This window comes from Aedes aegypti, chromosome 1 (assembly GCF_002204515.2).
Source record: "Aedes aegypti strain LVP_AGWG chromosome 1, AaegL5.0 Primary Assembly, whole genome shotgun sequence".
NCBI classification, from domain to species: domain Eukaryota; kingdom Metazoa; phylum Arthropoda; class Insecta; order Diptera; family Culicidae; genus Aedes; species Aedes aegypti.
Window position 1 is genome coordinate 13528467 of NC_035107.1, and position 122620 is coordinate 13651086.

The following is a 122620-nucleotide window of genomic DNA, read 5'->3' on the forward strand; positions in this document are numbered from 1 at the left end:
AACGCGACTCGGAGGTACGAACACGGTTGCTCACGAAGATCGAGGATAACAACTGTGCCAATCTGGATGCGCTCATCGAAGAATGCCAACGGTTGATCAACCTAAAGAACGATACAGCTATGATCGAAAATCCGGTAGCACCAGCAGTTCAAGCCATCAAGGGAAACGTGCAACACCGCAAGCCTTCCAAGAAACCATTCAGCGAACAACGTACCCACTATCACCAACAGCAGCAGCAATCACGGAAGAGTGGGCCGGCTTCGCCTTGCTGGAATTGTGGTGCGATGCACTACGCAAGAGACTGCAGCTTCGTCAACCACAAGTGTTCGTCCTGTCAACAACTGGGACACAAAGAAGGATATTGCGCCAGTGCTAAGAGATCAGCGAAGACTAGGAAATCCCACGATAAGCAGTTCTCCACCAAAACCGTCGTTTCCGTCAACAACGTTCAAGGTAAACGTCGTTTCGTCTGGGTGAAGTTGAACGACATTCCGATGCGACTCCAGTTGGACACAGCATCAGACATCACCATAGTGTCGAAGCAAACATGGGAGCGAATCGGTAAGCCAGCAGCTACTCCGACTGTGCAGAGCGCTAAGACTGCATCAGGGGAAGACCTCCGCCTTGACTTTGAGTTCATGTGCACAGTTTCTCTCAACGATTCGGTGAGTACCGGTCACATCTACGTTTCGAACAACTCGTTGAATCTTTTAGGGATCGATTTCATCGACAAACTCAGCCTTTGGTCATTACCGATGGATAAGTTTTGTAATCTCATCGGCGGTGACGGACCGATCGATGAAGGTTCATTGCAGAAGGCCTATCCCAAACTCTTCAGCTCGACTCTGGGACTTTGCACGAAAACGAAAGTTAGTTAGGCTTTGAAGGAGGCGTGCAAACCAGTTTTTCGACCAAAGCGGCCGGTGTCCTATGCGATGCTACCGATTGTAGACAAGGAGCTTGATCGGTTGGAAAGCCTAAACATTATCGCCCCCGTGGACTTTTCGGAGTGGGCGGCGCCAATTGTCGTCGTCAGAAAGTCGAATGGAAGCATCCGAATATGTGGTGATTTTTCAACGGGGTTAAATGATCGTCTATTGCCACACCAGTACCCCTTGCCCTTGCCTCAGGACATATTTTCCAAGTTGACTGGCTGCACAATATTTAGCCAAATCGACTTATCGGACGCCTTTCTGCAAATGGAAGTCGGCGAAAACAGCCGGAAATTGCTCACCGTCAATACCCACCGGGGCTTGTACCAATACAACAGGCTCCCTCCCGGAGTGAAAGCAGCCCCGGGAGCTTTTCAGCAATTGATGGACGTTATGCTGGCTGGACTACCGTTTATTTCTACCTGGACTATCTGGGCTATCTGGACGACGTCATTATTGGTGGCAGGACTGAAGCGGAACATCAGCGAAATCTGCACGCAGTTCTCCAGCGCATCCAAGAGTTTGGATTTACAATTCGTCCAGAAAAGTGTTCCTTTGGACAGAAGCGACTCGGATATTTAGGCCTTCTTCTCGATAAAGACGGCCTTCGCCCCGATCCGAACAAAATCAAGGCAATCCAAGATATGCCTCCACCACAGGACCTCACTGGTGTCCGATCATTCTTAGGCGCCGTTAATTATTACGGGAAATTTGTCCCGAATATGCGCGCCCTGAGATATCCGCTGGATGAACTTCTCAAGATTTCTTCTTCTTCTTTCAAGTGGACAAAAGAATGTCAGAAGGCTTTTGAAGACTTCAAAAGGATGTTATCGTCTGACCTTCTGTTGGCACAATACGATCCCCATCAAGAAATTGTGGTGTCAGCTGATGCGTCGTCCATTGGCATTGGAGCTACAATAAGCCACAAGTACCCCGATGGCAAAATGAAGGTTATCCAACATGCTTCACGGGCATTATCATCCGCCGAGCAGAAGTACTCTCAACCAGATCGTGAAGGATTAGCGATCGTGTTTGCAGTGACCAAATTTCACAAGTACATCTTCGGAAGACATTTTCGGCTTCAAACGGATCATGCTCCACTCTTACGGATCTTCGGATCTAAAAAGGGTATACCAGTGTATACAGCAAACCGCCTTCAACGTTGGGCCCTTATTTTGCTTTCCTGCGACTTTTCTATGGAATTTGTCGCAACAGATAAGTTCGGAAATGCAGATGTGCTGTCACGTCTAATTGACCAGCATATCAAACCCGATGAGGACTTTGTGGTAGCTTGTACGAGCCTTGAAGAAGACATGCAATCCGTAGCAAACAGCGCAATCAGCCAGCTACCCCTTAGCTTTCGAATGGTGGAGCGAGCCACAAATTCTGACCCAATTCTCAGGAAGGTGTACCGATTCGTCAAACACGGATGGCCCAAGAAACGGTCAGACGTCACAGATCAGGAATTATTGCGGTACTACGATCGTCAAGAAGCACTATCCATCGTCGAAGGTAGTATTATGTTCAGCGATAGATTAGTCATTCCGACTGTCTACAGAAAGCGATGCTTGAACCAGCTGCACAAACGGCACCCAGGAGTCCAACGAATGAAGGCTGTCGCACGCAGTTTTGTTTACTGGCCTTGTCTCGACGAAGAAATCATCAATTACGTTCGTGACTGTCGGAGCTGCGCCTCTGCAGCTAGATCTCCGCCAAAAGCAACACCAGAGCCGTGGCCCAAACCGACGGTTCCTTGGCAGAGAGTGCACATCGATTACGCTGGCCCACTGGAGGGCGAGTTTTACTTGGTCGTCGTCGATGCATACAGTAAGTGGCCGGAGATTTTTCCGACCAAGTACATCACTGCGAAAGCTACTATCAACCTGCTGCGAAGTTTATTTGCCAACAAGGGGATGCCAGAAGTCCTTGTGTCAGATAATGGCACACAGTTTACGAGCGCCGAGTTCAAGGAGTTCTGCATCGAGAACGGAGTGGAACACTTAACTACAGCACCTTTCCACCCACAATCCAATGGACAGGCCGAAAGGTTTGTAGACACTTTTAAGCGGGCAGTCAGAAAGATCCAGGAAGGAAAATATTCCATTAAAACAGCGTTGGATATATTCCTACTCACCTACAGAACCACTCCTAACCCAAATACACCTGATGGACTATCACCTGCAGAGTCGATGTACAATCGTCGGCTTAGAACATCGCTGGAACTTCTACGCGCGCCACGCAGTCAGGCACCGTCAGAACAGCTGGACACAAATGACCGACACAGGTCGTTTATTCCGAATGAAGCCATTTATGCAAAAGTCTACGCCAATAACAAGTGGACTTGGGCTCCAGGAACGGTTGTGGAAAGGGTCGGCCGAGTAATGTATAACGTTTGGGTCAATGAGAGAAAGTTGATCCGTTCGCATATAAACCAGCTACGAAGCCGAGGTACAACTACCCATCGAACTAGCAAGGAGCATATTTTGCCGCTGGATATTTTACTGAGTGAATGCAACTTAGCTAAACCTGCAACGTTTTCCGATCCAGTTCAGACAACACCCTCGCCGGAGTCCCGGCTGGACCTATCAACCAGGGTGTCGTCCTCAGAATCATCATCGTCATCGAGTGAAGCAAGTTCGTCGTCATCAGCAACGACATCATCAGCTGGTTTCCAATCAGCAGTCGAAGCTTCGCCAGCGATTAAAGTCCCTCGTCGATCTTCTCGTAACAGAAGACCGCCACAAAGATTTAACGCCTACCAGCGATTTTAGAGAGGGAGATGTTGGGGTCAAATGGTCACCCTAACGCTATCAACTAGGCTCTCCGTTGGCAGCCTCGACTGTCGCCGGTAGAGGTCATTGTTGTATGAACGATGCTCGATTCCATTATTGTATTGTGTGATGTAGTTTATTAAAGTCACGTTTTTATCCATCTCAATAAATTAGTTTTAAAGCTAACCAACCCACGATTTTATTGCCCAAATGGGCCGCCTCGCTACATCACAACAGTCATTTTTATGTCCTGACGGGGAGTTTCTGGTGGCCAAAGAATTGATTTCACTCGCGGACATAAACTCGAATAAAATATACATTTATTGACGATCACACTATTTACAGAATATGTAATGAATATATAAGTAAAACCCAATTGAACGATGGGTGCATGAGAGCAGCATTTTGATGCTGTTGCTGCTCTATTGGCGTTCTGCTACTGACTCGATTGCCTTTTGTGCTGTACAAAAAGGAATGTGTAAAACGGCATCATTTGACTATCTGTAGATAGAGATGAGCCCGATGTTGAACAATGGACGCTTTCGGCGGGAAAGCATCCACCATTCCATTTGTACACAACAGTATCTAATCAAAAATGCTCCGCCTGGAGGAAGCAAAATGTGAAGAAATGGAGCAGCTGCATCCTTCACAAGAAACGCGAAAGTTCTACGAGAAGCTTAACGCATCCCGAAAAGGCTTCGTACCGCGAGCCAAAATGTGTAGGGATAAGGACGGACGCATCTTGACGGGCGGACTTGAGGTGATGGAAGCAGCACTACGATGAACACCTGAATGACACGGAGAACATAGGCGCAAAGGGTCACGACAGGAGGAGGAAGTGACTACGTCAGCACGGCGGATGAAGGAAACCAACCTGTCCCCACATTGAGGAAAGTTAAGGATGCCATCAACCAGCTCAAGAACAACAAGGCCGCTGGTAAGGGTGGTATTGGAACAGAACTCATCAAAATGGGCCCGGAGAGGTTGGCCGCCTGTCTGCATCGGCTGATTGTCAGAATCTGGGAAACGGAACAGCTGCCGGAGGAGTGGAAGCAAGGGGTCATATGCCCCATCTACAAGAGCATGAGCATGATTGACCGCCCGCAGATGCTACTCCATTACCGTAAAATGGGGCGAATAGAAACCCTCTCCGACATGTTTGAATGTGTAAAACTTAAACCGTGTGGATAAAAAACAATTTTATTAGACCCAAATGGGCCCAGATAGCCGTAGCGGTAAACGCGCAGCTATTCAGCAAGACCAAGCTGAGGGTCGTGGGTTCGAATCCCACCGGTCGAGGATCTTTTCGGGTTGGAAATTTTCTCGACTTCCCAGGGCATAAAGTATCATTGTACCTGCCACACGATATACGCATGCAAAAATGGTCATTGTCATAGTAAGCTCTCAGTTAATAACTGTGGAAGTGCTCATAAGAACACGTAAGCTGAGAAGCAGGCTCTGTCCCAGTGGGGACGTAATGCCAGAAAGAAGAAGAAGATTAGATTCGCTCGGCGGCCAGTGAAAGAAACTGAATGTTCGAAAGGTTGTTGCCTGTACTGGCGCCAACTGTTAGCTTTTATGAACGAAATAAACAGTCGTCATCCTATTGCTGTTAAAAAATAAAAACTATATCATACAAAGATTTATGAAAATGTAATATGTTTCTATTCACCCCGCGATGGGGCGAATAGGAACCCTGTTCAGTAAATATCAATATTTTTTTTTTTTCATTTTAAATGAAAAATAAACTCTTTTTCAAGTACGTCTCAAAAAATATCCCAATGTATTTACCTAGTGAAGAAAAAATATTAAGATTTTTAAAACCAATTTCAATTTTTGATCATGTTGGATATTGGCAAAAATGGCGGATGTTTTAAGCTGTTAAAAATGGTTGAGATTTTAATATTTTCTTCTCAATTTTGTAATGAAAAATGTAGCTAAATTATTAATTTGAAAATAGTCTATCGATACTCTGTTGCTATTGAACTAATAGGAAAAAATATATTTCATAAAGTTTTTAAAGTTTATCATGACATAAAGATCGCATTTTTAACTGTAGGTCGCTTTGTTTCTATTCGTCCCATGTTTTATATTCACCCCGTTTTACGTTACTTACACAGGGAACCAATTGACGCTACTTGGGATCAGTAGCATCCTCAATGTGTAAGTAATTGTGCTCTCATTATTATGATAAACAATAACGGCGCCGGCTGCGTCCGAATGCAGGTCAATTTGGGATGGTAGGTAAATGTTGACGTGTTACTTGCTTATGGAAGCCTTAATGCTTAAGGAGTCCTCTGCACTTCCACAAGTATGGGATGCAGAATATGAAGCCGTCCAGTGGCAGCGTGGTGGCCGCGAACAAGGCTGCTACGAAGATGGAGGGAACAGGAATCGCTGCACTCAAGCCCGTTTGCAAGGATCAAGGAAGCGAAATTTCCGTGAGCGATGTCCACTACATTTCAGTTGTCCGTGAATCTCCGCTCCGTCAACAAAATCGTAAGTAAATGATACACAATGATATGCGACAACGCTGGCTGCAGGTGATGCACTCGACTGGCTACCTGGTGGCTATTGGGTGCCAAGAAAACGGACTATTTAAGCTGAAACAGCACGAGCGAAGCGGAGACGGCAAGGCGTTGGCTTGTCCGTCGGATGATTCCAAGGACGACTGGCATCGGCGCATGGGCCACCTCAGCGAGCCGAGTCTGAAAAAACTAGCGAGCGGTTTGATGAGTGACATGAAATTAAATTCAAATTGCGTTAGTGATTGAAGCGTGTGCGCCAAAGCGAAGTCCCGACTACTATTTGACAAAAAGGATTCCCGCGCATAGCAATTTCTGAAGATCGGTCACTCGGATATTTGCGGTTCGATGGAGGTACCGTCGCTAGGGGGTAACAGGTACTACATCCTGCTTATGGACGACAAATCACAACGAATGGTCGTATACTTCCTAGGAACAAAATGCTAAAATGAAGTTTAAGGGCGTTTCAAGCTTACCAAGTGATGGCTGAACGGCAGACCGGTTCTAAAATCAAAATCATACGCACCGGCTGGAGTTTACGTACAAGAAATTCCAGAGCAGGAGAAGTTTGGTAGCAGGCATTAGCGAACGAATGACTACACTCCACAGCAGAACGGTATGGCTGAGAGGAAAAACCGGAAAATCGTCGAGCGAGCTAGCTGCATGCTGTCAGAAGCAAACTACCAAAATCCTTTTGGACAGAAGCGGTTTCGACGGATGCCGCCTGAAGAGTGCTGGAGCGGAAAGAAGCCGGATTTGTCATACAATCGCAGGGTGTCTACTACCTGGAAAAACCTGGAATTATCAGGGAATTTTGTTAAACCTGGAAAAAAACTGGAATTCTCAGGGAAATTCACCAACAATCAGGGAAATTTCTTTTAGGCAGTAATTCATGATAGAATGTGTATATGACAAAGGTCGAAACTCCCCAAAAAATTTCGGCTGCGCCGCTGTCGCTCCTTTAGTTGTTCAGTGAATCTTATCGACTTCCCAAGACATGATTGTCTCTATTTTTGATGGTCTCTGAAGTCTTTTTTTTTCAAAATGGTCTCTATAGTCTCTTTTTTCCTATATCTTGCTTGCAGTGAATTCTGATGCAAAATTATGTAGGCACCAGAGAAACCTTCAGAGACTGTTTCGAGACATTTCAACTAATTCTAAGATTTCTCGAGGAAAACCTTCAGGAATAATCCTAGTTGTTTCTCCGGAGATTTCATCTAGAATACTTCCAAGTATTCCTATCGTGATCTTTCCAGAAATTCTTCTAGAGGTTCCTCTACCAAATCTCTAAGATATTCTCCCAGAGATTTTTATAGAAGATCTTGAGTAATTTATCCCGAATTTGCTCCAGCAAAAATTATTTAGGACTTTCTCTCGAATTTTTTTCTCATTAATTCATCAACCGAATTTTCTAGTTGTTACTCTAGGAGATCTTCTAAGGATGTTTACTGTATGTTTTTCAAGAGAAACCGCAAAGGTCAATTCCAGTTTTCGAAAGAAATTGTTCAGAAGTTTTTTTTTTCAAGAAACACGACAAGAATTTCTACGTCATTTCATCCACGGTACCTCCAAAGAATGTCTCCAAAGTATCCTCGAGGAAATCTATTAAGAACTTTTCAAAAAATTTCTCAAACTCAACCCTGTGTTTCATCATGGAGTTCTTCTAGACTTTTTTTTTGTAAATAAACTCCAGAATTTCATCGAATAATTACAACTTCAGTCGAGTCTAGAACACGATGCTAAAGACAGCCTTACAGTTTAGGTCGAAATACGCGTATCTGTCAAAGCATACAAACTCTGGTAGAATTAAATAGTATAGTACTAAATTCGGTTTTTCGTTCACTGACAACTACAGCTCTTCCAAACATTTCGCAAAAAATCCCATGGAGCTTACAAAAGTGATAAAAGTTTAAAGTTCCATACTAGTTAACACTAGCATTTTGCCAGAAAATTACACACATTTATTTGCTTTTTTTTAAATTATCCCAACAATTTAACAAAAAAAAACCTTCTAAAAATTCTAATAACCGGGTGACTTAAAAACTTATACAAGTTCAATCACAGATTGCTTTTAAATTTGCTTTAGAAATACATCACGAATTGAACATTTTCTCATTTTTTTTCTGAAATTCACATTTCCACGGAGAAATGCCCAAAAAAATCCTGGAAGAATACTTGGACAAATCTTTAAAGACTTCCTTGAGAAATCTTGAAAAATTACTTTAGGAATTCCTAAGGAAATCTGAGTAATTCCTGGATTTATCCTTAGCAAAAAAAATTGAAGTTGAAATCTTAAAAAAAATATGAAGGACAATTTTTAAGAAATCCCTTGAGGCATCTTTAGAGAAACTTCTGGTTGAATTTTTGAAGAAGCTCTAAACGGAAGTCTTAGAGGATGTCCTAGGAAAATCGATGGAAGAATCACTGGATAAAACCTTGGAGGACATCCGAAAGAATCAGTAAAAAAATTCCTGTCGATCTCTGAGTTAATTTCTGCGGTTATATTTGGCAAAACCAGGTTGTGTTTTTGAGATATCTAAAAAAAAATTCTTTTACGAATTCCTTAGGAAAATTCTCGAAGGGATTCCATGGGAAATAATCACTACATGAACACATTTAAGACATTTAAGAGGTGAGCCAGCATCGTGCTGCAAATCTTACAAATAAAGAAATCCATCCATCTACCCTAGCCTGAGTAAATATTCGTAACATCTGGATCTTTGGGCAAATACTTGAAATAATCGAGAAATTCCTTGAGAAAATAATTGAAAATAAATTGTCGAAAAACATATTTTACGACATGTAAATTTAATTGTGAAATGTTGTCACAAACATCTGTAAGTATTTTTTTTTCGCCCATTTAGCTGTCTTAAGTATCCAATCCCTAATAAAGATAAATAATAATAATAAGTATCCAAACTGCCCATGACTACCATTTGAGATTTCTTCACTAAACGCGGGTCAAAAATGAATAGTGCATCTGTTTTTGCACAAGTACGCTGTAATCAATGAACTTTAAGGGTTAAACATAATGAAGCACTTTGAAGTTCCGTTCAGTTCACAATGATGATCAGAATTCTCACAAGCGATAAAACATTAATCTTCTTACCAAATACAATTAAGGCTTTGTGTCAAATACAATTCAATTGACAAAAACTTAAGCTTTGATATTGTTCCACCTTGAAATAGCTTAAATATGCATTAAAAAATTTGAAGGTTGAAACGCTTTTGAATCAAATAATTTTGTTAATAACATTTTGTATATCTGAAATTGGAATATTTCTTAAACCTGGAATTATTTTGTAGAAGCTGGAAAAACCTGGAAATATCAGGGAATTTCATTTATGTAAACGAGTAGACACCCTGAATCGGATCTTTGGAAAAAAGGTGATGGTTCATGTCCCGAAACCGAAGCGGCGTAAGTGGGATGCGAAGGCCCGTGAATGTCATCTAGTTGGATTCGATGAAAACACAAAAGGCTATCGTGTTTAAATCCCGGCAACGAGCACTATATAAAAAAGTCGGGATGTTATGTTCGTCAACGAGAGCGACACCGGTACCCTTGCGGCAACAGACAAGAGCAGCGAACCTTTGATCATCAAGCTAGCCGTAGAAGAGGCGATATCGTTTCCAAACCTAGAAGAAGCTATCGGCGTACAGCAAGCAATATCAGTAGTTCTTCCACAGATACCGTGACTGACATCACCGCGCTTCCCCCACGACAAACTTCAAATCCACCTTCGTCACAGGTGTTGAGACGAAATGGTTGCGAGTCCAAATTCCAGGCAAGTATAGAGATCTTGCTATCTCGAGCAAAGGCTTGCCCTGTACTCGCTTTTCCCAGATTTCTGTAATCGATGACTGACAACGCCCTATTGAATTCGGATTTAACGAGTGGCGAAGCAAGCGGTTCATCCCTGGGTCCTGAGCGCTCGAGTCAATTTACTGGAGTGACGAAAGAGCCAAGATTCCCGACGACCTGACCACGCATCAAGAAGCAATAACTCGACACGATTCTGACAGATGGAAGGTTGCCGTGCAGGAGGAGTATAACACTCATTTAGCACACGAAACGTGAACCTTGACATAACTTCCTGAGGGTAGGAAGGCGATCCGTTGCAAATGGGTCTACAAAACGAAGTTGGATACTGATGGCAACATTAATCGACACGGTGACGAAACACAATTTGAGGTTCAACAGATGGACGCTGTCACCGCCTTTCTCCAAGGTGAACTGACGGAAGAAATCTCGCGGAACATTACTAAAGGACCTATGTACAAATGAGAGATTCTCTCCTCTCTCGTTCTCTTTCGATTATAACAGTGGAACACTAAAGATTTTGGGAAATTTTTCATTATACATCGAAAATCAATTTCCTTGACTAGCGTTTCATACAAAAAACGCAACAGAAGAGATTAATGTGACTCAGTTATTAATGAAAGAGAAAGTAAACAAAGAGAGCCTCTCGATGTTAGATAGGTCCTTTAGTAATGTTACGCGAGAAATCTTCGTGGAGCAGCCTTCGCTATGCGTTGATCGGCGGAATCCATCCCTGGTGTGTCCCTTTAACCTTTCGGTCGTCGCGCGAATTTTTGTAACGCGAGTAGTCGCGCGTTGTACTTTGTACAACACCCTTGGTATTGCGAATATCCCAGGTGCCTGACTACTTAGAAAGATGGCGTCTTCGGCAAAGTTGATCAGTAGCTCAAATGCTCTCTTTGTTTAATCCTTGAAGTTAGAGATTAGCTAAACTAATGATAGCCCTTGAGCTACGTATCAACTTTGTCGAAGATGCCATCTTTCTAAAAGGTCAGGATCTTGAAGTATCCGCAAAACAAAAGATTCATGTTCACTAGCGCCGCCTGGTGGCAAAATTTTGAATCATACTGTAAACTGTAAACAAAAACTGTTGAGTATAGTTCTTAAGAAGATTCTTGAGGAATACATCTTGGTTTGGAGTCTATAGATATCTTTGTTACAAAATCGTAGCATATAAATCACAACTGTTGTACAAAGTACAACAGCGCGACAGCCCGACGGTTAACAAAGCGCTATACGGGCTGACGCAGTTCAGTCGAGTACACTGAGGCAAAAAAACTTAATAATTTCTTAAGGAATAATTATGATTTGGCGCCACAACGATTATTGTTGAAATTTTTAAGTTTCACTTATGATTTTGGTAAAGAATTTCATTAGTAAATTTCATAAGTCAATCAATGAAAATCGACAATAAACGCAATGATAATTGGATAAGTAGAATAATCGATTGTTTATAATGTTTGCCTTTCATTTCAGGCATGCTCGAAAATTGACATGTTTTGATAACATGTGATCTGCTAACGATTAACTTGTACCCAACATCGAAAGCGGAGCAGTTCTTTTAGCGATTGTTATGAAAATTATTTCAAGTAGTGGTTCTTAAATTATTCAAAGCTCTCACTTATGAAACTTATGATCCCAATATCGAAATGGTTAAGCGTTCAATGAAACCATAATTTGGCTGGGTCATAAGTCATGATTTATGGAAAACCTAAGTATTTTGCCTCAGTGTATAGAACCATAAGATGGACCACATGCTGAAACAGTTCAGGCTAACTCATGCCTGTACTACCGCATCGAGGGTAGCAGCACGACATTCGTGGTAGTCTACGTGGATGATGTCATGATGTTCTCCAATGACAGCGGATGGATAGAACAAACGAAGGCGTTCCTGAGTAGTCATTTCTGGATGAAGGATCTAGGTGTGGCAAAAAACTGCCTTGGAATCCAAATCACTCGAACGGATGGAACCCTAGAGATCAGGAAGCTTTCGTTGAAGCGATGCTGGCAAAGTTCAACATGACGAACTGTAAACCAGTGAAGGTGCTCATGATCGACATGCTCACGAAGGGCATGTCTCCCAAGACGAATAAAGAAGCAAAGTAAACGGCCAACATTCTGTACCAGAAAGCCTGATGTACCTCGCTCAATGTACTCGACCAGACATAGGGTAAGTTTTCCCTTAGTTGTGGGTGTTCCTATAGTTGCGGTAGCGCCGTTTTCACTGATTTTATTACATTAATCACAGAACCGACACTGCCAATCGACGTATTGGCTTGTTGATACATGGAATAGTTGAAAAGAGCGTTCAAATTGCTTTAAAACTGATGAAATATCACTAAATTTGCTAAAACATAACTTGCTTGACCAATAGTTGCGGTAAAGTGTTCCTATAGGGGAGGATCCCATAAGAAAACAACGGATACCGCAACTATAGGAACATAAATTAAACATATACCGCAACTAAAGGAACAGTGTACCAATGATGGAGGTATTATTTTGCACTGACATGTCATGGATTACTGCGATGAAATCATTTTTCTCATTAGGTCAACGGTCGTTACTTCCCGTTACAACATTTACCTACATGTACATTAATTGAGCATCTTGAGTTTGGGCGTTTAAATAAAGTTCAATCGTGCTTAGTATCTCCACTATTGGTACATCTACCCTTCTGTATGCGGTGAATCAGTTGAGTTGGAACAATTCCATTCCTGTGATGGGGTGCTGTGAAGACCCTGTTTCGCTACTTGCGCGGAACAGCATCGATTAAGTTGGTGTACCGCAGGGATGGCGACAGTGTTGTTCAGACTCATTTCCCCGAAAATAACATTTTCCGAACTACGAAGACACGAACTACTACAACCATGCTCTATCCTCGGGGTCTACCCCGTTTGGCATAATGCCGTATGGCATAATGCCGTTTGGCATACAGTCGTTTGGCATAATAGCTGTTTGGCATAATGCCATTTGGCATAACGATCGTTTGGCATAATTGTGAAAAACATTGAATTTGATCATTTGATTCCTTCCATTAAGCAAAGGGGTGTGTATAAACTGCTCACGATCGTACATTCCGTTGTCAGTTAGTGATAGGACATACTTCTAATTATCATTTTTCAAGGAAACCAATATCCAATAAAGCTCTTTTGGAATTGCATCATACATGACTTCCGGGGTCATTAAGTCCAGGATATTATGACGCATCTTTAACAAAAATATATCCAACGCCTAAGTTATTCGATGTCATTTGAAAAAATAAAGGAACATGGAATTTTATGACGCTTCTTATGATACGGCATATGACTGTACCACTGCAGTATCTTCCTTTTTCAAATTATGCCAAACGACCATTATGCCAAACGACTGTTATGCCAAACGACTATTATGCCAAACGACTGTATGCCAAACGGCATTATGCCAAACGGGGTAGACCCCTATCCTCCTAAGATAGAAAATCGGATGGTTAAGCTTGAGTACTGCACACAAAATCGATCAATTTTGATCCCAGAGAGCCACAATTCAAGTTTCGGTGAAATGAGTGAGTGAGTGAGTGCGAATCATTTCACCGAAACTTGAATTGCGGCCCACCGAAATCGAAACTGTCGGATCCCATGTGCAACACTCAAGCCCAACCACCTCCCCCTCCATGGGGGAGTTCATGGCTTCACAATTCGAATTTCGGGGAAATGAGTCTGGTCAACACTGGATGGCGACAATAAAAACGGTTACTACAATGACATTGCAAGGGGCAGCTATCTCGTGGTGCTGCAAGCGCCAACAGACGATTGCCTTATCGACATGCGAAGCAGAATAATGACACTAGGTACCTGTTGCTTTTCAATAAGCATCGTGGTGGCAAGGACTCAAGGCTCAAACGCAATGATAGCGGAACGGCAACAGAAAGCGGAATCGGTTCGCCAGCCTGAACTACAGCATACTTGTCTACTTCGACTTGGTTCACTTTCGTTCGTTGACAGCTCAGTCAGGATGGTGTGATTCATGCTGGCGAACCGGTTTCGCTTTCCGTTGCCGTTCCGCTATCATTGCGTTTGGGCCTTCACTACACAATTCGGAACAACAAGTCCAATCTCCATCAACTTCATTGGTCCAATAAGTTATTCCGGTGGGTCTCTGGGTCAAGTCGGATAAAAAAGGGGTATTTTTTGGGACATGCCAAGTTACCTTTATTTATTTGCAATGACAATCAATTTTATTTGCATAAATTATTAAGATCTGATATTTAACATTATAAAAGAAGAGTTTTGCACCGTTTAAAATATACCGGATGTGGCCATTCGGACGTAATGCCCGGAAGAACCGGCTATGGATTCGTTGGATACTAAACCGTTTCAATGCTCGAAAAGTAGAAATCAAACATAACTGTGCACTCAAATGCGTTTCCATAAGCTTGACACAGATGTTCAGATACAAATTGGCCACTTTATAGTGAGTTTAAGGCGTCCCGGGACCCGAAAATGGTCATTTGTATGATTAATCAAATGCAAAGCTCATAGTTATCCGATTCAATCGTTTCTCAAAAGGGTTACACTGACGCAATTTTCTTAAAATTCCGTCATATAGTGGCCACATTATAACCGATTCCGGAAATTATTTGTGTCTTGAAATTTGCCTACCTCCAGGGGCACAAACGCACAGTACCCTTCTCACCCGACCTGACCCAGTGATCCACCGGAATAACTCCGACCATAGGAATATTTCCGCGTTCCTCTGTCCACTTCTAGAAACTAGATATGTGTACCAGTATACTGACAAAAAATCATTTGAATCCATTAAAAATTCGCTGAGTGGTGAGGGTTTTAGAATTTTTGCCTTCACTCAGGCTTATACGGGTTAAGGGAGAGACTGGGCTTTCGGAGAGCAAGAAAATCTTTGTAAAAGTAATCGATTTCTGAGTTTTGGATGGATTTCTTTCGTAATAAACACACACTGAACACGGGCAATTATGTTTTAGTTAACAGCTCATTGATTTTTTTTATTCCACATTGTTTTTGAATGATCAAGTTCCGTCTCGACACTGTGACGGCGGTGACGGCAAATAATTCTTCCAAATATTTGTTTTACCTACTAAGTCCCCGAAAGGGGCCACCACGGGACCGGGACCACTTCCTGATCCCGGCCCAGAAAGCAATGATTTTTCGTTATAAACACGCGCACCGCATCGCCTTCAACGAGGAAAACGAGCAAAAATTTCATTCTTCAAAATAAATTTCCATCCACCCCGTGATTTGGGTGGGGGCGCTTTCTCCCGGTTGCAATTAAGTTAAAGTTTGGTTTTCTTAGTAAAATTTCGCCTCCCTATAGAGTGTAATTGTTTCAACTCCGGTTTTTCCTACTCTTTTCTAACTCTCTTCGCTTCCTCTTGGCCCTAAATTTATTATACTTCCTTACGTCATTACATTTAATATATAGGTATTCTTGTGTATAAGTAAAAATGGTTTCCTCTTAAACTAGTTCTCTTCATCTTGTTTCTTGTGTTTATCTTTTCACTAAATGTACAATTAACTCCTCGCGAGAAATTAGTAGTTTCTTCTTCTTTTTCTGGTTGAGGGTTCTCCCAAATCACCCTCGCTAAGTTCGTCCCAACCGCGCAACCGGAAGGGTCCCGTGTTCACACACTTCAGTATTTTTAAAGGTTATTTTACAGTTGCACTATCCGTAGGGTTTTTTTTTCGGGCGATTATCCCCGAAGAAAAAACAAAAAACACAGAAAACACAAAAAGCTTTTTTGAGTTGATTTCGTTCAGTGTGTTTGTTTGTGTTTTTCGTTCGTACGAAATTATTTGACATATAACGGTCAAATGGCAGCGTACGATAAAAATACAGCGGGGAAGTGTCAACCCCCTGCTCAGACATTCCATTGACCACTGACAGTAAAAAATACGGACCTTTGACGATCCGTGTACTAATCGGATGTTCATAAAACATAGTACGCCACGCAACGAACGACGAATCGATCCGACATGCGGTTGGGCGCCATCTTTTTTAATTCCATAGCCTTCTCTGTACAACTACATAAAGAAATACAACAAACAGTAGTGGTTCGTTTCATTTTCCACAGTGTTCCGATTAGTGGTGTGAGTCCAACTTTACAAAGAATAATTAATGTGTGTGTGTGTGTGTGTGTGTGTGTGTGTGTGTGTGTGTGTGTGTGTGTGTGTGTGTGTGTGTGTGTGTGTGTGTGTGTGTGTGTGTGTGTGTGTGTGTGTGTGTGTGTGTGTGTGTGTGTGTGTGTGTGTGTGTGTGTGTGTGTGTGTGTGTGTGTGTGTGTGTGTGTGTGTGTGTGTGTGTGTGTGTGTGTGTGTGTGTGTGTGTGTGTGTGTGTGTGTGTGTGTGTGTGTGTGTGTGTGTGTGTGTGTGTGTGTGTGTGTGTGTGTGTGTGTGTGTGTGTGTGTGTGTGTGTGTGTGTGTGTGTGTGTGTGTGTGTGTGTGTGTGTGTGTGTGTGTGTGTGTGTGTGTGTGTGTGTGTGTGTGTGTGTGTGTGTGTGTGTGTGTGTGTGTGTGTGTGTGTGTGTGTGTGTGTGTGTGTGTGTGTGTGTGTGTGTGTGTGTGTGTGTGTGTGTGTGTGTGTGTGTGTGTGTGTGTGTGTGTGTGTGTGTGTGTGTTTGTTTGATTTACCTAAGCCTACTGAAACGGGTGGAAAAAAGAATGGAAACACACGACGACGCATGGGTTGCTTTGATGCGTAGGGTTTTTGGTAACGGGTTTCGAGCGCATCCAAGATGGCGCTGACGAAGCGTTCCCAAGACCTTATATAATCAAAGCCCACCACGATTTGTTTGTTACACTTTGAGCTAAGACACGTCTTATTCTTTTTTCCTTCTCATAAAATCTTTCGCTGATGGCAACCGAACCGAGGGGTCCGTCAAACAATAAATCTTAGTTTTCTCTCTGGTTTCTGCTTAGTATATTTTTTCTTCTCTGCTGGATGGATTTCAATTGATTTGGGTATGTGTGAATGTCACATACTGCTGAACTGCGTCGGCCATCTTTGTCTTCTCTGAAGTTGTATCCCCCTTGTTTTTTTTTTTTCGGGGGAAAAAGGGGCCCGCAAATGCGTTCAAAATGGACGCAGGCATTGATCCTATTGGATGGTGGTTGTGGTGTGGTGTAGGTTTGCGTGTATTTGTGGTTTGGTGGTTGGTCTACCGTTCTTTTAGGGGGTCCTTTCGAACCCTGCGGTCGGTAACAAACCACATCCACGGCATCGCTTTTGTTGATTGAAGTCCTAGTCGTAATAGTTCAAGAAATGGTACTTGGTAGTCGTGACGAGCGCCGACTATTGTCTTCTTGCGTCTTCTTCTTCTCAATCGGCATCTCAATCGTTCTTCTGCTGGCAGTAGAGCTCTTTGAGGGATTTGAGCTCCTCGATGAGGGCTTTGTTCTGGTTCTCCAACACGGCCACTCGGTTCTCCAGGCACTTGATGTATTCCTTCTTCTTGCGCCGACACTCGCGGGCTGCTTCCCGGTTCTTCTGAAGGCGCATCTCCCGCTTGCGGGACTGGTCCTCTAGCTGCACGTTGCCGCCGATGACTGCATTGGGAAAAAGATCTGTGGTTTTTTGGGGTTGCGATGTTTTTACGATGTGTTCCGAAAAAAATAATGTGCATGTGCGTGCATTTCAAGCAAGTATCACGTCGTTGGTTTTTGTTGGTTGCATCATCGCCAGAGTACATCAGAAAGAAACCGGAAACACGTGCACAAATAACGGAACCGAACCGGAAAACGGAACGGAAACAACAAAAGAAAGAAAAAGGAAGAAAAACAAAATTCGTAAATTTCTACTCATCGCAAACAACGAAAGAGAAACGAACAAAACGATAACAAAAAATCAAAGCCTACTAAGAAAAAAAAAGTTATTCATTACTAGATGCAACAAGCGACTAGATGTGCTAAGCTAAGTTCAAGACTCCTAATGTATAGCGAAGCAAGCCATGTGTCTGTTGTAAGTGGGTGGGAAGGAAGTGTTGCTGGTTTTTCAAATTTCTTATCCAAACAAAACTTTTTGTCGTTTCATTGCAGGTTATTAGGAAAACAGAGAGAGAGTGGGACAGAGCGGGAAAGTTTTGTGGGACGTTCAACCGGAACCGGAAGAAAACCGGAAACGAAACAGGGGAAATACTTACGAGGTACGTAAATTTGACCATCCTGGGCCTGGGTATATTGCACTACGCCACCGCCGGTCGCTGCTAACGCATGCAGTCCTGAGCCATCGCCATGGGCATTTGCTGTTTGTGAGATTGTGGGAGGGAGGAGGTAGGCAGTAGTAGTAGTGGGGTGATCTTTTTTCCAAGATAAAACTTTTTTTTTGCGACTGTTTCGGCAGTCGGATACTGCGAAAAGCCGGGTTTTCGTTCTTTTTTTTTTGTACAGTAGCGTAACGCCAAATTAGAAGATTTTTTAGGTTTAGTTCTGATGGGGGTTGACTTTGGCGCGGTAGTAGCATACACGTGTGATGGCGAGAGCGTTATATTATGGAGAGGTTAGGGCGAAATTTGACAAATAGAGAATGATTCCAATGCTTGGGGGTGGTGTATGGGGTGATGCGATGAATGGTCAAATTTTCGATTCCATTTGGAAATGTAATGATTTTTTCATGAAGGTTCGATGTATAGAGGAACAAAATCAGGTAAAACTTGGGAAGAACTGAAAATTGCGTGGTCAAAAACAGGTAGCTTGTAGAACAAAACCAATAACTCATAACCATGCGTTCAATATCATAGTCTAAGAAAATGATAACCGTGTTTTGATAGTCTCTGCTGGTTCAGAATTCGCTCATGAGATGGTAGCATGTTTGTAGCTTTTTTTTTGATAATGATATTCAAAGCCAGATATACGAATTCTCTATCTGTTGCTGAATTAGACGATGATAACTTTGATATTAATTCCTTATTTAGTAAATGTGCATATTGTAGTCATGCTCATATATGTTTTCAAGGTGGCAAGTGGTTTCTTTGGAAATGTTATTTTATGTTGTCAGTAGTAGTAGGCGTTCAGAAATTGAACTATCACTCCTTACTTTTGTCAGTTCTATCAGTAGGCGATGCATTGATTTTTTGGGCCCAAATAGCTATAGGGAGCCGGCTCCTATTCTTGGCACTTTTGATTCACTTGGGCAGTGGTTTTTTTTTTAAAGCTACAGAGCTCATGTTTATTATTGCAAAGTTTCAGACAATTTGGTCGAGAAAGAAACCCCATGCCAAAGTGAATTACGGAAGTGCCCAAGTAGCTGTGCACCCTATGCGTCGCATTGCGTGCTTCTTATGGCCAAGTTTCAGACAATTCGGCTGAGAAAAACCCTTCATGCCAAAATTAAGTAGCTCTGCACCCTAGTGAGAAACGCACAGCTATTGAGTAAAATCAAGCTGAGGGCGGTAAATCCAGTCTGGTCGAGAATCTTCTCTGGTTTTTACGGACTTCCAAGGGCATATAGATTATCTTCGCATATAGATTATAAATCAAGCACACATGATTTAAGGTGAAACATCTCGGAATCCAAAGATGGCCGGCACAATGGCCGACTTGTGCCCCTACTCACGTTTTCAAAGGCACAAAACTGGGGAAATAGTTGGCAAACGGTTCTGATCTTCTTATTTTAAGCTTTCTGCGTGTGCTCAAAGCCAAAATAAAAAGGACACTGTTGTTGGATGCTTCCTTCGCGAGATTTGTGCCTTTGAAGTTTGAGTGCAATCTCAGAAGTTGATTCCAAACTGTTTCACCTTAAGGCCGCACGGGACGTCATTATAATCACCCTATCCATTTGAAGAAGCAGATCGCATATACCACTCCATATATCGATGTGAAAAATTTATCATATAATTCTATATATGTTGTACACGACCCATTAAATTTTTAATTTTGCTTCATCGGTTCACTAAAACTCGAGACTAGCTGAGGCAAAGTTTTGATGAAAATTGTTAGCGTGAGACAAAAGATAGGGAAAATAACACGGTCTCCCGTGTTACCTTAAAAAATACGGTTGAAAATTCAAATCTTAATAACAGCAGTCCAGTTAATAAAAGAGGAATTTCAGGAAGATAGCCTGTTACTGCACCTTACCACATTTTTGAGAAAATCCAAGATGATTACGACTTTTCAAAGAATCGTTTCAACTCTTTCAGGATGATTAACTGAAAGAATTGAAGGAAAAAATGTGACAGTCTTTGAAAAAACGCCTGAAGAACTTTCTAGAAGAGTTCTGAAGGGATCTTAGGATAAATTCTTGAAAGCAACTCTGGAAAGATTTTTGGTATCGCTCATAAGTCAGAATGCTCAAGTATGACTCTATAATATCTGCTCAGCAGCTTCCTAAAGGCAGATTTCTAATATGCAAACAGCGCAGATTTTTAATGACTTTCCATTAGATTCCAAGAAGATGATAAGGGTTTTAAGTGTGTTTTCAGAGATTGTGAGAGGTTTACGAGGGTTCCCAGTATTTCTCAAAAGTTTCCAAATGATTTTAAAAGGCACTCAAAGGATTACTAAAGCGCCCCAAAGGATTCCCAAGGTATACCAGAGGAGTCCCAAGGTATACCAGAGCATTGTACATAAAATACGTAACGTTGCAGAGGGAGGAGTGGCCTTGATTTGCATTACAGTACCAAAGACACATTAAAGACCTCCATGTCCCTTGCAGTTGCCCAACATTTTATGGCTCATAAGGTAATCTAGAATGCCGTGCAAAGTGTACTGCGATGTGTCAAACTTGGGTACCTTTTGCACTACTGAGGGACCAAATGCAGTACTAGAAGTGGTACCCAATCTGATTCCGAGTGGGACAGACCTGACAGTACCGTAATTCGGGGGCAAATTGATCACTATTTTACAACATTTTGTTGTGTTATCCTTCGGAATTCAAATATTGTCAAATAAATTTCGACAAAATCAGTACAGTAATTTCTCGATTATATCACGGATCCCATAAATTTTGGCGTGATATGCCGAATGAAAATGTATTTTTCTGCCATATAATATTCGTCAGAAGTCAGAAGTTAACCTGGATTCGATTTCAACTCAATAATCGCAAAGCGCACCTTTGTTTAGAATTGTCTTATACAGGGCCAGATTTACAATTGTAGGGGCCCGGGGGCCATTGTCTTGTGGGGGCCCTTTTCCCAGAAGAACATGTTGATACTTTGAAACTGACTACATATTTTTAATGTTCTTTATAAGGTTTTCATTATCAGAAATCAATCTATTCTATAACGTCCAGAAAAATATTTTCTTTTGTGAAAGGTAAACCAATTTGAATTGATTTAACTAATGTTTCCTTTATTATTCTACATATATTTTTAAATTTTATATGGTAAAGTCAATATTTTTGGCGCTTCTTCGTCATCAACAAAATTAATTTAATGATCCCCTTCTATTGGTATCCTAATTGAAATTATACAGATTTTATTCATGTTTCAATATTCAAGTGGTTGAACATACAGATTTACCTAACAATATTGAATTGACGAAAATGTAATAGGGCTGGTAGAGACTTAGGCTCTATTTTAGTACAAGTCTCCAATAAGTTTCTATTTTCAATGGAAACTCTCTATGGCCTCTATTTAATTCAAAATGGTCTCTAAATGATTTTTTCCTTATTGTGATTATATTGAATCCTGATGCAAAATACTACTAGCTCCAGTGAAAAATTCAAAGATATTAATGCAGCTAATCAGCAGCTTCTTCAAAGATTTCGTCTCATGTGCTTCGAGGAAAAACATTAAGAAATCTTCTAGTGATTTGTCTAGAGATTTCATCTGAAATACCTTCATGGACTAAAAAAGGGATCTCTCTAGAAATTTTGCTAGAGATTCTTTACCAATTCGCTCTGAAAATTTTGCAGTGGTTTTTCAAAGGATGCTTAAAGGATTTTCTCTAGAATATCTTTGAGCACTCCAACGATACTACTTCCAGTATTTTTTCTCAGTGATTTAAAAAAAAATGTATATATAAAGTTGTGTTCAGAATAATAGTAGTGAAAGCCGATTTTCATACAAAATGCTCAACTTTGGCATGCTGTAACTTTGTTTCCATAAGAGGAATCGACATGAAATTTTGGTAGTGAACTACAAATAAACCACAAATATATCACAAGATTTGAAAATTTTCACACTACCGGCTAAAACGTTAAGCACCAGGAGAAATCGCTCAAAATAATAGTAGTTTTTCTTTTGTAAAGTTCTGTTCTGCAACAATTTTGTAAAAAAAATTGGCTTGTTTATACATTCATAGCTTGGGTGGAAATGGTTGAAACGATGAATAAAGAAAAATTCAGAAACTCAAAATACAGCAGATATTTAAATTATTAAAACTACTATCTTTTTAGAGATTTCACCTGGTGCTTAACTTTTTAGCCGGTAGTGTGAAAATTTTTAAATCTTGTGATAATGAAATTGAATATATTTGTAGTTCACTGCCAAAATTTCATGCCGATTTCTCATATAGAAACAAAGTTACAGCATGCCAAAGTTGAGCATTTTGTATGAAAATCGGCCTTCACTACTATTATTCTGAACACAACTGTATATGGCGTTTTCCAGATATTCTCCAGTTGTTACTCTAGTTAATCTTACAAAGATTTTCTGACGATGTTCTTAACGCAAATTTTGAAGGATTTACTAAGGAAATTGAGAGAAGTATCAAGGAAAATCCTGAAGGACTTCCTTGAGAAATATCTTAAACTAGTGGTCCCGGCAAACTTCGTCTTACCATCAAATAGGCTGTTGGAAAACGTCAAGAAATTCCCCATACAAAATGACACATTAGTCTTCTCCCGTTATCCCCATTATTCCGGAGACTTTCCTGAACTTTTTCCTCGCACGAACACGTCGCATCCCTTGTGGGGGGCAACAGTGAAAAACTTGCATCAGTCTGTTCACCCGTTCCCGAGCCATTTCGTGACATACACCACACCATTTTTATTTATATAGATTATCTTTGAAGAAATACCTGATGAAATCCCTTAGATTATTTCTGTGGTTATCCTTGGAAAACTTCAGATTAGATTCTTGAGATATTCTTGGAGGAATTCCTTTGGAAAATTCTTGGAGCATTATGCAAATAATCACTAAATGAACTCCTGTAGAAATCTTCGTAATAATCTCTGAATCCTTGGGAAAATACAAAAAAAAAATCTAATCAAATTCCTAGAGAAAATCATGAAAACAAACTTCAAATTTTACGAGGAAATAAAAGAAAAGGGATATGTCTGGTCTTATTCTATGATGAAGAATCAAATCCTTATCTGTTGGTTCCTATTCGTTTACGTTTTGTTGCTCTGTTTCCTGTTTGATCCATTTTCGGTCTATTCTTGGTTCCTGTGCACCACATGGTCTCTTTTTGGTCTGTTTTTTTCAAGCTAGAAGTCTCTAAAGTTATTAATTTTATTTTTTTTTTATATTTAAATAATAAGTCCTATTACTTGAACTGCAAATATAAATTGCATTCAAACCTAGTCTTAAACATCATTGATATAGTTTTCGTTACAGTTGAATAGTCACGTAAGAAAATCGTTAGAAATTTAAGCAAAAGGATGACACACTTCTTGTTTATCCAAATCGTTTTTGAACGTTTTTTTATCTACTTGTTTCTCGTAAAGTCAATAAAATTCTATTCTGAATGTTCTAATATTTAGTTTTAATTACTTTATTTCAGTTTATTTGCATAATTTTCGCCTATTGTTCCATATATATTGAAAAAAATGTAATATGACGTGATTTTAAAAAGTATGTACTATTGCCTTGATTCTAATTATTCGTGAAATTTCAACTACATATATGTTTGTCGAGATTTGTGGGGGCCCGGGGGCCATGGCCCCCTCGGCCCCCCCGTAAATGCGGCCCTGGTCTTATATCTTCGTTGTGTACAGGTCTTGGGTTCAAGGAACTTAGCCAGTAATGCCTTGAAGGTAAATGAATGAGGTTGCTTTCTCTAAAAAATCAGTTTCTAATATGTTTCCAGGTTATCAACAAACTACCTTGAATAAAGGTCTTCATAACTAGTAAACTCTTCAAGATTATTGAATAAGGTTTACATCCAAACAAACCCAATAAAACATGTCCCGTCTATGTTTCAGTCCTACCACCGGCAAAGGTTATACAAGAACTGTATTGAGAACGGGCATTCGGATCGACAACCGAAACCGGTGACGTTTTGGAGTAACTAAGTCTCTTTAAGATTAATGAATGTGATTCATGCTCCAGCAGACTCAAACAAACATTATCTATCATGGTTATCCATGAACACCGTAAAGTACAGGTTTGCGGATGAACAAGTGTGGACTTTGTAGCCGTGCGGTTGATGTTACCAAGGCATTTAGCCGCATCGTGCTAAGGAGTGTGGGTTCGATTGCCGCCTAAGGCCTGTGCTTGTAAATTTGAAGGCTTATATTCAAATGAGTTCTTAAATACTGTCAAACGGTTGTTAGATTCAAAATATAGAATATAATCAAACGAGCCTGAGTGACAACCAATCGTGTTCAAATGCTCTAGGAGATTTCTGTTTTCGCTTGTAGATCTGAAGTCCTGAGGAGCTACTGGTTCACCTTAAATGGTAAAGTTCATTAAACAAGTCTGTATGGCTATTATCCTTTACAAGACTCATAAAGATCATACCTTATACGCTTGTAGATCAATTTGCCTATACTTCAAATAGTCAATTATGTAGTTCAAGTCAGGGATAACCTTGAACGATCGTTGTACTTAATAATCGGTAAAGTATAATTGGCCGAGTCTGTGATCCTTCGAAAGATCACTAGTTATAGCTTCACACATGACATACCACTTTAGTTTCATTTGATATTTGACCATCTATATTTAATGTGAATATGAGAAACTTAATTTCGAGGGCGAGAGTTTCATTTGCGTAATACTCTATTTGCGTACCCTTAACCAGTACGTAAATGGAGGTTCCAGTGTACACACTCTGTCAACTTTGCAAATACTTGACTACAAATGTATCAGTTTAGATTCTGACAAAGTTTTTCTCTAATTCAGCCATAGCCAAATATTGGCTATTTTTTCTCATATGTAGAGCCTTTTAATCACTGCTTCCGTTATTTAGGAATATTGTGGTATGACGCATATTTTATTTGGTGCTAATCAAACATCCTTTCACAATTGAGATGTGATAGACATTGGTTGATGTGTCACACTGTTCCAACTGGGCACAACGCGATTTATAAAGTCTATTACCCTATTAGGACTACCTTGCCAAATTTCCAAGGGCTCTAATAACCCTTTTCCAAATGCTAGCATACTTTGGTCAAGCAATGCTCCGCAGTTGCAGAGTAAATGCTCAGCAGTTTCGTTTTCAGCTTGACAAAAACGACACTCAGAGGATTGGATTTTTCCAATCTCCGACTTGGGCAGTGACCGGTCTTCAGGCCAGTTATTACCCTAAGATTTCCTAAGATTGAGTATAGCCCGGGCTTTAGCTAGACTGGGTTTTATGAATCTTTTGGCTGGCTTGGATGTATCCGTGGCGTTCCAATTGAATTCTACCATGGACATTTCCCAATTTGTCAGTTTCATCCTGAGAGTGCACTCAGGAACACCACAGAACGGTTCAGGGCCGACAAAGCTCGAAGCTGCACCCTATCTTGCTACATTGTCGGCAATATCATTCCCCTCAATTCCACAATGGCCGGGCACCCAGTACAATGTAACTTCGTTCCTACTGTGGCCAATTGCTTAAGAGAAAGAATGCATTCCCACACTAACTTTGATTCACATGTGAATGGCTTTAGAGCATTCCAAGCTGCTTGACTTGAAGGCCATCCACCTTAGAAAGGGCCCGCAGGGCACCCAGGTGGCGGCGATCAGGCTGCCGGTCGCAGAGGCCAACAAAGCGAAGAACTTGGGCATACTCAAGGTAGGCTGGTCGGTTTGCCGGCTGAGCATACAACAGCCTCCTGAAGTTTGCTTCAAATGTTTCGGGAAGGGCCATAAGTCGTGGAATTGCAATGGTCCCGACAGAAGTAAGATGTGCAGAAAATGCGGCGCTGAAGGCCATAGGGCAAGCGATTGTAAGCAAATCGCTAAGTGCCTAATATGTGTCGACAGAGCAGACAACGGACACTTAACGGGCGGACCCAAATGTCCGGGCACAAGCGGAGTATCAAAGCAGCCAAAACGGAAGCAACACAGTTAAATTTAAACCACTGTGATGCAGCCCAGCAGCTGCTTTGGCAGTCAGTCTCGGAAACCAAGACTGACGTGGTGTTATTATCGGACCCATACCGCATACCAGCCAACAACGGGAACTGGGTGGCGGATAGGTCTCAACAGCTAGCAGCTATAGGGACGACAGGACGATACCCAATCCAAGAAGTAGTCTCTAGCTCAAATGACGGTTTTGCGATAGCAAAAATCAACGGCGTGTTCTATTGCAGTTGTTACGCGCCCCCAAGGTGGTCGATTGAGGAATTTTCCCACATGGTTGACAGGATGATGGCCGAACTAGCTAATCGGCAGCCAGTAGTGATAGCTGGCGACTTTAATGCATGGGCAGTGGAGTGGGGTAGCCGCTGCACCAATCAAAGAGGCCAGCTATTGTTGGAATCCCTGGCCGCATTAAATGTAGAGCTGGCAAATGTGGGTACAGTGAGTACCTTCCGCAGAAATGGTGCAGAATCGATCATCGACGTGACGTTTTGTAGTCCTAACCTTTTAGGTACCATAAACTGGCGCGTTGATGACGGTTATACTCATAGCGATCATCAATCGATTCGCTATAGGAGGAGGATGGAAAACAGCGCGCTTCGACGGCGAAGTATTCACTGAAGCTCTGAGGCGCGAACGAAACACTCTGGACCTAAACGGTGAAGAGCTAGTTGCTATGATATCACGAGCGTGTGATGCTTCCATGCCGAGAAAAGCCCCTCCTAGAGAGAACAGGCCGCCAGTGTATTGGTGGTGCGAATCAATTGCAAATCTTCGAGCAACCTGCCTTCGGGCTAGACGAAGAATGCAACGCGCACGCACAGAAGCACAAAGAGAGGAACGCGGTGCAGCATTCAGAGAGGCAAAGTTGGCTCTCAAAAAGGAAATCAAGAGTAGAAAACGGGCATGCTTTGAAAGTCTATGCGAGAGTGCCAATTCTAGTCCATGGGGTGACGCCTACAGAGTGGTAATGGCTAAGACCAAAGGAGCCATAGCGCCCCAAGAGAAATCGCCCGAGTTGCTGCGATCGATAATCGATGTACTCTTCCCGCACCATCCCATAAGCCCATGGCCCCCAGCGCCGTATGCGGCAGATGAAGGAGAAGAAGTGGCGAGAGTGACGAACGAAGAGCTGGCAGAAGTCGTGAAATCATTCGCGTCAAACAAGGCACCGGGACCCGATGGTATCCCGAATGTTGCCTTAAAAGCGGCAGTGAACACGGATCCGGACATGTTCAGAACCACGATGCAACGCTGCATTGATCAAGGAATCTTCCCGGATGTATGGAAGCGACAGAAATTGGTGCTACTACCAAAGGCGGGGAAACCACCAGGTGATTCTACTGTATGGATTCTACTGTATGACACAGAGGAGGGGCAGAAAAGCGTTCGAATTACCGCGGGAGTACCTCAAGGTTCAATCCTGGGCTCGCTGTTATGGAATGCGATGTACGATGACGTACTGAGGCTGCCCCTTCCGACGAGTGTTAAGATTGTTGGCTTCGCCGACGATATCACCCTAGTGGTCTATGGTGAATCGATGGAGGAAGTAGAGTTGACAGCAGCGCACTCTATTTCCCTGGTTGAGGAATGGATGAAGTCTAGGAAACTAGGACTGGCCCGTCACAAGACTGAGGTGGTGGTGGTCAACAACCGCAAGTCCGAGCAACGGGCGCTTATCTCGGTAGGTGATTGCACCATAGAGTCCAAGCGATCCCTTAGGCATCTTGGGGTAATGATCGATGACAAGCTGAGCTTCGCTAGCCACGTTGAATATGCCTGTAAAAGGGCATCTACGGCTATAGCGGCGCTTTCGAGGATGATGTCTAACAGCTCTGCTGTAATTGCCAGCAAACGCAAGCTGCTGGCAAGCGTGGCGCTATCCATACTAAGGTATGGAGGACCAATCTGGTCAAAAGCGCTTAGAACGAACAGAAACCTAAAGCGGTTGGAAAGCACGTACAGGATAATGTGCTTAAGAGTAGCAAGTGCATACCGGACGGTATCTAAAGAGGCCGTGTGCATCATAGCCGGGATGACGCCCATCGGGCTCATCATCAAGGAAGATGTTCAATGCTTCAACCAAAGGGGTACCAGAGGAGTCCGCGACACGTGTAAAGAGGAAACGCTCAGAAGCTGGCAGCAGGAATGGGATAACTCCACTAAGGGTAGATGGACCCATCGACTAATACCAAATGTGTCAGATTGATATGGTAGAAGCCATGGGGAAGTGAACTTCCACCTGACGCAGTTTCTGTCAGGACATGGTTGCTATAGACAATACCTGCAGAATCTCCTGCGTGCCCCAATTGTGCTGGTGTAGAGGAAACAGCGGAGCATGTCGTGTTCGATTGCCCCCGTTTCATTGTCGTAAGAGGTCGCATGCTCACTACATGCGGAGGGGACACGTCCCCCGACAATATTATAGAGAGAATCTGTGCGGATGCCGAGTGCTGGAATGCAGTAACTACGGCTGTCACTCACATTATGTTAGAATTGCAGCGTCTATGGCGCGCCGACCAAGAGTTGGCTGCAGAGGATTAGCCCTGCCGAGGCTGGTCCCTTGTAACATTGTTTAAGTCGGCTAGGAGAAGCAGTTTGCCTAGGCTACTTCTGCTACACGTGTTGTGCTACATGCACTGGTCCCTTCCCGAAGAAATACCGTAAGGTGGTTCCGGGGAGATGAGGGTCTGAGTCCAAGGGTCATGTCGATGCACTGTTCACCACTTGAGCAATTCTAAATGAATTGCTCATGCACAGTGCATAGGCTGGTTTTAGCGGGTCGTCGTTGGTGCGTCATCCCCGCATTCCCTGAGTTATCTTCTCAGGGGATCTGTTTCAGATTTCCCCCTTGTAAAAAACAAAAACAAAAAAAAAGCTGCTTGACTGTCCGAGAAAATACAGATTTTTGCAAACCTATAGTTTCTTTTGAGACAAACATTTGTACAGTCAATGATGGCTTGAATTTCAGCTAGGAACACAGTGGGATTGCGCTCCATAGCGATTACCTTGCTGATACCAGGGTCGAAAACTCCAGCTCCAGTATTGTCGCCCATCTTTGAGCCGTCGGTATAAAATACAATAGAACCTGGACGTAAACTTGGCCCACCATAATCCCAAACATAGCGGCTTGGTTTAACCTCTTTGAAGGGAACATCATAGTTCGTCTTCAAATTGAATTCCTTGATGATCTTCCTGTGACCAATCAAATCACCATCTAGTATTTTATTATAACGAATTAACTGCAAGACATTTTTTGCAGCTTGCAGCTAAATGAATTGATGCAAAGGCAGTATATTAAGAAGGGCATCCAAGGCAACCGATGGTGTACTTATCATTTCATTGCCCCTGTCATTGATATACAAGCAAGTCTTTGCAACTTAGCCAGCTTCTTCTGAGCAATTACCACATTTGTCTTGGGCCACCATACCAGTGAAGCTTAACTAATTTTTGATCGGACTATTGCTGAATAAATCTAGTTTACCATATTAGGTCGCAGTCCCCAAGTTTTTCCTAGGGCTTTATTGCAGACCCATAGGGCATTAGTACCCTTACTTAAGACCTTGTTCAGATCTAGGACAGGACTTGTCAGGTACTAGTGCAAATTTGAAACCATTTGCCTGTCAAAAAAGACCACTTCTGATTGGTCGTTTTGGCAAAGGCCTACTTTCACATCGTTGAGTTGGATTGCAACAGGGCACTTTGTTGCTAGCCCGGCCGTGTTGCTAGTTCATAAGTTAGAGTTTTTATTGAAAGTTTGAAAATGTTTCATGAAATCTTTTTGCTACAAATCAATCTATATTCGATGTTTGGTTTACCGCATGTGCTCCTACAATACTAAAATAAATCAAAAATACTTAATCGAGTGCAGTATAATAGAAATTGTATCAATTTTCTCTAAAAATAACGCCGGTTTTAAATCTACTACCTACTTTAAAAAAGAAGCTAGCATTCGCTATTGCGCTAAATGAATGAAGCATGCAAGAAACAACCAAATTGTGAGCCTTGATACTTGAATTTGTTCAACTGATTTGCTTAAAAAGGATACTGGTAGCACTGGCTTTTGTATCGTCAAGGTTATCGATTGAAAAACAACGGGCAGTCCTTGTTGAGCTGTCACGTCCTGTCCTAGGTTCAGATGAGAGTTCCAGTTCAATTTCTTATCCAAAGTAACCCCAAGGTGTTGAAGAGTTTACGTTTAACCCCTCTTTCCTACACCATTTGAGAGTAATGTTTAACGCAGTTTGCAACCGATCGGAAATCGTGTTATCATCGGTATATCATCGGTATATCCAATTACCTTAAAACCTTGATCTTTTAAATTTCTAAGGAATTCGTCTACTACAAAGTGACCCCAGTAAGGGCGATAACACTTGTCCTTGAGGACATCCCTTAGTAGATCTTATAGATATTTGCGCAGAAATTGTCCGATCCTTCAGCATAGTCATGACCCATTCGATAATACTTTTATCCAAACCCCTTGCTTCCGTGGCTGAACGCATTATCGAATGCTCCTTCAATATCGAGAAAAGCAACCACGGCTATTTCTTTGGCTTCAAGAGAGTTCTCGATTTTATTTACCAGCGACTGCAGTTCCGTAATGGTAGATTTACCTGATTGAAACGCAAATTGGTATTTACAAAGAGGCATTTCTAATAAACTTGTTGACTTGATGAAGGCATCAATTTTTTTTTTTCCATTGTTTTCAAAATAACAGGGGAAAGGCTTATAGGTCTAAAGGCTTTGGCAGTTGTTTTATCCTTGTAGAAATTCCTGTAGATTTTTTTTTGTTCAATGAATTGAAGACAATTTTTGAGTAAATTTTCTGAAAGCAGAACCAGAGGAATATCTCGAGACGTTTTTGGAAAGATCCAGAAAGTGTTTCGGGAGGAATACATAAATTAATGATTAGAGGAACACTGACAAAAAAATATAGAAAACCCTGAAGCGTTTATTGCCAGAATCTTCGAAGTAAACTCTGAAGTTATCACAAAAGGATCTTTTTGAACTTTCTTAAAGAAATTCCTAAAGAACTATTACATTGCTAAGGTCATCGAGGAAGAAATGCTTGAGGCGATCTTTGGTATAACCATGTGCGTATCGCTAAGCGTTCGCGATTATACTGCAAAGCCACGTTAAAAGTGTCTGGTTTCCATTCCCGGTACGGTCCAGAATCGTTTCTCCCTGGAAATTTCCTTAACTTCTCTGAAGTATTAAGGAGAACTCAAAAAGATTTGCGTAAGAGACTTTTCGGATGAATACTCGAAGGAATCCCTGAAGAATCGGGTGGGAAATCCAGCAACAATCCGTGAAGGTATTCCTGAGCAAACTCCTGTTAGACTTATTGGAATAATGTTTAGCGGAATCACGAAACGAATGTTTGGCAATCTACTTGAGGGAATTAGCTATAGATTTTTTTTGGAAAAAAAAACTGGAAAAATTATTGAAGAACTTCTTTGGGGAATTTTTGGTTATGATTTAGTGGTATCTGAAGAAGATTCTGCAGATTCTTTTGGTAGAATCTTTGAAGAAGTTTCTGCAGAATACACTTGAGGTACTCCTGAAAACATTCCTTCCTGTTGATCTCCACAAAAGTAGAGTTTCTGGAGGGACACAGATATCTCTATATTTCTTCTGAACTGTTCTGTTTTTTTTTTTTTTTCAGGAGTTCTCAGCTTCCATTCAAAGTATCAAACTCATAATTGAGGAATGGCTGTATTTTAGCCCACAAGTTTGCTGAAAGATTGTATATAATTCGTTAAAATATCGATAAAGGGATTAAATATGGATTCAATACTATTCTGATTTTTGAGGAATTTCAAATGGCGAAACTAGTAAATTATAGCTGGCGAACCAAAACATTAGTTGTATGTCGAAATTCATCGATAAGCCTATCCGAAATTTTATTTTTCCTTCCGCAACTCTACGGATATTTGCATTGGCGTCCTCAGCTTACTTTCCCAATACCCAACAATTCTACAATAGTACCCTAAATTTCACCCGGGTCCGCCTTTTTTCAAATAAATCTTAGATTTTTTGTGGACTTCCTAGTAGGCTTATATGAAGAATTTAACAACAATTTTCAGCCTCATAGTATAAAAAACACCCATGACGATGTGAATCAAAAAAGATCCATCATCCTAGTCCAGACCATTATTCAGTAGAGTAAGCTGAGAGAAAAGATCGTTTTTGCCAGTTAATTCTAAACCAATCATAATTAAAAATTAAAAACAATCCTACACAAATTTTGTTTTCAAAGCTATTGCAATAAGGGATCAAAAACATTTTTTTTTTCGCACCGCTTATTCGTTAGTACCTAGCAAATTTAATTCTGAGTGCATTTCCCATACAAACTTTGCAGTCTCAGTTTTCATCCAAATGAACTCAAATTTTGGAAGGACACTCAGAATTTGATCTTAATCGAATGAGCGGTGTGGAGCAAAATCGATTTTTTTTTGAACCACCTTACTATTGCATATTATTGATCCATTGTACAGTTTGATCTCTTTCCATTAATTTGTTTTCAATATCAATATAAAAACCTTATAAACGACAAAGTCTTGGTATTTTGTAAGCTCATTTACCTTCATCCAGCCAACATACTTTTCACATGCTGAAAAAAAAAAAAAACACACACACACACACACACACACAAAAATGAGCATAACTCTATTGTGTCTAGATGTATTTTATTGAAATTTTCAGAACTTCCAGAAAAATTCTTCTAGTTTATGGTTCGAAGAATTTTGGAAAATGGTCCAAGTGGTTCCGGAATTCTTCTGAACTATCTTGGAGTACCAAAATTGGCCTTTCATCCATTCAACGGATATCTCAAGACTCTGTTGAGCTAGAAGGTTGGTGTCTTGTCTTCGGCAAATTTGTTCAGCAGGTCTGATAATGACAAAGCTGATTGGGAATCTATCCGCTGGATAGCGCTAGTAACACGTTTTCTTATATATTTTATACATCGAAAACCTCATAGGCTAGACGGATGATGTCTTCGGTAAAATTGCTCGGTAGGTCAAGGGCTATCTGGCGGCGTCATATATGTTTGAGAATTTATCCGCTAGAAGGCACTAGTAACAAATTTTCTTATATCATCTATATCTCGAGATCCTGATAAGCTAGAAGATTGGTGTTTTCGACGAATTAGTTCAACAGGCCTGAGGGCTGTGCGGTAGTGACAGATCCGATTGAGAATTCATCCGATAGGTGACGCTACTAACAAATTTTCTTTAATCTCGAGATCCTGATAAACTTAATGGTTAGTGTCTTCGGCTAAGTTGGCCAAGGGCCATTTGGTAATGACAAATCAGTTTGAGCATTCATCTGCTGGGTGGCGTTAGTAACAAATTGTCTTTATTCCTCTATATCTAAAGATAACCGTTTATTTTGAACAATAAAAGCTTAAATTTGATTTTGTTAGTTAATCTTACACATGTAGTCATTATATTATTGCACGTATTCTACCGCTTATCAATATTTTTGTAATGTAAAGTGTTGCTTTCATTCAACAATTTAGTAGGATCGCGAGATAAAGTTACAATCGCCACCTAGCGAATGGATTCCCGATCTGTCGCTACCAGACAGCCCTGGATCTGCTGAACAACTTTCCGGAAGACATCAACCTTCTTACTTATCAGGATCCCAAGTTATAGAAGATTGGTAAAGATGTGTTACCTGCGGCACCTAGTGGATCAATTTCACTTGATTTTTTTTTTCAAATTCTTCAAACCATAAACTAAAAGAATTTTAAATAAGTTCTGATTTTTTTTTGTTCAAAACCATCCCTTACAATTTTCTTAATGAAGTTTCTGAATATGGCTCTCATCGATTTATGTGATTTTAACTCAATATTAAAAAAAAAAGCCCACTTCACAAATTTCAGTAACTTTCCAAGTTTTACGGACAGTGTTCCCAAAAAAAATGTAACGGACTCTATATTTTTGAGTCAAAATTAATTTGATAGAACATAAACGCAAAAAAGTAATTCAAAATCAACATTCCAAACCAGCAAAATAGCTTCCGTTTCGTACGGTCGTTAGGATTGTTAGTATTAGAACCCTTCCATGCAAATTAATGCTATCCAAAAACAGTCTACTCTCGTGCGTTAAAGAATTAAGATAACTATCATACAAAGCCAAAAACAATACGCAATCGTTAAAAATTGGTTAGGAAAAAACGTCAGTGCTCTTAATCCATACAAATTAGATATGACTATGTTTATATGTATAGATAAAAAAATTGATATAAAAAATTGGGACCCCGGCAGAATCTTCGAGAACGGTACGGTTTTTGTCGACTACGAAAAAAAAAGTATAATAAAAGTCAGAGGTAAAAAGAGAGATAGAGGGGTAGAAAAGGCCACCGAGACAGACTTAAAGAGTACTTCTACGAACCCTCTACGGCCATTACCAAAGAATTTTCGTTTTTGTCAGAGATTTTGCGAGAAGAATTAATGCATGCACTTGATAGAAATGAAAGGAAAGAGTTTGAAAGTGAACTGAAGAGAAAGAATGAGAGGATCGTGGGATGGCTTTGCGGGAGGATCGATTCTGATTGGTTGATTTGATCAGATGATTGATATTGTGAAAGGTGGGACAATGATGATCTGATTTGAATTTTTTACTTATTGGGACTTAAGGGAATCTTTTTTAAAGGAGAAGGATGTGGAATCATAAGGGGAAGGGGGGAGTTGGTCAGAACGAAAACCGAAAACGCAAAACCGAACAACTAAAAACATACCAATTTCCGCTCCGCCGAGGTCGCTCAGAATCTTACGATAGGAGGGTCGTCGTGTTAGTAAATCTCTTCGCTTCTTTGGCGAGGCCTCGTCATCGGACATCGTATCGTCACTGTTGGTATCGGTCATGATACTGCCACCGCTGCCGACGTGCGGCTCTGGTTTGATCTGTGTACACAGTGGGATGCGAATCGAACGATCGAGAAGGATCAGTGCTCAGTTCGAAATTCGAATTATTTTTTTTGTATTGGGGGGGGAGACCGAGGTGGGAAGCGATTCTAACACTTTGACGGTAAGGACTACTCAAACTACGGTGTTGTTAGGTGGAAAAAGGGACGACGGACTCACCTGGATAGCCTGCAAACTGCCTTGCGTGGTGTGAATGACTGAGCTAGGTTTGTTACACACTAATAATACGCCTCGGGGTAGAGCAGGTATCTGGCCGGCTGCGGTTTGTATCACCGATTGCTGGTTCTGCTGTATGACTGATTGTGCCTAAAACGGGAAGGAACGGTGCATTAGTAACTGGATCATTTTGTGGGTAAGAAAATACGGCACACTACAATGGTATGATGGTACTGTGGAAAGGCAAGTTGAAAATTCGCTGAAAAGTTCAAATAGTTCAATCAAGATAATATACTTGCAAATACTTGGATGATTTATTTAAAGTGTCTTCGCACACATCAGCCTAATCAGTTTCACCGGAAAACCAAGTGGCCAGGCTTTGATGGAAAAAGAAAAAAATGGCTACGTTTCGTATCCCAAAAGCCCGACAAACTAGAAATGCGGCGTCTTCGGTTATTTAAACGTTCACAGTTTTGCCTCCAGGTAACCCATGAGTGCAAGAAGTATTCCATACTGTTATAATACAGGATTCATAACAGATGAATAAATAGTATCTTCGGAAAATATGTCCATGGATCGAGTAGTATTAAGAACTGATAAGTTTGCGTTTTCAATGGCCTTTGTGAGAAAGAAGAATTCGATCTTTAATAATTCAGAATTCAAAACAAGTAATAATATAACTATTTATGTATCAATCAATACGTTCGTTCTATGTTCTAAAATGATGCTTTTCTTGACTCATTCTTATTTCGCTCTGTACTCACACTCAACTCTTTCTCGTCTGTCTTTCCATTCACTTTCGAATATTGTGAGTAATTTTACTCACTCCATAAACTTTAAGGTGGCAATACTTCGGTTCACGGATTTTTAACAAAATTCAGAGTACCGTAAAATAGGGTATCTTTGAGAATGCGGGTAACTTTGATAATCTGGGACCCGCAACATACTTAATGAAATAACAAAAAAAAATCTATTAATCAGTTAAGCAAAACGGATGCAAAGAGTTTTATTATGACACTGTATCAGAGCTATTTTCGTTGATATCGAGAACATATGAAGCTTTATATTCAAATATTAGAAATTGATCAGATTTTAGCATTTTAGAAATGTTCTGTATCGAACTAATAAAACGTCTGGTTCGTTTGATGGGAAAATACAGAATGAATGTTTTATTGAATTAATAAGGTTAGTAACTAATCAATGGTGGTTGCTATGTGGCCGCTAAGGCTGCCTGGATCAAACGTGCTACAACACATCTACCCCGTAAGCTAGTAGCGGTCTGGAATTCGCACCACCCGATTGCTTCTAGTGACATATACTCCATTTTCACGACTGCGACCTGGTTGTTGTTGATCTGGTTGTGGAATTGGGTTGTCATCATCTTCCACGGATAGATACTCATCATCAGGAACAGCAACAATTGTTTCAATGTCACCCTCACGAGCACCTTCATCTTCGTAATCGTCGTATGCGTACTTCATAATTTGATGTATTCTTCTAACAATCATACCCAAATCGGCAGCATGGCATTCATATATGGTTTCGCATTTTATTGTAACAATCTTGGCTTTTATCCATCGTTGTCGATCAGGATCTCGATAATCCCTCGTATATACCATCTCACCAACCGCAAAATGGTTGTTCTTCTTTCCAATATTGAGTTTCCAAGTTTTCTCGAAATGTTGAACGTTGGTTTGCTTTCTTAGAACGTCAAATCTGGTTTTCATTTCCCGTCTTCAATGTCTTTGTCAATATTGAGCCACCAAAAGTAATTGCGGGCTAGAGACTTCATTTTGACTATTCCAAGATGCGATGAATGTAGTTCTTGCAGCAAAAATGGACGAAACTTGGCCGGCGCCACAATGCGATAGCCCCACAAAAGCACTCCTTCTTCAACCGTCAGCTCATCTTTCCGAACATAAACTTCTCATAAAGTTCCTGGTCATTCATGTTGCTTGGCCATCCGGTCTTCACGAAGTTCACTATTCGGCTAACAACAGGATCGCGTCCGTTCCACTAACGATCTTGTCTCGGATTCCAAATATTGTAGAAACATTACTTCTTCGTCATCTCCAACGTCGTCTCCACTACATTGAACTGGTGATCGTGACAAAAAATCTGCTACCTTGTTGCTTACGCTTTTTATGTACTTGATTTTATATTCATAATTAGCCAGGAATACAGCGCTTCCATGTCCAAAGGTGAATATTCTTGCTCATGATTCTTCAGCACTCTCGAAATGAATGTTACTGGCCGCTGACTTCCATCTGGGAATACTTGCAAGAGTACAGCTCCGACGCCTTTGCCCGAAGCATCAGTAATTAAAACAACAGGAAATTCTGGATTGTACGGAGTTAAAACGTTGTCGGAACACAATATCTGCTTGATGGTTTCGAAAGCCGCATCGCATTCAGCTGACCAATTGTATCGTTCGTCTTTCTTCAGCATTCGGTACAACGGACTCAATATTGTTGAAATATTCGGAATGAACTTGGCGTAATACGTTACCATCCCGAGGAACTCTCGTAGCGCTTTCACATTTTCCGGTCTTCGAACATCCATAATAACTCGAACCTTCTCTGGATCTTTATGTAGTCCATCACCATCTACGATGTGTCCCAAAAACTGGATTTTGGTCATCAAAAACTCGAATTTTTCTCTATTCAAGCGAAATCCTGCTTGCAAAAGCTTCACCAAAACTCTTGATAAGTTACTCATATGCTCACTAACTGTTGCACCGGTTACCAAAACATCATCGAGGAAATTGACGCATCCAGGACAATCTTGTAGTAGCTTCTCTAGGACCTCTTGAAAAATCGCACAGGCCGGTTTTGTTCCAAATGGCAATCGGTTTACATGATAAATACCTTTGTGGGTGCTCCATGCTAACATTCTCCTGGACTGTTGATTATATGATGATTTCAAATCCAACTTCGAAAACAGTTTACCTCCTTGCAGCGCGTCAAACAAATCCTCTACAACCGGCATTGGGTACCGCTTATCTTCAAGAAACGGATTCACGGTTACCCGGTAATCAGCGCATAGACGAATTGACTTATCTTTCTTCAAAACTGGAACCAAAGGTGTTCCCCAGGCAGCGGTTTCTGCCTACGAAGTAATGCCTGTCTTCTCCAGATTTTCCAATTCTTCCTCCACCTTGGATTGGAACGAAATTGGTATCTTCCTTGGCTTGAAAAACTTCGGCTCAGCATTCGGCTTCAATTGCAAGTTGACCTTCGAATACTTGTAACGGTTCAACGATCCATCGAACAATTCTCCGTAACGATCTAGATCCTCCTCCAGCTCTTTTTCATGCTTCTCTGATGACTCTGTATCCAACTTGTTGATTCGCAAATTCAGCAACTCCCCAATAAAATCTCGTCCGATCAATGGGTTGCGTCCTCCTTCAATGACAATAACTTGGCCAACAGCTTGTCGACCCTGATACACTAGAACAGCTTCAAATGCTCCTTTCCGTGTAGCCTCACCGCCGGTATAAAACACCTGTTTACCATGGAACGGATGTAACGGAAATTCTCTAAACTGGCTTTGATAAAACGCTTCTGAAACTATTGTAATCGGTGATCCTGTATCCATTTCAAACTTCGTCATATGTCCATTAACCGCAACGTTCACGAAATAAGGGTCAGAGCAGCCGATGCTGTTCACCTCCAAATAATTGACTTCGTTTTCTTTTCTTCCAGAGTTCTCCTTCGGCTTTTTCGGACAGACCACAGCAATGTGACCTTTTTCCTTGCAAATCTTGCAGACATAACTCCGGTACTGGCAGCTTCGAAAATTGTGATTGTTCTTACCACACGCATAGCAAACAGCTGAACTTGGTTTCTTCGCAGACTTCGCCCCGTAACTTGCCTTCCTTTCGCTAATCTTGTTTACTTCAAGAAATCCTCTGTTTTTCAATGTTGCTTCTCGTTTCGCCGCAAGCTTGAGCAAGTCCTCTAGTGCAACGATGTCCTCTTCTTCACACAAACGTTCGAAAATCGGACCTGATTGAAGACCCGTCACGTCCTTCAGCGCATGGTCCAAATGTTCTCCAAATTCACAATTCAGGGATAGCTTCTTCAAACGGACGTACCATTCTTGAACACTTTCTCCTGATTCCTGTCGAGCACTGTAGAAAATCGCTCGTTCCCGGTAAGTGACCATCGTCGGACAAAATCTTCCCTTCAAAAGTGCACACAGCTCATCGTACTTCTTCTCATTCGGTTTTGAAGGATGGCAGATATTCTTCACGGTTTGATAAACTTCTAGGGAAAGTGACGTCAGAAGTACAGCGGATTTACGCTCCTCATCTACGTCCGCAGCCAGAAAGTACTGTTCCAACCGCTCCTGATACATCTCCCACTGGTCTCCAAACGAAAATCTTGGTGGGCCATATCCTTCCATAATAACTTCGTAGGTTTGAAATCCTTTCGTCGCCAATTGTTCTGTATCGAACTAATTAAAAATACGTCTAGTTCGTTTGATGGGAAAATACAGAATGAATGTTTTATTGAATCAATGGACCAATGCACGAGTTCACTAATTTGACGTTTGAGCGGTGCCGAATTCACTCGTTGCCATGGTCACGTAAATAACACGGCACCGCTCAAACGTCAGATAGTGAACTCGTGCATCGGTCCATGGATCAATGCACGAGTTCATTATTTGACGTTTGAGCGGTGCCGTGTTATTTACGTGACCATGGAAACCCGTGAATTCGGCACCGCTCAAACGTCAGATTAGTGAACTCCTGCATTGGTCCATAAGGTGAGTAACTAATCAATGGTCGTTGCTATGTGGCCGCTAAGGCTGCCTGGATCAAATGTGTTACAGCACAAGAAGTGTTCATAAATAATCTGCCTACGATCACTATCCGATGATGTTATAAAGTAGTGGTTCCCAACCTTTTTGATGCTGCGACCCCCTTGGAAAACATCTCGCAGACCCCTAAAACTGATGGTCTTGAAATTAATGTTTATCACGTTCGATATTCACCACACGGCAAAATAAATATATTTGTTTCGTGTGGTTTAAAGATCAAATTGGATGTCTTCAGTAAATTTGGTGATGGGTTTGAATCCGTTGCCGCTCTCAGATATGTTCCAGCAAGTCAAAGTTGTATGAAATACTGGCTTCATAGATGTTTAAACGAAAATCAAACTAGGATTGAACTTGAAAATCCACCAAATATTTTCCAAGAGTCCGATAAGGAATTTCCAAAAAGGATCTTGACAAAATCAAACAAAAAATCAAGCAGGAAAAGTAGCGTAGATGTTCACTTAGGAACTTCCATAGTTCACTTTGACACTGATAATCAAATTGTCTGAAACTCAACATTAAGATGCACATACGAGACATACTATTGCAATATAAGAGCCCAATTGGTGTCAGAAAACTCCCTGCCGAAATGAAGTGAATAAAATACGTCGCACTTCTTGGGAACCCTTCAGCAATTCTACAAAGATATTCTCATGAGTTCATTAAAGATTTTGTCGAGTAAACAACTTGAAAAATTACACAAGAATCGAAAAGTTTGCTAATGTTTGCCCAAGGTTTACACTGATAACCCAAAAACACAGACAAACAGACGTCACACTCTCACCGATGTCCATCGACCACCTTTTTAACGGCCGATTCAAATATATGGTAGGTGGCCAATCCACCACCCGCAGCGCTTGCATCGTTTTTGTTCGCGTTTGACGTTTACACACTACCGCCATCTGTTGGTCCATCGGCCAAACACATCGATTTTAGCATTGGGCGTACATGTCCTCGTGACTATGATTTTGATCGTGATTTGTTCTAAGTGTTACGTCTGTTTGTCTGTGCCAAAAAGTTGAATGCTACACAATTGTTCAAAAATATTGTTATGTATCCAGGTTAGGTTAGGTCTTTTCGAAGTAGCTATTTATTTCAAGAGACTTGATAATGGACTTCTTAGAAATCAGTTATTGTTCGTAGGAGGCATTCGACAAAGATTGCGAAAACCTGGTCAGATATCCTTCAAAAAACGAATTTTTAGAATTACAGATCCAAAAGCTTTATATCAAAATCCTTGAGATACATTCGAGGGAATTCCTCGAGTGATTTGAATAGAAACCATTACAAATCTCTGATCTAGGTTCTCGATGAGTTTATTGTGAATCTGGCACAGAAACCTTAATAAATCAGAGCCGGCAAGGATATAGCTGCCAGTATTCCAGGTAATTTCCTCGAATACCTCTAAGAACGGCCTCAGTTTTAATTTTAAGCTCACCTTTTCAGTTTTATTTTCTAGCAGATATAATATAGAATGAGAACGCAGCTGCACGCCGAAAAATTATTTCTCACTTACTGAATAAGAGATTATTGACGGAATGACATCGAATGTATTTATTAGTAGGTGCCGTAAAACGGGGTTACTTTGATAGCTTCCTGAAATAAAATCTGAATATTTCTGCATTGGATTAAAACAATTTTATTTTATATTTTTAAAACAAGTACTGATATCTATCTTACTGGTTACAGTTGAAAGATTGCATAACGATTAATTTTAATTGGACCGATATATTTTCATACAATTGAAAGTCGATGTATTATTTTGGAGTAACTTTGATAATGAGTATGTTAGCACACGAAAATCGACAACCAAACTACTGTTGGGCATCATTGCAGTTGGAACTTGATTGGAGAATGTTTAGAAAGTGTATTAGATTTTGTACATAAAATAGCAAATTTATATAAAAATTCACCTACAAAAGTGTGTTAAGTTCATATATGCATAATAAACATCATTTTAAGTCTGTGTGAATTGGTATAAAATAATACTGTCGTGAATCGCAAGTCTGTAAGAAGTAGGCATTGAGAAAATGGGCTGTGAAGTTTCCAAACTCGTTTTCCATACAAATACACCCGATTCTGTTTTTGCACGGATTTTTTTTACACGGCCGTGCAAAAAAAGTTTCCATACATTTTTTTCTACCAAAACCTTATTTTTGCATGAAACGTCGAGAAACAGTGTTACTTTTTTTGCACGGTTCTTGAAATTTTGAACCGACATTTTTTTTTGTACGCATCCCCCGTGCAAAAACAGAATCGGGTGTATTCAAAAAATTCCAGAGGATTGGACCATGTTCAAATCTGTATGAAACTTTCACAATCTGGTTATCACTACGATATATTTCCGGGAAAATATAAAGTTGATCGAAACACGGTTCGTTTTTGTGTTACACGGTGCGAAAATCTGTAGTGGGACTGATATGCGATTACTTTTCATTATGGGACAATTTGACTTGCTGTTTTTTCCTATTTTTTCCGAATCAATTATATTATCTCATCAGTGCAGCTGAAAGAGCATTGAAAGATGTGTTGAAAACTGAACTTAACTCAATTTTGACGAAAATGCAGATGGGACTGACTTGCGATTCACGGCAGAATAGTTCTGAAAATAAATCGATCTATATATGGAATATAGAAAAATATATTCCGAACAAAACCTAACGAACTACTCAGAGTAAAAAGGGCGTTGCATACATGTAGGCGTTTAACATTATATTAAAATTTCTGACTTAGATTACAAAAATAGCTGCAATTTGTAAACATGATTTTCGCTAATAAATTTGAGACTGGATTTATGCTCTAATAAAACTGGGCTGTCAGGGATAAATGACGGACTTTTGAAAATTCAATCAAATAATGATCCTGGAACAGATTGTCATGGTACCCTTAAAACCTAATATATCATCGATTTTAAATATTCGAATATGAAGCTTCAAATGTTCTTGATTCCAACAAAAACAGCTCTAACACAAAGTGTCATTCTAAAACCATTACATTTGTATTCGTTTTGCTTAACTGATTAACATAAATTATGTTATTTCGTTGAGTATGTCGTGGGTCTTCCTATAATATCAAAGTTATCCGCATTATCAAAGATACCCCGTTTTACGGTACTTGCGTAGCTAAAATAAGTACATAAAAAGATAAATTGGGAACATCTTTGTATTCATGTATCATCTTCATCTGGGTAATAATGCTTTCTTGAAACAAATTATGTATGAGATTCATCATCTTTCTTATCAGCCAAGAAAAACGGACCCCCTGAAAAGTCGTCACGGACTCCTAGGGGTCCGCGGACCACCGGTTAGGAAGCCCTGTTATGAAGAGTTCGTCACTTATCCTTGCCAGCCTATTATAGTAGAACTTGAATTCAGTATCAAATCTTTTAACGAAAAGCGTTTTTGAATGTTATGGCGTAATCAAAATCAGAAATTTCTATAAAACGATATACACCGGGAGGTAGTAGGCCCAACGTAAAGTATCGTAAATCATTGGATGTTATTCAAAATATTCTCATTTTAATTCCAAAAACGATTGGTTTTCATTTAAATAATTGCCTAAACATGTAAAACAATCGATATCTAGACATAAATATACTGAATACGCGCAAAGCCTTGAGGCAGCGTTGCCGGAAGAGGGAGAGCTCACCGAAGCCCCTCTTGAGGACTGCTGGAGTAGTCTCAAAGCAGCCATAAACAACGCAGCGGAAGGTGCCATTGGGTTCGTGGAAGCAAATCGACGGAACGGTTGGTTCGACGAGGAGTGTCAGACGGTTTTGGACGAGAAGAATGCAGCGCGGGCGATGATGCTGCAGCAAGGCACCCGTCAAAACGTGGAACGATACAAACAGAAGCGAAGACAGCAAACCCATCTATTCCGGGATAAAAAGCGCCGCCTGGAAGAGTTGGAGTGCGAAGAGATGGAGCAGTTGTATCGTTCTCAAGAAACACGTAAGTTCTACAAGAAACTAAATGCATCCCGCAAAGGCTTTGTGCCGCGAGCCGAAATGTGCCGGGATAAGGATGGTGGTATCTTGACGGACGAACGTGAGGTGATTGAAAGGTGGAAGCAGCACTACGATGAACACCTAAACGGCGCGGAGGAGGAAGATCAAGACAGCAGGAGGAATGGCTTCATCAGTACGGCGGATGAGGGAGACGTGCCAACTTCCACAATAGGTGAAGTTAAGGATGCTATCAAACAGCTCAAGAACAACAAAGCAGATGGAAAGGATGGTATTGGAGCGGAACTTATTAAAATGGGCCCGGACAGGTTGGCCACTTGTCTGCACCGATTGATAGCCAGGATCTGGGATACAGAACAGCTACCGGAGGAGTGGAAGGAGGGAATAATATACCCAATATACAAAAAGGGTGACAAGTTAGAATGTGAGAACTATCGAGCGATCACCATTCTTAATGCAGCCTATAAAGTGCTTTCCCAGATCATCTTCCGCCGTCTATCGCCACTGCACAATGGTCGGGCTCCATATAAAGGAGCGGCCAAAACTACCAAAACACTTTTTTGATATTTTTATGGTTTTTATCATTTCAAAATATACCTCATGTATTATATTATTATGATTCCTGATTTAAATTGAATTGAAATTTAAATTTCTTTGACTTTTATGACGTCGAACTGACAGAAGTCAAAAAATTGAAAAATGTAACAATAAAATAAAGTACAAAACTCATATTTAAGGAATGCAATATTTTCCCAAAGTTGCGCACTATCTGAAAGCTTGTAGTTCAACACTTTTATCGAGCATGAGGATGGAAACAAATATTTGGTTGAAGCTTTAATATTGTTCAATATTACACTTTAGTAAATTTGATGATTTTGAACATGAAAAACAACTCTTGTCGCGTCATGTCGCCGCCATTTCGAATATTGCCCTTTAAAATGCATCCTTAGAACTTACAAAAAAACGTTTAAATTTTTTGCAGAAATTTGCTGATTTGCAAGTTAGAGCTATTCGAATAATTCAATATTTTCATACATTTTGACGATATTTTTCATACAAAGTTGATATAAAATATATTTAACCACTCTTCATACATGTTTTGATCTAACTCGTTAAATAACATACGAAATTTGTGCTTTCAGCCAAATTTGATTACATTTTTAATTTAAAAAAAACTTTTTAAAAAAAGTTACGTAATATGTGAATAACCCCTTCTGAAACAATAAAAACGCCAAATAACATATTTAGATTACATGTTTCATCTATTAAGGCGATAAAACTAGTTTTGGCCAAACTTCGTATTTTTCCGACCATTGTGCACTGGCAAGCAGATTTGTGGGAAGTTATCAAGCCGGTTTTGTGGACGGGCGATCGACGACAGACCAAATCTTTATGTTGCGGCAGATCCTCCAAAAGTGTCGCGAATATCAAGTCCCTACGCACCACCTATTCATCGATTTCAAAGCGGCCTATGATACCATCGACCGCGAAGAGCTATGGAAGATTATGGACGAGAACGGTTTTCCCGGGAAACTGACTAGACTGATCAAAGCTACGATGGATAGTGTACAGTGCTGTGTGAAGATATCGGGTGCTTTATCGGACCCGTTTGAAACACGCAAAGGACTTCGACAAGGCGATGGTCTTTCCTGCCTCCTGTTCAATATTGCGCTAGAAGGTGTTATGAAACGGGCGGGCTTCAACATGCGGGGCACGATCTTCAATGAATCCAGCCAGTTCATTTGTTTCGCTGACGACGTGGACATTGTCGGAAGAACGTTCCAGGTGGTTGCTGAACAGTATACCAAGCTGAAACGTGAAGCAGATCGGGTTGGATTGAAGGTAAATATGTCGAAGACGAAATATCTGCTGGCTGGAGGAACCGAGCGCGATAGAGCTCGCATAGGCAGACGCGTGACGATCGACGGGGATGAGTTCGAGGTGGTGGACGAATTTGTCTACCTCGGATCATTGATAACGTCGGATAACAACTGCAGCAGAGAAATTCGAAGACGTATCATCGCCGGAAGTCGTGCTTACTATGGACTCCGCAAGACCTTGCGGTCAGGTAAACTTCACTTCCGTACTAAGTGTACCATGTACAAGACGCTAATAAGACCGGTAGTCCTCTACGGGCATGAGACGTGGACAATGCTCGAAGAGGACCTGCAAGCGCTAGGAGTTTTTGAACGACGTGTGCTTAGGACGATCTTCGGCGGAGTATGTGAGAACGGCGTATGGAGGAGAAGAATGAACCACGAGCTTGCGCAACTCTACGGTGAACCCAGTATCACGAAAGTCGCCAAAGCTGGAAGGGTACGATGGGCGGGACACGTTGTGAGAATGCCGGACAACAATCCCGCAAAAATGGTGTTCAACTCAAATCCGGCCGGTACAAGACGAAGGGGAGCGCAACGAGCTAGGTGGTTTGACCAAGTGGAGCAGGATCTTGGAAGTGTGGGGCGATCGAGGAATTGGAGGTTAGCAGCCATGGACCGAGTTAGTTGGCGTAACATTGTGGCGCAGGTCATGTCTTGAAGGACGTAGCGCCAGCAAAAGTAAAGTAAGTAATATATATATTCTTATAAACTTACAACGGTGTTTGTTATAATTGTTTCTACTTAACACTTTTACAGGTGATATTTCTATAAATTTTGTACTTCAGTTCATCAAATCTAATCCACGCTCTCTCTTATCATTCTTCAATCGAGTTCTAATTGACATGATGTTGAACATTAGTTTGGTTGTGGATTTCCATGAGCAGAAAAAAATAGTTTATCTTCTATGCCTTACCGTCATATTCGACAAGAGTACTTCGGAAAGCTCAAGCAAGACGGTTCGTTTTTCGGTCGGCGTAGAGGTTTTTTTTTCTCTTCGCGCGTTTTCCAGGGCAGAGTGTTCTGCGAGGGTCCAAGCAATCGCGTTCAATATGCGCGCATCCTCGAAATGATACATGATACATGCTACAATCCGCTACGTTGAATCTACGCCGAATGGATAAAGCTTCTCCACTGGACTCGGTCCTGAGCCAATCGCTTCCAGTTGCCCTGAACGTTGAGTACCCTTAGGTCTTCTTCAACCGTAGAAAGCCATCATGTGTGCGGCCTAGCACGAACTCGACGGCCTCGTCTGGGTTTTCTACTGAATATTACTTTTGCTTGTCGTTCTTCCGGCATTCGTACCACGTGACCAGCCCAACGCAGCCTGCCGTGTTTGTTGAGCTGAATAATAATATCTACTTCTTTATATACTTGGTATAATTCATGATTCATGCCGCGTCGCCAGATGCAATTTTCTTGTTTACCGCCGAGTATTGTTCGCAGCACCTTACGCTCAAAAACCCCGAACGCTTTCCGATTAACCTCTTTTAACGCCCACGATTCGTGGCCGTATAGAGCAGCCGGGAAGATCAGTGTCTTATATAGCGCGAATCTTGTCTTCGTCTGCAGGCTACGGGACCTCAGCTGGTTCCGGAGCCCGTAAAAAGACCTATTCGCAGCTACAACACGCCTTTTCACCTCGCGGGTAACATCATTGTCGCACGGCACTAGTGTACCAAGGTGAATAAATTCTTCCACTACTTCAAATCGTTCACCACCCAGCAACACTTCACTACCAACATCACGATTGGAACCACGCCGTCTACCGGCGATCATGTACTTTGTTTCGCTGGTATTGACGGTAAGTCCATCCTCGCAGTCTCCCTTTTAAAAGGCACGAATGCCTCCTCCACGGCTCGACGATCGATTCCTATAATGTCGATATTGTCTGCAAAACCTAGGAGCATATGCGACCGCGTGACGATGGTACCGCTTCTTTGCGCGCCTGCTCTCCTAATAGCTCCTTCGAGGGCAATGTTGAACAAAAGGTTCGAAAGCACATCTCCTTGCTTCAATCCATCTAAGGTTACGAAGAAGGTCGAAATCCCATCCGCAACCCGCACACTTGATTTCGATCCATCTAACGTTGCACGAATTAGTCTAATCAGTTTCGTCGGAAAACCATGTTCTAACATTATCTGCCATAACTCATTTCTCTTCACTGAATCGAACGCCGCCTTGAAATCAATAAACAGATGATGAGTCAGCGGTTGGTAAATGGCTGGGCATGACGTATCATTGGTACCTCGCGTCCCTGAAGGAAGGTAACCATTCCATCTACCAGAGCTGCGGCAACACACACGAGCTGAGAACAGCTTTTATAGTGATGGGCGATATGCAGAGACGCGTGATCGGGTGGTGACCGATCAATGAGAGAATGTGCAAGTTGAGGCTCAAAAGCCGGTTCTTCAACTTCAGCATAATAAACGTGCACAGCCCTCACTCCGGAAGCACTGATGATGGTAAAGACGCTTTTTACGCGCAGCTCGAACGCGAGTACGACAGCTGCCCAAATCATGACGTCAAAATCATCATAGGAGATCTGAACGCTCAGGTTTGCCAGGAGGAGGAGTTCAAATCGACGATTGGACAGTTCAGCCTTCCATATCGATACACCTGGAGATCACCACAGCAGACAGAATCACAAATCTATCACGTTCTGATTGATGGACGGCACTTCTCCGATATTATCGACGTCAGGACCTATCGTGGTGCTAACATCGACTCTGACCACTATCTGGTGATGGTCAAACTGCGCCCAAAACTCTCCGTCGTTAACAACGTACGGTACCGACGGTCGCCCCGGTATGACCTAGAGCGGCTCAAGCAACCAGATGTCGCAATTGCGTTCGCGTAGCACCTCGAGGCTGCATTACCGGAAGAGGGTGAACTGGGTGAAGTCCCTCTTGAGGACTGCTGGAGAACAGTGAAAGCAGACATCAACGATGCAGCTGAAAGCAACGTCGGGTACGTGGGACGGAGTCGACGGAACGATTGGTTCGACGAGGAATGTAGGCAGATTCTGGAGGAAAAGAATGCAGCGCGGGTGGTCATGCTGCAGCAAGGGACCCGGCAGAACGTGGAGCGTTATAGACGGAAACGGCAACGGCAGACCCGCCTCTTTCGTGAGAAAAAATTGCCGCCTGGAGGAGACCACACTCTGTCTGGAGATGGAACACCTGTGCCGGTCTCAAGAAATACGCAAGTTCTATCAGAAGCATCAACGCATCCCGCAATGAATGGCGCTGAGAGCACAGGCAATGAAGGTCGGGACAACGGAGGAAATGCCTTCGTCGGTACTGCGGGCGATGGAAACCAACCAGCCCCCACTTTGAGGGAGGTTAAGGATGCCATTCAGTAGCTCAAGAACAACAAAGCTGATGGTAAGGAAGGTATCGGAGCTGAACTCATAAAGATGGGCCCGGAGAGGCTGGCCATTTGTCTGCACCAGCTGATATGCACAATCTGGGAAATAGAACAGCTACCGGAGGAGTGGAAGGAAGGGGTAATATGCCTCATCTACAAGAAAGGCGACAAGTTAGATTGTGAGAACTTTCGAGCGATCACCATTCTAAATGCGGCCTACAAAGTATCATCCCAGATTATCTTCCGTCGTCTGTCACCTGTAGCAAACGAGTTCGTGGGAAGTTATCAAGCTGGCTTCGTTGACGGCCGATCGACAACGGATCAGATCTATACTGTACGGCAAATCCTCCAAAAATGTCGTTAATACTAGGTCTCAACGCATCACCCTTTCATCGATTTCAAGGCGACATACAATTGTATCGACCGCGTAGAGCTATGGAAAATCATGGACGAGAACAGCTTTCCCGGGAAGCTCACAAGACTGATAAGAGCAACGATGGAAGGTGTGCAAAATTGTGTGAAGGTTTCAGGTGAACCTTCCATTTCGTTTGGATCCCGCCGGGGGCTACGACAAGGTGATGGACTTTCGTGCCTGTTGTTCAATATTGCGCTAGAAGGTGTCATGCGGACAACTGTAGTACGATTTTTACGAGATCCAGTCAATTTGTTTGCTTCGCGGATGATATGGACATTGTCAGCCGAACATTTGAAAAGATGGCAGACCTGTACACCCACCTAAAACGCGAGGCAACAAAAGTTGGACTGGTGGTGAATGAGACCAAGACAAAGTACATGCTAGCTGGTGGGGCTCGCCTAGGTAGCAGTGTTACAATACACCGGGAGATACATTCGAGGTGGTCGACGAGTTCGTCTACCTTGGATCCTTACTGACGGTCGACAATAACGTTAGCCGTAAAATACGGAGGCGCGCCATCAGTGGAAGTCGGGCCCTCCACAAGAAGCTGCAATCACAAAAGATTCGCACCTGTACCAAATGTACCATGCACAAAACGCTCATATTGCCTGGTAGTCCTCTACGGGCATGAAACGTAGACGATGCTCGAGGAGGCTTTGCAAGCACTTGGAGTCTTTGAACGTCGGGTGCTTAGGACGATCTTTGGCGGTGTACAGGAAAACGGGGTGTGTGGAGGCGAAGGATGAACCACGAGCTCGCCCAACTCTACGGCGAACTCAGTATCCAAAAGGTGGCCAAAACTAGAAGGATACGATGGGCAGGACATGTTACAAGAATGCCGGACTACAAAGATGCAAAGATGGTGTTTACCTCGTATCCGGTTGGTACAAGGAGCTAGGTGGATGGATCAAGTGCGCATAGATTTGGCGAACGTTGGACAGAACCGAGGATGGAGAGATGCGGCCACGAACCGAGTATTGAGGCGTGAAATTGTTGATTCAAAGAACATTTGGTTCTTTATGATGTTTGCTTAAAATTGTAATTATAATACGAAAAAAATACAATTGACAATAAATCTTGACTTCATTTCAAACGATTGTTGGTCTCCTTTTCTAGACTTTCTACGTACTGCTCAGTCAGGCCAACCTGCTCGTATGACTCAACCGCTTAACGATTTCATCGTTTTGATAAACACCCAGAATCACCTGTCTCCACTGTACGTAACGTAAAGCTAAGGTGGGGTATCAATTTCCGACACAAGACCATTTTAGTCACACGACTGCTCAGTTTAATGAAAAGCTATGAAAGAGAATTCCCAAAGCTGCCACCTTAATACCGGCTAGTCACCCTAGCCGACGTTGCTGCGGCACACAGATTATGACCTGAACATATGATAATACTATGTTGACGACGACGACGGTACGGCTTCCACCAACATGATGGCGCGGTGTTGATTCGGGTGACATCACCGTTGAATGCTCAACCACGAAAGCATTGCGCGTACCACCGGACCGAAAGCCAGGCAAAAAAAGAATCATTTCGAAAAAGTATACGCTCCTCTCAGACGGAGTTTTCCAGTTTTTATGGGGAAGATGAATACAAACAATCGCACATGTGCGACATTGCAATTTGGGGGATAGAAGGGGGTCTAAATGAGGGGGAGTGGGAAACTGGTGACAAACTACGCAAAGACACGAAGTCAACAAGTCACTAAAACGTCTACTGGGCTACTTGGATGCCTTTCTGCGGGGTTGCCTACGTATATACTTCGATCGGTTTCGGTTGTGGTTTGATAGAGTGGCGGCAATGGTGCACGGCTGACTAGATTAGGGAGGGTGAGACGACCGACCGAGGGGTACTAGAGCAGGTCGCTTCGATGTGCGGGAAAAGAATGAGAAAACACCAAACGATATCCACCAATCAAGCAACGAGCTGCTAAGCTAAGCGAACGTCTCGAATGACGTCATTCCGGGGCGCGCAGCAGTGACCGACAGTCGCAGTGGTGGTGGCTGACGCGATACAAATGCTGACTTGATGGCGCGCGTGGAAAGGGCATGGAGCGCAAAAAAAAAAAAACGTTTAGCATATTTTATATTTTTTTATGGTTGTTTATATTTGTTTGCCGATTCCCGTTTCGGGTCAATACTTGAGCAGCGATTTCGTTCTTTTTCTGCAGCAGCAATAGCAAGAGCTGCTGATTGGGCCTATTTTCTCGACTTTTCGTTGAACTCTCTCGGTACCGACAGTGCTGGACAATACGTTTGCAACTTTTTCGATTTTTTAAAAACAAAATGGATAACTATGAAGAATTAGATTGACGTCATTTATGGACCGGTTTGAATTGGATTTTCACAGTTCCCCAGACATAACTTGAATTTCAATTTATAGTTTTGACGGAAAAATCGATCACAAGTTCAAAAATAGTAACGAGTTGAACAGGTATTCAATTCAATCAAATAGGAATACAGTTTCCAATGCGAATCAGTCCAAAAGGTTCGTAACAATAAACACGACACAAACACAAAAACTTATAGGTCTCAACAAAAGGGATCTCAAAACAAACATCAGTCTAATGCAGCCCACAGACGCTCAGACGGTTTGACCAACATTGACTCCGCCCCCAAGTTAGTCAAACCGACTTATGTTGATACAACCGTTTGCCCAACTGTCAAGGTTGGTTGCAGCAACACGATATTTCTTCGCATGTTTTTAGACTTGCCGAGAGTCTAGTGAATATGTGATTGTTATTTTTTCGAATGCTGTCGCTGTGAGGGAGAATCTTTTCGCGATTTTCTGGCAATAATCGCAGTAAGGAAGAGAAGAACTTTGAACATTTAAGTGCCTGAAGGAATAAATATTTACGAGGAATTCCAGTTATGATTCGTACGAAATATTCCGGCAAAACTCAGAAATCATGACGGGTCTGTTTCGGGAAATATTCTGAGCAGTCATTTATATGGGAATGGTCATGGGATTTTTTTTTCTAACATTCTATCCAGAATCTTTTAGTCGTTGCCTCTAGTTATTCTGCTTTGAAGTTTTTCCAGGAATCCATAAGCTACACTAAGGATTCCAGCAAAAGCTCTTCCTGGAATTCTACCACGAATTTTATCAATAATTCCTTTAGAAATTTATCCACAAATTCAACCAGGAATTCCTCCGGGGAACATTTTTCAGGCATACCATTAGATGGAATTTTTCCAAGGCTGCCCCCTAGAATTCCCCCAGATTGTTATAACAATTTTTTCAAAGATTTTTTCAGAAATTTCTCTAGAAGTAAGTTCCATGGATTCCATCACGCGTTACCTAGGAATCACATCACGAATTCTTTCAGATACTTCTCAAGGGATTTCTCAAAAAAAAAATCATCACCAGAAATTCCCCCAAGGATTTCACCAGGACTTTTTAAGGGCTTGCTCCTAGGACTCCTCCTCCTCAAATTCCTCAAGGAGTTACATCAGAAAATCCACCAGGAATTTCTTCAGCGATTCTTTCTAGCAATTTTTCAACAGATTTTTCCAGGGATCTATACAAATACTTCCCAAGGGATTTCTCCAGTGGTTCATCCAATGCTTCCTTCAAGAATTCCACCAAAAAATTCTCCAAAGGTTCATTTAAGATTTCCTCCAGCGAAACGTTAAGCATTTCTATAAAGATACTACCCACAATTTATCCAAGGATTCATCAAGTTCCTCCAGGGATTCCACCAACAATTCCTCCAAGAATTCCATCAGAAAGCCTTCAAAGATTTCAAGAAAAATACTGCAAAAAAAATCATCAAAACTTGATCAGTAGGCATTCCTTTAGAGATTCCATTTGTAATTTTTTGACAGGATCCCTAGGTTATCCTTCGGTTTTCCTCTAGAAAATCTTTAATAAATTCTTTTATAAACTCCACCAGTGTTTCCTCCAAAGATGCTTCCTTGTATCTCTGAAGGGACCCTACGGGGCATTCGTCCTGGGATTTCTGCAGGAATTACTTCAATAATCTAATATAAATTTCTCCATGGATTTTTTTTTCAGAGTTGAAAAGAAATCTTTTAGGTCTACTTTAGGGATTCATCCTGAGGTATTTAGAGAAATGTGTTTGAAACTCTGAATAAATATCAGTTAACTCGCTGTAGGAATTTATGATAATCCTGAAGCACAATCCCAGTAACACCTTTGAAGTATTTTATGGTTGAACTTCTGGCGAAACTCTGGTAGATTTTCCTCCTGAAGGAATTCCTGTTTTAAATCCCAGGAGGAATTCCTGATACGAGTCACTGGTAGATATACTGGTAGATTCTCAAATGACAGGTAAAACTATTATAATAAATTTCTGGTTATATCGCTGGAGGGTTCCTGGAAATCTCCAAGAATCCCTGGAGTTATTCCACGAGAAATCCCTGGAGGAAATCCTGATAATCTTCGAGAATCGTTGGATATTTTGCTGGAGGAATTCCTTGAGGATTGATTCCTTAAGGAATTTCGGGAGGTATCTTTTGACTAATTCCGGGAGGAATCTCTTAAGGAATTCCAGGAGGACTACCTTGAAGAGGTCTTGGATGAATTTCTTGAAGTATTCTCTAGAAGTTCGGGTAGTGTCTCCTAATAAATTCCGAAAAGAATTCATAATAAATTAATTTAGAATAACCCTAGAGGGATTCCTAAAGGAACCTTTAGAAGAAATCCTGATGGAATCCCTGACAGAACTTCAGATGGAATCCCAGGAGGATTTATAATAAAGTCTTTGAAGTTTTTCTAAAATAACTTCCGATGGAATCCCTGCAGAAATTCCCAATGAAATCTATTGAAGAACTCCTTCAGATGGAATCCTTGGTAAAACTTTTGATGTAATCCTTGGAGTAATTCCTGACAGAATCATTAGAGAAACTCTTGATAGCATTTATGTAGAAATTCCAGGTGGAATCTCTGAAGGAACTCCTAATGGAAATCCTAGAGGAACTCCTGATAAAGTCCTTAGAAGAACTCCTTATGGAATCCCATCTTTTTGGAATTTCTAGAGGAAATCCTGATGAAATCCTCAAAAGAACTCTAATGGTAGCCCTAAAGGTACTTCTAATAGAATCCCTATTGGAATTCCTGAGAGAATCTCAGGAGGAATCCTTGTAGAAATATAAAGATATTGTTGGAGGAACTCCTGATAGAGTCCCGATGAAATCTCTAGATGAACTCCTCATGAAATTGTTGGGTCAAAAAATGTTGGGAGCCACTACCCTAGAGCAACAACGTACAGAGTGGAGGAATGGACAGGTGGAATCTCTGAAATATCTCCTGATAGAATGCAGGAGAAACTTCTGATGCAATCCCTAGTTGAGTTCCAGGTGCAATCTCTGAAAGAACTCCTGATCTATGCTCTGAAGGAATTCCAGATGGAATCCCTGAAGAATTCCTGATGGAATCCCTAGACGAACATCTGATGAAACCCCCAGAAGAATTCTTGATGGAATTCCTAGAGGAACTTCCGATGGAATCCCTAGAGCTAGTCCTGATAAAAACCTTGAAGGAACTGCTGAATGAAACCTTCGTGAAATTTATGATTGAATCAGGTATTGCAGATTTCGTTCTCATTTGATTTCGAAGCACGATCAAAGCAAGCGAAGAAAAACATGTCCATCTGTTTCGGTCCACGATCAGTAATGTTTCGCCAGTTGTAACAAGCTTGATAAATAACGGCAGCAAATTATTATGTTCCATCGGGGTAGGTGTTTCATTTTACTGACATAAAAAAACAATCCCCCAGGTTTGGAGCTTGTTTGCATGAGAGTTTAGCCATAGTAAAAGATGATAAACAGGTTCTCATTAAGTGCTGCGGATCATGATTGTTACAGAGGGATAAAAAAGGAAACTTGCAATTTCCCTAGACTAAAGTGAATTTTTGACAAATTTTCATAACTTAAATAACTTAAGGTGAAGATTCTTGAACTGTCAGAAGCACAAATTTAGAGAACTAGACAAACGTTTGTGCTGAAACTTTGACCGATTGGTCACTTGCTAAAGGGTGGAAATGTGTGGAAAAAAAATTCAAGATGCATGAGCGGATCATTTTGCATCGACAACCGTAAAAAGTTGCAAAAGCATTGTCCAATACTGTACACCAACCGCGTGTCTGCAATTGGTTGCCAGAAAACATTGAAATAATTAGACTAATTTCGAGTTGCGGGAAGTACACTATAGCAGTTGGCTTCTAATTGATTCTAATCTCTCCCTCCGCTAGAGTTGCAGATAGAAAGCGAGAGAGAGACAGCACTGCCCAATATGGCAAACAGGCTGCAGAAAATGAATAATGTACACACAAATCGAGTAAACCTGTTGAGGATGAGTGTGCTGCTGCTGCTGCTGCCGGAGATAATCGAGATCACGGGGGAAATTTTGCGCGCAAAGTTTATTGCTCTTGTGCGTATCGATGATGCGATGACGAGCTGGATGATCATACAAATAGTGATCAAGGGGATAATCTTGCTCACCACTTGTTTACACAATGTGCAACAGTTTGGCAAAATTGTGGGATTCACTATGGCATTATGGGACGTTTTGAATTTTCAGATTCTTTAGATGATTTTCGACAACATTTCATTCAACTTTGGTATATCTATTTTGCTCAGTGTGTTTTTATTTCCACCAAATTTGCTTCCAAGTCGGTTATACATTTGTCTACAGCTAAATAACAGCTCGTGTGCAAGTAGAACTGATAATAATGGCACAATTGGCACAATTACGGCTCAAATTATGGTAGAAGGATTACTTTCAATCAATGATATAGATTTAACTATGGCGTTCGATTTCCAATGTTTCATACTTGTTTGAGTTTCTAGATCATCTTATTTCACGAATGCAGTTGAATTGCTTGAACTTGAATTGTATGGTGGAATTTTACACCGTTTATGGTTTTTATCCTTCTTACACTATAAGAAGGGTACAGATGTACAGATCGCCTGAAAATTGATTTTTGATCTAAGGCCCAGAGAACCGAGTCATATATGTACACACTCCGAAAAAACCATGCGATTTTACGTCTTTTGGATGCACATAAAAGAAGCGAACCAAATGATGTGAATTTGTGTCTCATTTTAAATACAATGGTGTCTGATTCGGCATACGTCAATCATAGCGGCATCGTTTTAATGACCTTCATCATGTAAAATTACATTTTTCTTTCAATACATCTTTCTGAACCCATTTCTACGTGATTTCATCACTTACATCATGTGTCATTCAGTCATTATGTGAATTACGTCCGGAGTGATTTTCATTATTTTTAAGAGTGTAGGTTAGAGCGACGCAAATTCTGAAATTTCGGCTCCCCTATGTTTTGACGATTGTTATTATGGTAAATAGCATCCTCCCAAAGTTTGAAATAATTCGTTTCTATTGAATCTTTCTGATGACATCAGGCTTGTTTTGGAGTCAATTGATACAAAATGACACTTTATTCAACAATCATTCGCTCTTGAATAAATTTAAGCATATTAAGAAAGTTATTGCCAATAGTATTTTATTCTTTATCCAGAAATAAACCTTCTTTCAAATATTAATTCTTCTTTTGAGTTTCGCTATTGGAACAATTTTTTTTTTGTACTGAAGATTTTGTATATTTAGCACAAATTTACCCTTCTTTTATTTGTTTTTTTTCTAAATATGATGTTACCATAATTATAGATTTGAAAACTGATGAATTGAAATTTCAATAAATTTCTTTTTTTGTTTCCAACTGACAAAAGGGCGGCAATCGATAACATTAAACTACTCAAATTATCAGCGAAAAGAGAAATCGATTACTGCAATTACTTCGATGGGTTGTGCTACTTTTCCCCAAATGTCGGTTCCCCGAATGTCGTTTCCCCGAAAGCCAGTTCCCCGAATGCCAGTTCCACGAATGCCAGTTCCCCGAATATTTATTTATTTATATTTATTAATTTGCAATGTAAGGTTACACCTTTTTCAATTATTGCATTCCGAATTCATTTAGTTACAAAAACACTTAAAACTAAACATAACAGTTTCTGAATTCTGTTCACTTATACGTTGCTATACGTAATATCCCGTTTCCCCGACTAGCCCTCTTCCCCGATAAATTTTAGCACTCATAATTGTCGTAACTTTATACATTTCAGGGTGGTGAACGAACTGACCATCTAATATGCATCCTTCTTTATTTAATTGGCGGTTCTTGCGAGTTTTACCGCGTCATTACTTTTGCCAACATGTGTATAGCCGAGAATGACAGAATACTTCCTTTGACTGTTTATCGTTCATTCTCGTCACCACTTTTCGGGGAAAGCAGTCACTCGGGGAAATGGCATTTGAGGAAAAGCACCACAATCACTTCGATGATTCTGAACGCACTTTTTTATGTCTTTTCGTTTTATTGTGCCGCAATAATTTTTGGCGTCTATTCTTCTATTGGTTTAATTATAAATTTTACCTTCTTTTAAAATAGGCTGTTCTTTATATTTATACTATTTTAAATTTTATTATTTAGTAAAGCTAAATGTTAGCCATTTTTATATTAAGCTGTTTTATCAATTCTTGCCAGATGTGTTGTTAGAATGATAATTACTTTAGAACCTGCCAATATCAACTTATTTTTTCTTGGGGCAAACGCGTGATCTCCTTCCGATATATGCTGGAAAAAAATATTTTTTCGATCACAAATTTTCCCTTCTCTCGATAATAGACGGTGTTTTCGATGTACACTTCCCAAAATAAGAATTTTTATTGAGCAGTTGAAAAGTTTTGCTACTATTATTCTCTTCTAAATATGTGTTGTTCATTTGAGCTTTGCTGTGAAATGATTGTTTTACGTTAGAGCCTTAAACATTTTAAACGAAAAATAAGCTGCTCTCGTATATAGGCGATTTTTGCATTAAGTCGCATTGATAGATCTTTGGATTAGAACCCTTGATATTTTGCAAAAAAAAAATCCATTCTATTATCAAGTAATTTTCATCGAGTGTCACGTCCAAACTGGGACAGAGTTTGCAGCGAAATATTCTATGAGCGTTCCCTTGATGAATAACTGCGAACTTTCTTTGCCAATTTTTTGTTTTCAAATATGTATATCGCATCAAGCTCAAAGATAAGGTACCGCGGGGCAAGTGGGTAAATGGGGTAAGTGAAAACAATTGATATATTTTACTAAATATGTGAATTAACGTTTTAAACTCATGCGTAAGCCTTCGAGGCAATTGAGAACATTACGATAGGTAAGAAATTTCTGAGAGTTTTCAGCCATTATTGCATAATAGAGCGAAAAATTGTTAACCTGTCAACTGTTACTCCGTAACAAGTTGGCGGCGTACAATCTTATTTTAATATTTTCAGTGGAAAAAATGTTGCAGAAAATAATTTCCTGTACCACTTCTTAGTTGTCCTCTGTGACAGTTTCAAACTGCAATAAAAAAGTTTTAAAATTAATTCGACGTAGACCTAAAAATAACTAAATTTAAACACCGTCAATTTTCTTGTCAGGTGGGGCAAGTGAAAAGTTTATCATTAGAGATTGAATTTGTGTTTTTTCTTTAAGTAGCCATAAGTTAACATGGTTCGCAATTATCATAGAAAAACATAACGTGCTGATAATTTAAGAAACACTATACTCAAGCGATAAAAGCTATTAGAAATCATGGAACTTCTCTAAAATATGTTGCCAAACATTAAAATATTAATATGTCTACTTCGGGCAGCCAATTAAAAGGAGATTTTGACTGAAAAGTTGCAATATTAGAGAACACACGGAAATCTCGTGGAATGTCTATGTAAAGCTAATTCAAAACATAAAAATGGGGTATAGGTCTATCCACATAAAAAAGATTCTAAATACGTTATCGAAGAGTTATCCGACGTCATATCCGACTTTCTCAAAAACAAATAACGAGCGGTAGAAATTCTACAAAGTAGAAATGCAATTACTGTCCTATAATGTAAGAACTAACATTGGAAATGTTGCAGTTATAATGTTGTCGAATCATTTCAACTAACATAACTGAACAGAAGAAAATTCAAGTGAAAAGAATAACATTTTCTTTGTTTACATGTTACTTAGGTTATTGTTGTTATTGCATTAACAAATGTTAAAGCTAATAGAAATCGTGAATATAACTGTTTGTTTTTGAATTTATTGTTCAAAACGGTAAACTTTTCACTTGCCCCACTTTTGGGGCAAATGAAAAGTAAGGAGACATTTTTCAGAAACTTTTTCTGTATTTTTTTCTTCAATTTTTCATAAAAATCAATTTTAGCATGCTGCTTATATTTGGTGGGAGTCAAGCTAAAAAATATATACCACCTCATTTGTTTCAATTTAAAGTCTCTAGAATTTGAAGAATCCCAACTATGCGAATTCCATTACCCACTTGCCCCACGGTACCTTACTCTAAGTTCTGAGATGTAGTGACCCGTCACGAGTTTTATTTAGTAATGCTCTCTAATATCACAACAGTTTTTTGAAATTTATAGCTTGGAAAATCTCTGAACGAACACCACGCTTGTTTAGAACTTACCAAAATTTGTTGCTATAGGCTCGGTGGTGTTGATCTCGGAAAAGCTTAAAAAATGCCGATATTTATTTTAAGTCAATCGTTATGCCAAACGGCCATTATGCCAAACAACCATTATGCCAAATGACTTTATGCCAAACGACCTTATGCCAAACGGGGTACAATCCTCAGCTAGTGTGTAATTATTACCGTTATTACAGTGAAACCTCCATGAGTCGATATTGAAGGGACCATCGACTCATGGAAATATCGAGTCATGGAACAGAAATTCTTTGGAAAGCTGCTTCTAGAGACCATCATAGTAACCATGAAATTAAGTTTTTAGTATGGTTCCATGAGTCGATATCGAGTATCACTGTATATTATTTACAACTGGCTTAACTTACCAGAGTGGCTTAAGTATGGTCATATATCAGTTGATATGCCTTAATTGATTCATGTGTGTTACTTGTGTGATATAAATCGATGTCAATCCTGACATACGACAAATCAAAGCAAAGCTCACAAAATTTCATTGCAATCAGTTTTCTAGTTTGAGCTATTTGAAAGCGGTTAGATAGAATATATTTTTTTTATTAAAACGATAAAGATGGTATCTATGGTACATACAATATTTTTAGGCTATTATATGTCGATGACAATGCATCGATTGACCAATAAAAGCTGTTATATTCCATAAGATTGCAACCAATTCTTTAGTTGCAAAAATATCAATCAAATACTATAGATTTATCTAGAAAAAAAAAAATTAAATGCATATACTGCCGTAAATCGCAAGTCAGTCCCATCTACATTTAAGCTCAGTTTTCAACATATATTCAAATGCTCTTTCAGCTACACTAATGAGATAATATGATTTTTTCAGAAAAGTAAGGAAAAAAAAAACAGCAAGTCAAGTTGTCCCATAATGAAGAGTAACCGCATATCAGTCCCACTACAGATTTCCGCACCGTATAACACACAAATTAACCGTACTTTGATCACCTTTATATTTTTCTCGAAAACATTGTGAAAGTTTCATCAAGATTTAAACATGTTACAATCCTCAGGATTTTTTTGAATATTAGTATGGAAAACGAGTTTGGAAACTTCACAGCCCATTTTCTCAATGCCTACTTTTTACAGATGGGAGTGACTAGCGATTCACGGCAGTATAAATATGCTAAGACATTATTTGGCTGGCAAGATCACTTTGAACCATCAATCACGTTTGAGGATTAGTTTAAAGACCGTTATTTAGATTTTTGCATTCGTTTAGGTATCATGTGACAAGCACGAGCCTAAGTAACCATAATAAGCACTAATAATAATCCACAAAGCATCATCATGGATGCTTACATGCCTTATAACAGCACTACAAATGCTTACGCGTCTTATAATAACACTACCACTGCATAGAAACTCTTTTACTGCATTTTTAATGCTTCTAAGCCTGATGCATACAGGCATTAAATAAGCACTATATTGGCTCGATATTCGTGTATGTTTCAATGCTATCCAGTGTTTTGACGAATATACCACGTGCTTGGAATAACGGTAAGAGGCAAAACATAAATCTTCTCACTACCACAATCGCGGATGACGGGGAAAAGTGATGGTTTAAATTCTCGATTACTTTTTCAAATCGACGTAAGTTACTTTTACATAGTTTTGAGAAAATTACTTAAGAAAAATCACAATATTTGCTAAAACTGTTTTAAAATGAATCGCCTTTTTTATTTTTTTTTTTCGTTACATCGTACATTGTTTAAATCTTGCATACAATCAGCTCGCCTTCAAAAACAAGGAAGTTTCTATTATTTTCCACAAAGAATTATGACAAAAGGATAAGCTGTTTAATTCAGTTACTTACGACGTTTTTGTACAAGTGTAAAATCGACTCAGGTTTTGTTTTGATTCGTGGTTGAGTAGGGTGGGGCTTATTTCCAAAAATCTTTCGTAGTCAGGATTTACAAAGTGGAAAATGATCATCGGTCCCAAAATAACATCCTGTGAAAAAATGAGAGTTTTTGGTGAAGGTTTAGAGGTGGCGCAAAGGGCGTAAGTGCAGTTTTCCCATTTTAGTGAACTCTGAAAAATTTTGGTATGCTTTTCGGCTTGTTTTGGTGATTTTAGGACCCTTAAGGGCAAAAAATTATCTCAAAATTGCGATATCTCCGCTACTTTAGATGATATTTGACGATATATATTTTATGCATGCGATTTTTGGCCCTTGAATAGGTTACAATGACTAATTACTATGAACCCGAATAAGAATAGCTGGAGAGGATTCCTATGCTTGTAGAATGGAACAAAGAGCAAAGAAGAATGAGAGAAAGAACAAAGAACACAGAAGAATGTAAGGTGGGGTGGGTTAAACAGGGGGGAGGATGAAACTGATAATATTATATTAGAATCAACTATGGAGCCGTGAAAATATCTCGGTTGGATGTATGAGATGTGATTATATGCAAGTTTAACACTCATTTAGTATTTTAGAATGTCCGTTTGATATAACTCCAGCAATTGCTTTTATAATCTGAAAGAAATTACAGAGGGGCCCAAATCCATTGTAGTAATAAAATACGTCTTGATGGTTCATCCATACAGGCTTAAAATCCGTACACTTCATACAAATAGAAGGAGTTTTATATGAAGTGGAAGGGTTTAGATTCATTTCTTAGGTGTTCGGATTTTGATCCCACACGATATATCCTTATTAGGTAAATCCATAAACGATTTTTGCTTTCGAGCAATAACACTTCTTGTTAGAATTTCCACAGGAATTTCTGGATTATGATGCCATTTCAGCAATTAATTGCGTTTGGGGTTCCAATACTTCACTTTCGCCACAACACCTTCAACATAACTTCGGACAAACGAAAATGCAGATGAAGTTCAATACATCGTTCTACATCTGTATTTGAAATCGATGTGTACAAACAACAGCAGAAGGAAAGAAAGTCGGCAGTCAAAATTCAAATTAGTACACGAGAATTAAGTCGTCACAGTTCTGAAACACATTTTTTAGGACAGAGCTACATGAAGGAATTTTCACAGGATGTCCTATGTTTATATAAATAATTATAAAAATTAGTTATGAATTTAATAGATACTGCGTGAGGCTGTACTTCCAGGATGTAAATTTTGCAACGGTCCCTTTCGATTAATTGCTATCATCAATCAGAAAAAAAACAACCAAACGATTATTGAACTAAAGCAGTAAAGTGACGTGCATTCATCTATATCTACCAGGAGAATAATGATGAAACTTCGCATGGAATTAAGGACATTTTAGCCGTCATTGCAATTTTTCCATAAGGTCCAATAAAGTTCCAATAAGATCCAATAAAATCGTATACATGGGTCGAAAACTAGAGATGGTTGAAAAATTGGTGCTCTTCCCCTACTTGAAGAAAAATTGCTCGAAATATTTCTGAAGTAGGTAATATTAAATAGTAGTCAAGGTGTCGGACCTGGTGTAGTGGTTAGAACACACACCTCTCACGCTGAGGATCTGGGATCAAATCCCATCCCCGAGATAGTCACTAAAAATTTCAGTGGCGACATCCTTCAGAAGGGAAGTAAACCCGTTGGTCCCGAGATGAACTAGCCCATAGCTAAAGAGCTAAAAATCTCGTTAATAAAGATTGAAAAAAAAAAATAAGTCAATAAATATATTCATCGTTTTCTAGATTCCTCAGTTACGCTCAAGACATCACTAGTTTCACCCTCCCACTTGTTTCTTCTTCTACTTTCTTCTGTGTTCTTTGTTCTTTCTCTCATTCTTCTTTGCTCTTTGTTCCATTCTAATAGCATAGGAATTCTCCCCAGCTATTCATATGCTAATTCGGGTTCATAGTCAGTCAGCGTAACCTATTTAAGGGCCAAAAATCGCATGCATAATATATATTTCGTCAAATATCATCTAAAGGAGTGGAGATATCGCAAGTTTGAGGTGATTTTTTGCCCTTAAGGGTCCTAAAATCACCAAAACAAGCTGAAAAGCATACCAACATTTTTCAGAGTTCACTAAAATGGGAAAACTGCACTTACGCCCTTTGCGCCACCTCTAAACCTTCACCAAAAATTCTCATTTTTGCACAGGATGTTATTTTGGGACCGATGATCATTTTCCATTTTGTAAATCCTGACTACGAAAGATTTTCGGAAATAAGCCCCACCCTAGTGGTTGAGTCACTTTGTCTCTCCATAAAACGGAGCGGCGAAAGTAGCTGTCGAGTTGGTTTAGAAAGGAATGTGTGGAATTTCATCTGCGTAACACGTAGGATCAATTAAGTAAGTTTGTTTACTTTTTTTGAGACTGTTTCAATAAGTTTTCGAGAATCGGTCTCTTTTCTATATGGCAAAGAAGCAAAGGAGCAAAACTTTAACTATCCAACAAGACCGGTGTCGCACACTGAGGAAAATGGACGTAAGACTGCCATAGGATTTGCTGATGGAATTACGAAACAAGAAAAATCTAAGATAATCGTATGATTTTCAGCAGATGCTCTTTCCATAATACCCTACGAAGAAATTTTGCACGCTTCAGATTACAAATTCAAATAAATGAACTATACTAATCTGCGTTGAAAATATGTTAACCAACTTGCGAGAATCAAGTTTTCATCCATTTTGTCACACCACAGTTCGATTAAAGCACTTTACTGTAAGCATCATTCGAATTATTGAGAATCGAATTGCGATTTTCATACACAAATCTCACTGTTCGGATGCAATTTCAACATCTGATCAAAAGAAAGTACAGCGGGTTTGATGATAAATAGAAAACATTTACCCTTTAATGCATTAAAAACGAAATCAGCCAGCGCAAATCAATAAGTAAACACGTCAATTCCGGAAGCCATATTGAATTTATGATAGTGAAATGCCTGCACTGAGAAAATTTGTCTAGCGTGCTTTTTCACAATGATGAGCAATGGGGTTCTTATGACATTAACAATTGATTTTATGAATAATACACTAGTCGCATAAATCAAGTGTCTTATGAAACAACAACAAAATAATAAAAAAACATATTCATTAGTGTGATCTTATGAAAATAATGCGAGATTTTTGCTTCAGTGCAGGTTCGAGACGTAAAATAAAGATAATCGTATAGGATAGGCTTTCGATCTACTTCGATGTAAGCGTTATTATTCATCGTATCAAACATAAAATGTTCACTACGGCGGATATTCAAACTAACCTGCAATATAGATTCATTTTGCAAGTGAGCGGTTCCATTTGAATTCGAATGTCGGTTTACTTTTGTATTTTTTGATTTGGATGAAATTTTGCACATGCTTTCTTTATGCCCAAAAATGCCTTTTTGCATCATCGGCTCGCCATTTTGACTCTAGCCTTACTTTTGAGAAGGGCCTAAGAAAAAAATCCTTAATAATTTTCCAAAAAATAATAACTTAGAAACGGTTTGTCCGATCAGTTTGGTGCCTTCCGCAAAGTTTTAGGTTATTGTTGGGACTATCTGGAAAAAATATACACTGTAAAAAAAATGTTGTAATTTTTTATATATCGAAAATAAAGCTTAAAAATCAATTTTCTCAAAAATCGTATTTTTGATTTTTTTTATTTTTTTATATGTAAAAGTAGACAAAAAATGAAGTCTTTTGCACAGTGGGTCAAGATGGAGAAATCATGGACAAAAAAGTTATGATTTTTTGAAATAGGTGAATTTTTGAAAATGGTCATAATAAACTTTTTAAATATTTTCCAACTCGATTTTATGAAAGTACGCAAAATTTACAACAAAAAAGGTACACGGAAAAATCAGGCTAACTTTTACCGTTTTAAAGATACAGCGATGTTAATACAAAATTATGATATAATTTTCAATTTTCGGTCATTATAATGTAACTTAGAAACGGTTTGTCCGATCAGTTTGGTGTCTTCCGCAAAGTTTTAGGTTATTGTTGGGACTATCTGGAAAAAAATATAAACCATAAAAAAAATGTTGTAATTTTTTATACAGTTAACTCTCCCTTACTCGATATTCCGTATCTCGATATCGAGTTAGAGAACCATAGTAAAAGTTGGTTTTCATGGCTAACTCGATGGTCCCTTGGATCGCAGTTGCACTAGTTTTGTATTCTGTAACTCGATACCTCCCTAACTCGAAAGTCCCTTCAATATCGAGTTAGGGAGAGTTTACTGTATATCGAAAATAAAGCTTAAAAATCAATTTTCTAAAAATAGTATTTTTGATTTTTTTTTTATTTTTTTATATGTTAAAGTAGACAAAAAATGAAGTCTTTTGCACAGTGGGTCAAGATGGAGAAATCATGGAAAAAAGTTATGATTTTTAAAAAAAAAGGTGAATTTGTTGAAAATGGTCATAATAAAATTTTCAAATATTTCGGTAGCAATTAACAAAATTTTCTCATATACCTTGAACCATACTAAAAACATAATTTCATGGTTACTATGATGGTCCATAGAAGCAGCTTTCCAAAGAATTGCTGTTCCACGACTCGATATTTCCATGAGTCGATGGTAAAACGTCGAACGGTAAAAGTAAGCCTAATTTTTTCGTATACCTTTTTTGTTGTAAATTTTGCGTACTTTCATAAAATCGAATTTAAAAATATTTAAAAAGTTTATTATGACTATTTTCAAAAATTCACCTATTTCAAAAAATCATAACTTTTTTGTCCATGATTTCTCCATCTTGATCCACTGTGCAAAAGACTTCATTTTTTGTCTACTTTAACATATAAAAAAATAAAAAAAATCAAAAATACGATTTTCGAGAAAATTGATTTTTAAGCTTTATTTTCGATATATAAAAAATTACAACATTTTTTTTACAGTGTATATTTTTTCCAGATAGTCCCAACAATAACCTTAAACTTTGCGGAAGGCATCAAACTGATCGGATAAACCGTTTCTAAGTTATAATTTTTTGAAAATTATTAAGGATTTTTTTCTTAGGCCCTTCTCAAAAGTAAGGCTAGAGTCAAAATGGCGAGCCGATGATGCAAAAAGGCATTTTTGAGCATAAAGAAAGCATGTGCAAAATTTCATCCAAATCAAAAAATATAAAAATGAATTTGGGAAAAAAGTCGTCATTTTCTGTGGAACCGCTCAAGTGTAATTTTGTGAAAGTTTTTGTGGTTCGTCCTCTTGTACACCAAAATACAATAAAACTACTGTATTTCGATAAATTACTTCAGTTCAATTAGCTACATTGAACCTTGTCACCGAAATCGCATGGACGAATACGTGTGTGATTTGCTTCATCGGGCAGTTATTTACACTATGGAAAACCGAAGGATTTTATTCCAATCACACGCCGTAAAACTTCAATAATTCACGAAATTTTATGAAATTCTTACAACAACCGCATATAATTGCCAACGTAAACAAAATCTCCTTTTTTATCATGCTGTGGGAATGAGAAGGAATGGGTAGTGCTTCGTGAAGCCCAAGCAGGACAGTTCGGTTTTGCGTCGTCCGATAGATTTGGCTCACGGTTTCGCGCGTGTTTTCGTCTCCAAAGATTTTTTTTCTGTTTTGGAGCGTCTTGCTGGTTAGGTATTTGGAAGGCACAAGCAAGACGGTTTGTTTTCGGGACGCCAAGAAGTTTTGCTGTCAGTGTCAGTTTTGTGTTCAGTCGAGGATGGATTACCAACTGGTGAGTTCGTTTCATGCTTGTGATAACACATATTTTCTTGAAAGCGTAACTTTTAAGTAATTTTAAAACAAACTTTGTATGGTTCGTCACTTTAAGTGTCGGCATTATGCTTTTATCTTATACAATTTCAATATACATATATTTGTCTCTTTTAGACATTATTAAAAATTATCTTTTGAATTGTTCGACATTGTGAATGTTGACGTATTTTTTAAAACTTCTACCATATCGAGACAAAATGCACAGTAATACTCATATGTAATTTTCAAACAAACTATGTATAGTTCGTCACTACAAGTGTCGGCATTATTCCTGTTTCATATAATTTAAAATATATACATGTAATTTTCAGTTTTCGTCATTAATAAAAACATCTTTTGAATTGTTCGACATTATAGATGTTGACGTATTTTTTAAAGCTTCTACCAAAAACTTCTCGAGACAAAAATACAACACTAGCTTTAAATATGAGTCGTATATTTCCCCCTTGTCCATGGATCGCATCATCGACCAGAGGTGACTCCCAGATCTTTTCCTCCCTCAATAGTAAACACCCTTCCCGTGGTGATTGTGGAGATGCAGAGGTATTCTCGGTCTCTAGAAGCAACAATCATTACACCCTAACATTCCTTCCCCTTCCCAACTGACTGTAAGGACTTGGCCGGCGCCGTTATTGATCAATAATATTAGATCTGCTAAAATTGCACTTCGAGAGTAAGCGGAAACTCCCATCCCTTATTCATTTGGATCGTAGTGCAATTCTTACCAGTTCCGATCAATAACGGAGTAGCAACCATTGACATGTACAGTCAGTCTATGCTATGCTGCTATGCTATGCTATGCTGTGGGAATGAGAAGGAATGATTGAAGGTCTAAATAATCTTATTAAGCATTTTATTATAGCGTTGGAGCGTTGAAAACTGATTGCGACAGAAATTAAAATGATATGACGAATAGAGGCAACGGTAAGTCATAATTTCATTACATTGTTTCCATTAAACGATCAATGCGAAAGTCGTTTTGGGAAAAATTGTTTACCATCGGTTTATATCAGCATCATTCACTGCAGTACTGGGAAAATTGCAGGTTCTCAGTGATCAAAGCTCAATATGGTTTATATTAGCACATTAACTTAACAAGGATCAAAATGTGGCAATCGTTATAAAAAGGACGAAAAACACCAACATAAATAATTCTGATACTGAGTACTGTCTGAATCCCCAAGTAATATTGGTCGCTGAATAACAGCTTATTCAGCTAAAATGCTGTAAATATAGCCTATATTCAGTTGAATGAACTGTTATTCAACTACTAATGTTACCTGGGTCATTTCATCATATTTTTGCAGCTCTCTGGCTGCGTAAAACTACATCGCCTTAATTCAAACTTGAAATTAAAAAGCAAACTTCTTATCTTAGGAGTTATAGAGGATTCCTTGCAGACGTCACTATATTGGCGCAAATTCCGAGTATCATTTCGCTAGGAATTCCTCAAATAAGAATCCCCGAACAAAAAATCTCTATCGGAGTTCTCCTAAGAATCAGTAGAGAAACCACAGGATCGATCACTGAAAGTACTGCTGGTGATATTTGTGTAGAAAATTTTGGGTGGTAAATCTGGAAAAATCGCTGGAGAATTCACTACAAGAATTATTAGAGTAATCCTTCGAAGGAACTGCTGGGGTGTTTTCCGAATGAACTCTGTAGAACTACCGTACGACCAGTTCATTATGAGCGAGCTCTATATGTCCCCAAAAAGGGTACTTCTCATTGAGCCCATGATTTACAGTTGGTCTGTCCAAATTTTCAAACCAGGGTTTCCAATTTTCCAGGGAATTGTTTTCCCAAGAAAAAATATCATTTACTGGGAAATCCCGGGATTCTGGAAAATTCTTAAAAACTCAATTTCACGAAACAAATTTGGCGCAGAACAAAGCCCCATAATCCATATTAATTTTGGTTTGACAAAGAGCCTTTCAAACACTGCCTGGCTGAAGATGATTGTTTTTTTTTTTCAATAATCCTGTAAATTTCAACCATGCAATAATATAAGATAGGAGATCATATTTGACAAATTGAACTCGAATTATGTTTGCTGGAATCAGATAGTACTAGCATAAGGGCCAATTCATGGAACAGATCCCTCGATGAATGCCTTGTATTTAATCTTCAATACACAAGAGTACCGAAAAAATCGACAATTTGTTAAATATAATTTGACTACGACCTACACGCAGCGAACTGGACTACCTATCAAAATTCATGCATGCCTTATGAAAAATGGAACAATTATTGCAATATGAACACGTATAGTTTCAGAATCACTCCTCATAAAGGCTTCGATAGGCACGTGGTGTATGGACGGGCTCATCAATCGCAAGGTTTTTGGTTCGATTCCAGGCTGCTGCGATTTTTTTTTCGTTTTCGAATTTTGTTTTTTGATGAGACAAATATAGAATTTCAACCTGATTTATTGTGGCAACTTTTCCTAAGGAGTTCTTATGAATTTCGATAGTCCATTTGCCTCAGAGTACATCTCACAACACATACATCTAAAATGTATGACATTTTGAGGTCTTTGGCTTAGTTGACATTACATAAAAACTATAATGTACAGTAGCTGTTCCTTGGATATTGATGATCAATTCTTATTTGAAATAAAATTTCCTGGGAATTGGGAAATTCTTACTGAGATTGAAAACTCTATTGTCCTCTAGCCGCTCATAACACCCAATATGTGACCCTTAGATGGATTTGTAACTATGATACTATGATAGATGACTGTTATATAGAATTATTCACTTAAACTTCCATCCCTCTAAAAAATTCCCGAAGGGGCCCCTGGAAAACTTTTTGGAAAGTTTTTAGAGGGATTTCTGGCGTAACCGAATTGGAATTTTTAAAAGGATTCGTGAACGAATGCTCCAAGAAATCCTTGGAGCAATATTCGTAACGATTTTTGGAGGAATCCATGGAATTAATAAAGAATTCGGCACATAGATTTCAGGAGAATTCCATGTAGTAATATTCTGAGCACAATGCTGGATGAACTCAATGAAAAATCAACTCTCTGAGAGAATTTCTGGTTGAAAGTTTATGCAAGCCTTATTAAAGGCTTTTCTGGAGGATGGAAAGAAAAGAAGATTTGACGTATTGCGGAATCATCTTCACCTTAATACCTATTGCTGAATATTCATGACCCATTCACTTTTCTCCTTCTTGCCAACAAGCACACTGTAAGTAAAAAAAGCCCGCGCAAACGCGACTCACCTGGATGCTGCCACTGGAGGTGTGCGACGGCGGCAGGATTTGTACAACATTTGCGGACGAGGTGAGATTTTCGCCGACGTTGGGCCCACTGGAGTTGTTGAGCCGGGACGCTGGCCCCGCCCCCGAACTACTACTGCTGTGCTGTTGCTGGTGCTGTTGTTGATGATCGGACGAACCGCCGCCGGAAGCTCCCAGCGGGTCCATCGAGGAGGATCCATTCTCCTCGACCATGTTGTCCATGGCCTCCTGCTTCAGCTGCCAAAGCCCGCCTCCTCCTCGCGAGTTGCCCGCCAGTTTTGCCAGGGTTGTAGCGATTTTGGTCGTTGTTTGGTCAGCGTGCCCAGAGGAGGTGGCGGCGGTGGGCGGGCAAGCGTGCGGGGTTTTTTTTCGGGGGGTTTGGCGGGAGCCCTCACGAAAAAGAGTCTACCGAATCACCAACGGCTTAAGGGAAAGCGGACGCTTCCGGTGAAGCAACCGCTAATGGCGAGGGTTGTCAGCCTCTCAAATCACTCACTTACACTCAGTCCAACGGGTCGTGACAGCCCTGGACGCGGGAATCGTGTCGGAAAGTCCACTAATCGATGCTCGTTTTTGTCTGTGGAAGGAAGAGAGGAGAAAAAGAAATGTTTTAGTAGGACTAAAACGACAAAAATGTCATACTGTTCATGATGTATGATTTGCAGGTCGTATCAAAATCGACGTTTCTTTCCGTGTAGTGCCCCGTCTAGTCGAGATGCCGAGGGATGTAAATAATGTTATCTGGCAAGGTAATTCTGTATGGGCTCGATAAGAAAGCAGGTTTTGCTTCGGACGATTGATAAGAGCGGAAAACCTGGCGCGAAAAAAAACGGTGTTTAAGATTACAGTGAGGGTGCCGCAGACGGGGTTAATCGTTCATTGCAAGCTTTTGAAGTGATTCGTAGATCTTGAATGGAATGGATTGTACACTGTGTTGTCAAGATTTGACAATCTCAATTAAAATTTACGAGTAGAGTTGATTATTGGCATAAACTTTACCAACAATCTAAGGAAAGAAATATCAATATAACACTGAGAAAGTAAAATACATAATAAAATAAATTATTCTGTTTTTTTTTTTCGATTTATAGTTTAATTGAAATAAAAACAAGCAGAAGGCAATATTTTCCAAAATTCCACTTAATCAAGCAAAGAGTGTTATATCACTTATAGGTTGACATCATGCAGTCACTTATGGGAAGTTTTTCACTGAAGATCTTTGGCTCAGTTATATGAAACGCTCATACAAAAAAACGCAGAAGAAGAGGTAAATTTGGCTCAGTTATTGATTAAAGAGAAAGTAAACAAAGAGAGCCTCTCTATGTTGGATAGGTCGCTTTGAAAAGTTACGCGAGATTTAATTCTATTTTATAGGCAATACTAGACATTTTTAAAGAAGGGCGCATAATATCTTGATATCTCACACTCCACATCATGATTATTCCTGGAGAGATTGATCATCGACTCTGGTGAAACGTTTATCAAGATCATTGGTAGATTGGTAGCATAACTTTGAATTCTTTGTAAATTTATATATAGATCTTCAATTAACTTTGGGCACTTGGTGAAGTTTGAATTCGTGCAGTATTTTTGTAATATACTTGAGGAATTCCTTGAAAAATCTTAAAAAAAAAATCACTGGAAAGGATTTGAACGAGTTCCTTGTTAGCTTCCAATAGGCACACTTTCCACTTGATTAAAGTTCAAAAGTAACAATATACATTTCAATATGAGTTCAAGATTACTTAACACTTCCATTCACAATTTCACAGGTAAACGTAGTTTGGTATTCAACACTGTAGGGATTGAGAAGGGTACTAGATAAAATATCAATTAAGCATATAGTTTCAGAAACAATGAAAAACTAAATCAAACGAGAAGAGACGACGAACGGCAACGTGTTCACCGAGATACCCCTTCCACCGTTTCAGCCACACTAATTGAGACGATTAAAACGGCTGGTTGGTGATGTTCTAGTGGTGACTGATGATTTAAGGATGTTATCGTTAAGCAATGGTCAACTACATATGGTTCGATATCTGCGATATCCGGTAGTCTTACAACATGCCCTGCCCAGCGCACCCTTACGGCTACCTTCTGGATACATGGTCCGCCGTAGAGTCTAACGAGCACGTGGTTCATTCTCCGCCGCCACACACCGTTCTCCTGCACACCGCTAAAGATGGTCCTAAGCACTCGTCGTTTGAACACTCCAAGTGCTTAGAAGACCTTTCCAGCATGATCCTATGCTTCATGTCCATAGAGGAGCACCGGTCCTCTTAGCGTTTTGTACATGGTACATTTGGTGCAGGGGTGAATCTTTCTCGATCGCAGCTTCTTTTGGAGCCCATAGTAGGCGCTACTTCCACTGCTGATGCGTTTCCATATTTCACGACTGACGTTGTTATCAGCCGTTAACAAGGATCCGAGGTAGACGTACTCATCAACCACCTCGAAAGTATCCCCGTCTATCGTAACAATGCTTCCTGTGCGGGCTCTGTCGCGCTCGGTTCCGCCAATCAGCATGTACTGTGTTTGACATATTCACCACCAAACCACTTTTTTCGCTTCACGTTTCAGGCAGGTGTAGAGTTGGGATCGAAATCCTTACACTTCATACAAATAGTAGGCGTTTTGTATGGAGTGGACGGATTTAGATTCAATTCTTAGGTGTGCATTTTGTAAGCGGTTTTCAGGATAGTGATCGCACGAATATTTTCACATTTCAGTTTGTCGCCCTCCTTGTAGATGAGGCATATGACCCCTTCCTTTTACTCCTCCGGCAGCTGTTACGTTTCCCAGATTCTGACTATCAGCCGATGCAGACAAGTGGCCAACCTGTCCGGGCCCATCTTGATGAGTTCAGCTCCAATGCCATCCTTAGCAGCTGCCTTGTTGTTTTTAAGCTGGTTAATGGCATCCACCACTTCCCTCATTGTGGGAACAGGTTGATTTCCTTCATCCGCAGTGCTGACATAGTCACTTCCGCTGTCTTTACCCTCTGCGCCTGTGTTCTCCGTGCCATTCAGGTGTTCTAATTCCACCTTTCAATCATCTCACGTCCGTCTGTCAAAATTCTTCCATCCTTATCCCTAAATATTTCGCTGCTAAGCCTTTTTTTTTTTTGGGGGGGGAGGGGGTCTGTAGCCTTGAGGTTACGCTTTCGCTTCATAAGCGGAAGATCATGGGTTTCGATTCCCAGCCCCTCCACAAAAAACCCGTCCAGCCACCAGAAGACGCCTCACGGAGGACCGTGCTTTGGGGAGCACATCCATCCTCCGTCAGTATCAGATGGTGACTGAGACAAACTGACCCTCTTCGCAGGCAGCTAGCCTCACTAATAGCAGAGCTCTCTCCTACCTGCTCGGTGTGAGAGTAAAAGAGTAGGAGAGAGTGAAACTAGATGTAAATATAGATAAGTTGAAAATAGATCTGTACCGATAAAGAAGCTCTACAGATCAACTGAGTCCGGCACAGTAGTGGCCACAAGCACGGAGTGCCTAAAAAATTAAAAAAAAAAACGAAGCCTTTTCGGGATGCGAAACACTACTTTATTTTTATTTATTTAGATTTATATAGATTATGTATTCTTCGTAGAAAACAAAACGGCAAAACTAAATACACCATCCCTTCCTTTATTATTATAGCACTAAACCGAATAACGCTTTCCGTTTTTTTTTACTAACGCTGCCTTCCCTGTACGTTAAACCTAATGTCGGAAGTAGTGCGCTGTATAGATCATCAGATGATGCTTTTGGTTTAGTGCTAGGAGTATATTATAAGCTTCAATATGATGACTTTCATACTTAGGCGAATCAATTACTTACATTATTCGATGTGCTTTATACTACGTTCAGCATAGAACTGATATTACGAAATATAGTCTCGTCATACTTTGCCAAGGTGTAGCAGTGCCATGATTTTGTAATTATAATTTGTAAATAAATATCAGTAGTAAATGTAACGAACTTCAAAAAAAAACTTACATATACAAATTCTTGAAAATAAATTTCAAATTGTAGTGAAAAATAAAGAAAAAAAAAACTACAACACAAACAAAACAGGTACTTAAAAAGAAACTCCGAAAATATAAGAGATACTTCTTGATGTCTTGTAAAGAAATACGTATTTTATCGATTTAAACAACTTTGCAGAAGTCATGAGAAAAATACCAAAAATACCCAGATAAAAATAAACCAAAAAAAAAAACAAGTTTTAAAGGGTCTTTCACAAAATAGACCAATATCTCTTAAAAATCTTTAGATAGAGCTAAAGTGTGTTTTCATGTAGTGAAATTATCTACAAGCTTGCCGAAGACACCATTGTAAAAAAGTGAAAATCTATCTCAGTGCTAGGTGGAAAAATATTACTTTCTTTAGAAGAGCTACTACATTCCAAACAACTTCTCTGAAGACATCAGTACCTCTAAAACCAACTTTTCGGGCGCAGAACAATTTCGATTGCGAAGCACTGTGCAATAGGGGTAGGTGTTTTGCTTTACTGGCACGATGAACAATTCCCGAAAATCTTATACCAATAGTCTCCCACAGGAGCTTGTTTAGATGGGTTTTATCATGCACTGTTATCGCCCCGATATAATCGGGAGATGATAAACAGACTTTCATGATGTGTTGCGGATCATGGTTGTTATAGGTAGTGAAAGATTCACTTAATTTTACTCAGAATTTTCTCAACCTCTGAATAAACACAGTTTGCGGGGTGTTCTGAACATGACCAATTACCTCGATTCAAATATACGCGTTACAATCGATCATGTTGGATTAACATCACTAAACTAGCTTACCCAGCGTGGCTAGCCACGCTCTAACAAAATTTGAAAGCGGAAAGCTATGCATAATCTTTAAAAGGTTCATAATGTTTATGTTTAACTGCAACATGACAACATGAACTAATAAATGCTCTATAAAAAATAAGCTGAGAAACACACTCCGTCCTGTGTCCTGGAGCTGTTGCGTTAGAAGTGGATAATGGTTATAATTTTATTAACATAACCCGACCAGTAGCGCAATCAGGATTTGGTTCTTGGGTGGGGCGGGGGTGTGTTTGGGTTGTATTCAAGCTACATACATTGGCGTGATAGCATTCAATCGCTCTTCGTCTGTTCTGTTTCTTACAAATGTTTTAAGATTTTCAACGAACCGAATGATTTTTCGGCGCAAATCGCAGTACGAAGCATTGCGACTATCATTATATTAAAGCATTTTCAAATTGTAGACGAAAATTTGTGATTTTTCAGCTGATCAACGGAACCACGATCCCCCTAATTTTTCTTAGGATTTTTATTTGTAATCAATAAAAATTAAAGTATTGCTTCTCCGGATGTTCACGTACATTCTGGAGGTTATAAAATTCGAATAAATACTGAGCCGACTAAAAGAAATTTTAAAACTTCGTATTTTGTATCAATCAGCTTTTTAAAGGGTCTCGATATGCATACATATCTGCATGTTTGTTCGACAAACTTCTGTTCAAAAACCTGTAGCTTATTTATCAGATAAAGTGAGAAACTTTTATTTTAAACTACTCGAAGGTCTTCAAACTAGAAAGCTAAAACTTAAACAACGTAATTGTTTAACCAACTTACTGCTCTGGTGTTTGTGGATTTTTGTGTTGATATTCGAAAACATATTTGATAATTCTTATAAAAAAATTTGCGGGGGGGGGGGGTCTTCACCCCCAAAACCCCCCCTTGGTTGCGCCACTGGACCCGACGTTTTAACGCATGCCAATAATGACCGCCAAATCGCCTAATTTATGCTCTGAACATACTGAGCACGTGGCCCTAATGCTGTTGTAATGTTATAATTTGGAGTAATTACAAACATTAAATGTTAAAATTCCAGAACATTTTATGACTTTGGGAGAATAACATTCTCGAATGTTCTACTGAATAGCTGTTGCAGTGTGCCATAATTTATTTTTGTCTTTTAAAATCACAGTTGATGACGCATGGAAATATCGACTCATAGAACAGGAATGCTTTGGAAAGCTGTTATGAGGGACCATCATACTGCCCATAGAGGCATAACTGTCCCATATAGAATTAGTAGGCATTGAGGAAACAGTGCTCAAAGTTTGAAATTTGCATTCTCATACAAATGTTTATAATTTTCTAGTAAATTTTTGAATGCCAAATTCTTTTGGTCCACCCTACAGAATACTCATTTTGTTAATATTTATCAGTAAACAATATAATTTTGAACATAATTCCAGTTTTTCAGTTGCTATTGAGCTCCTAAGTTCATATAGAGACTGATATGCCTTAATTTTTCAATATGGGACTGTACTAACTTCATATTTTTCCACAACTTTTTCAAACAAAGTGTATAAATTTTCATATGCGTAGTGAAGTGTATATTAAAACATGAATGTTTCGATGAAAAAAGGTGTTAGTTCGAAAATCAATATGTGACAGTTATGCTTTTACGGGCAGCATAGTAACCATAAAATTTTGTAAATTTTCATAATTTAAATATCTGCTGTGTTTAGATTTTTTGAATTTTTCTTTACTAATCGTTTCAACCATTTCCACCCAAGCTATAAATGTATAAACAATCCATTTCTTTACAAAATTATTGCTGAACAAAAATTTACAAAAGAAAAACTACTATTATTTTGAGCGATTTCACCTGGTGCTTAATTTTTTTTGCCGGTAGTGTAAAAATTATCAAATTTTGAGATATTGAAATTGAGTATATTTGTGGTTCACTGCCAAAATTGCATGCCGATTGCTCATATGGAAACAAAATTACAGTATACCAAAGTTGAGCATTTTGTATGAAAATCGGCTTTCACTACTATTATTCTGAACACAACTGTATGTTCCGATGTTTGTGGTTTCTAAATCGAGCCTTGCGGTCTCATAACATGATCTCGAAGGCTGATCTCAATATCGTCGAAGCAATCTGAAGCCGATATCAAAAGAAATTCAAGAACATGAGCACATGAGTGGAAATGGGTCCACCAAACAGTACGAAGGACCGTGGACACAATTCGCAAGCAAGTGGTAGAGACAGCCTCAATAAGGCAATGGACCATTCGAGCTAGAACCAGATCGAGGGAATTTCTGTAGATTTCCTTAGACGTGCTCCAAGAACAATCCGAAAACTCTTATCTGCAGGGGGTATTGGACAAATTGGACGAAATTTCTTGATCTATTTGAGGAGATATCCTTGGATTAATTTCTGGTTGATTTTTGTGAACTTTCCTATGGAAATCCTTCCCTAAAAGCATCATTGATAAAAATCTGGGGAATCCCATAAGAATTACCTATCGTGTATCCGAAAATAATATCTTAAGAACTCAATTTAGAAATTTTCGCTGTGACCAATGTCTATTCTTGGATTTTCTTTTTGAATTGTTGCGCGAAATTGAATCGATTTCTTGTTAGATTTTATAATGGAAGATGAGAACTTCCTACTGGAACAAGAAACCCTACACACCTAATTTAGAATGCTGAACCTCGGCTTATTTAAACCGAGATTCGCAAAGCCGAGTAGTCGGCAAACAAATTTCCTGGGATCTCAGAAAATAAAAGCCGAGTATCAGTGAGCCGTGCTTCGTTGCATAGCAACCGGACAATTTGTTAGCTGAATCTCGGTCAGCAGCCAACCTTTCAGATTTGTCCGGAATATTCCAGATTTTTACAAAAATCTGTAAGATGTAGATAAAAATTGAAATTAATTTGTAAGGTTTTGTAAATAATTTGTAAGGTTCTGCATATACGACATAAGCAATTCAGACTTTTCCAGACAAATTTTCAAAATCTTCCAGATTTTTGAAAAAATGACTTGGCATCCCTGGAAAATGGAAAACCGAGATTCGCGCAGCGCACAGCTCGTGAAAAAAATCTAAGTGTGTAGAATAATGCTAAAAATAGATTTGAAATGGAAAAAATCCTGGTATTTTAAGAGGACTTCATTGAAAGTATTTGTGGAGTAATTTCTGAAGGAGTTTTTCGATAACTCCTACAAACAATTATTGAAGATAACTCAGAAACATTTTTTTGGGATTGTTTGTTTGTTGAGGATTTTTTTCCAGAAACCATTTGAAATGTTTCTGGAAGTGTCTCAAAAGAAGTATCTGGTATCTGGTATTATGGTAGAATCCTTAAAAAATTATTGAAGGACTTCATGGATAAATCCCTGGAGGTATTATTGTAGGGATTCCCAGGAATATCTCTGGTGGGTATGTTTTTTAGAGAAATTACATTGGTACTTTATTCTTCTTTAAGCAATGTTAATAGGAATCCCAGGAGTTTCTCTTGGTGAGACCCATGTGTGGCCACATATGAAAACAAAAACTTAAACCATCTGAAGAAAAGTACCTGAGGGAAAATCTAGCTAGAATCACTAGAGAGATGCGCGGATTGCGGATTCATTGTAATATTCTTAGCGGCAAACATGGTAGGTCTATTCGATAATCGGATTTGTCCAACAAAAGCATGTCGCATACGAAAGGTCTATCTTCAGATGTATGCCGTGTAGGAACCTCGACCAGGTTCACCAGCAGAATTACTCTTGGGAATTTTGCGTATTGAGAAGATCAATCAAACACACTAGTTTCGCGGATAAGTATAACATAAAAACGTCTTTATTCTTCGATCTTCCAAACTACAGTAGTAAATGCCAATCACAAATTTTCCTCTCTCTCTGCCATGAAATTAGTAAACAATAAGGCCATTAAACGTCAAAATCCTATACAATACCAAAACAGTGCAAAGCCCCATACTTTTCCAGTGTACTACAGTACTGACCTGATTTTGTCAGCCCACGATTTTGTCTGCCCCCGATTTTGTCAGCTTTTTGACCCGATTTTGTCAGCCTATTTTAAATTTGTCAAAAAATTGTTATCGTCATGTTTTACCACGTTTACATTAAAATTGATGATGATGTTTGATGCCATGCACACATGGGCGTAGCAAGATGGGGCAATGGCAATGCCTTTTGTTAAGTGTTAAAAATTGATATTACCAATACAAGGGAGGGTAGAGCCCCTGATAAAAAAAAATGGCTACGCTCATGTCCATCACCCTTTTAAAAGTCCATTGAACCATGTAACACGTCAAAATTTGAAAAACAGGAACAAAATAAAATGACCCGATTTTGTCAGGTTCCCCATTTTGTCAGCCTAAAATTCATCAAGGGGCTGACAAAATCGGGTCCTTACTATACAATGTGAAGGGTGTGACACTATTATTACTCCGACATTCCGTCATTATCGAACCAGCCGAGGATAAGTTACACTCCCGTGCATAAGTTTGGGTTCACCCCCCAAAAAACATACAAAAGTGTTCCGTCCATATCTCTGTGATTACACGTTCAATTGAAACTCTCTAAGCCGCATTCGAAAGGCGAAGAGTTATTCTTACATCGTATGTATTTTTCCAAAAACATTTTTTGAATTTTCTATACTAAATTTTTACTTAAAGTTTTGACACTTTTTTTAACACTGAAAAACATATCTTATTTCCTCAGCATTGGATCGACCAAAATTTCAAAACAAGGTATCGTTAGAATCGTAATCTTATATTCTTTGAAAAGCACTCAAGGATTTTTTGCGGAAAAATCTGAAAACTATTAAAAATCAATGAAACAGTCATTCAAGTAATCTTGCAAAAATTTGGGTTCACTCCTCAGTATGGTGTATCGTGCAAAAGTTTGGATTCACCTGAACTTACTTAAAACACAAAAAATCTGTGAAATCTCAAACCATTTTTGTGCTCGAAAAGCTTTAAACTATTAAAATCGGTTGAAAAATGGCAGAGATATTGACAAAAATAATGTGCATGCTGCTCAGGTGAACCCAAACTTTTGTATAATTTGCATCATACTGAGGGGTGAACCCAAACACGATGACTTGACTAACCGTTTCAGATTTTTCCGCCAAAATTTCGTGGGGTCTCTTCAAAAAATATAAGATTACGATTCTAATGACACTTTGATTTAAAATGTTGGTCGATCCAATGCTGAGGAAATTATATATGATTTCTCAGTGTGTTTTTTTTTAAATGTCAAAACTTTAAGTAAAAATTTAGTTTACAAAATTAAAAAAATGTTTTTGGAAAAATACATACGAAATAAGAATAACTCTTTGCCTTTCGAATGCGGCTTAAAGAATTTCAATTGGGCGTGTAATCACAGGGACATGGAAAGAACACTTGAGGGTGAACCCAAACTTTTGCACGGGAGTGCACATGCTGCAATTGAAGCAAAATTTCAACATTGAAACCTCCTGGCATCCTGGATTGAGTTCGTAGTATACTCTTCTAGAGAGCATCTATAAGTCATACAGAAACCCATAAACCAGTAGAACTAGTAAACTTCAGAAGTTAATTAAAAAAATTCGCTCTAGAGATCAGGTAAGCCTAGAACAGCGTCAGATCCAGGAAAAACATTTGACTTACGTTAGATCTTAGATTAACTACCAATCATTCATTCCAGGACCAAAAAGCCAAATTTATTTTTTAAAATCAAAGCAATCCAGGTATAAGATAAACAGCATAGAACGAGCTCAGCATTCATTTTTTGTTTGTTGGAATCCTAGCATTGATGTAAGCTTCAATTTACATAAAGTAGCCGAAAAGCATTTCGAATAAAATCCTCACTTCATTGTATCAGATGAAGCAAGAGGTCTTAACAAAACAAGCTCACCATATTTTTGCATCAAGTTCACTTCTTCAGCTCATTGCAATTTCTCATTTCCGGCAGCAACGCGGGTAAAGCCACAAGCAACGCATAGTGGATGACTAACCAACGGAATTGCTCTTCTTTGCAGCACACGCGCGTAAAGCACATTCCAGCAAATCCGGTAAATTTGGAGCACGATGCTAGTTCGAACCGGATCCGCATATTTAGGATGCCAATTAGCAACAGCGATCGATTTTATTCGGCAAACAATCGGCAGATCGGAGCCGTAGCAACTCGGGCAAATATAGATGTTTAAATGTCAAATTACATTCGATGACGAAGTATCAATATGCAGAACTGGGTTTTTGTCGTAGACCAAGAAATCTTGTACGGTCAACTCTCCCTTACTCGATATTTTATATTCTCAACATCGAGTTAGAGAACCATGGGGCTCTGCACAAAAAATCTGCCTCTCTCTTTCCCTCCTTCATGAAATTAGTAAACAACAAGGCCAGTAAACGTCAAAATCCCATGCAAATTCAAAACAGTGCAGAGCCCCATAGTAAAAGGTGGGTTTCATGGCTACCTCGATCCTCCATTAGATCGCATTCGCACTCGGTAGGAACCTCCCTAACTCGATGGTCCCTTCAATATCGCGTTATGAAGAGATGACTGAACCTTGTCCTGATTTTCCACGAACAGATCCAATTCACAATTCCACCAGCCTACTGCGATTTTCGCAATCTTGTTCCAGTAAAGCTAAGTATCCACTATGACCGACTCGTTGCACAAATTATACACTTTGAGCTCCATTCGAAATGACATTTCACATCATTTTTGACCGATTTCTCTTTTTTTTTGACTGATCCATCCTAATGACATTCGGTCTGGAACATTGACCGGATATTACTCCGATTTCCAAATGAATGAATAGCAGCCAACGAGTGCAATTATTGCAAATTTAGGCTTGTTCTTCATCGATGACATTGAAACACTCTGCATTCGGCACGCTTTCCCGCAAACCTCGATACATTGTGATAATTGATAATTCCGGCTACGAAACAGTCCTCCACGGTTCCATCGGAAGCCCCATTCCGAAAAACGGCACAACAATTGTAACAGTTTCATCCGCCAGCAACAGCCTTGATACACTTTTACCAGAACCGGCAGCCAGATCTTCCCCAAACAACAATACCTCATTATTGTCAGCCCGTCGTCGGCACAGTTGGCGCTGTATCGCTATTCAATGTCACTTGTTTATCCAGGAAAAACACCACAATACACTGTCATTATTGGTTCATTTACACACTGTTCTTCTTCCGCGGCAAATTACCCTCCCCAAAACACACGCGTCAGCTTTTCCTATTATCCATTATAGCTCGAAATCCTGGAACCGATCCCCCCCCCCCCTAAACAATGGACGGAAATTTTCCCGAAACGTGGCCTCGAACGCCTCTGAACTGAACTGAGCACAGAACAATCGAAGCAGGCGCAGGGTGTGGTATGGGTCCCTCGGTTGTCGGTTGTCACTGGTAACCCCAACAATCTGCCACTTTTCGGAACAACGACCTTGGATTCGCTCGCTCGGTTCGGGTTTCATCGTTGGAAAACAAGGGCCCTTCCCCTGCGACCGAGCCACCCCCTCTTATGAACACCCATTAGCGTAACTTGGACTCAAATCGAGGGGGGTTTTGACACTTTCTATCATAAATTGAGTGAACGGATATTTTGATCATGAGCTTGAACTTTCAAGAGAGGGCTAAAAGTGTTCTAGTGGGGAGGGGTCTTGACCCCTTAGCCTCCATTTAGCTACGTCAATGGTTAGCCCAGCTGCAAGGACTTTTTTGATAACAGAGTGGGAGGGGGAAGGGCGTACGACATCTTCCGAGCGAGAAAATCAAAACATTACATCTGACAGTTGGGTGGAGGGAAAGGGGGGGCCTGATGGGGGGTCATTATTCACATATGATTGGAGATTGCAACAAGGATACCGCCGGATCGATGTAATTTTCCACTGACTTCCGAAAAAGAAAACATAGGGGAGAGCGTAGCAGAGAGAGAAGGATAGAAAGAGAGAGCGATGGCTCGAGGAGAACGTGGGGTGGGATGGGTAAATAACCTTGAAATAATCCAGGAATTAAGGTGTAGCTCCGCTGTGCGGCTGTAACCGGGCAGGCTAGGTTGGAAAAGTGCAGGCGATGATGAGAAAGGAAATCGAATAAGGTATAGAAGAGCGTATACGGTATGACTATGTAGACAGTTTCACGTCTCGGTTACCGTTGGCATGGGGGAAGACGAGAAGAGCTTGTTTTCATGCGATCATCGATATAATGGGTATGATTCACCCGAATAACAACCAGTTTCTGCCTTTTGTGGTTTTGTGGCAAGCTCCAGGGGAAATCGAGAGGCGGCCAGGGAACCAACTCGACACAGAGTTTAAGAACGGACGACTAGATCTTTGTCGTTGACGACATGTTCACATCTAAACAAAATCTCAAACGCGGCCTACTAAGATCCTGATTACTGTTCAGCAAATAATCGACCTTTACATTCAACACACGCCTACTTCGTTTGAATGTTAGGTCAAACATACGTATTTCCCTGGGGTATTTCATGTAGACCCAACTCATCGCACTCGGAGGATACGAAATTGAGATAAATGCCGACCAGGCGAACGATACGTAATCACAAAGCCACGACGGAGCACTGTCGGTCACGCGTGTAGCAACCAGGCGCTCGTGATAGCGCCATATTTATCATTGCCCGTAGATCCAAACGAAACAATTAGTTTGCCAACGAAATGTATTCCTCTCGCTACATTGCTCCGTATTACGTAGTTAGCACAGGCCCTCAGCGTAGTAGGCCTGGCACCCACCGACTTTTGGCGAAAAACAACCACTCCGGGATACGTGAGGACAAGGGGACAGACAACGGCGGTGACACTCGATTTTGACATTTGACTGCGATGCGATTGCTTCGCGGGACCATTATTTCCACGAACTGTCAAAGCTGTTTGTTTAAAATTTCAAACTTTCATGTCAACAAGCAACACACAGCCTACTTGTGCCAGAGAATTCGAGCGAGTCTCGAGCAATTTCTTCCTATTTTAGGCTATGTACCTCTTCGCTGCTTTTACTCCTATCGCACTCTCGACTACGGCGACGACTTTTGCTTGTAGGTTTTGACTTTTTCACGTAGCTCTTCCGAACGAATCACACTACTCGCCAGGAACCAGGTAGTGATTCCCGTGAAAAAAAAAATACTGCAGCTCCTATCAAAACATTCACATCAACAACACTAATCTCCGCACCACAAACACCGTTTGTCACGATTTCCGAAGCCCGTGTCACGTCCGACAGGGCCAAGTACACCGGAAAATGGCCCACCGAGTTTTAAGAGGGACGTCGTGGACGAAAAAAAACTTTTCGACCGAAAAAGTTTACACAAAAATTACATACCTCTTACGTATACTGCTCCGTCACTACAAACCGAGCGCGATCCACAAAAAATTACTTCTCTATATCGCAATGATGTAGGTAAGTACACACGTCAACAATTTTCACCAATACACTCTACCCAACCAGTCGTTCCAACACCACCAAGCACATCACGTCGCTCTCACTTCACCACACACTACTGAATCGCGCGACTAATCCACCTATTGGCTCCGTAAGAATCCGCGAATCACCGCCTACTCCGTCACCCAAAGCGAGGGGTCCACTACGTAACCAAAGAGTCTCGATAGCAATAGACGGCGTGTGTTTGCGCGCCTCCTTCGATCTACCCTCCGCACTATCTATACAGCTGCTCTGCAATTATTACTCTTGCTATTCCTCCTATGACTGCTATCGACGACAAACGACGACGACGACGGCGACTGAGACGACGGTGATGGGAAACAGCAAGCCAAAATTCGTCATATTCGTCGCGAGCACTCAAACGAAACTAGCGAGCGGTTGTTTTTGACAGTACAGGCGAACGTCATCGCGCATCGTCGGCGCTCTCTCTCGAGACTCTCGAAAATACTGTACGACGATGGCGAGGAATGTCCGGAGAGGCGAAGTGCGTGAGAGTGAGAGCGAATGCGCAAATACCATCAAAATTGTGAAGTTGGTTTCGAACGGGATAGCAAGACATATGCACAAACTGCGAAAATATAACAGGATTTCGGGGGGTTGAACGGTGCTTGGATATCGATAGTTTGACATTTTGAAAAAATCAAAGTACACTGCTTGTTTTGATATGCTGGTGACAGTTTAAACACCTTTTGAAAAATTCTGAAAACATTGAGAGGCCCCTCGTCGCACAATGGTGTAGTGTCAAGAAGGAAAGTGGTCACAATTTATACATAAGACCATGAAAGGCAAACATTACAAAATATGCAATACTCATGTTACACCGAAAGACGGGTTACGAACACATCTAAAACATAATAAATATGAGCAAAGATGACAGTGCAATTCGTAGTTGCTATTCCGTGATTGGCCAGAACTATCGAAGTTGCACAGAGAATCAATGAATGGTGCTCTGAATTATCTATCAATTTACAATGTGCACAAATCGATAGCCCAAAATTTAGGTCAATAACGCCGACCACCTCCTTACAGTAATAGAGGTTAGTTCGACAAAGCTAATGAATTGAAACCAGCCACAGATACTAATTGAGTTATTTTTCCGACCTCATTAACTAGGAGGAATAGGTAGGTCTAAGTGGTTCTTATACTCTTCCGACCGTAACTCAAAAGTAATAACAAGATCAGATACAACAAGAGTACAATATGATAGATCGTACCCCGCAACAGCCAACCTCGAAAAGGTTATCCATCCGCGTTACGAGTAAGAGATGCTGTTCTTGGAAACATTTCTGGTGGAATTGTTGAAAATTTCATAGAAGAAGTTCCCGCAGAAATCCATGTAGGACCACTGAAGTAATTCCTGTGATAATCCGAGAATATAAATGCATGGATACATGGACATATTATTGGGTCCTAAAAATTTTAATGAAATCTTGTTTTTATTTAATAACACGAAAAAGCATGTTACTGTAGCTATATCATGTTTAAACTTTAATTTAAGGGTCTGTCCCATTTGGGGAATTAAATTGAAATCGAACTTAAATTTGACAGTTCGAAAATTATTTCCCATCCGATTTCGATATGTCAAAAATAAGTCTGCTTCCGAGTAGACTTATTTTTGACAGATGGAGAATTATTTAAAACAGTTTACTACAAACGAGTCGCGTCCTTGACCACATCTGCGAAATGGTACGTAAGATTAAATTTAAAACAATATGCGATAAGATTTCACACCAAGCTTTGTTGTTTGCTTATTCCCTGCAGGAGACGTATCCGGAACAATCGGTACAAATACAGTGCTGTCTGGAGAATTTTGTGCTGTTTGATTGTCGACAATTCCTACTGGATGTTACCCAGAATCCAAACCATTACAAATAGCTACCGAAAGTGGAAGTGTTAATATGTATTCCGAAAAGCTGTTGAGCTACTGATGGAATCTTGCGCTGGGAGGAAACCTGTCATCCGGAACAGGTGTACCATCAACGGGAAATTGTATGATTTGGTTTTCTGTGGACGACGGAGAATCCAACTCCCTAAACCATGTCATCGACAGCTGGATAAGCTTGAGTATGGAATAATTCGAGAAGATGAAATGCGTCGCCAAGATAGAAATAATTCTGCTGTGAGACACGGGCCAACGCCAACGGTTAGATGCCGACATTTGCGGAAATTTGATTACGAACGGTTGCTTATCAGATCATGAGAATCAATAAACCACACGGGAAAAAATTCTGTGGTAAAAATAACTATGTTAGCTGACTACGCCCATTCTTAAAACTACCATGGAAATTCAGACCAATTTACTATGTTTACGGTACATCCCAATGCATTACTGGTACATTTGACAGAAATAAATTACAACAATCTGATTCCAACTACAGACATGGTAAAATCAAGCGCATTTCTGGTCTGCTGAAAATTGCCGGTGCGAGCGCTTAAGTTAACCCCCTAAAATGGTAGTTTTTACCGCACAATTTTTTTGCGTGCAGTTATAGGCAAGTGGCATTTTTTTTCGACCAATCCACACCGCAGTCAAATAAGCCGGAATCACCGAGAGTTCCACAAGAATCTACAAAAATGTATTTATTTGGGAACTACTTATATGTTTCAATGTTGTTTTACACATTTTTTATGAATCTGTAGATTGTATGTAGAATGCACGCACAGGGGCCCAACAAGCATTTCTATGCGGAAAGATGTATTTTAAGCTTCAGAATTAAACATAAACAAAAAAGGTCTTCTACAAAGTCGTTTGTATTATTTTTGCTATCTGTTATTAAAAATTAGGGTGTCCACATTTTCGAAGAAATTTTACAACTAACTTTTATTTGTAGAAATTATCCAGCTTTTTACGCTGGCTATAAAAGTGCGAGGGGTGAATCGATTTTGACATGTTTTGCGTACATGATAGCATGATCTTAGTAGGCAATGCCTTCATAATGTTGATCGAACTGTCAATAATTTCCACTTTATTTGTTTTGGCTTTCTAATTTTCTTGTACCTATTGGAAATCAAACAAATTAAAGATTAATGTTTTTTTATCAACTTTTTTATTTACCTTCTATACCATTCCAGGAACCAGGCACTGAAGAACCTTTATCTATAAGTGGAAAGGATCAGTAAGAACCAGAAATAATTCAATAAAATTGATGGCATATTTGATATATGTATATTAATTTGCACTCCATTGTTGACTAAAACATTTGGAACGACCTAAGCAAAACAGCCCCGGCCGAGCTATGTTTTCCTCAAGGATCGTTCAGCCCTTCTTCTCTCATTCGCATTGATTTTCTCCACATAGGGAGCCTTATGCTACGCCTAAGAACAGCCATTTTTGCCTGAATGATTCTATTCTGACGAGATGTCCAGAGTGTGCAAAAGTGAAATGGTCTAAGATGTTCAAAAATTTGTTTACGTCTAGATCTATGTGAATTATGAACAACGCAATGCATAACATTGTATAATTTTAATTAAGTATTTCCGATTGGGGCTTATCGCGGAATTGTTCAGGTTAGGATGTAGAAAAATGAGGATAGGTATTATAAATTGCATTGCTAACAGGACAGGACACCCTATTATTGGGAAATCGCATATAAAAGTGCGAGATAACATCGGATCGGTCATCGGATACGGGGTCATAATACGTCTCAGTGAACGAACCAACTTAATATTTCGAGCGCATTAGTTTGAAACAAAAATGCTGTCAGTAATCGTTACGCCCGCGTTTACTTATTAATTTCAGTAAACACGATTGAGCACTCATTTTACAGGCAAAATTACAACCATAACCCTTGTAGATGAGTTTTCACCAAACCTGAAAGAAAAGAACCATAAGTACAATAAGAAAATAGAAAATATTTTTTTCAATTTTCTTCAAACCCAGCTAACAACCTAAGACAACAACATAACAACATAAGCGTTTCTTTGACAGCATAACAATAATCAAAAATCGCAAAGCTTACTGCGAGCCAGCTATAAACATTATAGTGTGGGCAAAGAATGTCAGAAGGGGGTGATTCAAAGTTAATAGCAAGCTAGCGTAAAAAGCTGGATAGTTTGTAGGCTTCAGCAAAGTTGTATACCATTCAATTTCAAGCTACTTTGCAAAAAAAAAGTTTTTTGTAGCTTTTTTGACCGATTTAGAGCTTTTTTCCTATGCGCTCTTCGATAAATAAAGGAACTCGCTATTTCTTTCCGTTTGGGAGTTATTGTTATTTTTCTTGCAAAAACACGCCTACTATGATTGTGAATATCTCTGAATGGGACAAACACAAAAAAATACCTTTTAACGGCATTCATATATATAAATACTAAAACACAAGTGGTCTGTGAATGCTATTTACTGCGTCGATCATTGTTCACGAAGAAGATCCATCGCAACCCTGCTATTTAGAAGCTAGAATATCGTTTTTCGTTTAATGTTTCATTCTCAAAATGCATCATTCCGGGTAAAACTGCTTTCCAGACCATAGTGGAATGTGCGTAGTCAGTGGCGTACTCGGAAGATCGCTTTGGGAGCGACTTTTTTCCGAGATCATCTATAGTACTGTAATACCACAGACAAAGTAATACCTTTTATACTGCAGGTTACATATTAGACAACATGTTATAATTAGAATCTATGGTCTTAAGGTGAAGATGCATCGAAGCCAAACATCAAATTTGCAAGGGCACAAATTTAGAGGACCAGACAATCGTTCGCGCTGCAAATTTGATCGATTGGTCATCAGCAAAAATCAGGCACAAACGGGTGCCGGGTTCTCTAGATTTGTGCTCTTGAAAATTCGATGTTTGGTTTCGATGCATCTTCACATTAAATCGTTTAGCGAAAAGCGAGTGGAATTTAATTTTGTATTTAGATTCATACTTTTTATATTGCCTGAAGATATACGACACCCGTATTTCCTAATATTCTTCCAACCACTTTTAACTAAACAAATTATGCTTATTTGTTAGAAACAATTAACAAACCATTTATTTTTAACAATATGAGCAAGATTTTTGAACACTTTGGGTTTAAATGTATTTTGCATCAAACTTATCAAGTGTATAAGAATGACACATAATTTTACATATAGCGTCTTCCTAAAGTTGAACAATTTAAAGACAATAATTAATATATCTTATCTATATAAATAAAAATGGAATGGTGTTTGTATGTCACGAAATGGCTTGAGAACGGGATATCAGATTTTGAAAATTTTTCCATACTTTTGTTCCCAGAGTGTTCCAACGTGTTTGTGTATATGAAAAGTACAGGATATTGCACGTGAAATTCGAGAAAAACGGAGGTGAACGGAACTGCCATTTAGTACGGAACGTTTAATGGCATTTTTTATCAGCCTACTTGATGGCAATACGAAGTTTGCCGGGACCACTAGTCTATATAAATAAAAATGGAATGATGTTTGTATGTCACGAAATGGCTCACGAACGGGGCAACGGATTTAAATGATTCTTTCTCCATTTTGTTCGTCAAGGGTTCCGACGTGTTTGTGTGTATAAAAGTTCCAGGTTGTTCACCGGGAAAGTAGGAAAAACGGTACTGAACGGAACTGTCATTTTGTATGGGACGATTCATAGCGGTTTTCAGCGGCCTACTTGATGGCGAGACGAAGTTTGCCGGGACCACTAGTATATAAATAAAAATGGAATGGTGTTTGTATGTCACGAAATGGCTTGAGAACGGGTGATTGGACTTACATGATTCTTTCACTATTGAATTCGTCCAGAGCTCCGACGTGTTTGTGCGAAAAAAAAAGTTTAGGAAAGTCTTCGGGATAGTGGGGAAAACAGGAGAATACTAATCTGTCATTTTCTGATCTGAAACATCATATATAGAATTCAAATTCTGTCATCTGAACTTCGAACCGATTTTGACACCATATCCGGATTTAGGGTTCATCGAATGCCGGAATCATCACTTCATAACACTTGGCACAGGGATTGTTCGTTAATTTCCAATCGCTGATGTGGGTCGCCGATTTCACAAAATTTTTAAAATACTGATAAAAAAAGCGTTGCGAGGGGGAGGTAACAGAACAATGTCATCAGGTACAACGGACGGCCAACATCTCAAACCACGGATGGTGATCTTTCTTGATACAGTTTCCAGGGTCGCAGACGCTTTGTCCAATAGAAGTCGTTTGCCCACAGTTCTTGATCCTTTTTCCGGGGAACATGCAACGAGGGCTCCTTATAACTGGCCAGTGCAGTGGCAGAGATAACGGATTGGGATACGAACTTGGGCTGTTGCCATCTGCGGCTGGGCAGGAAGCACTTTACTAGTGAGTTCCTTCCTTCGATGGTAATCCCGTCTTCAGTCGCTGGACAATGTCGTCGGAGGTGTCGATGACTCTGGCGTAGGAATTATTGTCCACGGTGACCGTCCTCTGAGTGCTGGAATAAACTCCCTTCGCGACCAGAAGGTTTTTCCCGTCTCGTCAGCTAATTTGCGTTCTTTAGTTTACACATAAGAGATACATTTTCGAGAAATGATTTGGAGTACCACTATTCAATATACTAATAATTTAATTTTGTTTCTAGTTTCAACGCTATTGGTAATATATAAAAAAAATATATATAAAAAATGAATGTGAAAAAAAATCATTGGATTGGAATTGGACCAGTAAAACATTAAATTTGACGTTCGAATGATTTCTTTGAGGGGAAATAATTTTCGAACTGTCAATTTTAAGTTCGATTCTAATTTAATTCCCCAAATGAGACAGACCCTAAAAATTTGGTCCATAAATGAACCTTGACACTTTTGATCATGTTTGACGTTCGCTTAGTCGACAAAAACACCACAGGGGTTTTAGTTCGACCACTGGGGTTGTTCCTATCTGACATTTCGTAAGGGACACGGAAAACAAAATACACCCAAAATTTGAGTTTAGGCAAAAGGATGTGACAAAATCTAAAAAAAAATGTGTTTTGGGCTTAAATCAACGGAAAACATTAGAAAATTGAGTAAACATGTGTTTTTTGCCTAAACTTAAGCGTTTGGCACTAAAATTGGGACAGGGCTTTAGGACCCTATTGGTTGGAACCTTAACATCTGAGGAGTTGCCAACACTGGAAGCAACTGATTATGTTGCTCGGATATCGTTGGCGCCATAGCAACCGGATAACGAATCAAAGTAAGCTGCTGGTGAAACAATTCAAACTCAACGAAAAAAAAGAAATTAGTAACCTTAATGTTAAATTAGTTCTGAACCTCAATGTAAAATAAAATTAGGTAAAATTACTCTGAAGCATTTCATCTAGTTTGGCTAGTAAAATCCTACAAATAGTACATTTGTAGCAGTTGCAGCAAGTGAGTGCTGACAGTGGCCTACAAGCTATGGCCAGCCCGCTCCGCCGACTGGAGTTTACAGAGGTATCTCGGCAACTTCAAGGTGCAATTCCAAAGGGAATTTCCAAGAATAAAATCTGGCAAGACGTATTTCTTGGATGAGTTTGAGGCAGAGTACTTGGAAAAACCATAAATAAATTTCTTAGTCAATATCTGCTTAGTGCAATGTATCAATATATCGTGAGTGAAATTTCTGGTCGATTCCTTGAAAAAATCGTGGGATGATTCCAGTAAGAATCTTAAAAAACGCTATGAAAAAAGCCTGCTGAAATCTGAATTATTTTCCGGAATTTCTTCTGGATTTATTGCAAATTACTCTTACGAGTCAAAAGTAGCTCTCGAAAAAACAAAAAAAAAAATGATGGAATAAAATGCAATATAATTAGGCTTATATGTGGTGTTGTATTCTGTCATAAATCTTTATAAAAACAAATTGAGAGATTTAGCAGCAAACTCTGGAAGAAATAGAATTGATGTAAATTCTGAAAGAATGATACTTTGAAAAAAAAAAATGATGGAGTGTTTCAAGATATGTCTCTGGACGAACTTATCGAAAGCCCCAGTTGCCTTCTATTACACAAAACAGAAAACGAGGAATTCATGAAGGCATCAAGAAAGGCATTCAGACAGAATGTTTTAAAAAAAATAGCAATTACAATCAACTCTCCATATCGAAGGTGCCATCGAGATAAGGAGATCGAGAAAAATAACTATTCGTATGATTCTTTGAGCTTTTAAACTACCACTGAGCTAGAGAAAATAAAATACTACCATGGGTATATCCAGAGGGCGATAGGGGAAGGATAAATTTCGGAGTTTGATGTGATAAGCCCAATAAGGAGATCGCAGTAGGCAGCGTGCGCGAACGGATGAGTTGAAAATTGATCTGTTACGTTTTTATCGGCTCCGCTAATTTTTAGATTCGGCTGGTGTAGTTTCTGAAAAAAGTGTATATAACCGAAATAATTGGGCAAGTTTATTTGTTGATTGAGTAGTGCTTAAAACACAAATTAAGACAAATAGTGCGAAACGGACATCTTATTTCAAATGTTGAGAAAATCGTGGGCATTGCACCCAGACAACCAGCAGTCGCATAAGAATTAACGTGAAAACTCGTTTACTTGTACCAATAACATCACACCCGTACAAAACGGTGTCGGAAATCGTTTGAGTGACGGATTCCCTCGCATAAAGCGCTGTTTTCCGAGTTCATCAGTGCATTTTGTTTCTCTCCGTACATACGTACAAAGTACGTACGAAGCAGTCCGTAGCAGCTGTCCAATCGACTTTATTATCACAAATTAAGTCGCATGAGATTACAAAATAGTTCACAATAAAATCTTTACACTCGCATTGCATGTCAACTTTCATCATATAAATTATGCACATATATAGCCTCCACTTTTGTACGCATAAGGCCTTTTGACGACATCTTATACGGAAACGTTGCGCATATAAGCATCGCATAACGTGAAAGGTGTTTCCGTTATACGTACATTTTGGTTGTCAGGACACTTGTTCATCGCATGCGTTTTGAAGTCCCCGTGAATTGTTTTGTGCAGTTGGATTGAAATTATGGTAACATGTGCGAAGAAAGGCTTTTGAAAAACTCTCTTCCTGTCTGTTATGAGTTTAATCTAGAAATGCGAAAAAAATGAAATGAAAATCTGTGATCAGTGTTAACAAAAGTGACAATACACGAAAATTGGTTTGTTTAAAAAAATCAAAGACCTACTACGATGAAAAATGCGTTCCGAACAATGATGACGCTTAGGCAGAATAAAAATATTGTTGAATATGTGTAGTATTCGGCCAACATTACGGAAACGGATAGTCTCATAAGTGAAGAGGATGACTGTAGCTGATTGAAATTGATGAGAACGTTCCTTGTAATTTTAGTTTTCCATTTTATTGTAATGGGGTCCTAAAGCCCTGTCCCAATTTTAGTATCAAACGCTTAAGTTTAAGGCAGAAACACATGTTTACTCAATTTTCAAATGAATTTCATTGGTTCAAGTCCAAAAAAATTTTTTTTATGATTTTTTTGTATTTTGTCACACCCCATTGTTTAAACTCAAATTTTGGGTATATTTTGTTTTCCGTGTCCCTTCCGAAATGTCAAATAGCAACATTCATAGGGTTCTCCGATTGCGATATGCCATGAACTGTTATGGTTCACGAACTGTTAAGGCCGGAGCACAATGGATACGTTGCGTTTTGCGTTTGAGTTTGCGTTTATCAATCCGTTTGATCCGGTTGGTACTAAAATGGAAAACGTACGCAAAACGGATAATCAACGCACAATCAATACGTTTGGTTGCAGTTAACCAGTTGAGAACAATCTCTTTTTTCACATTTTAAAGATTTGCATCAAGTAGATGCTGAACCGAGTCGAATTAATAATTTTATAGGAAATTAAACACTATCATCAAGGTTTCAGAAAAATCACAGTACAGTTTTGACTGATGCCTTGGAAGGTGTTAGGTGGGATTATTTGATAACTGCTCAATACTTCTTGATGCAAATCCCTGAGACAATGCGCAAAGAAACATAGACGAAGTTTTATTTTATTTTATTGATGTACAAGGGGGTCAGGGGCCAAGTCTCCAGCATAAGTTTGAAAACTCACACCGTCCATAATACACCAAGGGGGTTTTGGAGTTTGGGAAGTAGGCAACGCAACATCTTTGACCAGAAGGTTCTTTAAGTTTTGCTTCTACTCTTGACTTCCAATACACATATGAATGATGCAAGGCCAAAAGAACATGAATCAGTCATACATATAGCGGTAGTGAAGTGTTTTGCCTAAGGATATGGAAAAGGAGGGATTTTGTGTGGTTTTTTGTAAATAGCTCAGTGGAACAACTTTGTTATTAGTTAAAAATTTAGTTGATCTTATTCACCTTGCAATCAAGAAGGTTTGCAAGAATATTTACAGAAACAATAATCCACGTGCTCGGCTGGAGGACAAAAGATTTCTAGAACCGATCCGTAAACAGGTCCTTGGCGAATAGGTTAGATACCATCTTTCGGGGTGATATTGACCCACTCGGGGTGACTTTGGGCCACTATTTGTCAAATTGAAGCTTCGGCGTTCCATGAAGTGGCGATGCAGATGAATGGAAAGTCAAAATGCGTGAATTTACGCAGCGTCGACGCCATGGTGATCTAGCAAATGTGCGCTCTTGAGTTGTTTCTGTATATTCCACTAGCGTTTTCCCACAACCTATAGCTTATTTCTTTATCAAATCCACCAGCAGTTCTATCTGTGATTCCAACATAAGTTCAATAAGGAATTCCTCCATGGATTGTAACATGAATTCCTACAAGGTATTTCACCAGGAATTCCTACAGGTAACGCTGCAAGAATTTATTTAGAAATTCTACCAAAATTTCTTCATGAATTTCATTGGTAATTCCTTCAATCATGATTTTTACCAGTGATTTAATTAGGAATTCCTGTAAGGATTCCTTTTAGAAATTTCTTCCGAAAGTTCACATGGAATTCTTCACAAAATTCCATCAGGAACTACATCAAAATTTCCTCCTTAGACTTTATCAGGAGTACCTACTGAGATTCCATCAGTAGTTCTTCTAGGGGTCAGGAGATTTTGTGGGTATTTAAACATGAGTTCGTCCAGGAATTCCATCAGGAATAGGGGGAGATCCCCCAGTGCCGGACAGCACCCAATACCGGACAAAGTCGAAACATTGAGAAATCATGGTCCAATCAAGATGGTGTATTAGTAGAAAAGAAAGCTATTATGTAGACTACTGTTTGCGTAGAATAACACATCCTTGAAATATGCATGCCTTTTTAAAAAAGTAGAAAAGTTTGAAAATCTTTTAAAAATTGACGTATTCTCTTAATGTTGAGCCGATTAAGTAATTATTTTCAATATGAAAAAATACTTTGCATCACGCAAGCATGATCGGAAATAATTCTTATTTGATAGTATGAATGTATTTTGTACCATAATTGAACTAAATATGGACAAATTACAATTGGGTCCTAAAATTTTTAATGAAATTTGTTTTTATTTAATAACACGAAAAAGCATGTTATTGTAACTACTTTAGCAATTTTTCCCGCTCAAATAATGGCTATAACATGTTTAAACTTTAATTTAAAAATTTGGTTCATAAATGAACCTTGACACTTTTGATCATGTTTGACGTTTGCTTAGTCGACAAAAACACCACAGGGGTTTTAGTTCGGGCTTTAGGACCCTATTTTCGTTAAGCACCTCCTGTCCCTCAGTTTAGGACAGCTTGATTTGTTATATGATATCTTTGTAATTATTGCGTCAGTGTCTCAAAATACTTTCATTTTTCATGGGTTCCGACGATCATGGTATCAAACATGCAATAAAATTAAGAAGAATGAACATTCAGAACTACATCGTAAAATGTGCTATTTTTCATCATATATGGAAGAGGTTTTTGATAAGCATCTTGCAAACTAAGAAAAACTCAAATTATTCTTGTAAATGTTGCAAATGCATTGAATTGGTAATTATAAACTATTCCTATAGTGTACACATTCAATGATGTTCAAATTTACAGAATTCGAGGCATTTCCAGATCGTGTCCGGTATTGGGTGCCACCTTTCAAGATCGATCAATTTGGTACCGTAAAACGGGGTAACTTTGATAATGCGGGTAACTTTGATAGTGCGAAACCCACGACATACTCAACGAAATAACAAAGTTTCAGTTAATCAGTTAAGCAATACGAATGCAAAAGTAAAGAGTATTAGTATGACACTTCATGTCAAAGCTATTTTCGTTGAAATCAAGTGTATTTGAGGATTTATATGCAAATATTAAAACTTTATTAGATTTTAGCATTTTTGAAAGGCTCACAAACAATCTGTTCTACGATCACTAATTGATGAAGTCATAATAAGTTCGTCGCTTATCCTTGACAGCCTTGTTGTAGTAGAACATGAATTCGGTTTCAAATCTCTTAGCGAATACCATTTTTACAAACAAGGACCATTTTTGTAATCTAAGTCAGAAATTTCCATATAGCGTTAAACGCCTAGAAGTATGTAACGCCCTATAAATGTTCCGTAATTGATTCAATTTTGTTCGATTTATACTCCATTATCAAAGTTACCCCAAAACAGAAAACCGACTTTCGATTCTATGAAAAATTATATATCCATTCATAATAAATCTTTTGGCAATCTATTAACTGCAATCGATAGTTAGGATACCAGTACTTGTTTTAAAAATATATATTATATTTAATTGAATCAGCATGCCTAGATATTCAAATTTTCTTCGAAAAAAACTATCAAAGTTACCCCGTTTTACGGTACTCAAATACACCATCAAAATACATTGTCAAAATTCATATTTATATTTTCAAATTTATTTTTGAACACTATAAAAATGATAATTTTTATCATAAATGGGTAACACGAGTCCATAAATCAATAGTTTTCGAATTATGAATTTAGTGGCTTAAGTGTCCTGTACTGGTGGATCTCCCCCTACTTCTCATCATTCTATCATGAATTCCACGAAGGATTTCATCAGGAGACCCTATAAGGGTTTCATTGGAAGTTTCTCTAGGGATTAAACCGGAAGTTCCTCTAAGAATTCCATCGTAAATTTCTCTAGGAATTTTATCAAGAGTCTTTCTTATTTCCCATCAGGAATCATATCAGGAATTCCTCCAGGAATTTCATCAGGAGTTCTGCTAGGGATTTCATCAGAAGTTCCTCCAGAGATTTCATCAGGAGTTTTTCAAGAATATCTTTAGGAATTTTTCCAAGGATTTTCTTTTGAAGTTTCTCCAGGGATTCCATCAGGAGTTCCTATAGAGCTTCTATCAGAAATGCCCTTAGGGTTTCCATCAGGAGTTCTTCCAGGGGTTCCATCAAGAGTTCCTTCAGAGATTACACCTAAAATTCCTCCAGAGATTCAGTCAGGAGTTCCTCAGAAACTGTATCAGGAGTTCGTCGAGGAATTTCGTCAGGATGTCTTCTAGGGATATCATAAGTAGTTCCTCTAGGAATTCTATTTGGATTTCCATCGGAAATATTATCAGGAATTCCTCCTGGCATTGCATCACGAGTTCCTTTAGAGATTGCATCAGAAGTTCCTTCGAAGATTCCACCTGGAATTCTTCCAGAGATTATATTAGGATCCTCCATCAAAAATTCCTTCTGGAACCTTATCAGTAATTCTTTCAGAAAGTTCGGAAGAAGTTCCTACAGAGATTCCATCAGGAGTTCCTCTAGAGATCACATTGAACGTTAGTTCAGAGATTTCAGCAGGAACTCCTCCAGAGATTCATCAGGAGTTCTTTTGAAGATTTCATCAGGAGTTCCTTCAGGGATTTCAAAAGCAGTTTCTTTAGATAATCCACCAGGAATTGCTCCCGAGATTCTATCAGAAGCTTCTGTAGTTCCATTGAATCTTTTAACATGATTTCTTCCAGAGATTCCATCAGGAGTTCCTCCAGGGATTCCATCAGGAGTGACTATAGGCATTTCATAAAGAATTCCTTCATGGATTCCATCAGGAGTTCCTCCAGGGATTTCATTAGGAATTCTCCAGGGATTCCATTAGGGGTTCTTGAATGGATAACATCAGAGGTTCTTCTAGGGATTATATTAATAGATTCTCCAGGGATTCCAACAGGAGTTTCTTCTGAGATTCCACCTGGAATTCCTACAGGAGTTCATTCAGAAGTTTCTCTAGGGATTCCATCAGGAGTTTCTTTGCAGATTATATCAGGGGTTCTTCAAGAAATTCTATCAGGATATAATCTTGGGATTTCATAAGGAGTTCCGCTGATATTTTATCAGGAATCCTATCAGGGATTTCATCAAGAGTTCCTGTAGGGATCCCCTCTGGAGTTCCTTCAGAGTTTCTATTAAAAGTTACTCCAGAAATTGCATCAGAAGTTCTTCTAGGGATTACAGCAGGAGTTTCTCCAGGATTTCCATTAGAAGTTTCATCAGAGATTCTACCTATAATACTATTAAGAGTTTTTCTTTTGAATTTCATCATGAATTCCTCCAGGGATTTCATCAGAAGTTCTTTAATAGATTTCATTAGGAGTTTCTGCAAGGATTCCATCAGAAGTTCTTCCATGGATTCCATTTGAAATATTTATAAGATTTCATTATAAAATTCTCCTGGGATTCCTCTATGGATACTTTCTGAGATTCCATCAGAAATTCTGTCAAGGATTCTATCAGATTTTTTTCTAAACGTTCGTTCAAGAATTCCTCTAAGGTTATTTTGGGCCCTTCATGTCATTTACCACGGATTCCTCCCGAAATTTATTCAGGAATTCTATCAGAATTTTCTTCCATTGGTTTCTCTAGGGAATTCCTCAAGAGATTACTCCAGGAATTCTTCAATGGAGTCCTCACAAAGGATTCCTCCTGTAAGGGATTTCTCCCAGAATTAATCAAGGGATGTCTGTCGAAATTCCCCAAGGAATTAATCTCGGAAGGCCTTAAGGAATTCCCTCCAGAATATTTCCAAGGATTCTCGAAGGTTATCTGGAATTCCTCCAGAGATTTTACCAGAAATTTCTTTAAAGGATTTCATCAATAGATTCCTCCCAGAATCCCTTATAGAATTAATCCCGGAAATCCTCAAGAGGTTACTATCGGAGTTTTTAAAGGAATTTTCCGTGGAATATCTCCAGACATTCTTGCGGGTATTCAGGAGTTCCTCCAGCGCTTTTACTGGAGAATATAAGGATTTAACTAGTGATTTGGGAATCCACCAGTATATCCTCCAGTAACAGTCATATCGGGGATTTGACATCGTTTTCATTAAAGATTCCACTAGTAATTCCTTCAGAGACTTCACCAGTATTTCCTTTGATTATTTCATTATTAGAATTTCCGCCAGAAAAATATACCAGAGTTTCACCAGTAGTTCTATCAGAAAATACTTGAAAGGTTTTACCAGGATTTCTTTTCTTTATTCGGGGGAGTTATCCTCCAAGGAATTCATTAAAAAATGTCCAAAGAGTCCACAAGATTTTTTTCTGAAAAACCATAAATATTTCCACGAAAGAATCGATCAGGAACCTTAGGTATTCCTGGAATTTTCTGCAAAGTTCCAAAAGATAATTCCTCCAGGGATACCACTTAATTTATTCAGAGTATTAAACAAAGCATTTTCATAAGGGGTTGAACACCTAGAGTAGCACATGGAAGTATTTTTACGAAAATTTCTGGAAAAATCAATGGAGCAATGCCTTGGAAAATCCTTGGAGGAATCACCAAAGAAATCACTGGAGAAATTCCCAGGGAATTCCCTGGAGAAATTCCTTAATATAACTTTGGAAGAACTTTAAAGCGATCCCTGAAGAAGCTCCTAAAGGATTATCTAAGTCGATTCCTGGTGAATTCCTTGGAAAAAATCCTGCAAAAATACTGAAAGAAATTGATGGATAAATTCCTTTGGGAATCCTCGGAGAAATTTTTGGTAGATCCTTGAAGCAATTTCTGAAGGAATCCCAGGACGAATGCCTCGTAGGGTTTCTTCAGGGGTACAAAGAAGAATTTATAAAATAATTCCTGGTGGAATTTCTGAAGCAACTCCTAGTGGAATTTAAGGAGGAATCCTAGGAGGAACGCGTGATAGAATCCTTGGAACTAACTTCTAGAGAAATTCTTGAAGAAATTGTTATAGCAATCTCTTAAGAAATTCTTGGAGGCAGCCTTGAAGTAAATTCTGAAGAACTATTGAAGAAATCACTTGAGGATTTTTTTTAGATTGATCTTTAATGGAATCATTGGAGGAAATACTGAATAGTTTGTAGAGCAATCTTTGAAGGAATCTCTGGAAGAATGCCACCTGAAGGTATGCTTGAAGAATTTTCCTCGGAGGAATTTCTTGTGGAATCTGTGAATAAATGTATAGAGGAATTATTGATAAAACTCCTGGTGCATCACCAAAAGCACCACTAGTGTGCATCTTTCTTCTTAGAGTAAAGATACATTTAAGCCCCAGGACCTGACAGCAATCATGCTGATCACAAGGTTGTACCTTTACCCAGGGATTTTTGTTTGTTTTTATATTTTCAAATAATGCTGAGGATTTAATAATGGATTCCAGAATCTTAAGAGAATGTCAAGCAACAAGCGGAGGAATTTTATAATAGTTTATTGAAGAAATTCCAGACGCAAATGTTGGAAGAATTCCAGAAGAAACTCTTGTGAGAACATCAGGAGAAATTCTTGAAGAAATTACAGAAGCAATTTTTAGAAGAGTTTCTAGAAGCAAATTTTGAAGAAATTTTTTAAGAATCTCCGTGGCAAATTTCAGAAACTAATAAATTGAAGAAATGAATGCAGGTCCCAGATAAATATCAGAGTTCATTAAAACACCAGAAGTAATTTATTCAGTATTTCTAGAAGCAACTCCTTGAAGAATTTTACAGGCAACTCCCTGAGGAATTCCAATGGAAACTTTTTAAGGAATTCCAAAAGTATCTTCTTGAGGAATTGCAACAGAAACTTTTGTAGGAATTTCAGAAGCATCTCCTTGAGGAATACCAGCATCAACTACAAAGTAAATTGAAAAGCAACTTTGCGAGAAATTACAGAAGAAACTCGTGGAGGAATTCCGAATGAAATTCTTAAAAGAATTCCTTAAGCCACTCCTTGAGAAATTCCAGAAACCATTCTCTGAGGATTTCGAAAAGGAACTCTTGAAGGAATTCCAATACAACAACAACAACAACTTAATGAGTAATTCCAGAAGCATGGCAGAATTCGAAGAGCGTTAACGTGAGGAACTCCAAATTGAAATTTCAGAAGCAACTCCTGGAGGAATACCAGGAGGATTTTCTAAAAGGATCCAATAAGTAATTCCATAGGGAATTGAAAAAAATCCAGAGGGAGCTCCAGAAGAAACTTTTGAAGGAATTCCCGAAACGACTCCTTGAGAAATCCCTGAAGCAACTCCCACAGGTATTCCAAGAGGAACTCCAGACAGAGTTTCAGAAGCAATTTTTGAAGGAACTTTCGGGAAAATTCCAGATAAAACTCAATTAGAGAAATTTCAATTTTCAAAACAACTCTTCAAGGGTTTCAGATAGACCTCCAGAAAGAATTTCAGAAGCAACTTCTGAAACAATTACAAAAGAGTTAAAAGAATCCAAGAGGCAATTTTACAGAATTTTAGAAGCAGCTCTTGGAGGAATTTGAGGACGAATTTCTAGAACAATTCCAGAAAAACTCTTGAAGAAATTTCTCGAGAAATACCCAAATACGCCTTAAAGGAATTCCAGGAGACACAATTAAAGGGACTGCAAGAACAACTTTGTAAAATATACTCATGCAACTTCGTGGGAAGACCTTCTGAACGACATCCGGGAGCAATTACACAGCGCAACAAAAATGACATTTTCGCGTGTCTCAAGAATCAAATTATGTGTCTCTGGGTTGCTGAATGTGATGCCGTTTTCAGAAATTTTCCAGCACGTCACAATTTTTAGCTACAGGTCGCCAAAGTTGTATAAAACATTGGTTTTATTGATGTTTACCTAAAATTTGAAGTATATTTTATCAAACTTTTTTGTGATCTTATCCACCAAGCATGTAAAAGAGGACTTAAACTTTCGTTTTAGAAATATTTTGGTTGAAATTTCACGATTAAATTTAGATTAAACCGATTTTTTCAACATGCTTGCAGTCTCCATACGAAATTCTTCGTTACTCTTATATGGCAAAATACAATACCATCAAAAAATAACTTTTCCGCATGAAAAGTATGAACTTTGATAATAAGTATTGTTATACACATAAATATTGAATGCTGTGGCAAATTAAGCAAATAATTTTCCTTACAAGCTGACAAACTTGCATGCAAGTTGACTGAAATAGTCAATTTTTGCATTATCAACACCTAATATCTCAAAAACTAGACGTGCTATGATAATTCTGTAAACTGCAATGGATTTAGCAACCCTTAATTAAGTAAATAGAGGTATTTTGATGCTGGAGACCAAAACGTGTTCCGCAGTGTTATCAAAGGAACTCTAGGAGAAACTATTTCAGGAATCATTTAACTTTCAAAAATCACATTGAGGGCATTCAAGCCAAATGTAATAAATATGTAAAATGTCTCTATCCCCTTATTAATAGGAAATCAAAACTTTGTCTTAAGAACAAGCTTTTGATATTAAAACAAATTTTCAGGCCAGCCATGTTGTATGCTGCACCAATATGGACTAGCTGTTGTAATACCAGGAAATAAGCTCTGCAGAGAATTCAAAATAAAATTTTGAAAATTATTCTGAGACTTCCTCCCTGGTATAGTACCAATGAGTTACATAGAATATCCAATGTTGAAACATTGGAACAAATGTCAAATAAAATAATAAATAATTACAGGCAAAAATCGTTACAATCTTCTATTGCCACGATTAATGCGTTGTATGTTTAGGTTAAGTTAGGTTAAGTATATTCAAAGCGTATTTTTTCTCTTATAAACAGGTGAAATCTACTCACCTGTAAAAAATCTGAACTGCCACGGCAAATGAAATGTAAAATGTTAATAAAATCTTAAATTTGTTTTACCAAATTAGGATGATAGTGTTGTCTAATAACACAGAACACCTAGATATAAGAAATGAATGTAATGTTTGGAATGATACTAATAAAGAAATAAAAAAAAAAATCAGGAATCAAAGAGGCAGCACTTGAAGGATTTTCTGGATCAAATTCGCAAAACATATATGTACTTCAGAAGAAATTTCTGGAGAAATTGAAGGAGTAATTTTTGAAGGAAATGCAAGAGCACTACCGGTAAAAATTTCAGAAGCAACACTTGAAAAAACTCCAGGAGCAACTTGTTGCGATTTTTCAAAAGCCTTTTCTACAGTAATTCTAGCTCTTTAATGAATGTTCGAATCCTCTGAGCAGAATCTCAAATAGAGAAACTTTAAAGTAGATGGAGTACCGTGTACCTTTTAATTCCGCTCCTAAATGCTTATCTTTGACAGATACGCGTATTTCGACTACCACTTGCAGTCTTCTTCAGTGTCAGTTACTCGTATCCACTTCTAATTCTAGATGTAACTCCCGGAGAAATTCCAGTTGGAACTCGTGTAGGAATTTCATAACAAATCTCGGAATAACTCCAGTAGGAACTCTTGAAGTCTTTTTACAAGCAACTCTTTACACATTTTCAGGAATTAAGGAGCAACTTCTTGTGAAATCCTAGAAGCAACTCCTGGAGGATTTCCAATGGGAACTCTTAAAAGAGTTCCAGAAGCATTTCCTTAAGGAAATCCATTACCACCTATTGATAAAATTCCAAGAACATCTCCATGAGAATTCATAGAAGCAATCCTTGGCGGAATTCTAGAGGAAAATTTGGGAGGAATCCCAGAAGCAACACTTTGAGCAATTATAGACAATACCTTCTGGGGAACTCAATATATATTCTTGAAGGAAGTGACTATCTTGAACGATACCCAAAAGCTACTATCGGAGGAAATCCATAATCAAAGAAATTCTTAGAGCAAGTTTCGGCAGAAATCAAGTAGGAATCAACTCTATGGTAAATTACAGATGCAACTCTAATTCCAGGATGGTTTCTTTAAGTGATTCTAGAAGTAATTCCTTGAGGAGTTTCGACGCAACTTTCGAGGGAGTCCAGGTTGAACCCTAGAAGGAATTTCAAAATCATCTCCCGAAGCAACTTTTGAAGTAATTTCGATAGCGTTTATGTGAGAATTCCCAGACGCAACTCCTTTAGAAATCTCAGAAACAATTCTATGATGAATTCCAGAAATAAATCTTGGATAAACTCCACTAGGAATTTCTGAAGGATTTCAGAAGCAACCCTAGAATTTATTTCTGAAGGAATTAATGAAGGAATTTTAGAAGCAACTCTTTCAGCAAGCAATTTCCGGAAAATACTAGGAGAGATTCTAGAAGCAAGAATTCCAGTAGCAGATTTTTGAAAAAATCTAAAATAATCTGGAAGAATTCCAGAGGTTCTCATGAAGGACACCCAGGATTACCTCTTTGGAGAATGGATCATTGAAGGTCACTCATTTGGCACTCACCGCATCAGAGCAGCGGCGCCACCGTATATGGGATATAACATTGTGACATAGCGGCCGTTTTGGTTATTTTAATGATCCATTTCTGTAGCAACTCTTGTAAGAATTTCAAAGCATTTTTTGATGAAATTTTTGGATATAATTCTTTGAGGAATTCAAGAAGCATCAATCCAAGAAATTGCCTCTGAAATTTGAACTGCCAGAGAAATTCTAGGAATTACAGAAGAAAATTCTGGCGAAAATTTAAAGAAAAAATCAATGTTGAATTCCAGAAAAAAAACTCTCTAAAGGCATTTTAGAAGAAATACTTGAAGCATATTCTGATGCAGCCACAGAAGGAATTCCAGTAGAAACTTCTGGAAGATTTCCATTACAAATAGGAGAAATCCTAGAAGGAGACCGTGGAGGATTTTCTGAAATAAAATCAGAAGTCATTTATTGATGAATTTTTAAAACAACTCCTTGTAAAACTCTTTCACATTTTTTTTTAAATATCTAAAAGAAATCACAGAAGGAACTCCTGGAGAAATTTACTAGCAATTTCAGAGTTAACTTCTCTAGATTAATTTAGAAGTAACTTCAAGAGGAACTTCTAAAGAAATGAGAGAAGCACCTTCTTGATGAAATTCAGGAGCAGCTTTCGAGCTTTGGAGAGGCATTCCAGCAGGAACCTCTAATAAAATACAAAAGGAATTCTTAAAAGAAATCAAAAAGATTTCATTGAAAGGAATTAAAAAAGAACTCCAGAAAAAAAAATTCCAAGAGGAACTCTAGAAGAAAATCTAGAAGCATTTTTTGTAGTTATTGTAAAAGGAACTCCTAGAGGAATTCCAGAAACAAGCCCTTGTAGAGTTATAGAATACACTTCAGAAAAAATAACATAAGCAACTCCTGGAGGAAATCCAAAAGTTATGCCTATAGGAATTTCAGAAGAATCTACTGGAAAATTTCCAGAGAAAACTGAAACAGGGATTCCACACATAACTCTTGGAGGAACTTATAAAAATCCTGTAGAACCTTCTGTAAAAATCCCAGAAGAAACTCATGAAATAGTTTAAGGAGGAAATCATAGAAAAATTCCTGAAGTATCTCCTGGAAGATTTACGGAACCAATATTATCGTTAATTACGAAATATGACCCTCGTTGCACTTCGCTACATGGTCGTTTCCTTCATCGACCAACGATGAATAGAACAGAAATAGATTAGAAGACCATAACTATCCGCAACATCACCAACAGCAGCATCGACTCCATGCAGGAAATGTTATTCAAACTTCACTGTGATGTTAATCACCGCTTCTGTTGCAGCCGAGATTATGCATTGCCCACCATCGAAAATGCTTATCTCACCACCTCACCACAGATCCGGTTGTATTTTATTTAGTGAAAATTGGACTAATTATGCACAAAAATCACTAAACTTAACAACCGTACACTGTAGAAAGCGGTCAAAACAAACAAGCTTTCCGCAAACTCAAGCGCAAGATTTGGAAATTTTCTATTCTTCCGGATGACTATGCGGTTGAGTTTGCGTTTAGTACAGTTTAGTACCAAACCGCAAAGTCAATCCGGATGCATTGTGCGTTGGCGCATATGATCCCGTTAATTTAAAATAGCTGTCAAAAAAACGGATTGTCAACCGGATCCATTGTGCTCCAGCCTTTACACTCTCTGAATATGGTTCGATCGGCTTATTCGGATCAAAATTTAAACACTGATATCCCTAAATGAAACAGTTGGTAAGGTTATCTCTATTTCTTCTTTCATAATATTTCGATCGCCCTGAATGTTTCTGTCTGCGCAGTGGGCCTGGCCAATATTAGCTGTGCAAGCGCTTAGAATAAGCCCCTTTAAGCCCAATAAGCCAAATATGAAGTTTCAAGAACTCAATTTTACATAGAATCAATCCAAATTTATGAAATAGTTTATAATGGAATTAATGGCAAACTATCTAATGTAACCTTTGAAAATTTAGTCAAAATTAAATTACTGGGCACAACTACGAAACTGCATTGAAACGACTTAGATTTGGCTAAAATCGTTTTCCCGTGTTGGGTTTCGCTAGATTTATTTGACTCCGTAACGCACCACGGTAAGGTAATCTACAAACGTTACGGGTACACCAAATCCCTTTATCTGTTGTTATTAATCTAAGAATATGTTAAAATTGTTATTCGATTGATAAAAGGATTCACCTTCGCGTTGGAAGAACTTCAGTTTAAATTATTCTTATTTCATAAAAATTGCTAGCGGGATCCTTCGCGATTCTTGTTCTGATTTCCGGAGCGAGGAAGGTTCTACACATTTTAAATTTTACAAGATCACTTTGGCCATCACAATGCTTCACATTTTAATAAATTCACTTTTGTTCACCTTAAATCGATTTTTGGCCCTCTTGTACCCAAGCGCATTGTTTTTTAGATATAGGAATAGCACACTACACTAGCCAGCAACTGCGCTGGCTGAGGTTTCTATTGTGTGGGCTTCCAATGGGTCGCGACGTTCTCAAACGACCGGTTACGGAACATGAGTCCGTTGCTCGATAAATACTTGTTTTAATTATGAATCGTGGTTTACGGCCAACCAGCCGAGTGGAAGTTTAACAACTACCGAAAAGCTAAACATTACATATAATTTGCAATTGGATCGAATTCAGGTTAACTTCTGCGTTCATGAGTCCTCTCATGGCGTAGTGGTTAACGCGCCCCAACTAGAGATCGGGGAGTCGTGAGTTCGATTCTCACTGAGAAGACGTGTAACTTTTTCGCAAATCTTCACATCAATTTGTCCATCTAATCCAATTGCAAATTATATGTAATGTTTAGCTTTTCGGTAGTTGTTAAACTTCCACTCGGCTGGTTGGCCGTAAACCACGATTCATAATTAAAACAAGTATTTATCGAGCAACGGACTCATGTTCCGTAACCGGTCGTTTGAGAACGTCGCGACCCATTGGAAGCCCACACAATAGAAACCTCAGCCAGCGCAGTTGCTGGCTAGTGTAGTGTGCTATTCCTATATCTAAAAACAATGCGCTCTCGGGCTAGGCATTGGATATATATAGAAAGCGTTGTGTTTGGATGGGCATCTAATTCTTCCGAAAGAGGTGCACTTTGCGAAAGAGGACCACGTGATTATTGAGCTGAAATCGAATTCAGGTTAACTTCTGCGTTCATGAGTCCTCTCATGGCGTAGTGGTTAACGCGCCCCAACTAGAGATCGGGGAGTCGTGAGTTCGATTCTCACTGAGAAGACGTGTAACTTTTTCGCAAATCTTCACATCAATTTGTCCATCTAATCCAATTGCAAATTATATGTAATGTTTAGCTTTTCGGTAGTTGCTAAAATGTTTAGTCGACAAAAACACCACAGGGCTTTTAGTTTTAACACTGGGGTTGTTCGACAAAGTATACCCAAAATTTGAGTTTAAACCAAGGGGTGTAACAAAATCTAAAAATATAATAAGAAATATTGTTTGAACTTAAACAAACCAAAAACATTTCAAAAATTGAGTAAACATGTGTTTTTGGCCAAAACTTAAGAGTTTGGCACTAAAATTGGGACAGCGCTTTAGGACCCTATTCCTTAAGAAACAATTGAATTTGATTTGAATTTGACAAAGTATTTTATAATAAAGTCCTACAGGCAACGTGTTTAAATATTCCATTAAGAATTCTTTCGAAGATTTTGAAAATATTTTTACAATAATTAAAACGAGATTTAATTACTAAGAACATCTTCAAGCATTTCATCTAGGTAGCGATCGATCATAAGCATAAGCATTGATGATCGTACAGTTCGTGATTGTCACAAGCATGAAACGAGCTCACCAGTTGGTAATCCATCCTCGGCAAAAGTTACAATCTCGGCATCAACACGCAAAAGCTGGGATATAAAATCACTCCGGCGACGCCTGAAAACGAATTATTAGGCTTGGCCCTCTTGAAGCACTGCCTAGCAAAATGAAAAACCGAGAAAAAAAACTTCCACTCCGGCGAAGCAGGAAAAAGCGAACCCATTTGCTTGGCTTTTACCAAACGCACTGCCAACAAGACGAAAAAACTTAAAAAAAAACTTCAGATCTCATCTAGATAGCGATTGATTACGATATAAAATCATATCTAGCATGGAAATTTCATACGCATCGAGATAGGTGATTACTCGTCTTTTGACCAACAAACCGACAGGAAAGAATTAACATTTCTCAATTAATAATCTTAATTTGTTTTAGTTTGTAGGTTTTGCTTGAAGAAAGAGGGAGTATGGAGAAGAAAGCAATGAATATAAAACAATATAACTTGAAACTTATTTCTTTCCGGCCAATGTCCTAAATGAGAACGGCTTGGCGTGTTGTTCGAATAACACTACCAAGACCTAGCTAAACAGAAGGAGGTTTCAAGTGTCCTAATGATATGGGGCGATCAAACAGATGATTGTATCGATCAGTGGCTCTATTATCAGTCAAAATCGGATCCCTTGATAAAGCCAAGAAATTACACCGATATTGTCCATGCATCAGAATCCTAGTCCTTACTTCTTCAAACTAGAGAACTAAAAAAAGGTTAGAAAACAAATGGTTGAATTCGACTCTTTTTTTTTTCCTTGTCTCAAGATCATTCTCGGAACTGCGAAAATCGAGATTTGTCACTTTCAACTAGGTTTAAAATGTGACAAGGACTGTTCCTTCTTTTCCTGTTCTTTTCGTTTGAAGCAGTCAGCACTAGGGTTCACTGGTAGATCTATACCCAATAACGCATCACGAAAAGGTTATCTACCCGCGTTATGGGTTATGGATGGTTTGTCCATACCATGCGAATTTCTCTCCTCCTAAGCCACACACGTGATCATTCCTATATTAACTACGATTTTGTTATTAGGCGTTTGTCATTCGACATACAAAAGTATGAACCGTGATAATTATATTTTAATTTGTTTTAACGGCATATCAGTTTGTTTTACTCGAAGTAAGAGGAGAGAGATAGAGATGGAGAAGAAATCAACAAATACTAGATGGATAGGTACCGTAAGGGAACGGTAAGAGAAATTGAATTAAATTATTCCGGAAATTTGCCTAGAATGTTTGTTTTGAAGATTAATCCTAAATTTTTTTCAGGCACTCTCTCCAGAAAGTTGGAAGGAACTTTTAAAGAGATATAGTAACACATATATTGAGCTTTTCGGTAATCCAATCCGCATGGTTATTAAATTAATTAACTAATTACGCGTGGTAAAGATGGATAAATTATGGGTGAAATTATGAAAAAAATCCACGTGCTCGGCTGTTTCGAATTCAAATCCCCACAGACACGCGGACCCTTTTCAGAACCCACATCCATCCATCTCATGTATACTACACATGCGCGCAGAACGAGTGCACTTTATTTTGTGTTCCATCTTTACCACGCGTAATGAGTTAATTAATTTTAAAGAGATTCTATGTGAGTATATGGATAGATCATATCCTTTCGATATCGAGTTACAGAAGCATAGTAAAGTTTGGGTCTCATGGCTGGCCTAGATGGTCCTTTTAAACGCGGTTGCACTGATGTTGTGTAGCGTTACTCAATGCGATTTTTTAACAATTTTTTAAAATTTACGGAGATTTTTCCAAGTTTTGGGACTTGATTAAGTCTATGATTTGTATCAATTGTATTCAAACGTTCGATGTAGAATTTCGGGAAGTATTCCAGCGATTTACGTAGAAATTTTTGTTGTTTTTTAAGTTCTCACAAAGAGTTCAATTATAAGCGGATTTGGTGATGAATTTAGAATAGAAATAGTGAAGGAAATCCCTCAAATTGTTCATTCTCGGATTTCATAGATAACTTCCGAAAATACTGTGAGAAATTCTGAAGTAATTTCAGACAAATCTCAAATGTTCGAAAAGTTCATGGGAAAATTTATACAGAGGTCTATAAATGATTTTCGAATGGAACGTCTAGAGGTGCTAAAAGATTTCCTAGAGCAGTTTCTGAGGAAATTACTGTTGATATTTGAAAGGAGTGTCTCAAGGTATCATTTGGACGAATCTCTCCTGACGAACGGGACCCTAGGACACATTATGGAGTGATTCATGGTAGAATCTAATGAGAATAGTCAAGAGTAATGTAAAGAAAAACCTTGAGGATTTTTCAATACCAAAATTAGATGGCATCCTTTGATAATTTTGATATTTTTGAATCATGAGTGAAATTCTTAGACAAATAATGTGTGGAATCCTATGAAAAATCCAAGAAAACAACGTGTTTCTTTATAAAAAGCATAATTTACATAAGACTTTACCTCACTCGATATTTCGAACCTATATATCGAGTCAGCGAACCATAGTAAAATTTGGTTTTCATGGCTAACTCGATGTTCCTTTGGATCGCAGCTGCACTGGTTTTATGTTCTGTAAGTCGATACTTCCCTAAGTCGAGTTATAGAGAATTGACTGTATCTTCTTTTTCTTGGCATTACGTCCTCACTGGGACAGAACCTGCTTCTCAGCTTAGTATTTAACTTCCACAGTTAACTGAGAGCTTTCTTTGCCAATGTTGCCATTTTCGCATTCGTAAATCGTGTGGCATGTATGATGATACTCTATACCCAGGGAAATCAAGGAAATTTCCATTACGAAAAGTTCCTCGACCGACCAGGAATCGAACCGAGACACCTTCATCATGGATTTGCTTTGTATTCGCGGACTCTAACCACTCGACTAAGGAACTGGGGCCTTCACAGTATATACTTTGTAAATCGCAAGATAGATTAAAGTATTGTCCTATTGATATCAAACATTGCCCACTGTCCCTTGAGAAGCATGTAGCGGTATGCAGCTTACGGTATGCTCACACCAAAACTCAGCATATCCAATTCCAACCCGAGCTGGCATTTCTAAGCATAGAAACAAGTTCCACTCGTCGATATACATAAACCTCCACACACCCAAATAGTCTCCATGTAGTCGTAAGTGAGCCACCGACCGCGGAAAGCACTTCACCAGCAGCATACGTAATCAAAGGTGACGTCATCAGCCGCTGGCATGAGGCTCGTTCGCTTCATTACCATAAAAAAAATGAAAATTCTGTCGCTCGGCGGCAGTCGGGGAAATTTATGTACAACTAGCATTCTCCACCTCAATCCTGCAGAGACCTCAGCTACCCTATCTACTGAAGCTTGTGAGCGCATTCGATGTTGGTAGCAATCCAACAAAAACCTCCCAAAACCAACCCACCACCCTTTCGCGACAAGCAACAAGACCATCATCACCATCGTCGTAGTAGGCCGTCGTCGAAGTCGTCGTCATGACGAGGAGAACGTGGATGATACAGCAGCAGCAGCAGTTGCATGGCCTGCTGCTGTAGTGCGGCAAGGGGGAAGAAGAATCTCTCACCTAGCTCTCCGCGCTAAAGGGCATCAATTGACATTGAAAAGTGTGTATTTTTAAGACGCCGAACGAGCATTACGTCATCAAGCAGAAGCTGCTAGCGCGCGTTAACAGTTTTGGCTGAACGATTCTCTCTTGAAGGATATCGCATTTCTAGCCTTCAATGCTGTCGTAATTTTAGACGAGGACGATCTTGAAAAATCTCATCGCCTACTTAGGTCGATAAGTTTCGAGGAAATTTGTAAACAATCACGCGGTGTTTACAAATAATACTAACCACTGCAAAGTAGGCTGATTGCACGCTGAAACGAGTTTGATCAATCGAGCGAAAATCCCTCCAGACGCATTTCGATTAGTCATAATTCGGTTCCATTAGAAGTATATAATGCTATGAATAAATCACACCTTCCTGATAGAGTCACATCACAGAGTTTGCTTGCGAAAAAAAGTAGGTATTTTACTCACTCTCTAGAAGTTACCGAACCACCGAACAAACGACTACGAAGACAACGACGAAGACAGATATCGAACGGAGCGCGCGGCGGCCAAACGTTTGTTGAGCTGACGGACTTCTCGCTCAGCTCAGCTCACTCACCCATACGCTACGACATTCGACGGATACTAACTTTGGTGTAACGTAGAGACTCCTCCGACGACGTATCTACGGGGAAAACAGACGGATCAACGGAATGGTACATTATAGCAATAATAACAAAGTATGCGGTCAAAATGCGCTGCGCGAGAGCGAAATTGCCCTCGACGACCGCCGTTCGGATCGGATTTCTCTCCGGGGTTTTCGTCGTCCCCGTGTTTACCCTCTACGTAAATACATTCACGCTGCTCGTACCAATTATATTGCATGCTCGTTAGTCGTGGAACGGGTGACGTAATGTTTATGTTATTTTTGATTTTTTCGCTCTGCGAAATTTGTTGGAAAGTCATAGGAAATTTGATTCTACATTTTCACCATCATGAAAACTTTCATAATGCCAAAAACAAGTCATGTCATGGAAATATATTTTAATAAGTTGTCGTTTCTCAGCCAAAATCATAGCATGCCATTCCCTCTGGAAACATGTTGCTCTGACTGCTTGCACGAACCTATAGGGAAACCATATATCGATAGCGAATCGAAGTAAGCTCTGATGTCATACGAGAATTTATTGCGTTTCAATTTCGTACCTCTACGTGCGCTACTGCTGACACAGATGGGTACACCAATACCGGTTCACGTGGTAACAGTAAGTGGAATGCCTCGATGTGTGGTTTCCGGGTACGTGTAACTACATCGATACAGCACTACAAATACAAACGTAGTAAGCTAGGTATCGACTTTAATGTGTGTGAGAGTTGAGCAGTTATAGTGTCTTACCCCTCACAAAATAAACCTTTTCGAAACTGGTGAACATGGAGCTTATTTCGAGAAATAGATTACTTGGATCTGATATCTGAAGCACAGACAAACAGACGTCACACTCTCATCATTTTGCATCGACCACCTTTTTAACGGTTGCTTTAAAAATATGGTAGGTAGCCAATACGCCACCTGCAGCGCTCGCATCGTTTCTGTTCGCGTTTGACGTTTTTACACTACCGCCATCTGTTGGCCTGTCGGCCAAACACACTAATTTTATCATTGGGCATACATGTCCTCGTGACTATGATTTTAATCGAGATTTGTTCTAAGTGTTACGTCTGTTTGTCTGTGTCTGAAGTAAGGTGAGGTTAGGAAACCGAAATTATCTATCTGATTTCACTCGTCAGGCTGATTTACTTGTCTTATTGTATGTAAATCGTTGTGGATTCTTTCTTCATTCATTACTGCGTTACTGTTGCCAAGAATGTCTTCCAAAACTCATTCTTCTTTATGATTGTGTGCTTACGTAAAAACTATTGTACACTCATATAACGGGACGCAAGGCTGGACATAACACTTATTGTTCTTGCAAACATAAAAGGATTTAAACATTTTACCTCTTTCGTCGATTCCGGGATCGAAGTTACTAATCTACAGGACGATGTCCAACTGTGAACCTTGGAGAACTTTAATTTTGTTAGAATGTATTACTTACCATTATTCATGTTGGTCTTCCAGTAAGTTCGTTCTTACTACAATCTTCCTTCACTGTTTTTTTTTCTGTCAGAATACCATCGTTCAATTTCAACAAAAGAATGTTTAGAAAATAATCCAAGGTACGCGAATCTCGAGATGACCGTGAATAAGTGCGTCAGTTTTCCTCATGCTTCCGGTCACAATCAAAAATCGCCTTACTGGCAACACGCTATACTGACCTGTAACCATTTTTTTTTGTTAAATCTGCATTAAGACATACCTAAAATGAAACAGAAATTGAATGAATTTCTATGATACATAACTATTTAAACTCACCCATAGTATATTCTCCAGTCAATCGTGCTTATTCTGCGCGGCGTGTGAGGTGAGACGAGTCGAATGAGGTGACAATTGTCGACTCGCTCCCATTTGATTAACATTAGTCGTCTCACGTCACTCGTCACTGGCAGTGATGGAAAAGTGTGACAACTTCTATGGCAGCGCTCATCTTACAAGCAACACTGCATCATCTCTGAAACGAGAAAACAAAAAGAGAGGCCAGAAACATGGAGATACCGAGATATAAAACACTAAAGGAGATCATAGAGTGGATGCGGTTGAAATGTCATCGAGGGAGCCACGAAAACCAACTTTGAGTATAATTGTGTATCTCGAAATTGAAGTATGAAATATCGAGATATGAAGAATTGACTGTATACACAAAAAAAACTCGTTATATCCGTTATATCACGTAATAGGTAGGGGGGGGGGGGGGTTTGCTTCTGCAAACTTGGAGCGTATGTACTCCATGTTAGGAGCGGCTCACAACAGCGTCTGTGTCTCATGTCAGGGGCGGCTGATCATCGTCCGAGTGCCAGAGAAGGACTCTAAGCTAAACTGTGCACTATGGCCCTCCGAACATTTAGGGAGAATGATCCTCCGACATGCACCAGACAAAAGTGTTCGCCGAAAATTTATATTAGGTCAGATTTTTTTGAAACTTTCGGGGAATGAACTAATACATATGGATTATGTTTCGGCATAATTACTTTATTCAATGTCCTTTCCTTCGCTGAAAGCCCGCATCTTTCTCTTAAGACCCCTCATTACATTTTGTGCAATAGTGGAGCCTAGTGATCCTTTATATAAGAGATAAGCGGAAGTAAAATGGAATGATTTGGCAACAGACTAGCAGTGCTGAGTTTGCTTGGCGTTGAAAATTATATTGTAACACGAACATGACTTCCTCATGGCTAAAAAGTGTATTTTGTTTCATTATAGATCTTTGAGCCACATGTCCAAAAACAAAAAATCAGCAGAAAAAAACGAACAAATAAATATCGCATTGACAAAAAATCAAAAAAAGAAAATATTTCATATTTTTTGCACTATGCAAAACAACTTTCACCAAAATCATTTCAAGCGAATTACATTACTCCTCAAGGAAAGTTTAAAACAAACATAACGCATGTTCGTTTGGGTCACGCTTTGACAGTTCTCGCTGCTCGATTGGCTCACACTTTGACAGAAATGTCAGCTTCCACGAATCTCTCATATAAAGGATCACTAATCAGTACATTTGTATACAATTTTTGTTCTCTTTCATTTATGCATAAATTATGTTATGACATTCTCGACCTCCTCGGTTTCCATAAACACTTTTTCAAAAGACTTCTCCAAACTGCTATGGACCAAATATGTTGTTCATCTTACCGGCGTCACGACTCAACTGGGACGAAGCCTGCTTCTAAGCTGTTCTAGGAGCATTTCTACAGTTATTAGCCTTATATCAACTGACCATTTTTGCATTCGTTTATAGTTTGAAGAGTATATAAGTGCTCTGAAGAGTCGTCAAACTTGCGAACCAGAAATGATTTTGAACCAGCAGTATTCAATTCTACCAACTTCATCTGAATCTTTTTGCATAGCTTCACTTTGCCGCAACGAAGGCCATAGGCTAGGCAACGCGAATATATCTGATGATATTATTTGATACGCGATGCGGAAGAGGGAAGCTTCCGGGGATGAATACGTGGCGAAAAGACGTATGGTTGCTAAGGGAAAAGTGACCTACGCGGCCGTCCTCCAGAGCGGAAAAGCTGGCACGAGCCAAGCCCCGCGATCAAGAGGACATGGCAACAAAGGAGAGGCCAACACCAAGCCTAAGGCCAAGAAAAAGGAGCCACGGGTTAACCCGAACCAGGCAGTGCATCCACAGGAACCACGGGCGCAAGGCAACAGCAACCCGTGGATACGAGTTGGAAATAAGAAAAAAACAGAGGAAACCGAAAACGGAGCCCAAGGAGAGCGCTAAACCAAAAACAGCGAAACGTAGGAATTTAGGCGAAGCCCTCGTTATCAAAACTGAGGAAGCAAAATACGCCGAGGTTCTGAAGGCGATGCGAAGCACAGAAAAGCTATCGCCATTGGGCGCAGACGTGCGGAGCATAAGGCGAACTAGGATTGGCGAAATGATCCTAGTCTTGAAGAAGGACGCCAAGGAAAAGGGTGCAGTCTATAAGCAACTGGCACAAGAAGTACTTGGCGACGAGGTTGATGTAAGATCCCTTACTGCTGAAGCGATTCTCCAGTGTAAAAATCTGGATGAGGTCACCGACGCAGCGGAAGTCTCGGCTGCTCTTAAAGAGTAGTCGACGTAGCCAGTAAGGCCATCCACCTTAGAAAGGGCCCGCAGGGCACCCAGATGGCGACGATCAGGCTGCCGGTCGCAGAGGCCAACAAAGCGAAGAACTTGGGCATACTCAAGGTAGGCTGGTCGGTTTGCCGGCTGAGCATACAACAGCCTCCTGAAGTTTGCTTCAAGTGTTTCGGGAAGGGCCATAAGTCGTGGAATTGCAATGGTCCCAACAGAAGTAAGATGTGCAGAAAATGCGGCACTGAAGGCCATAGGGCAAGCGATTGTAAGCAAATCGCTAAGTGCCTAATATGTGTCGACAGAGTAGACAACGGACACTTAACGGGCGGACCCAAATGTCCGGGCTCAAGCGGAGTATCAAAACAGCCAAAACGGAAGTAACATAGTTAAATTTAAACCACTGTGATGCAGCCCAGCAGCTGCTTTGGCAATCAGTCTCGGAAACCAAGACTGACGTGGTGTTACTATCGGACCCATACCGCATACCAGCCAACAACGGGAACTGGGTGACGGATACGTCTCAACAGCTAGTAGCTATCCAGCTTTTTACGCTTGCCATAAAACGATGAGGGGTGATTTGATGTTGGCATTTATTGGCAACAGATTTTATAGTTAAATCTTAGTAGACTGAAATTTAAGATTGTTGATTGAAATGTCAAAAATTTTCACTACGTTTGTTTTGCAGCAAGTATTGACTAGAACAGTTGTTCCTCAGAGTTATTAATCGGATTTATTTATTTAATTAATTTCTTTTAGGAATCAGAAGATCAATACGATAATACTTACATGAAACGAATTGCAAAATTCTATCGTTGAATGGACATCATTGATTGCTAGCTATATCTCTACCAAATACTCAGGCCACACACTGGGCGAAATCGTGGATCCTGTGAGATTTTCCTGATTTTTTTTTTCTTACATATTCGAATACGTACTGGAAAAGCTAACCAGAATGATACTCAACCTCGGAAGTGGTGCATTTGATTCGAATTCTATTGGTTTTGGATAGAATTACGATTTGATTGGTTTGATCAATGCCTGATTCAAATCCGTCGGGGTCGGGGTTGGGATTTTGGATTTTTTTCAGGTTGAAGTTAGGATCGGGTTTGTAGGCTACAAGACTATCGGGTACGGGTCGGGTTTAGGCTTGAAAAAAGTCGGGTTGATTCGAGTTGGATGAGAATTGTAAATACAATGACAACCTGAAGGGAAGCTTTAGATGCATTAGAAACGATGAATTTGTCATCCTTTCGAAATCTGGTTTTATTCGGGTTTCCTCACAATTTTTTCTCGGGTTCCGGGTCGGGTCCAGGTTTGCTTTTCAATGTTTGTCAGGGTTAGACAATATAAAATAAGTTGGGTACTAGTAGATAACGGATTTGAAAAATGTGAAGCCTAACGATCTCTGGACTGGTCAGCGGAGCTGTCTACTAAAAACATGTTTCAACTTTTTCACAAATCAATTAAAGAGTTCTCGCAGTAGATGCCCACTCATTTTAAGTTGTTAGATCCTTGGTGAAACCAGATTCTAGCTCAGTTAGGCACGTGTATAGCTTCTTCAAAATAGATTAATATCATAGCCATAAGCTTCCTGTCTGTCAATCAAAAATACAAAACCGATTAGAATAAAAAGGGGAATTTTAAATAAGATTGATTTTCATTTCCAAAAACACAAGACTTGACTTCTCTATGTCAACATAACTATTTTTTTCCACCGCAAAGCTTGCTTTGATCAAGCTATAAAAATTATTATAGTGTTTGCAAGAGATGTCAGAAGGGGGTGATTTAAAATTTATGGCATGCTAGCGTAAAAAGCTGGATAGGGACGACAGGACGATACCCAATTCAAGAAGTAGTCTCTACCTCAAATGACGGTTTTGTGATAGCAGAAATCAACGGCGTGTTCTATTGCAGTTGTAACGCGCCCCCAAGGTGGTCGATTGAGGAATTTTCCCACATGGTCGACAGGATGATAGCCGAACTAGCTAATCGGCGGCCAGTAGTGATAGCTGGCGACTTTAATGCATGGGCAGTGGAGTGGGGTAGCCGCTGCACCAATCAAAGAGGCCAGCTATTGTTGGAATCCCTGGCCGCATTAAATGTAGAGCTGGCAAATGTGGGTACAGTGAGTACCTTCCGCAGAAATGGTGCAGAATCGATTATCGACGTGACGTTTTGTAGTCCTAACCTTTTAGGTACCATGAACTGGCGTGTTGATGACGGTTATACTCATAGCGATCATCAATCGATTCGCTATAGTATAATACCAGGCGGGCGGAAGGCAGCGCGATGTAACTCGACCCAAGCACGAGGATGGAAAACAGCGCGCTTCGACGGCGAAGTATTCACTGAAGCCCTGAGGCGCGAACGAAACACTCTGGACCTAAACGGTGAAGAGCTAGTTGCTATGATATCACGAGCGTGTGATGCTTCCATGCCGAGAAAAGCCCCTCCAAGAGAGAACAGGCCGCCGGTGTATTGGTGGTGCGAATCAATTGCAAATCTTCGAGCAATCTGCCTTCAGGCTAGACGAAGAATGCAACGCACAGAAGCACAAAGAGAGGAACGCGGTGCAGCATTCAGAGAGGCAAAGTTGACTCTCAAAAAGGAAATCAAGAGTCGAAAACGGGCATGCTTTGAAAGTCTATGCGAGAGTGCCAATTCTAGTCCATGTGGTGACGCCTACAGAGTGGTAATGGCTAAGACCAAAGGAGCCATAGCGCCCCAAGAGAAGTCGCCCGAGTTGCTGCGATCGATAATCGATGTACTCTTCCCGCACCATCCCATAAGCCCATGGCCCCCAGCGCCGTATGCGGCAGATGAAGGAGAAGAAGTGGCGAGAGTGACGAACGAAGAGCTGGCAGAAGTCGTAAAATCATTCGCGTCAAACAAGGCACCGGGACCCGATGGTATCCCGAATGTTGCCTTAAAAGCGGCAGTGAACGTGGATCCAGACATGTCCAGAACCACGATGCAACGCTGCATTGATCAAGGAATCTTCCCGGATGTATGGAAGCGACAGAAATTGGTGCTACTACCAAAGGCGGGGAAACCACCAGGTGACCCGTCGGCGTATAGACCTATCTGTCTACTGTAAATCTACTCTGGACGCCATCCAGTCGATCGTTCAGACAGCTGAGGTGGCAATCGAGCATAAGAGGAGCGGCATCCGTTACTGCGCGGTTGTAACTGTGGACGTGGAGAATGCGTTCAACAGCGCAAGCTGGGAAGCAATAGCAAACGCGCTTCACCGTCTCAAGGTACCGGTGCAGTTATGTAAGCTTCTAGAAAGCTATTTTGATGGTAGGATTCCACTGTATGACACAGAGGAGGGGCAGAAAAGCGTTCGAATTACCGCGAGAGTACCTCAAGGTTCAATCCTGGGCCCGCTGTTATGGAATGCGATGTACGATGACGTACTGAGGCTGCCCCTTCCGACGAGTGTTAAGGTTGTTGACTTCGCCGACGATATCACCCTAGTGGTCTATGGTGAATCGATGGAGGAAGTAGAGTTGACAGCAGCGCACTCTATTTCCCTAGTTGAGGAATGGATGAAGTCTAGGAAACTAGGACTGGCCCGTCACAAGACTGAGGTGGTGGTGGTCAACAACCGCAAGTCCGAGCAACGGGCGCTTATCTCGGTAGGTGATTGCACCATAGAGTCCAAGCGATCCCTTAGGCATCTTGGGGTAATGATCGATGACAAGCTGAGCTTCGCTAGCCACGTTGAATATGCCTGTAAAAGGGCATCTACGGCTATAGCGGCGCTTTCGAGGATGATGTTTAACAGCTCTGCTGTAATTGCCAGCAAACGCAAGCTACTGGCAAGCGTGGCGCTATCCATACTATGGTATGGAGGACCAATCTGGTCGAAAGCGCTTAGAACGAGTAGAAACTTAAAGCGGTTGGAAAGCACGTACAGGATAATGTGCTTAAGAGTAGCAAGTGCATACCGGACGGTATCTAAAGAGGCCGTGTGCATCATGGCCGGAATGACGCACATCGTGCTCATCATCAAGGAAGATGTTCAATGCTTCAACCAAAGGGGTACCAGAGGAGTCCGCGACACGTGTAAAGAGCCGTGTAGTACCGGCGTATAGAATAGAACTACGGACGACCTGTTCCGGTGGTAAGAGTCTTAGCAGAGCAATTTCGGAGAGAGAATAAAAACGCGTGTTGTCGATAGGAATACAAACTTAGAATAAATATGTTTAATGACATTTCTCATGACGCAGTTCAAGGTACAAAGTATTTATCATTTCAGGTATAGCTTACACTGTATAACAAAGAGTAGGTGAATGTGTGTTAATTATTACCCTCAACATCCCGCCTCAATCAGCTACTCCTAACTCAACTCCTATCATATCCCTGAACTTCCGGAACCGTGGTGCCGGTAACCCCTTCGTTAACATATCAGCAGGCTGCTCATCCGTCGGTAGATACTTCAGCATAAGCTTGCCCCTTTCGATCAGCTCTCGCACAAAACAATACTGAACCTCTATGTGTTTCATCCGTTTCAGCTTCCGTGGATCCGAAGTAATTGAGATGCATGGTTGGTTATCCTCAAAAACTGTAACTGGCTTTTTCACTTCTTGCTGAACAGACTTGAGTAGGTTGACAACCCACATCGATTCACAACTTGCTTGGCAGAGAGCCATTAGCTCCGCCTCAGTGGACGACAGCGCTACGGATGACTGTTTCTTGGTAGACCAAAC

General features: G+C 39.6%; 1 protein-coding gene and 1 long non-coding RNA gene across 10 annotated transcripts; one reads left to right on the forward strand and one right to left on the reverse strand.

Annotated features, from left to right (window-relative positions):
* Positions 1-16897: 16897 nt before the first annotated feature.
* On the reverse strand, positions 16898-113828 carry LOC23687935 (cyclic AMP response element-binding protein B). 9 transcript variants are annotated; one of them, XM_021838973.1, is made up of 6 exons: positions 113662-113828; positions 71165-71759; positions 35315-35461; positions 34969-35134; positions 18196-18297; positions 16898-17620 (listed from the first exon to the last, which is right to left on the reverse strand). In XM_021838973.1, the coding sequence occupies exons 2-6, from the start codon at positions 71402-71404 to the stop codon at positions 17388-17390; spliced, it is 888 nt and encodes a 295-aa protein (XP_021694665.1). In that variant the 5' UTR covers positions 71405-71759; positions 113662-113828; the 3' UTR covers positions 16898-17387. The 9 variants fall into 9 exon arrangements, with proteins under 9 accessions (XP_021694665.1, XP_021694667.1, XP_021694666.1 ...); XM_021838975.1 differs by lacking the exon at positions 113662-113828 and adding an exon at positions 85290-85787 and having other exon boundaries at positions 35005-35134; XM_021838974.1 differs by lacking the exon at positions 113662-113828 and adding an exon at positions 85290-85787 and having other exon boundaries at positions 16898-17602.
* On the forward strand, positions 87027-87604 carry LOC110674747. Its single transcript, XR_002499156.1, has 2 exons — positions 87027-87095; positions 87171-87604. It is a non-coding gene; the product is annotated as an uncharacterized LOC110674747 (long non-coding RNA).
* Positions 113829-122620: the final 8792 nt, after the last annotated feature.

What these genes read in the sequence shown, in the direction of transcription:
- LOC23687935 (XM_021838973.1), bottom strand. Translation starts at nt 71,404, where the DNA reads ATGGACAACATGGTCGAGGAGAATGGATCCTCCTCGATGGACCCGCTG. An exon ending in CCTCGGCGGAGCGGAAATTG is followed by an intron (nt 18,298 to 34,968) that starts GTATGTTTTTAG and finishes TCTCACAAACAG; the next exon opens with CAAATGCCCATGGCGATGGC. An exon ending in TGGTCAAATTTACGTACCTC is followed by an intron (nt 17,621 to 18,195) that starts GTAAGTATTTCC and finishes AAAAAACCACAG; the next exon opens with ATCTTTTTCCCAATGCAGTC.